General features: G+C 35.1%; 2 protein-coding genes across 3 annotated transcripts; both read right to left on the bottom strand.

Moving 5' to 3' along the window:
- Positions 1-262: 262 nt before the first annotated feature.
- On the bottom strand, positions 263-10,066 carry LOC149803834 (beta-1,3-galactosyltransferase 5-like). Its single transcript, XM_089951445.1, has 2 exons — positions 9,630-10,066; positions 263-1,875 (listed from the first exon to the last, which is right to left on the bottom strand). Exon 2 carries the CDS (start codon positions 1,762-1,764, stop codon positions 634-636), a length of 1,131 nt encoding a protein of 376 aa, XP_089807571.1. The 5' UTR covers positions 1,765-1,875; positions 9,630-10,066; the 3' UTR covers positions 263-633.
- Positions 10,067-27,102: 17,036 nt separating this feature from the next.
- Positions 27,103-84,250, bottom strand: LOC149803833 (folliculin-interacting protein 1-like). 2 transcript variants are annotated; one of them, XM_089953651.1, is made up of 20 exons: positions 84,126-84,250; positions 75,822-75,939; positions 70,187-70,291; positions 68,633-68,730; positions 66,785-66,850; positions 66,027-66,118; positions 63,864-63,956; positions 63,132-63,289; positions 60,485-60,573; positions 55,613-55,733; positions 53,183-53,355; positions 52,167-52,284; positions 49,725-49,777; positions 47,555-48,712; positions 44,147-44,257; positions 41,415-41,583; positions 38,103-38,164; positions 35,501-35,639; positions 31,746-31,861; positions 27,103-30,842 (listed from the first exon to the last, which is right to left on the bottom strand). In XM_089953651.1, exons 1-20 carry the CDS (start codon positions 84,209-84,211, stop codon positions 30,764-30,766), a joined length of 3,204 nt encoding a protein of 1,067 aa, XP_089809777.1. In that variant the 5' UTR covers positions 84,212-84,250; the 3' UTR covers positions 27,103-30,763. The 2 variants fall into 2 exon arrangements, with proteins under 2 accessions (XP_089809777.1, XP_089809776.1); XM_089953650.1 differs by lacking the exon at positions 84,126-84,250 and adding an exon at positions 83,561-83,833.
- Positions 84,251-121,896: the final 37,646 nt, after the last annotated feature.

The following is a 121,896-nucleotide window of genomic DNA, read 5'->3' as shown; positions in this document are numbered from 1 at the left end:
AAACTGAGTTTACATATTTAAAACGAACAGTCGTCGTCAATTTATTTTGTACGCAACCATTTATTTTGTACATTACGTGAGATCAGAGATTTAACTTAAAAATCATATTGATGAGTATTCGTTACAGTCAATTGTCACCTCCTCAAGAGTTGAACATTAGTTTATTTGGCTCTATATCGCATCTTCAGCTTGAGGGCTGAGGGCATTCCAAATGAAAGTAACACTGTAATATTCACATACTGAAAAATATTTTTACTGAAAAATATTTTACAGCGCATGCTGCCACTTTATTAACACTCGCCTTCACCCCCACCCCGAGTTAAAAAGACATTTACAGAACTTCAGTCTGCCCCATTGACATAAAATTCTTCTAAAATTCCCGTCAACCACAGAATCGAAGATAACTCGAGATAACACGAAATTAAATAACTTCGCGTCTTTTGCAGCACATAGTATCATTGAAAATATAACCTTTTCCTTTCAGCACATTGCACAATAGCCTTTTTAAACGTTTTCTCCAACTGTTAGCACTTTGCAGAAAAATGATTTTTGAAATATTGTTTACTTTTCAACACTTTGCTTAAAAGCTCTTAGAAAAGATAGTTTTTAGTCTTTTGCCCTCAGATTGAAATATCAGGGAAAAGACACATTCTGCCTGTTAACACTATGAGTCAGAATGTCATTCCATGCCTGCTTCCAGAAATCTCTCTGAGAAGGATACTTCGCCAAAAGAAATATAGAACTTCTGACATTTTCTGACAAATGTTCCTCAAGCATAACGTTGTAAGAGTGTCTCGGCTCCATGTCTCTGTGTTTTAAACCAATCTTGTGAGGAAGGAATCCGGTGACATAAACATCATCAATCCAATAGAAGGGCACCTCTTTTGATGCATTTAATAATTTATGGACAACATCAGTTGACGTTATATAAGCGAATCCCTCACAATAAGTTGGATATTTCTTGTATGGGTATTCCGAATAACTTACGAACCATTTATCGTCTGGACTTCGAACAGGTCCTTGATTGTGAAATGCAGAACAATATAGAAAATTGGAGATTTGTTTATTAGGAGATTTCAGTAAAAGGAATTCAATGAGATGAAATGGGTCCACCATAGTATCATCATCAATTTTTACTACAAATTTCGTGTGATTGCAAAATCTCGTTACCCAGTCTAGCAACATCACGTGCTTGTAAGTCAAGTTTCTGTAATGATCTACAAAGTCACCTTGAATTATATCCATATACCGCCTGCTTTCCTTAAGAACGGCTTTCTGGACACCTTCACTGTTTTCTTCGCGTTTATGTAGCATTCCCAACACAAATAATGTAACAATTGAGACCCCAGAGTGGAACCTTATCGAACCGTACGTTTGTCGAATGGCAGCCCTCTCTTCGTGGTTCCTCGGAGCACTGTGTACAAGTATGACGAGAAATAGGTCATCAGCGCTGCATGCCAAATCGTTCTTTAATATGTATTTATACTTATGATGGTTTATTAATTCATCGTCAGCATATTTATAGTTTTTATAAAATAATGTAAAATCATCTTTGAGCATATTTGCCTTGAATGGACGCCAGACTTTTCTCGTTTCCATCGTGGAGATCTCCTGCCTCTTCGTTTCTGGCTGTGAGTTACTACCTTCTGAGGTGCTGTTTTTCATCCCGTCGAGAAATGCTTGCTGAACTAGGATATTGAAGACAATTGTCACCGTCATGATGGTAGTAACTGAGATCAAGATAGTTCGTAGTCTGTACCGCATGATATCCTCTTCCTTTTCTTCAAATATATGTTGTATCTGAGTTATTTTAAATATGTTGAGATTTTCTTCTGTGAATAAGACTTTGACATCACCACCTTTCCCTTCATAGATCTGAATGAGAACAGAAATTAACAATTGAAGCGTAGTGGTTTTATGGTGGACCTTTTATGTAAAAAAAAAATTATGCATGTGATGAAAAGAGAAATCTTCTTAAAACTGATATAGTTCTTTGTTCCCGAATTTGTCTTGGTTTCCTTTTTAAATTTCAATAAAATTAACCCGGCAAACAGAATCCACCTTACTCTTAAAACCTAAACAAAACTTCAGTCCCAAGTATTATTTGACACTAAAATGAAACCATTAAACCAAACTGTTTTAAAGCAGGTGGTCAGCCAATGGTCAAAAATAAGCATGGTACTGTTACACATAAATACATTAACAAACATGTGCAAAACTATTAACTTCTGGTCGTTCATATGACGGAGGATGACATAGGTAAACGGACAAGGCCATGGAACTATAGGGGGTTTCGATCGTGAGAGATTTCTATATTACATATTTTTAGAATATTTTACGCTTTGAAACAAGCTATTTATGTATGCAATGCTTTCTATTTTTTCACCCGTATGTATTCTTCACATACACACAATCATTAACAATTATTTTAAAATAATCTTATTGGTAATAGGAAATAAAATGTCCATTAAAAAAACAAAATATTTGTCAAAACAAACAGTTCAATACAAATTGGATTAATTACATAGTTTGTTTTTGTTCTGTTTTCGGGGTGAGGATTAAGTCCACGTTTTAGAAATGTGAAGTTCCTTTTTTTAAATTAACATATTTTAAAGTATATATAATAATTTTTAATTTAAACTTGTTTTTTCTTGCATTCTCTATTTAATATTAATAAAGACACGCTAAGAAGGTATCACATGGTTTCTATTGAATTCACACGTGAATTTCGGTTGAATTTAAAAATAAGCATTCATGTCCGAAATTGTATCATTTTCAATTATTATTGTAAAGTATACGTTTCCGAAATGTTATCGTTGTCAATTATTACTCAAAAGTAGTGTCCAAAATCTAATTATTATCAAATGTTATTCAAAAACTATACCTGTCCGAAAATGTGTCATTGTCAATCCGAATTTAAAAAAAAAAACGGAACTTGTTAAGTTTGAACGCATACGTGTCCGAAATTTTATCTTTTTCAATTATTATTCAAATTACTCTAATTTCGGAAAACATGTTTCATATGAAGTTTCTTGGGACTTCATGTCTACATTTATTTGGAGGGGTTTGTGTTTCTAAACTTTTTATTAAATTACTTACATTTGCACTTTTAGAAAAACTCTAACGATCACAATTTATCCAATAGTGTGCTGATGTGCCGTTTAACACACACACACACACACACACATACATACATACATAACATACATACATACATACCGTTTCCTATATATAAAAGGATGGTCACACACAGAAAAACAATTACGTTGATGACATAGTGAGTGATCTAAGACAATTAATCCTTAGCAATGATTTTCTAACAAATAAAACAGAAAAAAATCCCATGTTTATCATGACCTTTCTGTCGGAAACGTTTAAATGTCCACCACGAAAGTGTACGTGGTTTATGGTGTTACTCTTGCCAGTCCTTTCGTCACGCCTTGTTTTAAGATTTGTATTCAATTAACACATTTCTAGTGCCTCATAATGAGTGACTTTTTGTAAAGAACCAATCTTGTATAGTTTTGAAGAGCCGCAGGGCTGGGAATCATGGACTGAGTGTGAACCCGCCATTGAAAAGTATACAAAGAATGATCTGGATTGACCTTGTTATTGACAAGTACAGAAAGCGACGTGGTTCGCGACCGAGCGCAATCGTGGCTGAATTCATGGATTTCAAGGACAAGAAAATGAGTCATTTATATATCTGAATAAACGTAATAAAATAAACAAGAGGATTAACAGCTGGACAAAATGATACGTAGTATCGGAGGACCATATGATGCGTTGTAGTGGACAAAAGCGAGTCCAATGAGAACGTTACAGTTGACATTTTAATGTCATATTTTATCTATCTAATGGAAGCAGTAGAGAGCGCCAAAAGTGAAAATATGAAATATAAACAGATCACTGAGGGTGTTTCCACTGGCATCCGTAAGAATTTTCGCGGGGGATGGGATGGGGTGGGGTGGATGCGCCAGCGGATGAGCATGGGTATTGCTTTCGTGTATGACAAAGCAAAGGACTTGTGGAAGTCAATTCAGAAAAGATACGTAATCCATATGGAATATGTATAACAAAATGTTCTGATAGGCTGTTGAGCGTGGAAAAACACTTGGTAAATTTGAATAATGTGATACCCGAGAACTGTCTTCGGTGGGTCGGCTGGGATTCCATTAGACCCATAAATCAACCACAAATCTGTGTTGATACTGATGGACCATGTTGTGGTTATGATGTCACCTGTTCATTAAAATATGCAATTTTGCTGCATGTAAATCATTCCGGAAGAAACCCGCGTACACTTTAGACACATACCGGTAATTGGTAACAGCCATATCAAGCGCGAAATTCTAAATGGCAACAGGACAGATGGTTTTGCTATTCCAGGTGGATTTACGAGTCACCAAACGTATGATTTGCTCAGGAAATATAATCTACATGTCACAAAAAGAACCCTTCAGCCGACGGTAGCTGCACATCCACGAGATATACAGGTAAGTGTTAAAAATAGACATCGATGTGTGCAGACAAATTTGAAAGTAGATAATTGCAGCTTTTAATGAATAGGTGATATCAGCCCCTCACCCGAAAATCAATAGCATCACGGGTGAAGGGCTGATTTATATAATGGATGTATGTTTGAGTCTATATCCGATCTTGTTTAGTACAAAACAATATTGTATGATGTTTTTTTTACAGACTTTGTTGATTGTGTTGTTATTAGTTAAAACTGAATTTTATTATTAAAAGCATATTATTTGTTTATATGAAAGTTCACGCATTAATGGTACTGAATTACTGGAAGGAAAATAATACAGATTTCTACTGCTTATCCAGATCCCAAATTTGTATTTACAGAAAATTGCAATGGTCGCTGAGGTGACATGCAAGATTTGATTCTTTCACACGATATAGATTTTATTTTTCGGAACATGAAATTTTAGTTTAAAAACATATTGTTAGATAAAGAGGTAAATAACAGCCAAATATGACTAGAAGTAGAAGTATGTAAAGCCTATTGAAAATGACGTCGTCAACTCTAGACTGTGTGAGGTTAATGATGGAAAATGCACATGCCTAATAAAATGAACTTGCAGGTGTTACATATTATTTTATAGCCCCAATTGCATGATTTACGTACATACCAATTTTATAGCCCCAATTGCATGATTTACGTACATACCAATTTTATAGCCCCAATTGCATGATTTACTTACATTCCATTTTTATAGCCCCAATGCATGATTTACGTGCATACCAATTTTATAGCCCCAAATGCATGATTTACGTACATACCAATTTTATAGCCCCAAATGCATGATTTACGTACATACCATTTTTTGTATAGACCCAAATGCATGATTTACGTACATACGATTTTTTTTATAGCCCCAAATGCATGATTTACGTACATACCAATTTTTATAGCCCCAAATGCGTGATGTACGTAAATACCAATTTGTAACATTGCGTAAGAGATTAACACTAGCCCGCGAAAGTATTTAGACATCAAACACATGGCCGCGGTAATATTCTCAAGACAATAGATTATAGCTTGCTTATACGTGACTTTGTAGCCTGGACTTAGCAAACGTGACACCGAGTCAGAAACGAAACTTTCAATCATGCAAACGAATGAACGTGATATTCGCAATGTCAACAACAAACGTGAGAGAAACAGTAATTTAAAATATCTTTTCGCAAATAGAATGATTAAGACCATGACGAGTGTTCTCTAGGGTCTAAAAAGATAGTATAGAAAAGCATATTTAAGCTAATGGCTATCGCATATCAATCAGAGACGTACCGTTTTATAAGTTTGTCAATATACTATATTCGGGAAGAAGAAAAAAAAATGCAACTCAAGATTTTGGTAGGAAACTAAAAGCTTCAGAGCCAATAATCCAAGACAACGAAAAAAATATTTGCGCTGGGTAAATGGAATATCACATAACAGCTGCTTTTCAATTTCCTCTGTGTATCTATTTTGATACAATGTTAGGCTAGCGCTGGAAGACGCGCTGTAATTTATAGGTCACAACTGGGGTCCTTTCAACAAAGAAATGCAAGGGACAGGGTATAAGCATGTTTTCTTTTTCTGGCAATAATAATGGTAATAAATATACTTCCATTTATGCATAAATTTATCAACATACAACAAAATCCATGCGCATTCATTCAAATATGACTTTAAATTTCAATTTAAAGTAGTCCAAACGACAATTCATTTTTTAAACTGATGTAGAGCGTGCGACTAAGTTAAAAGCTCGCTGGGCGGAGCTATGTGCGCATGAATACTGTTATTGCGTATTGATGAATCTACGGTTGTGAATTTATTTTGGAATAAAGCATAAATTATATTACATAGTTTCGTGTAATGTCTTTTATTATTGAGTCTTAGGCAGTTAAACAAAATGAGCATATAATAAAATGGTTACTGGACATGTATAGAAAAATATGAACTCGGTTTTTTTTTCTCTGAAAAATACTGCACTTCACAAGGTTGAGCAGTATTTTCCGAAAAACTCGTTCATATTTTCCCATACAAATGCAGTAACCTATACATATTGCTCTTCCATTAAAGTTCAGACAAGTGATTGTTTGTCTTAGTTGTTTTCCCCATGATTCAATAATTGAAATTCAGTTAACATAAATTACCAGTAAATGAACATATCTATACCCTTGGGATGCTTTATAAATATATGAACTTATATGTACCCTTGGGATGCTTTACAAATAGATGAACATATATGTAGCCTTGGGATGCTTTATAAATAGATGACCATACCTGTACCCTTGGGATGCTTTACAAATATATGAACATATATGTACCCTTGGGATGCTTTACAAAATAGATGAACGTATCTGTACCATTGGGATGCTTTACAAACAGATGAACGCATCTGTACCCTTGGGATGCTCTACAAATAGATGAACATGTCTGTACCCTTGGGATGCTCTACAAATAGATGAACATATATGTACCCTTGGGATGCTCTACAAATAGACGAACGTATCTGTACCCTTGGGATGCTTTACAAATAGATGAACGTATCTGTACCCTTGGGATGCTTTACAAATAGATGAACTTATCTGTACCCTTGGGATGCTCTACAAAAAGATGAACATATATGTATCCTTGGGATGCTTTCCAAATATATGAACATATATGTACCCTTGGGATGCTTTACAAATAGATGAACGTTTCTGTACCCTTGGGATGCTTTACAAATAGATGAACGTATATGTACCCTTGGGATGCTCTACAAATAGATGAACATATATGTACCCTTGGGATGCTTTACAAATAGATGAACGTTTCTGTACCCTTGGGATGCTTTACAAATAGATGAACATATATGTACCCTTGGGATGCTTTACAAATAGATGAACGTTTCTGTACCCTTGGGATGCTTTACAAATAGATGAACATATATGTACCCTTGGGATGCTTTACAAATAGATGAACGTTTCTGTACCCTTGGGATGCTTTACAAATAGATGAACATATATGTACCCTTGGGATGCTCTACAAATAGATGAACATATCTGTACCCTTGGGATGCTTTACAAATAGATGAACTTATATGTACCCTTGGGATGCTTTACAAATAGATGAACGTTTCTGTACCCTTGGGATGCTTTACAAATAGATGAACGTATATGTACCCTTGGGATGCTCTACAAATAGATGACCATACCTGTACCCTTGGGATGCTCTACAAATAGATGAACTTATATGTACCCTTGGGATGCTTTACAAATAGATGAACGTTTCTGTACCCTTGGGATGCTTTACAAATAGATGAACATATATGTACCCTTGGGATGCTCTACAAATAGATGAACATATCTGTACCCTTGGGATGCTCTACAAATAGATGAACATATATGTACCCTTGGGATGCTTTACAAATAGATAAACGTATCTGTACCATTGGGAATAGATGAACATATATGCACCCTGTGTGATGCCTTAAAAATAGACGATCTTGTCTCTACACTGCGTATTATATTGATATAACAAAACTAGTTATCCACTGTATAACCTGTGGGATGCCTTACAAATATATGAATATCATCAGATGGTCCTGGTATTTTGATTTTATTCGGATTTAAGATCAAAATATTCCTTCCATTATGCCAATTCTATCCTACAGAAGAAAACTTGCATTCACTTCTGCAGATTAAAAAGGCCATTATTATTGGAAAATCTTAAGCTATTTAGCGTGCTTTTAGAACGAACAGTTTCGCAAGATTGACCAGTCTGGTATATTCCAAATGTGATGTTTGTATTAATAGATTGCATCTCTCTCTCTCTCTCTCTCTCTCTCTCTCTCTCTCTCTCTCTCTCTCTCTCTCTCTCTCTCTCTCTCTCTGAGCATTTCAAGCCATCCTAATATGCTGATAATGCTTTCTTGTTTTACATAATTCAATGCATGAATTATACATTGGTCGGTGGCCTTAAATACTATATAATATTATTTGTATATTGACCGGTAGCCTTAGATACTGCATAACAGTTGTTTTGTCGTTGTCTTGGTAAACTGTCATTGTCTTATAAAATAACTCAATGCTGATCAGTGTTTTGTCCTTGTTTGTAGATTGTACGAGTCTTTTGTAAACAACATACTACATATCTAACTTCTGTCCATGAATGTAGGTTGAACTTTAAGATAATATTTGTAAACATGTTTACATGGCCTTTTGACGTTAGAAGGTTTTAGGAAGAGAACTTGAATTTGATGGACGAATGACCCACATCCTGGTTATCTTATTGTCTTAGGTTTTTTATATAAGGTTTGTGACAAAAAATATTTATTCCTATCTTAATGTCAGTCTTTTAGTGTGTTCATTTATAATTTGAGTGAAATCATTTATCTAAATTATTCGTTGGAATTATAAAGTGCTGATTGATTGTTTGGCCTAAAACATTATTTTGGGATTATTGTAAATTAATTCAAAGACATTCTGAATTATATCACTGTGATACATCAAGACGATTGACATATTATCATATTCAATACTGGAATTCATTCAGAACACTCTATACTTTAGTGCTGGTAATAGAACTTTTAGGATTTTGGAGGATTTAATTCACAATGCTGTAAGTTCCTTTTAAATTTTCACTTTGTATTCTATGGAAATAAACTATTTCTTAAATTTCATAAAACTCTTTGGTTGGGGGTTTTCTGTTACTTAGTTTAAGACCATAGAGTCGTAACAATAGACAATTATTGTAATGATATTAAGGAGTAAGGAAACAAATATGTGTTACATTCTCATTTTCGAACTGCAGCCGAACATTATCCACTTTCAGATGAGTCCAACAAAACAATAAGTAAAGTTTTGCTATTTATGGTCATATTTTGGATTACACATTGATCATACATAAAGACAGACTCTCTCTGTCTCTGTCTCTGTCTGTCTGTCTGTCTGTCTGTCTGTCTGTCTGTCTCTCTCTCTCTCTCTCTCTTATTTGATCTTCCGTTCTTGCAAGACCAATGTCAGCTCTTAATGCCAATGACAAGTAAGTTTATGTACGGTAAAGCTTTCTCTTTCTAATAAAAAGACGATACCTAGAATTAACTCATAGCATGTTTAGATAAGCAACACTCAGTACTTACTTTTTTCTGTTCAAGTTTTGTTTCTCGGAATTTTACGTCTATTTCAGACCCAACTTTTGATGATGCCGTTCTCAGTTTTTATTCTGTTAGCTTCCTACGCCATCCAGAAGTGCGAATGGCTGGGTAAGAATTATTGATGGTAGTTATTGTTTCATAATCCGCTTAAATCTGAGTTATCTGTTGGCACTGGTGTGTTAGACCACTGGTCCATCTAATACATATTTAATTACAATTGCTGTAATCAATGTTCTATCGCTCCGAGAGCATCGTTTGTGTCGCAAGAATGAGCTGAAATGCAGACCAATTCCTTCAAGACACGCTATTGGTATCTTTAATTCAGCATATTTAGATAGCAAAGGATCACTTCGAGTTCAGAACGTGACTGGTCAACGGCATAAATAATGTAGAGGTATCTGACCACCGTTGATTAAATGAGCATTACTAATATGACCATTTCCACTAATATATCATTATGATTTTAAATTGTTCTACCAACAACTGAAATGTAATTTTGCTTGTAAAGCTAATAATTCTAGCCTTAATTGTCTCCATCATTACTGATTTCTTTTCATGGCTACAAAATTTAACTGTGCCTTTTTATGCCACTGTGTTTGTTAAGTTATAATTATTTAATTCCTTTTTCTCTGGTACAATACTATATAGTTGTCAAACTTAATACGTGTACTTATTATAAAAGATAACAATGACCTCGTGATCCTTTTGTATCTTTACTGTATGAAGCATTAACTGAGTTGGCAAGACATAATGTGTGTGTGTGTGTGTGTGTGTGTGTGTGTGTGTACACGCGCTATGCTTTAGAACCGAATATGTTCCATTTGCAATTTCTCCGTTCCTTGACGGGTCCTTGTGAACAAACTTGTTATCTTATTTCAGTCGAATTATTATTAAAGAAGAAACATGCATGCAATATACGCCGTTTCTTCGTATACTCTCGCATGAGAGAGAGAGAGAGAGAGAGAGAGAGAGAGAGAGAGAGACTATGGCCACATGCATCTAAATTACCGTTCTTGAAAAAAGTAAGCATTTACGAGTACATACCCACGATATATTAAATTTGCGAATCATTACCACAATTTCAAAAACTCTACAACGAATATTTTTGTATCCACAGTGAGTGATTCTAATATTTTTTAAAACAATCTACAACACTTATCTTTCAGTATCGAGAACTTTGTGTGATATAACCAATATCACCACAGCGTTTACTATCAATGTTTGACATTTCATCTACCCAGTATATCATTTTTTTTATACATCTTGATGCCACCTTAAGCCACGTAAACATTTTACCAAAAATGTTTCACCATCTTGACATGAACATCGGAAATGCGACCATTTGTACAATTTTCCTCGATGTTTTACAGTCGTATCATGGCAATACTCTTGTTCTTCGAATAAACGTACGATCAGGAAGTTGCAATTTGAATCTCATTGGAGTTTTTGTTTTAGCAAGAGTCCCAAGTGGGTCCGATATTGCTCACCCAGTAGTTGATACATGTCAGCTTGTGAATCCGTAGAGGGTGACAGGAAACGCTTGGACCATATCTCTGCTACATTATCTATTAATAGTTGTGTAATTTTTCTTCTTTTCTTAGGCAAGTCATTTTACTCTCAATGCGCAACAAAACGAATCTAAATTTCCTGGCAAAACGCTTTGAAAAGTAGGTTAAATCCAACCAATATATACATATATATACATATATACATATATATATACATATATATATATATATATATATATATATATATATATATATATATATATATATATATATATATATATATATATATATATATATATATATATACTGTTGGTGTGCGTCTCTGAAGAACACTAGTATCATAACTGGATCTCTCCCATCTCCTGAGGACTTATTCCTGATTTGTAACTTAGAAGCTGTTAATAGCATCCTCTTGCAGTATATGCTATTACTTGGCACAACGAGCTCAAGCAATCTGCGCAGTTAGGATCAATTCATGTGTCTATCATTATCCTCTTGTATCGTAACTGGAAACTTCTGATATCTTTACTCAAAGATTCTCTTGTCTGTCCGTATATATAGGGTTTAAACATCACGAAGTTTTTTGCGTTCGAGCCCAGCCATCGCACCAGAGAACTCGGACTACCTAATTTCCTAGGACCTTTTTTAAGGTCATGAGTTTCTTTACTCGTATCAATTATATCTGGAAAAGTTTCAGGTGAAAGAACTTTGGGTTATTGTTATTTTATTTTATTAAAAACTACAAAATTGAAAATATATATTTAAACTAATGTTTGATTATAATGTGTGTGTGTGTGTGTGTGTGTGTGTGTGTGATTTTGATTTTTAACGTAGCTATTTTAAATAATGCACAATATTTTTTATTAAGATGTAAATTTGATAGCACATAAATGTTAGATATGGAAATACACCCGTCATACTGTGTCAGACCGCTCCGGTGGCCTAAGTGGTTAGAGCGTCCAACTCGGATGTATGAGTTCGTGGGTTCGAACCCCGGCCGGGTAATACCTAAGATATAAAATGTTACCAGCAGTTGCCTCGCTTGGGGCTCAGCATTAAGAGGTTAGAGTTAGGTCTGGTCGGTCTGGTGTCAAGATAATTTGACCGGTTGGGACATGATGCTACATGTCTGCAGCATCTTGCCCCTGTGTTAGACGTTACTTTAAACTGCCACACTACAGACATCGTAGCGATATGACTGAAAAATTATTAAGGCTATGTAAAAAAAAAAATCAGAATTACACACTCAAACTATAAAGTAAATTTGTATTGTCTCTTTCTTTGCGAAATGGGTAAGTAGGTTACAATTTACCTCTGAAGTCCAGGTAGTGAAAATGACAGAGCTGTCAGGGTTTCATTTTGATTGTTTTTATTTTATTTTATAGATATAGATGCACATTTGAGGTGAGGCCGAGCTGTATACTCTATAACCCAAATTACACCCATTAACGATGTACCAATAAAAGGTAATTAAAAGTTCTTTTAACAATACCTAATATATATATAAAGACTTTTTTAATAGCCAAGATAACCAGTGAGGAAAATCTGGGAAATTTTTTTTTCTGTATAATTTAAAACCTATGCGAAGTACGAAACTGTAGAGTGCCACCTTTGTCGTTATCTTATGCCACTTCACTTGCTTTCCTCTACAATGAAATGTGGGCCAAAAGGTATCGTTTTGTTGACATTTTTTCCAATGCTGTTTATTACATATATTATAAAAATAAGTTATTTCAGTGTTTCTCTATATTTGGTTGACATCAGCATCATTTGTCCAATAATGAAGGCCCCTATGCCAGAATGCTCTGTGTAGACTGGACAAATTCTATTCAGCATTGTGTTTTTTTAATGTTTTTTTTAGGTAATGTGGTGTAAATGTTCTATTTGTACTAACGGCACCCATATTTGATTGCGTAAAACAGTATCATTTTGTATAAATCAAAAAGTCATTCATGCTAGGACACGTTCTGTCAAAACGTAACATCATGATGTTAAACGACTGTTTTCATAAGTAGTGAATAAAGTTGTTTTTTATTTGTAGTAACATCATCCATACTGGATTATAGATTTGCATAACTTGTTTAAACCTATATGCTCTTCGTACTAGAATGCTTTCTGTATAACTGTCAAATTCTGTTTAGCATTTTTTTAGAGAAGGCGTTTCATGGATTTTTCATTAGTACTAACGGTGACCATATTTGATAGAGAATCGGCATCTTTCATCAAAATGTGAAAGTCAAGAATGCTTACTGTCATACTGTTATCAATTTCTGCTGAGTAGTTTCTGATAAACGATCGTTTAGAGGGATTATTTTTCTATATTTTGTAATGGCACATATTTTGTAGTGGATTGGTATTATTTGTACAAATTTTTTTAAATCCCCTTCTGCCAGGATGTTGTCTGTAAATCTGCCAGGATGTTGTCTGTAAAGTCTGGTCTGATTCAGGAGAGTGTTTTCTTTTTCTTCTATAGAAGTCATTCAAATGTTATTCTTTTTAGTAGCAGTTCATGTGGCCATACTTAATGGCGCGTCTGCATAATTTGTAAAAAAAATGTATAATGAAACACTATACTCTTTGCTGCTTTCTGTCAAATTTGGTAAATTCATTTGAGAGGATTTTTTTTAAAAACCGTCGTTTAAACGTTTTCCTCTTGTTAGTGAGGGCAGCCCGATAAAAAGGGGAGGGGGCGCTTGATTTGTACAAACTTTAAAGGCTCCACTAGCAAGTAAGCTTTCTGTCAAGCTGATTAAATTCTGTTAAGGAGAATACGTCATGTCAAGAATTTACTATTTTTAGTGATGGCGAATCGGCATAATTTCTACAAATGTTAAAGGTTTTTTACCATGATCCTAAATATGGTCACATTCTAATTTAGCACTTGGAAGAGAAGTGGTTGATAGAGTTTCTAGTATTTAGTAAAGCGGCAATATTTGTTGTGTGATCAGCATTGGTTGTAGACAGTGGGTTACAATCTGCTCAATTGGTTTTGGAGAAGACGCCATTTAAAGGTTCCATCGTGTGTGTGCAACGAATCAAAATGAATTTGAAATGTTCTCTTTAAGTTATTAAAAGGACGACAGTCTCTTTAATCTGTAATATATTTTTGAAAATTTATTTGCAAGTTGCGCGAGGTTTTACCTGAAAGAACAAAAATAGCGTGAATTTTCTTCATGCTGAATTGAATCGTTCATAAATCTACATTAATAGAGCTTGCTCACACGAATGTGTTGCTGTACATGACCGTGGCCCTTGCTGTACATGACAATGGCCCTTGCTGTACATGACCGTGGCCCTTGCTGTACATGACAATGACCCTTGCTGTACATGACCGTGGCCCTTTCCCAAAGTCCATTTTGAAGATCTTTGTTTTGTCAACTGAGCTTTATGAGCATTGGATGGAAAACATCATCTGCAGCATGTCCTATTTCAACCACCCTTATTAATGTTTTACTTCGGTCGGATACTCAACTCTACAACAAATCTGCAGTAGAAGAGCACGGTATACACTGTGTACGTAAACAAACTATAATATACTAGATAAGTCCCAACATTCGCATATATTTTTTCAAAGTCAAATACAAATATTGGTTTTTACTCCAGTTAAAGTTCATCTTAAATAGTTGACAACATAGTTCGAAATATCTGAAATAATATTGAAATTTACGTTTGATCAGTATTAGCCTCTTTCGTACAGCTTTGATTAAATTATTTTTTTATATTAATAAAATATGCACAACTTTGATTATTGATGCGATAAATTAACCCAAAGTTGCCGACAGAGTATTCTCTAGGAGAAAATCTTGCCGACTTGGAGTTCCATATTCTTTTTCAAAACTATAATAAACCGTACCCAAACTTAGTACAAATGTCAATGACTGTAGACAACATTTCGTCTAAATAAGGTTGATTTTAATTTGATTTCTAAATTTTTTAAATTTAAAGATAAATATTGGTTTGGAAAAATGTTGATTATATATTACCTTAAATGCACGACTTTCACGTACATGCAAATTGTTACTTTTTTGTTTACAATTTAGGACAATATATTCTATGGAAGAGTGATTAGTATGCTTTTCTAAAACTAAATTTTACCCACAAACCCCCACTACTTGCAATGGGATCTTCAAGATTTGGTTCTGTCTATCAGTCCTTTTGCAGTCAGTCCGTCCGTCCGTTCGCATAACCTTGCATGATTTAAGATAATATTAGATATAGGTAAATTATACATGCTATGCAAGTTTTAAGCATGTGTGGATGATCTAGTTAGATTTCGAGGCCACTAAAGCAGTTTTGCTTTCTTTTTTTATTGGTAAATATAAGAACATAAATTTTCTTGGTGAAAACTTTAACTGGCTTGAAAAACAAACCATGACATAGACAAATGAAATTCGATGTGAATGTTTCTGTGTCGCTAAGACAAGTTTTCCACCATTAAAAAATATTTAAAAATGTCTAGGCTTGTTCATCGGTAGCTTTTTAATCTGCAGTGTTCTGCGTGTTTTACAAACATAAATCGAGTTTTTCTTATCTGCCGCAGCTCTTGATACGCTATAGTTAATGAAGTCGTGTGTTCAAAGTTGTAGGTAATGAGATATTTCCAGAAAGTTTCGACAGTCTGCTGTCACGTCACGCAACGCCAAGCAGCAAATATAGTCTGGTGCTTCACTTTAGCGGTCGATGTCCTAATCCCATGTATTATTGATCCGAAGACGTAATAATACGTCAGATAAGTGAGTGCGTCAATTGCACGACCTTCAATTAAATACTTAGGGCATTTGTTGCAGTAATAATTTAAACGGTAACATATGGTATAGGATCTAATTAACTTTGCTTGCTAATTAAAGATCATTGAATGTATTATGGATTGTTTGCGTGCAGATAATGGTTGTTGAACAGGTGTATCTGCTCTTTCCTGACGCTCTACTTTGCTGCTTCGACGGAGCGGTATGAATTTGCTTGGAATGGGGGTGGGGTGCGGGACTTGGGGTATGACCATATCGTGCATTTAACACGTAGCAGACACTTTTTCGTTTAAACTAAAAGCAGGGTGAGATTCAACTATCTATTGGGATTGACCGTAGCGTTTTTTGTATCCCGCACAGAGTAAAAACTACTTTTCCAAGACTTCGATGGTCAGTTTCAGATACTACTTCAAATAAATACAAAGAAGTCGCATGCCGTTCTAGGGCAACTTTTATAGTGTTTCTATTCATTTCATTCCAAAATGCACTATATAACTTGCAGTATGTTCGAATGCATTGTTACTTTAGAAGTGGCAGCCACTCGGTCTTATAGGTTACTTTATTTGTTTAAGAAAATACGAACGAGTTTTTCTGAGCTATACTGCACTCCTAAAATTATAGTAACCTTTTTAGTATATACTCATAGCACTGACCAGCGACCTTTGATCTTGGTAGCGTATGGCTCGATTAGACATTAGTTTAAACAAGAAATCTTATTTTGGTTAGCTTAAAATTTAAATTTGGAGGCATAAATACCTTTCCTAGCTAATCTTGAATGGAGGGATTTGTTTTTCTGTCCATCCAATTAAATTCTGCTTATCTACTTGAGATGAACTAGATTTATTAGTTGGATAAATTCCGTACGATGTACATGTGGCTTGAGGGACTGGCCTTCATGCCAGTATGCGGTTTCTGTTCTGTCATTGATTATTTGGAATCATAAGGTGGATAAAGTAGGAAAATCTCAAGAAGACGAAGGATTAAATATTGATTGTTAGAGAATAAAAACAATAATTCATTTTGGAATGCTGTAAATTATTATATGGAGTGTGGTTTCTGTTGGAAATGTGGACTAGATTGCATCACAATTCCGCGCCGCAGATGAATTTTTGGAATTCACCTAACCCTGATTAACAGAAATAAATAAGAAAGCACATTCTGAAGAAATTCTAGATGCAGAATGGTTTGTACATTTATTGCCATTGATATTATGAGCTATAAGTTTAATGAAATATTTTTATGCCATGTAACTTGCATGTTCTTTGATGGAGTAACCCTAGCCTGGACCGGATCAGGTCAGGTGTTGGCGGTGGGGTGAGGGGTTCCAAAAGAACACCACAGCAAACGCCTGTGTCTGTTTACTCGGAGTGTGCACAATGCCCAAATAAACGTGTGCAAGAATAAAACAATGGTCAAATTTCTAGCGACAAGTGACTGTACGTGTGTGTGTGTGTGTGTGTGTGTGTGTGTGTACGATTTTTGTTAGCGGGGGTGGGTTGGTTTTGTAAACCTCCGATCACCCACGCAGATCCGGCCCTGCCAGGTTCATGATCTATGGCTTTGACTATAAATCCAAACATTTGTCTGACCAAGCAAAACGGGGAAAAGAGGTTGGGGTGTGAGAGTCCTTTTCACTTGTGGAAATACGACTTCTTCGCTATCTTGGTCTTGAGGCTCTTGCGTTTTTCTTTTTTTTTTTCTCTACCAAAACCCGCTTTCTTTAGTTGCATTTATTTTCCCTTAGTGCTAGGACTGACTTGTACAGATACGTCTCAGAGAGAGTGGATAGCCCTTTGCCTTAGTATACCTTTCTATGCTATCTTTTTTATAGAGTCAAGAGAACACGTCTCGTTAGTGTGAACCATTCGATTCGCGAATCACTATGAACATGTCTGCTAAATAAGTGTTTAAATGATTATAATGGTATTTTCAATACTGCACGTCTTACGTTTGTCGTCATAAAGCCATCGCTGTACATTGCGGATATCTCGTTCAGTCGTCTGCTTTGTTGAAAGTTTCTTAATGTGTGACTCAGTGAACTCATCCACGTCGTCAACTTTATCATTTCTACTTTCATATGGGTAATACAGCTTCCTTAGTTCATCCAAAGACAATATATGGAAAACTGTCGCCGACAAAAACATATCATTGAAATAATATTAGTAACTTTAATATAAAACCAAGAAAACTACAATGAAACCAACATGCTTGTAAAATAAAAATATATTATAGATTAAAGAGACTGTCGTCTTTTTAATAACTTAAAGAGAACATTTCAACAATAAGATCAGTATTATGTTTCATTCATTTCTCAGTAGTCTTTGCGCATGGGTGTTGTAAAATGTACGGGGATTTTTTAAAATTGACATTTCCGTTGTAACTTTGTATCATTTTACGTTAGCTTAACCAGCTTGTAACTGTTTCTTTCATGTAAATACCGTTTACTTCGTTTGACATTTGCTTGTTTCATTGGTATGTTGTTTGTTTCTGTAGATATTTATTTGTTTTGTTTGAGCCTCGTTTGTTTTATTTGAGTATTGATCTTATTGTTTAAATACAGTTTTATTGCATTTGAAGTTTGCTTGTTTGTTTAAATGCAGTTTATTTCATTTGAAGTTTTCTTGTTTCATTCATATGTTACTTGTTTCTTTTTACATTTGTCTGTTTTATTTGTGCACCCTTTGTTTTATTTGAATATTGATCTTATTGTCTGAGCTTTAATATTATTATTTTACAAGCATGTTTGATTCATTGTATATTTTCTTGTTTTTAAATTACTTATATTATTTCAATGATATATTTTTGGCGGCGATGACCTTCCATAAAAGTAATAAGTGCTGTTGAGAAGACACACTTATGAACTTACTTTCACCTTTTCAGAAATATCCTTCTTTCACATTGATATCTCTCATTACTTAGGAAACATTAGTTATTTTAGCAAAGTATGGATAACAAATGACAATGACATACTCGCTCGCATTCTTCTTAGCTAACTTTAAACCAGAAAAACCCTTGAAAAGATCGTGTTGTTCGGCACCTATTTTGACGCACCTCACAGAAGTCTATTTCTTTCAGTCACACCATTGTACATAAGTGCCGAAGAAAATAATATAATGCAGAGCAACATCAAAGGAACACTCAAGTTTACGGGAGAAAGCACATTAAGAAATTTAACTTAGCATTTCTAAAGCTTTTCTTATATTTATCACAATCTTTATTTTGGAACAGATTTTGTCCCAAAAGCTAAAATAATAAAATTTGAAGGAAAAAATCCTAACATGTTGGTACTGTGGAATCTAATACATTCTAATGGCTCATTTTGTATTAAAACTCAATTTTTAAAAATTAAAAAATTGTCTATCGCAAAGGAAGATTTTCTGGCTTATGAATTGAAATTTTCGCTGCCATTCTTGACAGTTTGGAATGAATAGAAGACCCGTATATTTATAAACCCGAACTGACTTTATAATAACACATTAGCAATTTTGTTTTCTGTTTTGAAGAGGAGCACTAGTTTGAAAAACAATGATTTCTGTGACCTTTGTGGGCACTAGTTGTGGTATCGTCGTAAATTTCCTTTCAATTTGTACTTATTTTTAAAGTTTTATTGCAATCTCTGCAGTTTTCAACATCGTCAGCAAATAGTAAACACAATATGGCCTGTACTTCTTTACTGAGAAAGATATTCGAACCACACCTGTCATTTCGACAGGGTGCATACGTTTGAAATAATCATGGGATAAACGGTATCGGACTACTTATGTCCACTTCTTTCCTTTCGAGACTACAAGTAAAGGAGTCACGGTACTAATTATATGAAAAAATGGGAACCATTAGTAGTGTCATAATAACGGGTGGGCACTTTTTAAAAATTTGATCGCATACATAGTACGATGCCAAGGTTGGTGGCCTTGACTCCCCGTTTACAATTTATAAACAAAAAAATGCAATCTGAGATACAGTAGTGGATCCGAAATTACCAGATGAAACTATAGCTAGTATAAATATGCAAGGGCTTTTTACAGAGAGAGAGAGAGAGAGAGAGAGAGAGAGAGAGAGAGAGAGAAAGTTGTGTATTACATACAGTATTTTATTTTTCTACATTTCTACTCTTTTGATTTTTGTCCTCCATCCTTCCATCTAAATGTGCAAAACAAACCTTTATGCATACATCTATACAAAGATACCTTTCATACATAAACACACACACACAGACAGATATAAAAGGTTACACACACACACACACACACACACACACATATATATATATATATGTATGTGTGTGTGTGTGTTATGATGAGATGTCTCTCATAATCTTCTTACTTCTTGATATGAGAATGATATACCCATAACTAAAGAAATGTCTTTGTCCATGGTTAGAGAGAAAGAGAGAGAAAGAAAGCGTTCAGGCTCTGTTAATAAGACGTGTGACTCATAATTGTGTAGATACGTCTACATTCTTGGTGAAGGCTACAAGAGGTAACGGGAACCGCTGTAAGAAAGACAAAGCTCTCTGATTCTCGATGAATGAACTGATCTGCGCAAAGCTTGTTTCTAATTTATACATGATTTTGGACTTATCATGAAGGCCACATATGGACATTCGTCTAGCTACTTTTGGCATTCATTCATCTCGATCCAGAACGAGGCTCCTGTTTCCTCCACTGACATTCTGTGTGTCTGTATACGTCATCAGACAGACAATATGCTTCAACAGCCGATGTTTTAAGAAATATGTGGAATCTCTCTGGTATACTCAGCAAAAAGGAATTTGCTTGCTCAGCACAAAATTGGCTGGTTTAGCATAGAAAAAAACTGTTATGTAGTGCGAGATTTGTTTTACCATTTCACATAAAAGCACAATCTTTATTAAAATGATATGCTCTTGTAGTCCAGAAATAAATAAAATTGATTTCAATACGATTTAGAGAAAATTTCAAACCTAAAAATTTTACTGAACATATATATATATATATATATATATATATATATATATATATATATATATATATATATATATATATATATATATATATATATATATATATATATAATAAATTAGTATTCAGGTTAAGAACAAAGTTTTGTAAAGTTGTCATTTTGGATCAAAATTTCCCCCGTTTATGAAGACTATTTTAATATTTTTTATGACAGAAAGTGCAATTTCAGTTCTTTCTTAACACGAGTCATATTTAGTAATTCGTTATTAAATCTAAAGTTATAAATATATAAATTCAACTAATGTATAAATAAGTTAATCACATCATCAGATATTTTCATCTCTTATGCCGTGCAAATATTCACTCTTTGTCACACAGAAGCTGTAGACGTGACTGCACTCACTCTTTTTCCACTCTATGAACCTCGTCAAGATTCTGTCTGTTTTGGCTACATCCACAGAAGATGTGATATAACTTCTACAGAGTTTTTGTAGAGAGAGCACAATTTACTTGACGTTTTGCCATTTGTTGTTTTTTTTTTTATATAAATTATTTGTTGTCAAAATTCTGTGTAAAATCTTTGTTTGAAGCCGTTAAAGTCCAGGACTTCTGGTTAACTTGTGAGGTAAGGAACAAAATTTCCATTCATCCTCATTTAAGTTGTCAAATTCTGTATTCCATTTTGCGAATGAGACTGGCTTGTGATGATTACAGATGAGGGTTTTGTCAATTCCTTTAACAGGTCTTTTTATCCATTATTGTAAGTAAATCAGATGGGCGCTAACAAACGTACTTATATTAGAATTGATACTTACATCAAATTTACTTCTTTAGATTTTTACTTCTTTAGATTGTAATGGCATGTAATAGCCCCTGGAATTCTAGGAAATTTACCTGGAATCCAAACTTATTACAAAACTTGTCAAGATTGATCTACGAACCATCTTCATTTACATGGTCACTTATACTGAAGCTTCCTTTTTTAATTCAGTGCTTGTACATTACAGTAGAATCTCCAATAATGATTTTAGGATTAATCCATTTTTGTGTTTAAAGGAATTGTTCTTTTGTTTTCGACGGTAAACTTATTGTACAATTTTATTTAAGCTGAAAATATAGGATATTTTTTAGCGCATTTAAGAAAATCTATTTCAAATAGGAATAATTTTCTGTGTTTGGAAGAAGAAAAGCTAGAATTGTTTTCCATTTTGTTTCATAAGCAACCATTCTTCTAATCCAGGTTATCTTAATAGAATCCACAAACGTATTGATATAAACCATTTTAAGTCCAACTTCGTGATTATCTTTAAACAATAGTTTTCTGTTAATTTTGTCTCGTGCTTCATTCAAAACAAATTTATGAAACAGAGTCAAGCTCTTTGAGTACACTATAAGGTATGGATGATTTGGTAAATTCATTAGTAGTTAAGTAAGTTTTGATAATGCCTAACTTTTAGTAACTGCAACTTTACCAAAAGGGGTTAGTGATCTTTTTGACCCCTGCAGAAGTAAATTTTTAATTTCCTGGTTTTGCCCTTCTTTGTTCTGTATACGTCACAGTCTCTATCCCTCATGACTTTTGTCCATTTTTAGTATAAAAGCCACACATGCTGTGCAATCCGTGGGTCATTAGCATTAAATAATCCATGTGAAGTGGCCCATGCAAGAGTCATATAGTGACGCAGAGCAATGACCGGAAACACCGCCATGGTCACTCCACTCACGTCCCATCCGCAATCCACTTCTCGCTGTCAGATTTGCAATCACTGAATCAGACAGTCGTTGTTGAGCGGCTTCATTAATAATTTTACCAACCGCAACCGGCATTGTTTCTGTAGTTGGCAACATAACCGCTTTTGATGGTACTCGAGTCACTAATTGCCGTAGTTGATCTCAAAGCGATCGAGCCACTTGCAATCCCATTTTTTTTCGTTCGATCCACAGCAACATTTTTGATACTATTAACGATTCGCATTGTCTTTTGTTGAGCAATTAGTGCACCGTGCGATGACATATCCGTAAGCAATTTTGGTACATCTATTAGCAATCCACGAATAACGTCACCGAGGCATGTTCCATGATATGTCGCGTAAACGGTTTACTCGCATGAAAGTCTCGCACGGGTCTTATACGTCCACGTACGACTGTCATTACATTAAATATCAGGTATATCACTAATGTTTCTGTTGTATCGTTAATATTTCACCGCGAAGATATATCACGTGCCCGTCTTAATCCACAAGAGTAAAACAAATATGTTGTTGTTGTTGCAGGGTTTAACGCCATTTTCAGCGCAAGATATGCTATACATGGCGGCCAGTATCAATAGTGCAGGAAGAACCCGGGAAAACCCCGGAAAGAACCACCGACCCACGAGAAGCTACTGGCAAGCTTTCTCACATACCCTCATTGGCCGAATCCAAGACCCCAACCCACGCAGACAGAGGTGAGATGGCATTGATCCGTAACGGTAAGCGCTTTAGACCACTCAGCCACTCAAGGCCCCCAAAACAAATATGTGTCAACCGATTATTATAAAAGTATATTCATTGGAATTGCAAAGTGCTCATTGACCTTTGACTAAAATATTACTTTGGGTAATACTCTGAATTAATTGAAAGGAGTTTGGCCATTTATATTGTGATACATGAAGGTTGTTGGCACTTTAGTATATTCAAGGATATTGGTACATCAGCACTATCAGCACCCGGAATTCAGTCGGAACACTATTATTTTGGACTTGTGACGGAACTTTGATGATTATTTTGGATTTGATTCATAATACTGTATGTTCCTCTTAAATTTTCATTTATAAATTAGAGATTTTGATTATGTGTTAACGTTTATACAACTCGCTGGTTTTGTTTCTTTGTTACCTAGTTTAAGACCGTAGTGTTGTAACAGCGCGTTTTGCCGAGTTTGTAAAAGCAAAGTTAAATGAGACAACGGTTGTCGTCTACAGCCTAGGGTTAAATAACCAGCAACTTCAAGTAGTGGCGCAAGCCCATATGAGTGAAAATAAAATAAAAACTGTTTAGTCGTTGCTACGTATGTGACCTAATGTCCTGTTGTTGAGTATATTTTAACGATGCCAGATTCTCTCTTACTGGTAAAGCGTTTGGCTCCAATCTCATCCCGCATAAAGACACTTAGGAAGTGCTTGACTGACTTTGTTATAGCGAGTCCATCAAAACTGGTCAACGGGCAAGACATATGCCTGTTGTTCAAGGGAATCGTAGACCTTTTCCTTTTTAATTCATTTACGAGATGGTATGCGGCCTACGATCGGGTTTTCAGAGCCATCCGGATGCAGTTCCGATAGCCCCTAACGTAACCGCTCTTTCAACCGCTGGATCCTCAGCTGCTAACAATGCTGGAATGGAAGAGGTGCAGGTTTCTTAAGGAATTTCGTTGATTCTCGAAGTACTTAAATTTGTTATTTTCTTGTAGGTTCGCACGTACATTTTTGGGTGGGGTTGCCATCTCTGCTTCACGTGTTGGGGAAAATTGTAGGTTCGAACGTCGGTGGGGGGATCTCGTCTTGTCGTCTTCTGTGATCTCTCCAATTTCTCCTGTCTTTTTGGATCTTACCAGCTTCCTCTCCAAAGTTTCCGATGTCGTCTTGGATTTTCGCAAATCGCCTTTAGCAAGTGTCCAATGACTTCCGCGGCTTCCCTCCTGGTTTTCTAAATATTTTTGACGTTTTTGACTGTCTAAATAACCGGACCCGTTTCTTCTTCTGTTTCCATAATCTCCATGGTTGCATTTCTTCTGTTATATCTACCGTGGTTACCGCGGTCTTGGATGCAATCTCTTTTATTGGATTCATCACCGGTGGAAATGTGTGTTCAATATTCTCCGTGAGATCTTCCAGTGTAGTTTATCTCGACAGTAATATGTCTTTGACACTTTTGCAACCGGCTATAACATTACGTATCAGTTTCTGGTGTTCATGAACAGCTTTGCGGTGTTGCTTCTTATACTCTGCTTTGACATCGCTGACAGGTTTTGCAATTATATTTATCGTCATTGTTTAAATTATCATGTCCAAACCAGCTCGATACTTATGTGGTCAGACAGCACAGTCAATAGTGACGAAACTACAGGTCCATGATGACTTCTGCAAATATATTCCAAAACTCATCCCACGAGTGGTCGGCGGCACACCATGTACAATGAATAGTCGCGAGACTATGCACGTCAATGCCATGAAATGTTATTAACATGTTACATCTATCCCGAATCACTTTAGGCACATGTGCGTATCTTCGTGTGATAGATCACGTTTTTGTTTTTGTGTCGACCTCGCGAAAATATTCTCGCACGGTTGTCTTGGTGTTCAAGCATCGCATCGTTGTACATTACAAGATTCTCTTCTCTGGAATCAAGGTTGCCAATGATATGAGGGTTCATAACTTATGGAAAAGAAATCAAAGATGGAAGATTTCGACTGAAGCGCTACCGTAATTTCTCTGAGTACATGATAATACAGTTGGCCATCCGCTGATGGCGCAATTATGTACAACCAATCCCACGTTAAGCATCTCAAAACAAATTCAACACCAGTTGTTGTTTACCCTGATCCAGACGGTCCAATAATCAACGCACGAACTCAGTTTGAAACATGTGACCTTGCCTTGATAGTTTGGGCTTGGGTTGTTCAGAGAAGTCGATAAGGGCGAATTGTTTTCTTTCGTTACGCAATGTTGAATACCACCTGTTGTATAACACAAACATGTATTCGTATTATGGAACTATTTAGCCGTTCGATTGCGAAATGGTTATTCAGACATCAGGAGAAAGAATTGTTACTGAGGGCTCGGATCGCAAATGAAGCAATCATGCGGAAAGGGTAACACGACTGATAAAGAACTTAATAATGAAACTATGCAAACAATCGGATTAAACGTGCTGAAGTTATTTTACAGGAAAATGTTAATGTTACATACAAAATTATTTCACAACCACCGCCGTTAAACCCGCTCAGAAACAAGTGTGTTCCCTATCTGTATGCGCTGGGGTGCTAAAATGAGGACAATGTAGTACTACTGACCCAGTATGGTCCGTCGATGTATTTACAATTTCTGACCGGTGCCTCCCGTCCAATCATGGGAGGATAAACCATCAAGTGGAGCATTTGCACGAGAGCAATTGCACTTTGTTTCCACGGATAAAAAATTCCTTTGAGGGTTCATTTTGGGTTCTACGTGTATACGTACGTGTAAGCATTGATTCCGTCTGGAAATATCCACGTTTAGTGTAAAGCAGTAATGTGTTTCGGTTTTTTTCTATCGATGGAGCTAAAACCTCGATCGCAGCCTCAGAAAACTCACTATTGTAAGTATTAGTCATAATCATGTCCGTGTGTAGGGAGGGCTTTAGCCTAATGCACATTGCCGTAACCTCAAGCAATTTAAAAACACATCAACTGAGTTCGGGCCACGATATAATAGAAGTGACTCAGTTTCCTGTTGCATCTGACGACAGCACAATAAAACCAGCATGAACTTTTTCAGCAATTTGAATGAACGTCGTTGGAACGCGGAACATTCAACCATTCGATGTCCGCATAGACCATATGAGGTACTTTCATTTTTTGTCGCACTCTAGTATATTTCAGAATGATTTTACCTGGCTTTGACATGATAGTGCGCTACAATAAGTCATGCTGATCAGGTTGCTGATGGGTACAACATACATGTATGACATGTGAAGTCAGCATGAAGTTTTATACTCTCCTACTAACTTTGCCTGTATGTTGTTTGTCAGAAAATTTTGATCCACACGTAATGGTATAACGACTCTGGACTGTTCAACAATAACAAAGCAAAATTAACTGCTTATATGTGTATGTCAATTTCTGAATCATCTGCAAGCGTTTATTCAAAATAAATAAATAAACAGATATGCCAGGATTAAGTCAATCAAAATTACTGATTTCAGCAATCTGGACGGGAAACTCGACCAAACTTACGTTCACCTAGATGACGACTATATTTTCGAGGCTAGTCATGGGTAACGCTCCCGGATTCAATGCAGACAAGATGGCCCATTTAAACCCTCAATTATCAACATTTTTTTTACATTAATTACTGCTCGTCGCGGAATATATGTTTGTGTTGAAATGTAACTCCACGCAAGAATCACATCTATCCTGATACTGCGTTGGTGATTTTGTTTTCAATGTCTCAAGACTCCTTGGAAAAGATCCGCCATTCGTTTTAAACTGATATGGGAATGAAAAGACAGCCCCAAAAAATTCAAATTCAAGCATTTTTGCCTTTTATTTGATTTGTATTCATAAATAACTTACATGTTTTGCATAAAAACAGGTTATAGATAAAAATTCAAGCATCTATAAAAAAAAAAAACAATTTGTGCCTTTTTCATGCAAATTCAGGCTAGAAGAATATCTACTGCCCAACTTACATTTAAAAGTTCATGCACAGGGTTTGTAAAACAGCAGCAGAGTACATGTGCAGAGAACAAGAAAAACTTACCATGATTAAATATGAAATACGCCTTATCTAATTGTTAACGCATATTATTCATTATTTACATATAACTACATTATATAGTTTATAAATGCATGAAAACATTCCTTGCATCATCATAGTTCCTTAATTTTCCGAAAAAATGTCTACCTTGTGCACCTCAATTTAACAATCTTATGAATACCATATATACTTGTATACAAGTCAAATCCAACTAGAAACAACATGGACCCTGATCAGCCATAACATAATGCAATGACGGATAAGAATCTACTGATTGCTCCCAACACAACGAACAGATCAGAGCTGCTGAGGCATTGCATGATGGCAGATCTAGATCTATGAACAGCTGATTCAAAAGTGAGTGTATATGTACAATAATTGAACACCATTCACTATCTGTTTAATATGGGCCTGATACTGAAGTTATGTTTCTGTTGATCTGAAATCATGATATGGAAAAGAAATGAATTAATTTGATATAATATTTACTAATATACACACATGCCTAAGATTAGATATAAATGGTACAAATCTGTAATGCAATGCTATAAAACAAGAGGCCCAGGTGTGCCTGAGGCTGCTCACCTGTTTGACATCTGCCTAATATCCAAATGCAACAGCATTTAGCCAAGAAATATGGGTCAGTTGGATGCTTTCTGAAGAAATGTCTTCCAGTGCTATGTTACGAAAACAATTTTTTCAAGGCTTTTGTGTCTTTATCCAAGGTGGATGGAATGTCATCATTTGACCAATACTATAAGACCAGGACATTTGTTTCAGTAGGTCAAATTCTGTTCAACACTTGTTTACAGATAAAGTTATGCAAATGTTTTTTACTACTTTTTGCAATAGCAGACATATTTGATGCTGGACCATCATCATTTGTATATATCTGAGGCATACAAACCACACAATTTTCCAATTTGATCAAAAGTCTGTTCAGCATTTTTTTGGAAGAGGCTGTTAAAAGTTGAAAACAGCATTACTTGAGAGACAATGGATGAGTATTCCTGTTAGTAGCCATACTGGAAGGTGGAGCTGCATCATTTGTGCAAACCTGAAAGGTCTTCTGAAAATATACTCAGCATCAAATTTGATCGAACTGTTCAGTGAGGAGTTTGACAGATGTGGTACATCTGTTGAAAGGTATAGGTTTTAGTGGTGGCTACATCTGATGGCAGACTAGAATCATTTCCACAAACATGAAAGGACTTTATGCCAGGATGCTTTGTTTGGTTGAAATTGGTTTGGTGGGTGTGGGTTTTGAGAAAATGTTGAAATAGCAATTACTGATGGACAACATAGAGTTGTCTATTTTTAGTAACAGTGACCCAGTCTAAAAGCTTATCTGCATCAATTGTCTAAATCTGGAAGATCCTCAAGCCAGGACACTTTCTAGTTTGGTTTTGGTTTTTATGGTTTTACTGCCAGACTTCAGCACATGATAGGCTTTATATGGCTGCTAAGTATTGGTATATTTGGTGGAGGATGAACCCAGGAAAATTCCAGGAATATCCACATACCCACAATAAGCTAACATCAAGCTTTCTCCCATACCCATGTTGGCTGAGCTGAAATTTGTACCTGCATGGGCAGAGGTGAGATGATAGTGATCTGTAAAGGCAAGCACCTTAGACCATTCTGCCACCTGGGGCTTAATGAACAATGTCTGTTTCTGAAATGAAACATTCAGTGGTTTTTTATAAGTCATTTAAAGATTTTTCTATTTTTAGTAACAGCAGCCATATTTGATGGCAGATTGGCACCATCTGGATCAATCTTAAAGTCCTTCATACGAAGAAGCTCTCTGCCAAATCTGGTCCTGTAATTGTTTTAGAAGTTTTAAACAGCAATTGCTGACAGACACAAGACAAATGATAAATGCAAGGCCATACAATGAGCTCCCTTGGCCTAATGACCAGGTGAGCTGAAAAAGTTACCTTAAGAAGGAAAGAAGGACAAATTCATTTAAAGCTTTCATTTGTCATTTTATGAGATTGATTACATTTTTAAAACGTTTACCAGTTCTTAACTTGTCATTCTATAAATGTATCACAGCTGTTTAATCATACAATAATGGCAAATCATTCAAACTTTACATTGGAAAAATCAATTTATGGCACTTCAATAAACTTCTGCATATCAACGTTTAATAATAAATAGTAATAAAATACATATCAGCATTAATACATCTACTACAGTTATAATTAAGAATATCAATATCAGTTTGTAATAAATTAATAATTACACAATATGCAACCAGATTTAGGAGTTACATCACAAGCCACTTTTATAGGAACATGGTTCTATATTGCACTGTAAAGAGGTCAAGATGATTACTGAACATTTTCTTACCAAGTGCATTTTTGTCATCAAAGGACTATTTGTCCAAAAGACAATTATTTTCATGTAGTATGATACCAACACGAAACCAATTCAAACATCAAGAAATATTAAAGAGTCAACAGCTGCTTAGTCGGCAAGTAGAACTCTAATCCAGTCTTTGACTGGTTCCATCACTACAGTCAACAGCTGCTTAGTCAGCAAGTAGAACTCTAATCCAGTCTTTGACTGGTTCCATCACTACAGTCAACAGCTGCTTAGTCAGCAAGTAGAACTCTAATCCAGTCTTTGACTGGTTCACTCATTACTATTTTGTGCATTGATGTGTATGAAGAATAAAAGCCATCTAGAGATGATACATCCCCACTTATGTAAGGACTCCTCCTGAAAGTATCTTATGGTCCAATACTCTCAATGTTTATACTATTTGTGCTAATATCCTAAGGTGCAGTACTATTATGGTAACATAAAAGTACCGACTATGGATAATTCTAAGTATAAAAAGGCACATCTATGCAACATGCTTCAAATGTGTACCCAGTTTGGTTGAAATATACTACAGAAGTGAAAATGTGTACAGATGACAACTGGATAAAGCCGTAGTTATATCCCCTGTATTACATATTGAAGGGATGAAAATAACAAAGAAGACACAGTGTCCAGAAAAGTAATAAAAGACATGAGTTTTACTCAAATTAAATGTGAACTGTGGATGTATGATGAATAGACAAATGGATCAAAACACTGAAAATATTGAAATTGACAAACTGTGTATAGCAAAAGGCAAACCTACATCACTAAGTTTAATATGTGTACAGCTACTCTAAACAGTTTGAGAGTACTGATCTAGAAATGTTAATGTTAATCGACAGACTGAGAGATGGGTTATGGATAGACATAACGATAAGCTATATTCATTACTATTACAAACTAGTGGATAACAATCGGCAGTCTACAATCTATATTAACTTATGGCTGTGTGCACATAATGGATTCAGGCCACTCAAGTCAGTTTGCTAAACTTCCATGCTGACAGGGCAGAATCCATATACTTTTTCCATTTCATGTGATCAAGTTGACAAAGAATCAAACACTACAAAGGGAAAGATGTGGAGAATGAGTGCCTGCTATGGCCACCAAAAGGGGTAGATCACTCTGCTCAAACCTGTAACAGATAACAAACTTATCAGAAGCTGATTAACATGTGATATTTAAAACAGACAGAAACCTAAATATGTAAATAAACATTAAAGTAATTAATTTTTAATGTTTCCAAAACTTTTCTCAAATGAAATCAATAAATGAACTGATAACGAGCCAATGCAGAAACAGTCATGATTAAATTCTGAATGAAATGACAACTTCCTTTTCAAGTTAATAGTTTGCTTATTAAAAAGGTAACAACACCAGTCTAACCGCTTTGTTTTACATAAGATTAGTTGTTTCTATCATTTAGATTCCGTTGTTCATATATTCACATAACGAGAAAAGGCAAAATACTATTTCTATGGCAAATATTGTGGATATGTAGGAATAACCTATGAAAGACAGACTACATGTTTGAATTATTTTTGTCGCAAACCACTACTAATTCAACATCCATAATAATTATTTTATGATTGGCTAATTTCAGTAATTTATGCAGATCATTTCAACAAAAAATAAAACCATAAATGAAATGGGTTGTTGACAGCACTTTTGTTACACTGATTCATGTGGTCCTACATTGTAAATATAGGAGTGTTGTGACTGAAGTTTGCTTGCTAGCTACAATTCAAAGTATTCTGTGTTAAAGACAAGAAAGCCACCAGTGGTATAGTATGACTGGATTACAAACAATGAAATATAGGTAACAGTGACTATATTTTCACAGATGGCTGTAATACACCTCATAAAACATTCAACATAAAAGTCCTGTAACTCTACAAGTGACAGTGTTGAGAAAATGATCAAAATGCAAACCCTAACCACAGTCTTGATGCCAGACATATGGACAAATGGATGTCCCAAAAGACATCATCAATTCATAAACTTGAAATGTTTTGCAATCAAGTAAAAGAAGTCTTACCCAAACATTGCTGTTAGTTCCATCATAGTGCAATTCTTGGTTCCTCTGAGGTATTCAGCTAACATTTTGCTTTTGAAGTAGATCTCTTGTAGACGATCCTCTAAATGCATGATACACTAATGAAGAAAAAGGAAAAGATTGAAGATGAAAGATTGTTCCTTATACAAATCTGGCTGTACTTCTATGCAAATCCCCATATTTTCTGTCCTGTTTCTTCGTGCCATTACACCATTCCTGACCACCCCTCACTCCAGGGCCTCCAATAGGCTTCACATTTGGCAACAAATGCAAAAGAATTTTGAAAGTGGTGCTATTTTTTACTGACTGGCGAAAGTTGCTGGTGACAAATTTTTATAATGTAAATTTTTATTTTTCATTGATTTAAGTGACTCTGGCCACTTAATACTTGTTTTCACTATCTGCAGCAGTCAGTGGAGCATACTGGTAGATGATAAAAAAGACATTATTCAAACATAACTGCAGCTAACTGCAAGCTGTCGGTCTGTTTTGAGAAGCAATTAAATGTGATTAGTAGGAAATAAGGAATGGCCAGGGGATGTACTCTATTGTTGAACAGGTCGGCAAAAAGATTCGGTGTCATTTGCACGTGTTGTTAATTTATGTTTATTGCAAACTGTGACTGTGAGACACACATGGGACTGCTTAGTGTTTTAGGGATTTTTTACTTAGATAACATATTTTTATGGTCTGAACTTAACCGAGTAACACAGGATGCTGCTACAAGGTTGTCAGTCATCGACTGTAAAAGGCCCAAGTCGCTTATATCGATGAAAAATTAAAAATTTACTTTATAAAACGAGTCTGTATTGAGCACAAAGAATATGGCTAATCTAGCTCTGAAACACAAAGATTTATATCCAGCTGCATCTGAGGCAGCTACCAGGTTACTTGTTGACCCTATTTCTACTGCAGACTGTGAGAGGGGGTTTAGTAGCCAGAATCTGTCATCAAAACAAACTTACAAAATTCTTTGAAAAATTTAATGAAATTTCTATTGATGGGCCCAGTTTTGAAAATTTTGATTTCAGGAAGGGCATTGAAGAAATGGTCTTGGAAAAAACTGAGGCAGATGTTGATGAAGTGTCATTGTTCATAAAGACTATGCGGTATTTTGTACTATCAGCTGTAAAGAAACATTCTTATTCATTCTTGCTTTTCGTATCCTATACATTAAACTTCACATGTATATAAAAGTATTGTTATATTTATTAACAATTATTCTTGTGCTTTGAAATGAAATAAAAACATGTAAAACTGTTTTATTGTCATGTTTATATAGATAAAAACAGGGTCAATATAATATGACACATATATTTAAGTCCCTGCATCATGGCATAAAATGGTTCCTTTGGCTGAAGGGTGGCTCCAAATTTTTAAATTTGTCAAATTTGATGGCACAAAGAAAAATATTTCCAAGGGAGGCCCCGCCACTCTCCAACTGTGACCGAAGGGTTATGCATTCTCCTCTTATGAATGCAAGAACAAATTTAAATGCATACAAATGACACCATTTTTGCATATTTGACCTTTGCTCCCTTCCCATGGGTTGCAGGGAAGAAGGTGATAAATCATAATCCTCATGAAATGGTCCCCATAGTGACAAATTGACAAACCATACAATTAAATGTTTGATGTCCATTGACAGACCATACAATTAAATGTTTGGTATCCCTTGACAGACCATACAATTAAATGTTTGGTGTCCACTGACCATAAAATTAAATTTTCTTCATATTTTTTTTTATATGTAAATGAATTTGATCCATTTTTTTATTTTATCCTTGGGCAAGCTTGTGAGTAATTTTTTTATTTTTATTTTGTAAGGTGTGGTAAAATAATATGCCTAATAATTAAATAGTTCAAAGCCAAGCAGTTTATTATCACACATGTATTGTTAAGTAGATTTAATAATTCCCTAGTTCAAAGTCAAGCACTTTGAGTGAATCAGCACACAGGTTTTTCTCCAGAGATGAAAAATTTCCATGGTTCAAAGTCAAGCACTTTGAATGAATTTGCACAGAGGTATTTATTCATTAGATTTAACAACAAAAATTCCACAATTCAAAATCAAGCATTTGAACAAATCTGCACACATGTATTGCTCAGTGGATTTTAGCAATAACTCCATAGTTCAAAGTCAAGCACTTTGAATAAATTAGCACACATGTATTGTTCAGCAGATTTAACAACAAAAAGTCCACAATTCAATATCAAGCACTTTGAATAAATCAGTATACAGATATTGCTCAGTGGATTTAATTGTAAAAATTCCACAGTTCAATATTAAGCACTTTGAATAAATTAGCACACATGTACTGTTCAGAAAATTTAACAACAAAAAGTCCACAGTTCAATATCAAGCACATTGAATATATTAGCACATATGTATTGTTCAATAGAAGGAATAATTTACTTTTAACGAAACAGCAAAACATGTATTACTCAGTAAATTTAATGGCAAAAGGCAAGATGTGATTGGATCTTATCCAGGTTTTACCTGATATGACATGCATTGGACTGTTGTGCTTGTATTAATCACTGCACTGATTCACTTTACATTTTCAATTCAATCTAACAGCCTATTCTGATAATCATTTACATACTCAGAGAATATGCAACAGACAGCACTATTATCAAACACATACAGCATTAACCAGAAAGTGAGAAAAGATGGAAGGGAAAGACCGAACAAATATAAATAACCTTTTTAAGTAAATAACTAAAAATAATAATTTATCTCAATGTATTTGCTCCATCAAGAACTTTCTCGCTTAATACTAAGTTAATAGCTGAATGCACTTGACCAATGAATGATTTGTTCAAGATATACTTTTTAAGTTTACACACAAGTTAGTATAAACTGGACACACTAAAAGTAAATGATATTCATTTTCAATATCACTAAACAAATGATTACTATTATTAGAATGGGTCATATATGTTATTGGATGTTAAATTAATGGATAAAATGATAATAACAAAGAACAAAATCTTTTAACTGGAAATTTAAAAACTGCATGATGCATTTACCAAAGTATGTACTAATCACTCAACTCTTAATAGCACAAACGTTTTTACCTTGTAGTTTTCAAAATATTTCCATTTTATTGCCATCAATTAGTGGAAATTTACCAAACTAGTTTTAATGCAATAGTGCAAGAAACAGAGAAAATAAACCTAAGTTTGGTGAATTTCCACAAAAAGCATGGAAATAAAAAAAAACTCATCTGTGGTGTGAAAATTGACATACTGAGTATACAATTACTCATTCAATTTATAAATTGTGCATGAACTAAACATAGCATTGTTACTTTAAAAAAGAAGACAAGACATACATATATAAGCACATGAATTATCCAGGTTAGGACAGGCAGGGCCGGGGCCCCGAGTGGCCGAGTGGTCTAAAGCGCTCACCGTTCCGGATCACTGCCATCTCACCTCTGTCTGCGTGTGTTCGAGTCCAAGGCTCGGCTAGCGTGGGTACGTGGGAAAGCCTGCCAGTAGCTTCTCATGGGTCAGTGGTTCTTCCCTGGGTTTTCCAGGGTTCTTCCTCCACCAGTTATACTGGCTGCCATGTATAGCCTATCTTGTGCTGAAAAATGGCGTTAAACAATAGAACAACTACAACAACAGGCAGGGCAGATAATGAGATAGGGAAGCAGAGACAAACAGACAAAAAATCTGAAATAATGAAAAAGAAAGAGATGAACAAAATAAAAAATAAAAATGCTTACAAATTCTGGACTCATCTTTAGTTTCCACAATTGAAGAACAGATTCAATAAGATTGGAAACTATGGGGGAAGCCACACATTTCTGTGGTTGTTGTCCTTTAACTGAATGTTCAAGTCTACTACTGTATAGATTTACACTCCTGTAATAGTAAACAGATAAGATAACCTGCCAGTTTATGAAAAGAAATATACATATATTATAAAATGCATTACAATCATTCAGTACCATATATACAAAACAGTCCTAAATCTTCACAGTAGTGAATAAACTTTATAACACTCAAGATTTCTAGTACACATAAACATGTCAAGTAAACAGTCTCAAATCTAGACCACAAGTCCTATTTTCTCAAGGTAATTGATAATTATGACTGATCTCTTACATTTTATTTTGGGCCAGTTTCCCCTCTCAGTGCCTGCTAAATGCACTGATCAAAGGACAGTTGGTCATATGTGTAGCTCACATATGGAATGGTGACATCCATATAACATGATTGTCAAAATGCACTGATGGTGTAACTTTATGGATAATGGTTCAAGCAAAAGATCATATGTTTTTCAGTTACTGCATGGTTTGGTTTGGTATGGCATCATTGGTTCCGTATGACATTGAGCACTCTGATGAAAACATAGTATCAATGTCTGATCTTGACATGTGTCAGGTGTGCTCTCATACTGGCATTATTTTTTGTTTACTGAAGCCACCACAGATTGATCTCTGCATATTTTTGTTCTTTTGTATTCATTAGCTTGGGATAAATTTGATTAGTCGGCAATTACATCTAAATCTGAATTTTATGCATATACAATGATTTCATTTTGGATACAGTAAGTATATATATAAGTATTTCTATATATTTCACCATAAAATAATTATATAGTTTTTCAGATGTAATCCTACCATAAATAATGAGTTCATATATATATAATTTAGTCCTTCCACACAAAACTAGTTCATATTTCACATATAATGTAATCCTCACATGAGTTCACATTTACATATGATGTAATCCTCCCAAACAAAACAAGTTCACATTTTACATTTTTTTCTCCAATTTCTTTTATTAAACAAAGATCAAGGTTATCAGATTAGCAGGGGAAAAGGGCAGAAATGATTTGTGGTTGGCTTGGTGGACCAGGTGAAAGGCGCCTACTGTCATTTGAAGGGTTTCTAGTAATGTTATTACATTTGTATCCTAGCTACAACATTTCCAATATTCAAAGGTATAGAATCAATTGCCTATCAAATGGGTCAAACTGAGATCTACAGTAATAGTAAAGACAGCCATGACAGAACTCATTGTCTATCAAATGGGTCAAACTGTAATCTACAGTAATAGTAAAGACAGCCATGACAGAACTCAATGCCTAACAAATGGGTCAAACTGAGATCTACAGTAATAATGACAGCCATGACAGAACTCAATGTCTATCAAATGGGTCAAACTGAGATCTACAGTAACAGTAAAGACAGCCATGACAGAACTCGGTGCCTATCAAATGGGTCAAACTGAGATCTACATTAATAAAGACAGCCATGACAGAACTCAATGCCTATCAAACAGGTCAAACTGAGATCTACACTAATAGTAATGACAGCCATGACAGAACTCAATGTCTATCAAATGGGTCAAACTGAGATCTACAGTAATAAAGACAGCCATGACAGAACTCAATGCCTATCAAGCAGGTCAAACTGAGATCTACACTAATAGTAATGACAGCCATGACAGAACTCGGTGCCTATCAAATGGGTCAAACTGAGATCTACAGTAATAGTATCATAAAGTTTCAGATGAATCCTGCAAACAATATTGATAATATGTGATGTTTAAAATATTTTAACACAAAACTTTAAAACACTATTTACAACAATGAAATATGCTTTCTGCTTAAACAGGAAAGACTGGAACCCTTGGCAATCAGTGTATAAACATTATACCTATGGCAATTTTAAAACAGGTTGTTAACAGAATGCAGGAACACACACACACACACACACACACAGATATATATATATATATATATATATATATATATATATATATATATATATATATATATATGCGACTTTCAAAAACTTTAATTCAGATTTGTCATATTGTTCACCATACAGCATGGGAACCTGGCAAGACAGGAACTCCTTACCCCAAGGTAGTGAGGATGTTCTGGAGGGTTGCCAGGATTGTTTTTTTTAGGGTGGCCAAACTTATCAAAATGTGGAAACGGGATCATGAGACTCAGAAAAACTATTTATTAGAGTCGCTGCTAAAAAGGTTGGGGACCTCTGCTTTAGATCCACAGTGATATTATTCAAAGGATTTCACTTACATATGGCAACTGATGAAGATATCTGACTTATAAAAAAGGATATGCAAAATTGTAATATTATTATAACCACTGCCAGTTCTAACAGAAAAGTACCTACTATATCTCATCATCTACAGGTGAGACAAAAATTGTACCCATTTGATTCTGGTTGATTAAAACTGTCTCAAATGTATTCTCTCCAAATTAAGTGTATTTCTTATCCATCAAACCTTATTTCCCACCATTAGAAATAAAAAAGCAAAAGGAGAAGGAAAGATTCTCTGTACACTTACCACAAGTCGGCATCAGCAATGATACACACAGCCTCTGCAATAGGCTCATCAAGAACAGAATGCTGTAAGAAAAAAGAGGTGTGTTTTAAAAAAGATTTAACATGCCAATGACATGAGCCTGTTTGATATAACAATGATATAACACCATGATCCCATAGCTACAAACAAGGGCATGACCCAAGGGCAGGAATGCTATGGAAGTAAAAGAGTATGATGCTGGTATATACATGTATTTCAAACTGGGTGCAAATGACTACAATCAAAAAGAGACTCAAGTGAGTATCATATCACTCACTAGGATTATATAAGTTAACAGCTGACTATGTCACTAAGCTGGCTGATGTAGTATAGTAAGAGCACAGACTAGGTAGACTATGATCTGCCAAACTTTATATCGTGTTGATTTGAAGATTTTTAATGATATCCTAATAAAACATTTCTCATATGATTAAGGATAATGTCACTAATATGTGCAATCACACTTATTATAATCATATTCAACCAAGATCTTGATGACATGGTCAAATTTTCCGAGCTTGATCAAAATATTACCAAATACTGGGTCTCAAAAGCTGTAAAAACACACTAGCAAATCAGATACAAGATCCTATAAATCTTGCTGATTTTAAAACAAATCATTCAAAATCTTGACGGTATTAGCCTTTTTATCAAGTCTGATTGATTGTGTGTCAAAAATACACTCTTCCAATGGTAAGAAGCTTACCCAGTCATATGCAGCATCACCTCATTAATATGCAAAAATATTGCTGATGATAAAATATCTTCATAATATAAACCTGTTTACAAAGTCTGATAAAATATGATCAGAAATAGCTGAAAAAGTCAACCAACCAGATTGAAAGATCACCTCATTAATATCCATGCAAACTATAATCAAATATCTGAATTCTTTAAGCCTATTTCCATTATGGGGTTGTAAAACACACAAATGCCAGCAATGTAGATTCACTTCTCTCAATATGTGCTGCCACTGGTCTGTGCGGTTCACTATGAATCATTAGAATAAAAAACAGGACACATTTTGATCTGGAAGTGCATTATGCACGAGCATGTATGCCATTTAAATTACCATGAACTAATTATAACCTGCAAATTGATATTAAAATATTTTTTTTCTTTCCCAATACTCATCCAGTATGTCTACCATCTGAACTACTATGAACCTGGAAATTGATATCGAAACATCAACATATCAATGAACTAATTATAACCTGAAATCAATATTTAAACATATGTTTCCAGTACTCATCCAGCATCAGGATTCTCAATAGATTTCCAAACTGAAGAGTCAGTTGACCCTTGACCCTAAAATCTAACGCGTCAAAATGAAAATCCCAAGAGTCAAATCTGAAATCTTCAAAGTCAATTCTTTTGGACAATCATAAGCCCATAGCTGTGATTCCTCATAACTGGTGGAAACAAATGATGTTTTAAGATTTCTTGTAATGTGCTTAATAATGAGGAATGCTTGTGGAGTATTTTGTAAGAAACATACAATCTCATTTTTGTGTGTGTGTGTGATTAGGATTTTTAACACAGCTTTAACAAATTTTCAGTCATATCGCTATGATGTCTGCAGTGTGGCAGTTTATAGTGATGTCTAGCACTGGGGCATCATGCCACAGACACGTAGCATGATGTCCCACCCAGTCACATTATCCTGACACCAGGCCGACCAGTCCTAACACTAACCTCTTAATGCTGAGTGCCAAGCGAGGTAACTGTTAGTACCATTTTTGTAAGTCTCTGGTATGACTCGGCTGGGGTTCGAACCCACGACCTCCCGCTTCCGAGGCAGACGCTCTAACCACTAGGCCACTGGAGTGGTCCTCATTTTTGTAGAAGTATTTCTCTTTGTAACTGTGTTACTGTGTGTGTATTTCATATATGAAACAGACAGAGGACTGTTTATACTTCATAATATTTTCAACTTCCCAATTTATTCTATTATCATCTGCTCAAATCATTTTATATGCAAAAATATACATATACAACTATTGTATTTCATGTAATATTTTGTACACAATTTTTAAAAATTAATTTCAGTGTAAAAAAAATTATGTAATATAAATAATTATCATTTGGTGGTACTGACTGTCTACGGAACACACACTACTCGACAACCTAACGTACAAACATACAAAGTAAACGTATATTGTCTGTCTCATTCTGCTCTCAATTCAAGAATCTAATTACAACAAAAATAAAAGTACTCAAAAAAGATTTTTGTTTTTTATTAGTGAACGAGAGAGAGAGAGAGGATTGTCTCAGTGTGCAAGCTCATCTGCATTTAGAGCACATGTAGCAGTTATGCTGTGTACTGTTGGCAAAATGATTAAGATGGTCTGAACACGTATTAGTTATGGGCATTATTTATTGGTAATTGTGCGCAATGATGAGAGTCCACAATGTCAATAAATTAAGTGCAACTTATATTTTTACAGAACAATAATCTCATTATCAAATTTCAATAAAAAAAAATAAAGAACCTGAAATCACGTTTTAGTTAATGCGCATAAATGAATGCATGTGTGTGTGTAAGAGAGAGAGAGAGAGAGATGAAAACCTTTTTTAGTGAACAAGACCGCATTTATTCAGGGTGGTTTATATTTGTAGCTTTTGCAAAGAGAAAGAAAGGCTATTTTCAGTTACCTGACAATTGTAATAATCCTCATGTATTACGACCCTACTATATTCCATTATCATTAAACACCGCTAAATCAACAATTCATTCTTGTATTAATTACGATGTACATTGTCACAACAACCACATGGCTACGCAGTGTTATTTACACAGTAATTAAACATGCTTAGTGCTTTGTTTATCCAGTTGAAACCAGTTTGAGGGCAAGAATGGACAGAAGAGGTCAAACTGGCAATGCTGCCAGTAGGGAAATGAGGGCTCTCTTTAGGGAAATGAAATTCTGTCAATGTGCTATTGAAGCTGTTGTCCATACAGCAGATAATATAAGGACAAGCGATCATAGGCATTACTTGCTATTCGAACTCTCCAATAAAGATAACAATAGAGGGGTATATCGTAGAATAGCTTTGCATTAAAATGTTAATTATATCTAAGTCAAAACAGAACAAGCACTTAAAGATAGTATATGTATCTATATGAATCAATTTAATGGAGTCTGTGACTTTAAAATTTACGATGGAAAATGACAAGGCTTTTATATTTTATCTTTGTATGACTATAATGAAGAAAAAAAGACTAGTTGATCAATGGTCTGTGGTCTTCACTTTAGCAACTGTATTAAACCGATTCATGGAAAAAGACTATACCTGTATTGCCATTTTAAGGTCACCCTGTAGCTTTTCCTGGTAATTCTTGTCACAAGTACCATGCAGTACAAAGTCTGACATGTAATGATCTGAGAACTCTGCCAGAAGTGAACGGCCAAAATTCTTCTCAAAAGACTTCTGACTGCTACAGTGTTCCATGCCTCTAACCCTGAAAAAGTGAATTAAATCAAATGAATGAACTGAATGAATTAAATCAAATGAATGAACTGAATGTATTAAATCAAATGAATGAACTAAATGAATTAATCAAATGAATGAACTGAATGAATTAATCAAATGAATGAAATGAATGAAATAATCGAATGAACTGAATGTATTAAATCAAATGAATGAACTGAATGAATTAATCAAATGAATGAACTGAATGTATTAAATCAAATGAATGAACTGAATGTATTAAAACAAATGAATGAACTGAATGTATTAAATCAAATGAATGAACTGAATGAATTAAATCAAATGAATGAACTGAATGAATTAAATCAAATGAATGAACTAAATGTATTAAATCAAATGAATGAACTAAATGTATTAAATCAAATGAATGAACTGAATGAATTAAATCAAATGAATGAACTAAATGTATTAAATCAAATGAATGAACTAAATGTATTAAATCAAATGAATAAACTAAATAAATTAATCAAATGAATGAACTGAATGAATTAAATCAAATGAATGAACTGAATGAATTAAATCAAATGAATGAACTGAATGAATTAAATCAAATGAATAAACTGAATGTATTAAATCAAATGAATGAACTGAATGAATTAAATCAAATGAATGAACTGAATGTATTAAATGAATGAACTGAATGAATTAATCAAATGAATGAACTGAATGTATTAAATCAAATGAATGAACTGAATGAATTAATCAAATGAATGAACTGAATGTATTAAATCAAATGAATGAACTGAATGAATTAAATCAAATGAATGAACTGAATGAATTAAATCAAATGAATGAACTGAATGAATTAATCAAATGAATGAAATGAATGAATTAATCGAATGAACTGAATGTATTAAATCAAATGAATGAACTGAATGAATTAAATCAAATGAATGAACTGAATGAATTAAATCAAATGAATGAACTGAATGAATTAATCAAATGAATGAACTGAATGTATTAAATCAAATGAATGAACTGAATGAATTAAATCAAATGAATGAACTGAATGAATTAATCAAATGAATGAAATGAATGAATTAATCGAATGAACTGAATGTATTAAATCAAATGAATGAACTGAATGAATTAAATCAAATGAATGAAGTAAATGTATTAAATCAAATGAATGAACTGAATGAATTAAATCAAATGAATGAACTGAATGTATTAAATCAAATGAATGAACTGAATGTATTAAATCAAATGAATGAACTGAATGAATTAAATCAAATGAATGAACTGAATGAATTAAATCGAATGAATGAACTAAATGTATTAAATCAAATGAATGAAATGAATGAATTAAATCAAATGAATGAACTAAATGAATTAAATCGAATGAATGAACTAAATGTATTAAATCAAATGAATGAACTGAATGAATTAAATCAAATGAATGAACTGAATAAATTAAATTGAATGAACTGAATGTATTAAATCAAATGAATGAACTGAATGAATTAAATCAAATGAATGAACTGAATGAATTAATCAAATGAATGAACTAAATGTATTAAATCAAATGAATGAACTGAATGAATTAAATCAAATGAATGAACTGAATGAATTAATCAAATGAATGAAATGAATGAATTAATCGAATGAATTGAATGTATTAAATCAAATGAATGAAATGAATGAATTAAATCAAATGAATGAACTGAATGTATTAAATCAAATGAATGAAGTAAATGTATTAAATCAAATGAATGAACTGAATGAATTAAATCAAATGAATGAACTGAATGAATTAAATCAAATGAATGAACTGAATGTATTAAATCAAATGAATGAATTGAATGTATTAAATCAAATGAATGAACTGAATGAATTAAATCAAATGAATGAACTGAATGAATTAAATCGAATGAATGAACTGAATGAAGTAAATCAAATGAATGAACTGAATGAATTAAATCAAATGAATGAACTGAATGAATTAAATCGAATGAACTGAATGAATTAAATCAAATGAATGACCTGAATGAATTAAATCAAATGAATGAACTGAATGTATTAAATCAAATGAATGAACTGAATGAATTAAATTACACAAAGGTTACATAAGTGTCCTATGACTTTAGCCATTATTATATAATGATAACTTTTTGTGGGTGATATTTTTTCAAATGAGATATATTTTTTGTGATATTAATGATGGATTTTACATAATTCTGTGAAGTATAAAGCATAACCCATATGAAGATATTTATATATGCAAATATTTAATAGCTGAAGTAATGGATTTCATTTGCAAAAATTCATAAAACTATCTTTCGGTTAATCAAGAATATACAGCCACTAAAGATGGTTTAAAAGAGCTTTGAGGCAAACTGACATTGAAAAAAAGACATGATGGATCAAAAGATGACAAGGTGAGTGGTTCTTACACATGAAAGCTGATACTGAAAATGTTTGTTAACTTGCAATAAATTTATCACACATTGGTCTTATGAACTAAATTGTATATAACACATAACAGAAGAAATAAATCAGTTGCCGGATGCATGGATAAACAACTGTTGACTTACTCAGGCATAGGCAGGACTCGGCAGAAGGCACTGGGGTCCAGAAAATCCAGGTCAAAGCTGCTATTGGAGGAGAGGTGTCGCCTTCGACCAAGTTCTGTAGGAGTTACTGGCCTACAACATGAAAGAGAAATATATCACTAGTATCTCTAATTATTTAGCAACTTTGTGTAAACTATAAAATAAATGCACACACACAAAAAAATCAAACTACATTACTGCCATGGCTTACCTTGGCTAATCTCCAAAATTTATATCACCTGTCCCTTCCCCTCCTCCCTCCCCACTCCCAAACATCTCCAATGGACTGTGACACATGGGTGACAGCCCAAAACTTGTTAAAAACATCAAGCATCTTCCTCCTATGAAGGCATGAACAAAATTTGGTCCAAAAATATGTAGCATAAAAAACAACAAAATAGCTCATCTCTACCTTTGCTATTTTCCAGTAGCCACTGTAAACATTATCATACTGAAAATAAATTCTGACTAAAGTGATTTAGGCCATTTCTCTAAGTAAAGCTCTTTTGCAATCTTTTACTCTTTGCATATGAACTTTTATCATTCTTAAATTAAAATTTTTAACTTTTAATCAGCTTTATATAGCCAGTATTAAGCTTGTATACCATGATGCCACCTACCTACCTACCTACCCATCAACCACCTAGAATGACAGGGCATAAAAGACAAAATTTAAAAAAACACATTCTTTTCTATGATATCAAAGTATAGGTAATATAATGAATTCATTAAAAAACAGAAAATGTATTATTTTTTAAAAGAAAATGTATTTTTTAAATAAAAAAACTGTTGTTCTTAAAACCTGCTGATAAGCTGTTGTGTCGGTCAGAAAGGGTCTTGAAGCTTGCTAGGATTTATACAGGTCATGCTTGGAAGATTTAGTGATCTGTGTGATCATAAATACCAATACTAAACCCACACGAGTAAAGGATAAAATGCAGGTCACAGTGACCACTGGCTTTATGGATATAGTAATTACAGGGATGAATCCAGCTGTAAAGTTCCATGATTAGAACATTATCAAACTTTTAATGCAAATTGTCAACAAAGTCATGGGAGCATGAAGTATAGGTCATTGAGACCACCTTCAGTAAAAAAGATTTAGAACTAACCAAGATGCATCCACTTACCAAGTTTCATGATTCAAGGGTAGGACAGTATTCACATAATGATCCAAAAACACAGAATTTAACACCCCCACCAGTAAAATGTAAAATATGAGGCATAATGACCTACAAATGAAATGAGTATTGCTCAAGAAGATGCATCCTGAAGTTTCTTGAGTCTAGATAAGAACAGTACACAACATGCCAAAAAAATACCCTAAAATATGAAATACTGGTCACAGTGACCTTGTATGGTAGGGTGCAGTACTAAGGGATATTTAGTCACCTAGTTCAATGATTAAATTGTCAACAGTAAAGGCTTACACATCACAGTGACATACTTTAAAAGATGAATGTACAACTGTCAGTCAGATGGACACTGAACAAGTTTCATGATTCCAGGCATTAGGGCATAACCGACTTTTGATCCGGAAATTGGATTCCACCGGATAGTATGAACTTCCGATTAATCGGAGTCGGACAAGGCAGGAACGACCGATTCGGATAATAAAAATAATAAAGTTGAATTTCTATAGCACCATGTCTAACACTGCGTGTCATTCGATAGTGCGTTAATAAAGTTAAATAAGAAGTCAGAAAAGTCCAATATGGTCAACACAACGGGGTGAAACGATAATACTTGAGTTAGACCGAAAGATTTAAATTTATTAAAATATATAATACAGTCCTACCCGTTTATGTCAACATCCTCAATAATGAAGGCATAATATTGAATACATTGACACATGCTAATGAGGTATTAAAAGAAAATGATTCCGCAAGAGGCCAACTTTATAGGACCAAACAAAAGCCTGTTTTATTTTTATTTGACCGCGACATTAAAGCATGGCGGCAAGATCAACTAATTGTTGAATAAAGTACAGGATGGAACTGGCCGCTTGCCGACATAAATGATTAAGGCGGGAAAATAAAAGCCTGGCGGCAAGATCAACTAATTGTTGAACAAAGAATGGGTCGGAACTGGCAAAAAAATAAAAAATTTCATGGATTCTTTGTGGCTTTGAACTTCATTGCATTTTGCTATAGTCCTGCCATATCCTTCCCCTTGTGACATCGGTGTGATATGCAAAACGTGTGTAACACGGTTTAAAAAGTTAATTTGAAAAACCTTTTAATTTAGCATTTCCGATTAATTGAATCGTATCCGGAATCGGAAAAATTTCATGCCCAAAATCCAGAATCGGAAATCAGTAGAAAAATGCTAATCGGTTATGCCCTACCAGGCATAACAATATTAAACAGTGAACAAAACCAGAGTGTAATCAATGAATACATTTCTCAACTCTACTTTCACTAGAAATGAAGATCCCATTGAACCTCTTTCATTTCAATGAGTGTGGTAGTAACATAGACGAATATGATCATCAATTTCATGAACAATCCTGAGAAATGAACATCAAAGACAAAATTCAACCAATTCAGTGAAACATAAAATATGTGTGTTATTGACCTACTACTGAAATGAGGGAGTATTATTCATAAAGATATACATCATTGTTTTGTGATTCCACATGCACACAGTATGCACAAAGCATGTCAAAAATCTACGTGGACATGTGCGAAATGCAACAACTTAACCTAAGCCAGTAATATGTGAAATATAGGTCACCTAGTTGAAGGAGTACATCATGGACACTAAAAATGTGACAAATCAGTGCACAGTGACATTCTTTTGTGGTATGGGCATGGTACTAATAGAAATACGTGCAATCATGTAATTTGATGATTCTAGCACGATAAATAAAACGCAACACTGAACCAAAGTCGGTGAAGAATAAAATACAGATCACAGTGACCTATATGATGAAAGTGTAGTACTCATAAACGTGCATTTCCTCAACAAATTTAATGAATCTAGGTATAACAGTATATATAGAGGGCACTACAATCTATTTGGTTAAAAGCTAAATACAAAACTTCAGCCAGCACAATGTGAAATGTAGGTCACAGTGACATTCTTTTGTTGCAGGGAGGCACACAAAATACTTTTGAGAAAAGACACACAAGATCTTTCAAAAGGTGTAATCAATAAATTTTGAAAATTATTTCAAGGTGACAAACTGGTTGCAACAGCAAATGGCATATTATAATATTTAAGAAGTTGCATAAATGTAACTTTAAAGCTCAAATGAAAAGAAGTAATTCTATTTATTATATAATTTGAATGATGCTGCCATGTCACTGTGACATATAACAATGTTTATGACATCAATAATTATAAAAATAATAATCCTTTTCTATTTGCCAATTCTTTAATTCTTACCGGCATCTTCCAGGAGCAAAGCCACTAGGTTTTGAGGCAGATTGTTCTGAGAGCTGCCGAGTAAAGGAGGACTTTCTGCCATGGAATTTCTGGTCCAAGGAATCGAGTCGTTCTCGGTGGGAAGTACGAATATTTTCCTTTTGCTTTGTGTTCTGAGATAAATCTGGTAATGATGGTGCTTTAACCATGTCTTCTGTTTCAGATGAAGAACCATGATCCCCTGACAAAAATCGATGTTTATTTGTAGGAAAGAGATGAGGAATTCTGTCCTTTTCATCTAAATCATCAATTGTCTTAGTTTCAATGCCTTCATCAAAGTATTCATTGAATATGCTATTACTACGCGCCTCATGGAACACTTTTTTGATTTCATGATGTGAACTGGAAGATGTCTGTATATTTATAAGTGACTCAGATGGTATAAAACTGGTACAAGCTTTTAAATCAAGTTTCAAGTCTACAGTTTTCTTTCCCGAAGTTTGAAACTGGCCACTAGGTGATGTAATGGCCCTTTGAACAAGTTGGACATCTTGAACTTTAATTTCTTCCATTATACAAGCTTCAGAAAGACGACATTCCTTCAAAGTACTAGTGAAACCTTCATCTACTGAGTGACACTCCTGAGATTCAAAAATTTCTTTGTTACTGCCAACTGGAACATTTTCTCCTAAGCTTGAGAAATATCCCACATCTCCAGTTTCATGATTTTCTTCCCGTAACTGAATCTCTCCCTGGGGTCTTTGAGCATCACAGATGCAAACATTCTTAACTTCTAAATCATAGAACACACTTTTACCATAGTGATTTTTAATTACGCTGGCTTCTTGTCTCGTGTTGCATGATGAGCAGTTTAGACAAGAGACAGCTCCCAATTGCGGCATTGCATACCTATTACTATTACAATCCTCCTCAATTTTTCCAATGTCAATGTCATTGGATTTTTGCATTATGTCCTTTTCCACATCACCTGGGCTTTCCACAAACGTAAGCCTCTCCAGGACAGAATCTAAATGGCCTGTCTCAGAAGTTTCAAGAATATCACTACAACGAATGAAATAACTTAGCATATAGATGATTTTTTTCACCAGTTCAGCTTTTTTCCCAACCACAACAGTTCTAGACAGTCTAAGAGGAAATCCTATAGCACCATATAAATCGCTGGAAAAAAAAACAACAAAAGATACTCAATTCGAATGAAAATAATTTCACAGACAAAACTACCCTAGATAAATATTTTGTAGCTCAGCAACTGAGAAACAATATAGAACCTCTTTAATGTTGTTTATAAAATTCATTACATAATACCCATAAAAATACCCTAGATAAATATTTTGTAGCTCAGCGACTGAGAAACAATATAGACCTCTTTAATGTTGTTTATAAAAGTCACTGCATAAAAAGAATAAGTCATCTTTAATATTTGTCATCTATTGAAACATAAGCACGTAACATGTTGCCAAATGCTGAAACTATGCATTCAAAAAGTATCTTATTTAAATGATTTAACTTTCTACTATCCTGCAAGACACTGGACCTTTCTGCTATTTGCAGTTATGTGCATGAATTGTGAAATTCACTGTTGAGTTGGAACGTTGGAGAGAAAGAGTACACTGATTCTATGAAACTGGATGACAATTTATATGACCGTCGTTTGCAACATTTTGGTGTACTTTGATATTTTTTAAACAGTTTAAATTCATCAGCTTTGAAGATTGAGATTCTAGAATGTAGATATACAGACAGACATGCACATGAAATACAAAATGGCTGCTGTTTCAAGCTTCCACTAAGGAAGGTGCAACCAAAACATAAACTCTGAAACTAGTGCTGTAAATTCACTATTTTTCATGGGTACCAATTTTATGAAATTTGTGGCTGCAAATATTGAAAGGCCCATTGCATCAAGATGCTTCCTTTGGTCAAGTCCTCCTTTAGCTGCAAAGTGGAAAATTTAAATAGGCAAATCTTAAAAACTTTATCGTTGACGTTAATCTAGGGTGTAGATGGCCATACACATGGGCATATGGAGGGACAGCTGAATAACTGAATTCATGGTAAATATGACAGAGACATAGTGTGAATATTGATATTTTAGTACTGTCTGTCTGATATCTTATTCTTAAAATAGCTTTGAAACATTGCAATGAATTGTTTACTACAATCAACTTACCCAAGTTGAGCCCACAGTGGGTTATAAGGGTGAGTTTTGGCCAATGTGTCAACCTGGAAAAAAAACGTTTAATTAAATTTTTAAATATGATACCTAGAGACAGCATCATCTAATAATGTTGGTTATGTATTTTGTCAGAGGCGGTATATTACTTTATCATAAATAAGAAAAGAACAGCCACATAGAGTTCTTTTGAGAACATTTTGATAAAGTACATGAGGAACCACTATTCAACGGGCTTATTCACAACTTCACAGTACATGAGGAGCCACTATTCAATGGGCTTATTCACAATTTCACAGTACATGAGGAGCCACTATTCAATGGGCTTATTTACAACTTCACAGTACATGAGGAGCCACTATTCAATGGGCTTATTTACAACTACACATCATTTAAAAGAAAATCTTAAGATCCATTCACAAATTGTTTGACAAGTTTTAAGCATCCCACATGACAAACTGAGTCAGCCTTTTTTGCATTTCTACTTGAGGCAACAGCTTTGGGTTGAGTGCAGTTTGATTTTTAAATCTCATTCAACCAATAAGAATCTGACAGACCGACATTTCATTCTGTCACAAGAAAGCCTAATGAGACTTTGATAAAACAGCTAGCAATTTATTACTTGCTTAGATATTCAAAATCTCTTCAAATCAGAAAATCTTGCAATACAAGAAAACTACCAACAGCAGTATGGCTGACTGCAAACCATGAAAGCTTATGATTATTTTTATTTAGCCAGGACTGACCTTTGATGATTTTTTTCTCATTCCTTTGAACCAGACTGACACATTTAAATACCAACAAAAGTTAACTCTGCAAGCAACAGTCTAAAAAATGCCTTAAATGCAAAACATAACCCCTAGTTGTCAACGATACCTGTAGTATTCCTCATGAAGCAATTCCAAACCATGTTATGTCACTCCAAAGATAATAGTGCCCTAGAAAATGAGCTAAATGAAAAGGTCAACGAAAATCACCGGGCTCCAAAATGTAGGTAACTGTAATCACTGTAAGTGTCATTTGCTACACCACTCCGGTGGCCTAGTGGTTAGCCTGTCTGCCTTGGATGCAGGAGGTTGTGGGTTCGATCGCTGGCCGAGTCATACCAAAGATTTATAAAAATGGTACTAAGAGCTGCTCAGCATTAAGAGGTCAGTGTCAGGACTAGTTGGCCTGGTGTCAGGATAATCTGACTGGGTGGGACATCATGCTACATGTCTGCAGAATGATGCCCCAGTGCTAGACATCACTATAAACTGCCACACTGCAGACATCGTAGCGATATTGACTGAAAAATTGTTAAAGTGACGTTAAAAATCCCAATCACACACACTCGTTCTCTATATGATGCAACTAAATGTCAAATTATGTGACTATATGAGCAAAAGTGTCAAAGAAAATGACCTAGATGCAATCCCTAACCAAAAGAAACTAAAATTTAGCAGAAGGTAAGCACAAAACCCCAAAACATAGGTTGTTGTTGTTGTTGTAGGGTTTAACTCCTTTTTTCAGCACAAGATAGGCTATACATGGCGGCCAGTATAAATGGTGGAGGAAGAACACGGGTAACCCTTGGAAAGAACCACCGACCCACGAGATGCTACTGGCAAGCTTTCTCACATAACCACATTAGCCGAATCCGAGACTTGAACTCATGCAGACAGAGGTGAGATGGCAGTGATCCGTAACGGTGATTGCTTTAGACTACTCGGCCACTTGGGGCCCCCGAAACACAGGTCACAATGACCTAGGGTTCATACAGGTCTCTTATAATTGTTGTGACAGATTACATACCAAGTTCTGTGACTCCCCAGACAATGGTGCCTGACAAAAATAGCAAAATGCAAAGGTTATCAATGGACTGTGAAATGTGTCACAGAACAAAAAACTAAAAAACATTGAAAGTTATCTAAATACCAACTTATGTGATTATGAGTAAGCTGGTACGAAAATTTACACAAATGCAAACATTTTCCTGAGCATTGACACCAGACGGACATCCATCATCATTCCAAGTGCCTGATTTGCTTTGCAACCCAGTGCAAAACTGAAGCCATGCAAAATAAAAAACTAAAGGGTGAAAAATATTTTTTAAAGACTGCAGAATACACTTTTTATTTAGTTTTCATATAAAGTGAAGAAGAAAAATAATCAAAACTCACTCAAGTATAAAATATGTAACCAATGTCTAGATTTGGGTGTGGGTAGATCACTACATGACCAATAGTTTGCCTAATGTAGATACATACCTTCACCTTGTTTCTTGTCTGCAGCATGACCAGTAATAGATTTTATGATGGTATAATCAAACTAAAATGTTTGGTTCTTGACCCTAATACAAACATACACTTGTCCATGTGTATCCATAACCAAAAACATTCTATACCTGGTGATGGGGGTGGGGTGGAATGGAAGAGAAATGATAATGTGTTTCCTTACCCATTTTGCAGAGTGTTTATCAAGATATGTGTTGGATGGGGTCCCTCCAGCTGGCGTGACAGTTGGAACCCATGCAAGGTGATGAGTTAATACTGCAGTAACCACAGTGCTAATGAAACTGAAATAAACAAATTACACATAAGGATGATGTTAGAAATTGCAAGCTGAGGATGATGTTAGATACTGCAAGATGAAACCCAGGGCCATTTACTGTCCCAGTCCAGATATGTTATCATTGCAGCAATACATCTGAACCCTTCTGATATGCAATGCACCAGACTCTATATGCTTGTTATCCTTCCAACTATCCTTAGAAATTGAATGCTAAATAAACATTCTATCACCTAATTTCAAGACCTATCACTCCAATGATATCTTACCACTTCTTGGGAAAGTAATTGTGCATTTAAGATAATCTTCTTGGGAAAGTAATTGTGTAATTAAAATAATCCAAAATAATTACCAATTTACATAGCCATTATCTTTTGTACCTGGCTTGACCCAACTGCTCAGATATCTTTAATGGCTGTGCAGTTATGCTCTGAAAGAAATTTGTGATGCTGGATGGATGGACAAAGCATGAAAAATAGGTCACAGTGACTTACTTTTAGTATGAAGGTGTACCACTCCTCAAAGTGCAACCAAAACAACTTTCAAGAATGCAGAGGCAATAGTACATAAGAAGGTGTACATGTGTTGTTGCTAATGCTACCGATTCTGATGACTATGACACCTGAAGCATAGCATAAACTCGTCTGCATTTAGTGCAGTTTAAGCTAAAACTGTATTTCATTTACTTATTTACTGCATATTTTGACATGATTTTGGGAGCAGGCAACAGATAGTGCATTCAATACTAGACAAAGTCTGATATAATTCAATAAATCAATAGTTACTTAAGTTAATCCCTAAATATCTTGTGATTGTTTTCCAAAACATGTGCACTACTTATCTAAATTCAGCATAAAATAGCCAACAGAAAGGAAGCATTAAAAAAATAGGCATTTAATACTTACAACTGTGTGTTCTTATTTTCATAATTTTTGACTAAACTCATGAATTCATTGAGGAACTTTTCACACAGGACGTAGCGATAGTTACTGAAGGACATCATACTCAACCAGACAGGTTCCGAAAGACGAGGCGCTGTATACAGGTCAAATATATTCTGGCGGAATCTTTCAAAAGCCTAAAATACAATGGAAATTATTGGCTTTCATTACTAGCTGTGACTTGTCTGAAACACTAAGGTCTTGCTTATATACAGCTGAACTCTTCTAAAAGGACAAATCATGACAGAAGAAATAATTACCTCTTAATACAGAAAGGTGCTTCATACAGGTTAATTTTCTCTATAACTGGGTCATAGTGACCCAAAAATGAGGCTTAATAAGACATGCCTCAAAGATGAACCCTCAGGCAATTTAGACTCTATTTCAACTGAAAAATCAATGGTAGAGCACAATTTCTGACAAGTGAAACAAACTAATGAAACAAACAAAAAAAGAACAAAAATGTGTACAGAATGCATAGTATAACCATTATGATTGTACAGAATGCAAAGAATGACCATTATAGATGTACAGGGAGCATAGTATGACCATTATGATTGTACAGAATGCACAGTATAACAATTATGATTGTACAGGGAGCATAGTATAACCATTATGATTGTACAGAATGCATAGTTTGACCATTATGATTGTACAGGGAGCATAGTATGACCATTATGACTGTATAGGGAACATAGTATGACCATTATGACTGTACAGAATGCATAGTTTGACAATTATGATTGTACAGAATGCATAGTTTGACCATTATGATTGTACAGAATGCATAGTTTGACCATTATGATTGTACAGGGAGCATAGTATAACCATTATGATTGTACAGAGAGCATAGTATGACCACTATGATTGTACAGGGAGCATAGTATGACCATTACGATTGTACAGAATGCATAGTTTGACCATTATGATTGTACAGGGAGCATAGTATGACCATTATGATTGTACAGTCAGCATAGTATGACCATTATGATTGTATAGGGATCATAGTATAACCATTATGACTGTACAAAATGCAAAGTATAACCATTATGATTGTACAGGGAGCATATTATAACCATTATGACTGTACAAAATGCATAGTTTGACCATTATGATTGTATAGGTAGCATAGTATGACCATTATGATTGTGTGTGATTAGGATTTTCAACGTAGTTTTTAACAATTTTTCAGTCATATCGCTATGATATCTGCAGTGTGGCAGTTTATAGTGATGTCTTGCACTAGGGCATCTTGCCGCAGACATGTAGCGTGATGTCCCACCCAGTTACATTACCCTGACACCATGTCAACCAGTCCTAACACTAACCTCTTAACGCTTTGCACCAAGCGAGGTAGAAGTTAGTGCCATTTTTGTAAGTCTTTGGTATGACTTGGCTGGGGTTCAAACCCATGACCTCCCGCTTCCGAGACAGATGCTATAACCACTAGGCCACTGGAGCAATCCCATTATGATTGTACAGGGAGCATAGTAGAACCATTACGATTATACAGAATATATAGTATAACCATTATTATTGTACAGGATGCGTAGTATGACCATCATGAAAGTACAGGATGCAAAGTATAACCATTATGATTGTACAGGGAGCATAGGAGAACCACTACGATTGTACAGAATGCATAGTATAACCATTATTATCGTACAGGATACAAAGTATGACCATTATTATTGTACAGAATGCTTAGTAGCATAGCATAACCATTAAGATTGTACAGGGAGCACAGTATAACCATTATGATTGATCAGAATGCACAGTATAACAATTATGATTGTACAGGGAGCATAGTATAACCATTATGATTGTACAGGGAGCATAGTATAACCATTATGATTGTACAGTGAGCATAGTATAATCATTATGACTGTACAGAATGCAAAGTATAACCATTATGATTGTACAGGGAGCATATTATAACCATTATGATTGTACTGAGAGCATAGTAAAACCATTATTATTGTACAGGATGCATAGTATGACCATTGTGAAAGTACAGGATGCAAAGTATGACCATTATGATTGTACAGAATGCAAAGTATAACCATTATGATCGTACTGGGAGCAATAGTATAACCATTATGATTGTACAGAATGCATAATATAACCATTATGATTGTACAGAATGCACAGTATAACAATTATGATTGTATAGGGAGAATAGTATAACCATTATGATTGTACAGAATGCATAGTAATACCATTATGATTGTACAGGGAGAATAGTATAACCATTATGATTGTACAGAATGCATAGTATAACCATTATGATTGTAGAGAATGCATAATATAATAATAATATATATAGTATAACCATTATGCAAGAATTTAACAAAATAAATAACCCCAGTAGATACAGTATTAAATAATACCTACCGCTTTAACAATAGTGTGAAAATTCTTTTTATTGTAAAGACCCCTCTCTATTTCTATTCTCAGCCTCTCCAAATGACTCTCAAAAAGTGTGATGTGTGAGAAGAAAAATGTTTCAAAAGACCTGCAAAACAAAAATATAATATCTATTACAACAACTTTTTCCCATCAAAATATAGGAATAAATTCTATTAAATTTGCCATGGTTTCTTTTAAGCTCAGTTATTAATCTACAAAAAGTACCTACAGTAGGCATATTTTTGTGCAAATGTATTAATACAAAGGCATTATAAATTTTAGTCAATGATGAAAACCTTTCAACAGTTAAGACTTGGTGCAGTAAAAGGTCAATTATCTTGACACCACTTATCTTGACATGCTGATGATACAGTGTTGAATTGATCACACTGACTGTGTCCCACTGATTATATGGATTAACAGTGTGTCCCATTGATTATACAGACTAACAGTGTCCCTGAATTATACAGACTAACAGTATCCCATTGATTATACAGACTGACAGTGTCCCACTGATTATACAGACTAACAGTGTCCCTTAATTATACAGACTAACAGTATCCCATTGATCATACAGACTAACAGTGTCCCACTGATCATATGGATTAACAGTGTCCCATTCATCATACAGACTAACAGTGTGTCCCATTGATCATATGGATTAACAGTGTGTCCCACTGATTATACAGACTAACAGTGTCCCTTAATTATACAGACTAACAGTGTCCCATTGATCATACAGACTAACATTGTGTCCCACTGATCATATGGATTAACAGTGTCCCATTCATCATACAGACTAACAGTGTGTCCCATTGATCATATGGATTAACAGTGTGTCCCACTGATTATACAGACTAACAGTGTCCCTTAATTATACAGACTAACAGTGTCCCATTGATCATACAGACTAACATTGTGTCCCACTGATCATATGGATTAACAGTGTCCCATTCATCATACAGACTAACAGTGTGTCCCATTGATCATATGGATTAATAGTGTGTCCCACTGATCATACAGACTAACAGTGTGTCCTATTAATCATATGGATTAACAGTGTGTCACACTGATCATACATACTAACAGTGTGTCCCACCGATCATATGGATTAACAGTGTGACGCCTTTGATCATACAGACTAACAGTGTGCCCCATTGATCATACAGACTAACAGTGTCCCATTGATCATATGGATTAAGTGTTGCCGTGATTATACCAAAAGTGTCCATCAATTATATGGACTAATTATGTCTCATTAATCATACAGTCTATCATATTTTCATCTGTATAACTTGCACAGATATAAAATTCCACCCCAATTTTCCACACTGAATGAGGGAAAAAATATAGTTTTGCCACATCATGTGCAAGTAATATAACACATTTTAAAATCATTATAACTTTGCTTTGAAGTATGCGAATTGTGCTCTGATGAACAAATTGTTACACAATGTTTGAACTGTTTAAAATGAATCAGTGCTTGACTGTTACTCTGGTCTATGGTCTTTCTCCTGCACCCAATCATGGCAAAAATTTATTTCTAAAGATAAAGAATGAAAAAAGTAGCAATATTGAAAGTGTATCTTTCTGAATTTCTAAACAGTCCTTAAAAAGGCAGTTTTAAGGTTTGCTTTCTTGATGGAGTTCAGTCTGTTGCATCTAATCTCTCCCTATCATCATCACTCTAGAGAAGTCGAAATTTGTTTTCATCTGCCATTCTTCTCCACTCCATAACTGAGACTCTCCTATAAATGAATTTCCTCCTAGTGGCTCTTTTACCATGTGCTTATGCAAAAGTCAATTTATTTTCAATGGGTGCATTTTAATGACTTCATAAATTTGAAAATTCCTTGTGTATTTAATCACTTGTGCATCGACACTGCACATAAGTTACAAATATAGCCATTCCCTGACAATTTGTAAATTTTTTCCAAAATCTTTGTTAACTCATTAACCCCATGGTGCCACTTTTACACAGCAGGAGGTAGTAGCCTACTGCCGAACTCTGTAGCGTCAAGATCGTATAAGATACACTAAAGTGGGTGGTATCATAGAAAGGTATACAGATGTAGCTCTACAATGATACCAAATAATCTGGACGTTCTAGTTGCACTACAAAATACAGAGAGATAAACCTAATTTTTTTGACCCAAAATTCGCTTGTGGTTGGAATCCGATTTTGTGTCCGGATTTTAGACTTTTTAGCCTCAGACCTAAAGCAGACTGGTCTCAACAGCACACAGACAGGTGAACCTTTGCAAAAAGTAGGATAAGATGGGCATGTGGAATAAAGAGTGGTCTTGATTAAAAAATGATGGTTCCTTTAAGAAGAAAAAAAAGAACTCCAACTTTTACCCTTCTGCTCATGCAGGAGTAAAATAGCCAATGAAAAACGATGTTTCTAACACAACTAGGCATTATGTTAATGGGAAATCTCTTGGAAGTCAATGTATTAGGATGGATTCAGAAATAGCCCCCAAAATGTGTTTCCTACTCACATTTCAGGCAAATATGACAAAAACCTCCAGGGGTTAATGAGTTAAATATTCACAATATTTACAAATAAATAAACTGCAATTAGTTACAATCCCAAGAATGAATATAACTGAAAAAAAATAGGTCATGAGTAAACACTGTTAACTGCCTTAATAGTTGGATCTAAGGGAAAAATCTGGTAAATAATGTGGGCTCGATAAAGATGAATTAATTTTGGTATACGTAAGGTACTGAAAGAACTTAAGACTACACATTTGAACTGTTGTGAAGTCAAATTCATACAAGCTTCAGGTACTTATAATCCAATATCACCACTCAAATGGAAAATGTGTTAAACTAATTCATTAGGAAAAAAATGTCCCCTAAAGATGTCTATGATGAGAAAATTAACACTGCTTCAAATCTAAATATTATATTTCAATTTGGCCATCAATAAGGAACTTAATTAATGAAGAAGAAATGTATCAGATCAACAGTTTTGGAATGCTGAACATTTATTTGTATGGTATTCATATTTGTTCTGCTGCAATGTGGTATTATGCACAGCATGACAGAATAGAACAATTAGTTACCAGTTTTATGTACATGTATTTCTGGTTGTGTCATAGAGCAAAAAGGTACACAGTGATGTGAAATGTTGTTGTTGTTGTAGGGTTTAATGCCATTTTTCAGCACAAGATAGGCTATACATTGTGGCCAGTATTAATGGTGGAGGAAGTACTCGGAGAAAACCCCAGAAAGAATCACCAACCCACGAAAAGCTACTGGCAAGCTTTTCACATACCCACACTGGCTGAATCCAAGACTCGAACCCACGCCGATAGAGGTGAGATGGCAGTGATCCGTAATGGTGAGTGCTTTAGACCATTTGGCCACTCGGGGCCCTGATGTGAAATAATTGTTGTTGTTGTAGGGTTTAATGCCATTTTTCAGCACACAATAGGCTATACATGGCGGCCAGTATTAATGGTGGAGGAAGAACCCAGGAAAACCCCGGAAAGAACCACTCTGGGCCTCCGATGTGAAATAAAATGTGTTTATTATCATAAATAATTAAAGAACAAGACTACTGAGGTTTGTAAGCAGTATTTTACCCTTTTTACTTAAGGCTACTAAATTTAGTTACAATGCAACAGATTTAATATTTTACAAGAGGTGACTATGACATGTAGGTAGCTTTAGTGTCTTGATCCTAACCACAGATCGACCTGGAAAATAAGTATTTTGGGTTTTTTCTCTCCATAAAACACTCCATCCAAGTAAAAATAAGTGTTATACACACCTAAAAATCAGCAACAGTATTCCACTGATTGAACAAACCAAGTATATTTTTCATCATATGGGCAAAGAGTATCCCCTTAATCATATGAACTAACAGTGTTACAATGATCATAATAACAGTATCCCCTTGATCATATGGACTAACAGTGTCACAATGATCATAACAATAGTGTCCCATTGATCATACAGACTAAGTGTTTCACTGGTCATGCAAACAGTGTTCCAATGACCATAAAGACTAATTAATAGAACGCTCCACTGACAATACAATTTACTATGTATATATTTATAACTTCACCAGATAACCTATTATATTGACAAAATCCATGTCTCCAACTGATCACGATAGTCAACACACTGCTCTGTAATAACAGTTTTATAAAATTAAGTGGATTCATGTGCATTAAGTAAATGATACTAAAATGTCTTTCATCAAACCCATGGTTTAACTCATTCGGCCCCAATCCCACCTGTAGGCATGATGAGGCTGTACCCTATTTCTGAGCTCTGCAGCATCAAGGTCATTTAAGATAACACCAAAGTGGCTGTTATTACAAACAAGCAGACAGATATAGCTCTACAATGATACCAAATAATCTGGAAGTTCTAGTTGCACTACAAAATAGAGAGGGAAAAACCTAATTTTTTGGACCTATTTTTTTTTTCACCCAAAATTTGCTCGTGGTTGGAATGCAATTTTGTGTTCGGATTTTAGACCTTTTGGCCTCAGATCTAAGGCAGACTGGTCTGAACTGCACACAGACTAGTGAACCTTTGCAAAAGCTAGGATAAGGTGGGCATTTGGGATAAAGAGTGGTCTCCATACGAAAATGTTGGGTCCATTAGGCAAACATTTTATTTTTTAAAAACTTTTACCCTTCTGCTCATGTGCAAGCAAAATAACCAATGGAAAACAATGTTTCTAATACAACTAGGCATTAGTCTCATGGAAAATCAGTTGAAAGCCGATGTATTATGATGTATTCAGAAATAGTCCCTAAAATGTCTCTCCTACTCGCATTTCAGGCAAAAACGACAGAAACTCCGGGGCCGAATGAGTTAAACCATTGAACATACCCATTATCTTTTCCATTAGATTCGTCTACAGTATCTAAAACGACACCAATGGCAATCTTGCATCTCTTTGGACGGGCTGGTGAAGTTGTCTGCAACAGGAAGAAAACACATCTCTGTCAGATATAACAGTCCCTACAGAAAATTTGTCAGTGTCATATTCATTACAGATACACTCTCCTTGTTCCCACTAGGTGGCCACTAGTCTCCCTAATGTTCAAGAGATGAAACTGTTGGGTCACTGGTAGCCGCCCAGACAGGATGCTAACATTTGTAGGGAAGGGTGGAGGGAATGACAGTACATGTAATGTGATCAGGTAAGTATTTTAGGAGGAACATAATTTACACAAAAATGTCCTTTGTCCATCAAATACATTACCTGATCACATCAAAATCAGGAGAATGGGTAAGAGGAGGAGAAAATGCCTGAGTATCCAAACTTAATCCACTTCAGAAGCACAAAGAGTGCTCTACTGAAAGGATGAACCTGTCCCTAAATGAAGTTAGTGCAATTGATGGTAGTGCATTAACACATGTGTGAGCACAATCCCATAAGGATCCCATACCTGATTACTGTCTTATATTCACAAAGTTTCCCGTGTGATTCCAGCAAAACCTGCAAGACCATGCCTGGGGGTTAGGTTACTGTCTGGGCGGCTACCAGTGACCCAACAGTTTCATCTCTTTACATTGCATGGCCATGGCATGCAAATAAAAGGTGTCAAAATTAGACAGACTATGCCAGCCATGTGACTCCACTATGTTGAAATTAGACAGACTATGCCAGCCATGTGACTCCAATATGTTGAAATTAGACAGACTATGCCAGCCATGTGACTCCACTATGTTGAAATTAGACAGACTATGCCAGCCATGTGACTCCACTGTTGAAATTAGACTATGCCAGCCATGTGACTCCACTATGTTGAAATTAGACAGACTATGCCAGCCATGTGACTCCACTATGTCTCAAATTAGGACATTACATAAAAAGGACAGGCTATAAAAACCTAAAATTACAGTTTGTCCTGTTGTCTGCTGACTTTTACCTTATGGTTGCCAACATATGGTATTGTATTTTCAAGGTTGTATAAATGATGTAACAGATTAAATTTTGTAACAAAGAAACATGTAAAAATGCAAAATAAAGTAAGAAAGCAATCTTCTATTAGTTTACAAAGATAAGTGTTAGAGGAAGATGAAATTGTAAAAAACAATTTACACTATTTAATAATGGGTAACAACAAAAGCTGAAAAGCAACCTGATGTGAAATGGAACCCTAATTTAAGAGCAAAAAATATGCTTCTTCATTTTATAGTAAAGTTATACTATTTCAATAATACTTCCCAGATCATAATATGCTCTTCCAGGAATGTAACTGTAGAGAATGAGAGAAAGAGACTGCCTATATTAGGATTTCAGAAGTGAAATACTGGACAAAAAAGAGGTTCTTCAATTATATTTCCTAACCATGATACCTATAGAGAACAGATGAGAGGATGGAGTTACAACCTCTTATCTCATAATTAGCCACGTCTCCAGCCTCTAGTAAAGTAGCTTTGAGTTTCATGCGAGATACTGGCTAAGGTAAGCAATTTTTTCCATTGAACCAAATGCAGTTCAGAGATAAAGTTGTCACTCCTGCAAGTCTAGATAAATTGAGTATCAATCTAGCTAAAATGAGTAACCTGCATCTTCAAAATCTGCTCAATGACCCTAGAATGTAGCCTACTGCACTGCTGGTATGGATGCTAAAAGGTCAAACTCAGACCATTAGGATGAAAGGCCTTTGAGGTAAGAGCCTGAAAATGCCAACTATGACCAACATCCCAGACAATGAAATCAGTGAAACATTTAATTGAACTTACTGGGAAGGGGATGCTGTGAATAAAACAAAAAGTAAAATGAAATTACAGGAATGATCTTACAATGTGTAATATATATTTTACTTCAGATTTAATAAACAAAGTCAAGTTCTGAGATGGAATTAAATTACAAAAGATGATATGTGAAGTAATTAACATACTGCTGACCAGCTTATTGTGTGATGAAGTTAGACATCGAAGTGTAAAATATTCTTCTGCAATATTGAGGAAAAATAGAAAATCAGCCAGTGTATCTTTTCCCAAGGTGAGAAAACACCAATGAATCACTCCATTGATGAAAAGGCACAAGTGGATTCAGTATTTGCAAGGTTTCATGAATGAGTATGCTTCCAAGCATGACTGAAAAAGTGGTAACTGGAAAACAGGATTTGGTACCACACCCTCTATCCAATGATGAGATAAACCTCATCTGACTTCCACCATGGCAAGCAAGTGACCGTTTAGCACTTCCTATGCTAAAGCAAGGCAAAGACATGGCAAATGTTTCTAGATTGGGAGGGACAAACCTGCAAGTGAGAGAATGTGCTCCTGTTATGCATCCTTTAATGTTATACTAGATAATTGTACATCTGTATTTTTACAGAAAAAAAATGATGACTAATTGGGAAATTCAAACACCAACCTAGATTAGCTTTTCACATGCATCAGTGTTTGAGATTTCAATGCAGAACAAAGGAGGTACAAAACAAATGTGTTATAGATTTCTGTTAAGTTACATTTCCAAATTATAAATATTTGACAGAGAAGGAGGCAAAACCCTTACATCTTGAGAACTAAGTAGATCTTGGTGGCTGCGTCTCTTACAAACGCTTTCCAAAGATGTCGACAGCACCCTTTGCCAGCGCCGATGCAAGCTGTTGTAGCTACTGGTATTACTTCCTGGAGAAGAGAATGGTGCTTGGAAGCTGCCACTGGAGGTTACTGCAGAAACATTTGTAAGATACATTTAAATCCTGTCAAAGGTGAGGAATTTTTTTAAAAAATGGGTATATACTGGACATATGTATTTTGACAAAATGCTTTTCTCCCTTTAAAAATAATAATGAAAAGAACATACAGATTCCAAGCAATGGTCTTTTTTAATACATATGTACAGCATGTGAAATAACTGTTTCAAATTTTACATTTTTAAACTCTGTGAAATTTTTAACAGTAATGACTTTGATGAAACTAGGGACTGCACACAGTAAAAACAGTGTATCTGAGAAAAATTATTAAAATCTATTTTCATCCCACAATCATAATTAATAATTTGTCAAAAAATAAAAAGTGCTGAAATAAAGTACTAACCCAGAATTTATAATAACAATTTACAGGCAGCTTTATTAAAAGCAAAAGAATAAAAAGATTAGAATGAAATACATTTCATCAGATTTCTATCTTTTCAAACTGACTTAGGAGCAACAAAAAGTAAAAAAATACTGGAATACAACAGTTAAGTTATTTAATGAACAACAGATATCTAATAACAAAGAACTAATTTGATGCAACTTACATGAAGCAAGCCCACTGTCTTCATCAATGACATCAATACTGTTCCTCAAAGAGCCTTGCCTGGGAGATGGCACATCAACAGGAATACTGTGAGCTGAAACATATGCCATGAAATGTCAGCATTTCGTTTTATACCCAACTAACTCCAAAGCAGCAGATATTCTGACGAGACCAGGGTCTATAAGTTGAGAATTGCTGTAAAATGTGTGATCTCGGCTCAAAGGTCAAAGGTGGAACGAGTATTACACAGAATTAATTTTCTGCCCCATGTGACAGACAAATATTGCTTTTAGGACCGAAATTACTTTTCTTATCTCTGTCTTGTTGTCTGAGTCATTGTGTCTGTGTGCCAGGAACTACTTCTGTCATGGGAAGCAACCAAACATGTCATCAGATTGGCTTGATGGAGTTGTTGTAAAATCAAAAAAGCACTTTCACAAATTTATCAGATTATTTTGGAGAGAAACAAATATCTTAAAAATAATAAGAAAACAAAAATGACAGAGATAAGACAAAAAGAAAACGATTACACCACAGCCATCAGAAAAGTTACAATTCTTACTTCCCACTAATTTGGACTAATAGCAGTAAGATAAACAAATCTATTCATTACCTGAACATTTATAAGATGCATAAGTGCCAGCATGATAAACTGTCATCAATTTCAGCCGATTTTTAATTTCCAAGTTGCTGTCTAATACACAAAAGCTTAACCTTGCAGATTCAGAAAAATATGCAAGCATCTTACAATTTAAAGAGTGTTTCTTTTGTTTGAATTATTCTAAACTTTGATACTCAGCACTTAAATAAGTACCCATCGTAAGGATTGACGAGTTTGCACAATTGTCACAAAACAACAACAATAACACAGATATCTCCTTAACTCAGTAAACCAGATGTCCTGTGTGATGGTCCAGTGGCTCACTTTCCTATATAAAACAATGCCAAATTAAGCAAAACAATAGGAAATTTGAAAACAGAAGGAGTGTAATGGATAGAGGATCTTGAATTATTATATTCTCACATTAGTTTAACCATCTTGAAATCAGTCAGTATCCAGCAATATAGACCAAAGTGATGTAAAAATATTCAATGCTTCCCTATGTGGGAAACACATGCCGACATTCAATTAACAACTTCTGGCGACAACTAAATAAAAACATGTAACACATCATAAATATGATGGACACTAGATGCCAACAAGGACTCCTTTCTACCTGACTCTATTACCAGAGAATTGGTCAATCTAGCTCTGATCCAAATTTTTTTAACTATCATCCAAATTAAATAAAGAAAACCTGAAAACATCCAAAGATTTAAACTGCAAGGAGAAATATAAAAAATAAATATGATTCATAAAAATTCTGAAAATGAACAGTTAGTAATTGCTAGTAGATGCTATTAGTAGAAAATGTGTCAGAGTGATCTTTGTTACAATGTATCGGTCAACACCTTCTGTTAGTACAAAGTAGAAAATGTGTCAGTGACCTCTGTTACAATGTATCAGTCAACACCTTCTGTTAGTACAAGATAGAAAATGTGTCAATGTGATCTTATTTACGATATATCAGTCAACACCTTCTGTTAGTACAAGACAGGTAATATGTTAGAGTGATGTTTGATACAATGTATCAGTTAACAACTGCTCTGTCACATAAACTGTGTCTTTTTATCCAATCTGAACAGCATTGTTTTATCCTGTACTCAGAATTTAATGAAATACAAGTAAGTCCAAAAAGAACCTTTATCCTTTTTTGGAGGTATTATCCAAGACCAATGGACAATAATATAATGGCAATAATCACGACATGCTCCTCACTTTCAAATCTATCCACCAACATGATAACATCATTGAGATAATTTGTCCAGGTATGTGAAATTTCGACTAACAGTTTTGTGCATAAACCACTTAATTTATTTTTGAATTCAGTGACCTTGATCTTTGGCCTTCTGACCCCAAATCAATAGGTTTCTTCCTTATCCAAACTGAAAGTCACCCACAAAGTTTGGTAACCATAGAAGGTAGAGAACTCACTGTTATGGGGAAATTAAATTGGTAACAGCCAGCCAGATGGACAACATCATAACATAATATGTTCCACCTTATTGCCTGCATTTAAAAACAAAAATAAAATATAAAAATAGATGATGATTGACTACTTACCATCAATTGGACTGTCTTTCTCTTGAGATATGGGCCTTGGAAGTGTCAAATCTGACTGGCTTGAGAAACTACAGGAGTCGTTATCCAAATCACTGTCAAGAAAAAGTATTAGCAAGATGGAAGACAAGTTTTTAATCACACTAGAAAACATATCAAAGCATTTTACATGAAAACTTTAAGACTTTAGAAATTTAAAGTTATTTAAATAGCACCAATAATATCAAGATTATCCAAAATACAGTTTGAAAAGTCCCGAAAGTTGAAGATGTACATACTGTTTTGAAAAGTTATGTTGGTTCTCTTCTGGACATATGATTAGGCTCATTTTCTCATGGGGTTAAACTAATCATTAGGAAACAATATTTTATAAATGATGCATATCTTTTATTCATTTTTTTTCTTTTTAATCTAATCTTTTATAGTAGTTTTTTTGTCTACCAAGCTGGCAGTTATCAGACTTATTTATTTCTCCCTGTATAGACTCCATGAATGTTAAAGTCTGTTTATACATGTACTTACCACACATATTTATGTGTAACATCCACTCAAATGAGAACCAAGTAAATAAAACTTTTTTTTAGCACGTAATTTGCAGACAGATTCAAGTCCACACTGCATACATTCATGAACAGAATAGACCATGATCAGCCTGTGAATTATGTACATTCCCATCTGCATCTAAACTATGTGTATTTATTATAATGTATATGGGTATAGCATTTCAAATGGAGACACTAAAAAAACAATAAATTATTTACCTGACTGATGTCCTCTTGGGTTTCTCAGGCACAAAGACCTTAGTTAATATCACCTGTGGTGGAGATCTGAAGAAATATATATATATATATATATATATATATATATATATATATATATATATATATATATATATGAGAGACACATGCCACAAAGTGCAAGCTAAAGAGGCATGAATACTTATCTCCTGGGTTTACTGAAACCTTATAAATGAACCAAGTTCACTCATTATGTTCTAATGAGATGACATCAGTTGTGATGTTTTTTTTGGACAGTGGTTCAGCACATATAAGACTTTTATACCAAAATATCTGTAGCATGTGATGTAATTACCTGAAATTTATAAAGGAAATTTCATTTGGCAGGAAATTCAGATGGCAACTGAGATCAGGTGACCACTGTCTCCTTTATAAAATGGCTCTAAAGTTAAAGACTGGTTTGGTTTGGTGTTTTACAGGACAGTTATTTAGTGATGTGGCAAAGCAACGCAAGTTATTTAGTACTGTGGCAAAGCAACACAAGTAAGTTATTTAGTACTGTGGCAAAGCAACACAAGTAAGTTATTTAGTACTGAGGCAACTGAAATAAAGTATCTTGTCCAAGGACACCTTATAGTGCCAATCTAGGTTGATCCCATGGTAGGATTTGAACCCACACCCTTTCAGTCATGAGGCTGGCAAGCTGAACACTTTGCCTGACTCCCATCGCCATTAAATACCTCTTATAATGAAGGTGATAATGTGGGTGGGTGCATTGGGTCTTTTCAATCTCCCGGAAACGCAGGGCAATGTCAATTTAAAGGTTAAAAAGAAAGGAGATCAAAAAGTTTAAATACTAAACAATCAACTTTACCCTGGAGATTGGACCATTCAATGTGTACACAAAAACCTTTTAAAAATGATAAACAGTTTGAAAGACACAGAGCAAAAGTGAGAGTGCGATGGAAAACTTAGGATACAGAGTCATGACAATGACCTTTAAGTGGTACATTTAATGATGATTGCATAAATTACACCAAAAATACCTGGTAATCACAACCATTAATCATTATCATCTGTAACTGATCACTAATTTTCTAAGTAAACAGAAGTAAATGTAATCAAATATTTTCCTGATTACAAGTAATTTAATTTAACCAATCAGTCAAAATTATATGTAATTAAGATTATTTCCAACTACAACATGATTATATTTTCATGGACATTGTCTGACTTGATCTGAAATTACCTCATAACTTAAGGATAAACAGGCACATATTTATAAAAAAAAAGAAGAAAATTAACACAAATTTGCTGATTTTAATTTGACAATTAGCCCCCATTTTAACTTGTTTTATCCAGGATGAATCGTGGTTCTAAATGACATTATACATCATTAAAATCTTAAGTTCCAGTCCAAATATTTATATAGGAAGATAAATTGACACCGTATTTGCAACTGAAGTGAACAATATAAATTTCTTTGCTCTGGCTGAAAGATTACAGTTTGGTATACTTATACTTTATGATATGAAAATGTAATTAAAAAGATATCGAGTGTCTGTCAATAAATCCTTGCTGTCACATGACCAACAGTCCTAAGACAATATAAAGTAACAAGCAGTTCAGTGGGAACAAAAATAAAAAGTATGTTTAATTGGGAGCACTTGTAGTCTGTATTTTACTTAAAACTTACAAAATGTAAATGCCTTTAATTTTTGACATATTGTCAATCTTTAAACACAAAATATACAGAAATATATATAAGTTTATAACAAATGCAATCAAAAAGTAGCTGAAAATTAATTTATTTCATTTCAATAATTAATGTAATTTCATCAATTACTCTGCTTCAACAATACACATATCTACCTTGTTACATGGACTTTGACTGATCTGGCCCTATAGGCAAATCCCTCAGCACCAAACATCATCTCTTCTAACATTTTAACATCTGACCCAGGACGCGACTGTAAGTAAGACGGTAAAGCTTTATGCTGCATACCCTAAGTGTAAACTGAATATTAAGTCTTAACAATGAATGAAGCATATTCTAATACCAAGTCTTAACAATGAATGAAGCATATTCTAAACAACAGGATCGAAATGTAAAGTTTCTATACTGAAGGAAAGTGGACAGGGAAGAGTGGGTGACTGAGAACAGAGGGTGGTAAGGAAACTTGAGGAAATTATTTGCTTGACTTCTGAAAAAAGACACCTTTAACTCATATTACTTAAGATTTAGAAAAGTGGAAATGAAAGCACAAGAAACAAAATCTTAAATTTTTTCATTCTTTACAGTTATTTTCTGAAGGGGACTGTATCTATCTTACACTGTAAAAAAAATGGACCTTGGTCAACAGCCAGTATCTCATCAATATGACTGCATAATACACTGCTTATTCAATGTAAATTGCCATTCATACTATCATTATAATACAATGCTTGTTCAAAGTAAATTGCCATTCACTTTACTGTCATAATACACTGCTTGTTCAAAGTAAATTGATATTCACTATACTGTCAGATCTAAGGCTCTAAATTTTCACTGCAGAATGGGTCTTTAAAGACATGTCTACAATAAAATCTTTCAATTTAAAGGAACTAAGATCTGAATGGAATAATTCATTTCTCCATGACAACTGAATCTGGCGACCATGAGAAAAATTGAAATAACACAACTTTTTGCAATTATAGTGAAAACTACTTTGTGCACGAGGCCTGTTTCATATGCTTAAAATAATTTACATCTTGATAAATATTTTACAGGTAATTTCTTTTTTCACAAGACAAACTCCTTCATAAAAAGCCACATGCACATACAGGTAAGTATGCCAATCATGAACTATTTTACAAAATAACATTTCACTGAGGTTCTGAAGTGAAATAAAAAATGGTGAATTCCTTTATTTCCATGAGAATTAACTTTCATGTTTTGTGAATGTGATCATGTTGTCTTAACAGACAGAGCATGGTTTGTTTTGTGCTTCACAATCTGGAAAAATGGTATCCAGTACTGAAAAAAAAAATTCTTCAGATACAGGCTTGGGAAAAAGAACAGGCCATCACATAAGCTCACCTGGACCATCATCAGAACTAACTAGTATCTTAGAAGAAAATTTGTACCTCATGAAAAGTGAATTCAGTTTCTTTTTATAAAAAAAAAGTTAATCTGAGCTATTTCAAAAAAGATACTTTACCATGGAGATTACAATATGGTGACAAGGAAGCCTGAAATGACTGGCCAAGTAAGTACATCAGATTTATAGGGATGAAAATGGAATCATGATATTACCCATTACTAGTTGTCTTATTGTTGACCTTACATTTATTAATAGTTGCAAAAAGTCCTGTGCATTGGCTGTAACTCACAATAAAATATATTTAAATATATTTACCACTAACTGAACTTAAGGCTTCAATTACCTCATAAGTTGGTGCTGGACAATCTGGTGCCTTCACAGCACTCTTTGAGGCAGCAAGCTTTTGGGCAAGTATCTGTCTTTGTCTTTGGCATCTTAAATGGCCTTCCTGGAAAATACACATTTTGTTACATCATTTAATACACTATTCTTCATTTTAGACTACCTGGAAAGGATACATTTTGTTACATCATTTAATACACTATTCTTCATTTTAGGCTACCTGGAAAGGATACATTTAGTTACATCATTTAATACACTATTCTTCATTTTAGGCTACCTGGAAAGGATACATTTTGTTACATCATTTAATACACTATTCTTCATTTTAGGCTACCTGGAAAGGATACATTTTGTTACATCATTTAGTATACTATTCTACATTTTAGACTACATGGAAAGGATACATTTTATTACATCATTTAATACACTATTCTACATTTTAGGCTACATGGAAAGGATACATTTTATTACATCATTTCACACACTATTCTACATTTAAGGCTACCTGGAAAATACACATTCTGATGCATCATTTAATACACTATTCTACATTTAAGGCTACATGGAAAGGATACATTTTGTTACATCATTTAATACACTATTCTACATTTAAGGCTACATGGAAAGGATACATTTTGTTACATCATTTAATACACTAATCTACATTTAAGGCTACATGGAAAGGATACATTTTGTTACATCATTTAATACACTATTCTACATTTAAGGCTACATGGAAAGGATACATTTTTTTACATCATTTAATACACTATTCTACATTTAAGGCTACATGGAAAGGATACATTTTGTTACATCATTTCAAACACTATTCTTCATTTTAGGCTACCTGGAAAGGATACATTTTGTTACATCATTTAGTATACTATTCTACATTTTAGACTACATGGAAAGGATACATTTTATTACATCATTTCAAATACTATTCTTCATTTTAGGCTACCTGGAAAGGATACATTTTGTTACATCATTTAATACACTATTCTACATTTAAGGCTATCTGGAAAGGATACATTTTTTTACATCATTTAATACACTATTCTACATTTTAGGCTACCTGGAAAGGATACAGTTTGTTACATCATTTCAAACACTATTCTTCATTTTAGGCTACCTGGAAAGGATAGTTTGTTACATCATTTAGTACACTATTCTACATTTTAGACTACATGGAAAGGATACATTTTGTTACATCATTTAATACACTATTCTACATTTTAGACTACATGGAAAGGATATATTTTGTTACATCATTTAATACACTATTCTTCATTTTAAGCTACCTGGAAAGGATACATTTTATTACATCATTTAATACACTATTCATCATTTTAGAAAGAAAAGTGAGAAATCTGTTTACATATGCAGATAAGCCTGTGAAGTTTGCAGCAGAAATTTCTAAATAACTGTACATTTCTGGTGATCAAGTTAGGGGTGGTGGTGTCATGGTGGTGGCAGAAGAAATATGCACATGTACCTCTCAATCTAACATCCAAGATAAAGCAGTAATTCTACAAGAACATTTCAATTCTTTATGTATGCAAGTTGTTTTGGACATTATACAAGTATTATTGTGTAACCAATATAAATGATTATGAGATTGCTATTACTCATTCATTATCAAATAATAAGTATTAATAATCATGAATAACAATCAACGACAACTGAGAACTGTGACAATTGTGATTGTGATGTTGCAAATGTAATAATTCTCAATGGTTTTACATTACCATTCATTAATTTTGACTGCAGCAGAAAGGAATCTATGAAAAGATAAAAGTATATTTTCTATATTAATTTATTTAATTAGCTTAATTCCATTAATCTTTAATAAACTAAATGTGCTTTCTGCAGCTGAAAACTCCAGCACACTTAAAGAAGAAACAAATTTCACTTTTTCATGCTATCCTTACCCAACATAAATTAAGTTTGTGACCCATTGGAATGTAAAGGACAGACCCAGATATTGGCTGTCACATAATGTACCTGATAATCCGTTATCAGGTATCTGCTATCACATAATGTACCTGATAATCCGTTATCAGGTATAAGCTATCACATAATGTACCTGATAATCCGTTATCAGGTATCTGCTATCAAATAATGTATAATGGGCATACCTGCCAACCCTAGAGAGGTATGTGTGAACTCTAAATGACACAAAGTGCAATCTGATCATAACAAGTATAATCTATGCATAAACTTTATACCAAATATACATTTAGTTTTGCTACCATTCTGGATTCTCTGCTGATGTTCAACATAAATCAGCAATCCCACTGAATTAATAACAGAATACAAAGACAAAACATATGGACAACAGCCACTTTAACTAGTCTAACTTCCACTGAGCGATCATAAACTCAAATTCTGCAATCAGCATAATGTTGTCAACCTAAGTCGTATTCATATATTTTTTTGCAATAATTTACAGAGAACCACTCATGTTTCCTTTTTTCTCACCTGACGTTTTAAAATTTACAATGATCCCTCTTCTCTAACATTTTTCAGTGACTTAGTGTCCACAAGTCATGTTGATAAAGCCTGATTCGCTAAACATCTTGCATGATTTTGTTAAAGTATAGACTGGTCTGCTAAACAACTGTCTTCATTAATATAATGAATTTGCACGAAACGTTTTCAAACTGAAGAAACCCATCTGTTTTCTTGGCAATTTGTCATATACAGCTGTTATAAATAGATCAAAATGATAGTGCTACAGGAGTATATGAAGGTCTATGATGACACATTTAGGGAGTCCAGCCATACTCTGAAGATGAATATTTAAAAGTGAGACAGTGGATGCTCCACAAGATACTGACATCTATCTAATAGGTTAACGGACAATTTACTTGCCAATGGATAAGGAACACTGCAAAAGTTGTGTGTTCGTAAAAAAAATATTCTGACACAAACAATGGATTTCTGCACTCCTGGTCTATGCTGTCACATAATGTACATGCTGATCAAGGTCTATGCTGTCACATTAAGTTCATGCTGATCAAGGTATACGCTGTCACATTAAGTTCATGCTGATCAAGGTCTATGCTGTCACATTAAGTTCATGCTGATCAAGGTCTATGCTGTCATATTAAGTTCATGCTGATCAAGGTCTATGCTGTCACATTAAGTTCATGCTGATCAATGTATATGCTGTCACGTTAAGTTCATGCTGATCAAGGTCTATGCTGTCACATTAAGTTCATGCTGATCAACATATATGCTGTCACATTAAGTTCATGCTGATCAAGGTCTATGTTGTCACATTAAGTTCATGCTGATCAACGTATATGCTGCCACATTAAGTTCATGCTGATCAATGTATATGCTGTCACATTAAGTTCATGCTGATCAACGTATATGCTGTCACATTAAGTTCATGCTGATCAAGGTCTATGCTGTCACATTAAGTTCATGCTGATCAATGTATATGCTGTCACATTAAGTTCATGCTGATCAACGTATATGCTGTCACATTAAGTTCATGCTGATCAACGTATATGCTGTCACATTAAGTTCATGCTGATCAACGTATATGCTGTCACATTAAGTTCATGCTGATCAAGGTCTATGCTGTCACATTAAGTTCATGCTGATCAAGGTCTATGCTGTCACATTAAGTTCATGCTGATCAAGGTCTATGCTGTCACATTAAGTTCATGCTGATCAACGTATATGCTGTCACATTAAGTTCATGCTGATCAAGGTCTATGCTGTCACATTAAGTTCATGCTGATCAAGGTCTATACTGTCACATTAAGTTCATGCTGATCAAGGTCTATACTGTTACATTAAGTTCATGCTGATCAAGGTCTATGCTGTCACATTAAGTTCATGCTGATCAACGTATATGCTGTCACATTAAGTTCATGCTGATCAAGGTCTATACTGTTACATTAAGTTTATGGTGATCAAGGTCTATGCTGTCACATTAAGTTCATGCTGATCAAGGTCTATACTGTCACATTAAGTTCATGCTGATCAAGGTCTATGTTGTCACAATAAGTTCATGCTGATCAAGGTCCATCCTGTTACATTAAGTTCATGCTGATCAAGGTCTGTGTAGTCACAAAGTGTGCCTGCTGATCAGGATCTGTTGTTTGGTTGAAAGTAAAAAAAAGAAAGCACAGACCCAAGATATCTGTTGTCAAATAATGTGCCTGCTGATCAGGGTCTATGCATCAAACAATATTCCTGTTGATTATGTGAGTCTCTCTCTCTCTCTCTCTCTCTCTCTCTATATATATATATATATACACACACACACACACACACACACACACACTGTAATGAAATGTGCCTGCTAATCAGGGTCTGTGCTGTTTGGTTGCTATCTTAAGTAAAAAAAACAAAACAATGCATTCCATGATATATGCTGTTACATAATGGGCCAGCTGATCCGGTATATGCTGTCACATGTGACTGCTGATCAGGCGAAATACTAAGTAAAATAAATGTGCCCTCTAATCTGATATTAGATACATGCTATCACATATGTGCATGCTGATCTGGTATCAGATCTCCTGGCACATCATCTGCCAGAATGATCAGATAATAAGTAACCCCCACCCAATATGCTTGCTGATCAAGATCAATGCTGTTCAGCTCAACTTCCAAGTAAAATAAACAATGCAGGTTGTGACCTACTAGAGCGTCATGTGACAGTAGATATGGGTAAGAGATGTTTTGAGAGTTTGGTGGTGATTTTACATAAGCAGACTTGTTCAATACAATGTAAGGACAGTTTAAAAAAGTCAAAGAAAAATGAAATATGTTACCTGTCATTCTGGTTTATCTGATGTTCCCAATCACAACAGTTTATGTGATAGAATAATGAACTATGATTCTAAGAGGACAGGGCACAAATTTAATCCTAATCCAAATTTGATCCTAATCTGTCATTCCCCAGTTAGTGATTTTGCTGATGGATCACTAAAACTCAGCCATTATTAATCTGTCATCATCATAATGGTTAAGAAGTTGTTGTGAGTTAGCATTCCCTTCAGTGGCTAAATGATCTGTTTAATGTGTTAATTAAGTACTTACCAACATCCCACACCTGACAAGGTACAATAAATGCTTGCAGTGCAAATTTAAAGGTGTTAAAGCACTAATTAAGCAAATCAAAGTAATTACTCTCAAAACTGTCCTCACAAACATGAATAACCCAGAATTATGCTGAACAATGTTTTTTAATAATTATATCATTTTTGATAAACATTCAATGCATTGTATACGACAACTGTAAACATGTACAAGTATCTGCAAGGTGTGCAGGAAACATAGAAGTAACTGAAACTAAACAATAACGAGAAAGCATGATCACATATATTATCAAGAGAGGAGACCAAGAAAGTACCTGAAATGCTGGGACAATGAACACTTGCCTTTACCAATCACTGCCATCTCACATCTGTCCAAGTGGATTCATATCTCAGGCTCAGCCTATTAGGGTATGTGAGAAAGCTTGCCAGTAGCTTCCCATGAGGTGTTGATTCTTCCCAGAGTTTTCAAAGGTTCTTCATCCATTATATTGGCAGCCATGTATAGTCTGTCTTGCGATGAGAAATGGCATTGAGCCCCCAACATAAAAACTAAACAAAGCTAATGCAAATTACCTTTTCCTCTGCCCTTCTTAAGCTCTGGGAGTCAAATATCAGCTGCCTTCCACGGATATCATTGTCTGCAAACAGGATTAACCTGATATAACTCTGCTTAAATGTGGGTTGCTTCCATCTGTAAAATAAGTTTAATAAGTACACATTAAACCATGTTTGGTGTTATGTCTTTTTGCGTACTGGCAATATTTTTTCCCCTAAATACAGAATTTTTAAAAATATCTCCTCAGAATTAACTCACATTTGAGGTTACTGATTATATATACTCACTTTCAAGTCTGATTCAACTCTAGCTTGCATAGGCCTTGATCTGCTATCATCTCATGAGCAAGCAGATCTGGGTCTATGATGTTTGTTTGGAGCAGAATAAACAACACAATAAATCAATCTATTTAATTTGGTTATTATACACAATACCACATCAGTAATTCAGATTCTATTTAATTTTATGTAGCACTGTCTCCCAATAAATTTGTGTGGTGTGCTGTACATTTAAATGATCAAGCAGTTTGGTTTTATAACTACAAATTAACAAAAGATTTCAATTTGTCCTGAATACTCATAACTGCACTGAATATATTTACAGAAACTGATGAAGATGGATATGCAGAATAAATGTTCGAAAGTGATATAACCAGTCTTAAAAAGGCACTTTTCAAAGGTGTAATGGGGCACAAGTATAAAGGCAAACTCAGTTTATGGTGTACTAGTGCAGAACAGTTAAGTACAGAACAGTGAAATCTGTTGTGGTCCCACTATAGTCTGCTAATTTACCTGGAACCTGAGCTTTAGGAACATCTGAACCAGCAGATAAGGGTGTAAACCAGTGGTTCCCAACCTCAGGTTGCAATTCAAATCAAGGCCACGGGGTTCCTCTGTAGTGTCACAAAGGGGGATCAGAAGAAATCATAAGCCTTAGGGTCAGGAGATCCTGTTGGTACCCAATTTAGGGTCACAGCTAAAAAGGTTGGGAGACAATGATCCTAATGTTTTACTGATTAATTGTGTTGGATTGTACTGCTTACACGTCATTATGGATTAATTTACCTCCCTTTGAATGATACATCTAACAATCATGTACTTATTGAATTGTGTTGGCTTGTATTGTTTACACGTCATTATGGATGAAATTACCTCCCTTAGAATGATATATCTAATGGTCATATGCTTCTTTAATCATTGGCTTTTATTGCTTACATGTCATTATGGATGGATTTACCTCCCTTTGAATGACTTGTCTCATAGTCATATGCTTGTTGAATCATTGGTTTGTGTTGCTCACACATCATTATGGATAGATTTACTTCCCTTTGAATCAGTGACTTGTATTACTTACACGTCATTATGAATGAATTTACTTCCCTTTAAATAATACATCCAGTAGTCATAAGTTTCCAATGCATTAACAAGTATCATGTATGTGTGCTTTTGTATAGTTTGCAATTTCTTGCCTTTGTGTCCTTTTATTTTTTAAATCAGCATGCATGTAAATGGTATCTTAAGAATGTATTGGTCAGCCATTATTTTAACCATTGTATTTTACCAATTCATTCAAGAAGAGTATATTCTATTAATGTAAAAGGACTTTTCTGCATTTAATTTTTAAACTGACATTATAAAGTTCTGATACTGACAACATAATAAAACAAAGGGAATGGAGTATCAAGTTGGTACTGGACAGATATTTTGCATATGTATTTTTACACTGCACGTAACTCAAGTACATGATGTACCAATAAGACCATTAACTTGTTGAAAAAAATGTAAACAGAAATCAGTCATACAATGATATTTCATTCTAACTTTGGTTTTTGCACAAACCATTCAGCTTCTGTCAAATTCGTACACAAAATGCATATTGTCAAATTCATATACAGAATGCACCTTCTGCCCAATTCTTACACAAAATGGACCTTCTGTTAAATTCTTAATCCAAACACACCTTCTGTCAAATTCTTACACAAAATGAACATTGCCAAATTCTTACACAATGAACCTTCTGTCAAATTATTATACAAAATGCACCAACTGTCAAATTCTTACACAAAATGTACTAACATGAAAACCAGTGTATTTATAAAAACTGAAAGACATGATCCAATGCTGATTTTATAGATTTCTTGGAACCATCATAGATATCAAACAAGCATTGTGACTAAAAATAACATGTCTTATTTACCTTTAAATCCTTAATATCTTTATTTTTTATGGGTAAATTCTCTGCACATAAAATTACTGCATCTTTCTCCAAGATCGCCATAACTGATTTTTTTTAACTTGCCATATTCCTTTAGCTAAAGTTAGCCAAAAGAAGCAAATCTCATGTTCCAGAGCCTCTAGGATCACCTTGGCTATCCAGAGCCTTTAGGATCACCTTGGCTATCCAAAGCATGCAATATAATCAGAGCCAATAGGATCACCTTGGCTATCCAGAGCCTCTAGGATCACCTTGGCTATCCAAAGCCATTAGGATCACCTTGGCTATCCAGAGCCTCTAGGATCACCTTGGCTATCCAGAGCCTCTAGGATCACCTTGGCTATCCAGAGCCATTAGGATCACCTTAGCTATTCTGCAGGACACAAATACATCTCACTAAAATGATTTCTGTAACTGACTGTAGTGTTGACAGAGAAGTTACAAATCAAAAAAATTGCTTTATGGATTTGCAACTTCTCAGACAACACTTGTTTCATAAACAAGAAATGCAGTCCAAATAGCAGCTATAAGCATACCATTACATTTTGAGGTATGGTTTATAGGACTATCAAGTACTTCTAAATGACTCAACAGCAAGTGTCCATTTCTTCAACAGACCAATGAAGTATTAAAATACATGTACTAGATTAATAGACAATAAGTGCATAAAGTCAAAGATAAATGATACTGCTACCATATGCTGGTGTGTTGACAAAGGTAAACATTTGTAAGTCCTGTTTCTTTAGGGGTAAATCCTGAGGGGCTGGTAGTAGGGACTGAAGTTACTTATCAGATGTGCAGCTGACACATGAGGATTACTGGTGCCTCTTCATGACAACAATCACCCATCACTCAATTTAATAGCTATGTGGCACTAATGCAGGTACCCTCCTGTATGTGTCCAGAATGACAACTTAATGATCAAATGTTTGTGGCCAGAAAATGTAGAAAATTCCTTTATAATTCTGATGTGGAAATATTTTATTGATACTTTCAGTTGCCAGAGCTGGCTTTCACAATGGGAAAACCAGTAGCCTGGCATGAATGTTTAGTTGTCCTGGGATTTTTCTACCCCTGATACTATACTAATAATTCTGTAAAATTACAAAATCAAATAATATATATATAAAATCCAAAACATTTTCAAACCATAAGTTTCTAATATTCTGTCCAATGTATCTTATTTATCAAGATTATTGTTGATTTTTTATTGTGGCTTATTTTAATTGGTATGTTATAAACAGAGAATTATGTATATAACCTATTCTTTCTGCAATATACATGTATGCTACCAAAAGGACTACTGTGCTTAATAGTTGACTCAAACTTCAAACAACAAAGATCCTGATCTACCATAGCATAATACACCTGTAGATCAGGGTCTATAATGTTTGTTCTTCTGATTACTCATATCAAACTGCACAGACCCAGATCAGCTGGTGCATTATGTTATGGCAGATATGGGTCTGTGCAGATTGCATATGGACTCAACTTATAAGAGAAAAATGAAAAATGGATTTAAAATCAGATCAGAACATAACAAAGTTTAGTTAACAAATAGGTAGCCTTAGATTACCTAATAACAACTGATTCTGATGATAATTTAAATAAATAGAAGAAACATAATTACATTTGAAGACATTTACAGCAACAACTGTACCATCCTATACCATAAGTATGAGAATACTTGTTTTTTGGCAGTGGCTTCATGTGTCTAAGTGAATTAATCTAAGTGTCTGAATAAATCTAAGCCCTCTACAAAAAATCCCCCTCAGCTTCTCAGGGTTTACATACTCACGGGTTTTCACATCTGAATTTTAAATGGGACCCATTTTTGAGGGATGGAAATTCTAGCCTTTACATTTTCATGGAGCACATCGATTTGGACTGGTACATCATTAATAATTACCCTTCATGCACATCCAGCTTAATTTACTTCCAAGAACACGCTGTCTTTAGCATAGTTATTGTGTCTGATTTATTGACAATAATTTGCTTCAATCAGTGAATGTTTTAATTAATGCTTCATTTAGCACAAATTTACCCAACATTACACCTAGTACATTACAACTTATGGTATTGCAAATAAACTCCCTAACAGTCCTAAAATTATTAACAAAAGTCCAAATGAATACAGTTTTAAATAATCTCTATTGGTATTCCAAATAATTTCCAGCACCAAAGGTGTTGAAATGGCTGTAGTGGCCGGTAGTCTCTTACAAACTAATGTACCACTGGCCTGAATTGTATTGATGTGAGAACATTCTTTTTGTTGAACCACAGCAATATAATCTTAGATTTTTTGTTTGAATTCACTATAATACGCAGTTAATGTCTCTTTCCAGGAATATTATAGAGCACTATGTATTTCCAGAGAATAAAAATTTCACCAAAATCAAAATCTGAGTACAACAATATAAATGATTTCTGCCCAGATGTTATTGCAGGAATAAATATTTTTTGCAGTAAACAAGATTATGTAAAAAACTAAGACACAAAAGAATAATCTGGATGAGGGCCAAACGTTAATTCTAGAAAAATGCTAGTTGTAATTAGAAGGTCTATTACTAAAATCATAATAAAGAACATTGACTCAGACCAAGATAAATGTTTACTTTTCTATAATGATCCTAATATTAAAATCGCTCACACTCAGGTTTTCTGGTCTGAGTGGCCATGACTTTTCAAAGTGTTTCATTTAGTTGTGATTTAATGCTAATGCAGAAAAACATGAGGTGCTCTAAATGCCAGTGATGAGGCAGAAAAAAATCTCCTTGTTCACTGGCTATGTTTAAGGAGGCAGTAGAGAGAAAAGACATAAAGAAAAGAGCATATTACCATTTCATAAAGTATGGTAACTTTTATTATAAAGCTTATTTTAGGAAAATAAATAGTGCAGGCGGCTTTTTCACTACATCAAGAAAGAACTTTTGTTTATGGTCTCCCATGGGCTTCACCAGAGTACACAAAATTATTTTCAAAAACAAAATTCAGGTCACTATCTACAGTCTCAATAGGTGAAGCTTTTAAAACATGGTTCCCACGCTTGTCTAAATATAAATTTCCAGGTCTTTTCCAGGATGAAATTAATTTTTTCAAGGTTAACATATCACCATTACTGAATGGAATTAAAGAATGTTTTGGATTATAAAACATGCATTTTCCAAATCTGAAGATGTTTCTCTTTCAAGACTCTCCAAAACAAATATGGCAGAAAACAACTGATCATGTACAAAACCACAAAATGGGTCACACGAAACAAATATGACTATATTCCTATAAATTGGCATTTACAGCCATTTCAATGTACAGAATACAAATTGTAACTTTACTTTGCTGACCTGCATTATGTTGCTACGTGGAAACAATATAATGAGCATAGATTGTTTTGCTTCCTTTCAAACCTTTAATTCTAAAGAATTCTAGAACAATATATGTGCATTTTATACAAAGTAAACATGTCCTATCACAGTATGAAAAAACCCCAATAAATGCAAAGTATTATAATCTTATCTTGTAACAAAAAAAGTTGAACCCTGCCAATAAAATCTAAAACAAGATTTTTCAACCAACACGTATTGATATATGGGCTCTTATCATTTCTTAATATATAATAAAAGGGATGACAATTTCCCCGTTTTATTTAAGATCTGAAACCAATGCTTCAAGCTACAAGTCAATGTGTAATAGTTTCGCACCAAAGCTCAGCTCAGAGATTCAACATTTCTCTAACCCAGGTTTCCTCCAAATATTCCAACCCCATTTTTCACATATGGACATTTAGGATGGAGTACGGGTTCAGAGCAATTAATATAAAAAAGTTTGGAATCTGCCAACACCCTAAGATAACTTTCCAGTGGGCCTAGTAAATTTAAACTATGAAAATTATTTATTTTCTCAAAAATGGCAAGTATTATAATCATTATGTCTTTAACCTGCTGACAGACTAGACGAAACTCAGCATAGATGAAATCTGACCCAGTACTAGCCATTTGCGTTAATAATCACATGACTTCACAAATCTTGAACAACGACATCGGAAATCCAACAGTCACGTGATATCAACAACAACCTCCTTTTCAATGTTGTTGTACAAAATTTCAATTATATTAAATGAAAGGTGATACCTTTTGTAAAAACCAGAGAGAACGTAGTTCTCAACATTTTCATTTGGAGAACAACTACAAGAAACTTGGCCAGTCTGATTCATCAAGCAGAGTAGTCTGGTTCCCTGCTGTGTATGCTCTCTGCCTGAGAGAGCACATGTCAACGTGGTTGTTGTTGTTGTTGTGGGGTTTAACGCCATTTTTCAGCACGATAGGGCTATACATGGCGGCCAGTATTAATGGTGGAGGAAGAACCCGGAAAACCCTGGAAAGAACCACCGACCCACGAGAAGCTACTGGCAAGCTTTCTCACATGCCCACATTGGCTGAATCTTAGACTCGAACCGCCGCAGACATAGGTGAGATGGCAGTGATCTGTAACGAAGAGCGCTTTAGACCACTCGGCCACTCGGGGCCCCTGTCAACGTGGTAGTCACGTGATACAACAAAACTCCGTAAGTTGGTCTTGGAATAAATATTGAGAATTTTGTGCCCTTTCATCTTTTATTTTTATTTCAACGACTTTCATTTTTTTTCTTCTGCAATATTGGAAAATGACGGTTGAGAGATTGTGTGTTCCGTGCGACTAGCAATCGAAATCACTAATACCAGCTCAAATTTCATCAACACATTAGTTTTATTGTCATTCAGCAGATTAAAGACATAACGATTTTAATACTCACAATTTCTGAGAAAATAAATAATTTTCATATCGATTTCATGCAGGTATAAATCGATTTAACAACATTTCAGTTTGCTAGCCATCTGCTATGCTTTAATGCTTAATGTGATGCAAGACTGGCTTTCTTACCTTCCATAACAATAAAACAAAAATATGGACATCAAGCTGTGAAACAAAAAGTCTACTAGATGAATCTAATCCACCAAGCGTTTGGATTGTCTCAACAAATATATTTATGGCAAGCACCCAAATGATCCATATTGCAACCTCCTAATATTCTGGTTAGAACTCGATAAATTTAACTTATGATCAGTTCAGTTACGACTCAATTACAAAATTGTTTCGGGCTTAAGTTGTGGAGAAAAATTCTCAGTTTTTTCCCAACTTTCGTCGATATTTGCAAAATTCAAGGACTTTTCACGATTGGGAAAAAGTTATCATTTCTCCCGACTTTTTCCCCATAGCGTGGGAACCCTGTTAAAGGAATGTTTTTCCAACAAAAACTTTACAATACTGTTTAAGTGTAAATCATTGTCAGTACTGCAAACTAAGGTGTTAAATTTGATGCTGAATGAAGGTTAAGGACTGAACTTTCACCATCGCTACTTCAAGTAACCAGTATGTACAATGTATGTGCTTTTAATGTGCTGTTCCAACAGTCAACACTAAATATTTTTGTTTGTATCTGGTAGTGATGAGAGGAAGCTTTTGGAAAAGAAAAGAGAGCTTGAGATAAAACTGCTGAATTACATACCTCGCTGTCCCAGGTACCTCGGAGAGATTCTTTGCTGGGAGAAGTAGACCTACCATTAGTTTTTGCATGTAAATTGGTATCAAACAAAAACCGATATAAAATCCTCTTCGTCCAAAATAAGAATGATTTCCAATAAATTTCGCTGTCAAAATTGTAAAAAATATACGTATATTCCTCCACGCAATGACAGGTCTATGGTCATGAGCTGCATCATTATCAAGGCAGGTTGATAACAAGTCATGTGCTACAGTCACAAGCTCATTTCCCGCGAACTCGTCAGCATCTACGCGCATGATAAACAAACATGTACATCGTCAACATCGGTTTAAAACACATTACAATGAAATTAAATTAGAAACTTAAAATTCTACATATTCATATATTTTACTACTTTATTACAGCTGAATCAGGGCTACAGCGGAAACCCAGGCGCATAAAATATAACTTAGTAAACATGCCAAGGATGGACCTAGCGATGCATCATCGTCTTGTGATTATGAAGACTTTTCATCTGGAAAGTTCTGTTATACAAAAGATTGAGATTAATGGAAGAAACTCAACTTACTCTGTTTTAATGTCTCCAGGTGATAACCTGCTGCTGCTGGATTTATTAAATTTTGTTTTACTTAACAGTTTCTGAAAATATGCCATTTTGTTTTCATCACATGATGTACTTGCAACCAAATAACATTTGTGTCTTTACAGTTCATTGGCTTATCTTTACCGTTCGGAATACCTCTGCAAAATTGTTATGGAAGAGAACCAAATATATTCAATGGTAGGGCTTTTCCCTTTTAAGTAACATTGCATAGGTACATGATTCACCTGCTAAATTGGGTGACAATTTTACGGTATGGTGCTATTGAGATCTCCGTAATTTGTGAAAATATGTGTACTGGATGGCCTTCTATGGCCCACTTTACAAAAGCAACTTTTTCATCTTACATTGCACTGGGAACCTCATTTGCATCAATAATAGATAACAGATTGTATTAGGTGCGCCAAGTAGTGGTACGGAGATACCATTGCTACCTTAGTTTCGGGGAATTACCTTCGGTCATTTAGGATTCAGGCAGGGTAATGCCGATTCAAACGCAAGCGAAATTAAAAGTACAAATTAAAAACAGTCAGATAATATATACTGACCGCAAATAAATTACTTTTTGTATGCCTATTAAAAGTAAAAATTAACAGATAATATATACTGACCGCAGATAAATTACTTTTATGTATGCCTGCCAGGTACCTATATATTACCTGAATCTATTCAAAATCATCTCCAACTCAAATACAAATTATCTGTGTTCCATATATTGAACTACCTGTTGCTAATGATAATTATTTATCGCGAAATTCACTCAAATTAAGGTAATATTTAGTTACCTCAGATAAATTTCGTTATATAGCAGGTAGTTTTTATATTATCTGACATTAATTCACGTTATCTCCAGATCATAATGTATTACCAGATTTATTTGTTTTTGAATTTCTCAGAATGAATCTGGATAGCACCCCAAGATAATAGGAATCAATATTGTAAGCATTTCGACGCTAAACAATTCTTGTTTCTGTTTAATGTTTTCCTGTTGTGTATTTACTCTCTCTCTCTCTCTCTCTCTCTCTCTCTCTCTCTCTCTCTCTCTCTCTCTTGAGACCAAGACTTGTCATTTTCACTGCTTCATTGTGTCCTTAGGTAGGCACTTAACTCCAAGTTCCTCTGCATGATACATGATCTGTTTTAACAGTTCTGTTAAAAACAAAAATTAAAAACAAACCCCCAAAATGTTAATCCTACCTTGGGACAGGAGAACATTACATATGAAAAGTGAAACTAACTGGACCAGCATTAATTTACTTGATCACCCAGACTCTGAAAGCAAAAACATAACTGTAACACAAGATAAATAATGTCAAAAAGTTACATTGTTTTGAACTCTGTTGATTTAGAGAGGTGATATAAATTCTTTATGAATTTAATATGAAAGTAACAATTTTTCAGTATTAAAGTATAATATATATTATTTGTTTGCATATGTGGATGAGAAAAAGTGTGTTCAACATCAGTTGTGTTACAAAATAACATTAAAAAGATAATATATATGTTGATTTTTGTTATAAATTTTAAAAAAATCTAAAAGGACGTTAAACCAGGATAATGACTTACATATTAAATTTAATGACAAAAATACAGTGATAAAAAGATCATCCCCAATGACAAGATGCTTAAAAAACAATATTCTACGAATTTTACCTCTATGTCTCTATCTCTTGCCTCTGGACCATCATCGCAAGAGAAAATTCATGGAGAAACTAACTCTGAGGATTGTCACCTGTCTCATATGGAGGGGGATGACCGCTTGCAAGTGTTACTTTCATAATTCTTTCTATGTATATTGTATTCTTCATTGGTGCAAATTGTATGTGGCAGTTTGCAAGCGCTACTTTCCTTCTGCGTCAATGGCTACTTACATTGATAATTCTAATCTTTAGTTTTCTATTCTTCATTGATGCAAGCCATAAATGGCTGCTTGCAAGTGCTTAGATCTGTTTTCTGTCTGCATCATTGTATCTTGCAGTTTGCCAGCTAGTGAATTTATTCTGTTGTTTGTCGTATGGCAAATGCTATGTCAGTTATTACAAGTTTTGTATATTCTGTTTATAAACTTGCCATATTACAATTACATCATTTTAAATACTGTTTTCATACAGATTTGGCCTTGCAATAATGTAAATACTAAGTTTTTTAAGTATCGTCTTTGTTGTCCAACTCGTGTCACCATCTGTTGTCATAATGACATACTAGAGATTAGCATGGCATTATGACAGCAGACGGCACTCTAAATTTCTCAAGTTTTTCCTTTACCAGAAATAATTAATGCTCTCCACAGAGCTTTACGGCATTCATTTTGTGTCGATAAACATTGTAAATCTTTCAGTCCCTTTTTTAAAGTGCATGTTAGCAACGAAGTTTTAATCGTTGTCTAAAACCATATGCTTTCTCAAAGATCTAAGTGATTTATAGTACCTTGCGGAGAAAACAAATGCATACACTGCAGCAGGATGGTCCATCTTCAACCCCAGTTTTGACGCACTTAAGTATTTACTTTTCACTGTTTAAGGAATCTACTTGTTAATATATCTCATTACTTTGGAAACATTAGTTATTTTAGTAAAGTAAGGATCACAAACTACAATGATATGTTCCCTTGTACTATTTTTAACGAGCTTTCAACATACAACCCTTGGCTGTATGGATTGTATTGTACATCACCCACTATGACACACCTCACAGGCATGTATCTTTTCTGGTGATACTATTGTACATAAGCTCCAGTGAAAATAATATATTTCAGAGCAACATCAACAGCACATGAAAAAAAGTTTATAGGTAAAATTACATTAAAATAATGAAGCATTCCTAAAGGTTTTCTTATTCTCATCACAATTTTCATTTTGGATATTTTGTCGCAAAAGCGGAAACAATCAAATTGTGGAAAATCATGTTCGTATCATGATAAAAATGTTTACTTGTGATTAGAAATATTAGATTTAGTGTACGATTGTTTTCCAATACTTAATTTGCATTGTTAATGTACAGAACTTCAACCCTTGAATGTATAAAATAAAAAAACAGCTTTAGAACTGGTTTGCATCCTTTAAAACTTTTGTCTCTAAATGTGGAAATAATAAGAGATAAAAGACATAATGTTACAGGAGATTATAGTGATGTTTGATTCTGATTTTTTAAGTATGTTGCTTTTTGCAATATAAAAGTAATTTAGTGAATTATCTATGATCAAAGAGAGAGAATGCACCAAAACTGCATATTTCATAAAGTTATTGTAATTGTATACATGTATCCTGGGTCGATGAGCATGTTTTGGGACATTCTTAGGGTCTTTCCTTCTGCAAGTATCAATGAGAGGAAAAACCCTGCTGATATTATTCGATAATTATACATGGTAGAATTTCACTGATCACTGTCTTTTTATTTGGTTTGACTATTTAATTGCCTACACGTATCCTAGGTAGTTGAGGTTGTTTTGGGACAGTCTTCTGCTGTTTTAGGTAGTCAGGGGGTCTTTCATTTGGTGATAATTACCAACATGGGGGAAAAAAGACTCCTGATCTTACTGGATACTTACACAATGCAGGATTTTACTGATCACTGTCTCTTTTAAGGTTTGATTCATTATAATTGTATACATGTATCCTGGGTAGGTGAGAGTGTTTTCTGACAGTCTTGTGCTAGCCCCATTATTTTCAGGGTGATAGGCAAAAAAATTAAAGTGTTTGGATGTCTAATTCATGCATAAATTGTTGGAAATAATCAAACATAAAGTTGATGGATAGATTTGGGGGGGGGGGCAAATAACTGTTAAAAAACATTGCCTAAACGTTTAGAACAGTCTTTGCTTTAGTATTCATCAAATGAATAGCCTGTATAAATCTCAAGGATGCACACATTATGGTCAACAAGTATTGGTTGAGTGGCTTGATGTTAGGTAAGGAACCGACAGTCTACCATTTTTCTGCTAAATGGCTTGTCAAATGGTCAAATGCAGGAATAGGTTGTAGATGTGCCTTATATATCTTCTGATTGGGATTTTCTACCATTTGACAGGTGTGACAAGATCTATGGTGACTTATAACATCACTTTTAATTTTTGTCCAATAAAAATGATTCAGGGTTTTGTGATAAGTCTTATTGACCCCAAAATGACCCACTTAAGGAGTTTTATGGGCTAGACTATAAATTTCCTGTCTATACCACTTAGGAACAACAGGTGGTCTCCATTTTCTTATAATGGCTCCATTTTTCACAAAGTAACAAACTGGTACTTGTGTGGCTTCAAGGCTTCAATTTCTGAAACCCTGTCTTGTGTATTCTCTGAGGAATAGTACTTGGGGGCCTATAATTCAATATTAAAATGTATTGCTTGCTTATAAAGTAACTATTACTTTATGCTCACAAATTTCTCTCTCTCTCTCTCTCTCTCTCTCTCTCTCTCATCCATTGTTCCAAGGCACATATAATAGGGATAACAGGCCAAATTTTAAATTTCATCTCAGGTTCATAGATATAATAGTTTTGTGAAGGTCAAAGCAGCAGAAATAAAAACTTAGCAAATAAAATATTATCTATCTCATGGTTTTTTGGCTCATAGCAAGTGCAAACAACTTATTTTGTTGCCTGCAAAATAATTATCAAAAAAGAGAGTATTTTATTACAGTGTAAATATTGAATATGAATCCAGTAATGGAATTATTTTGGAGACCAATTATTGAAACAGTCCCAAGAGAATATAACCTGACTGTTCTTTAAGACATAATTAACAAATGTACATGGTATCCAAAAGGAAATGTGTCGTGGCCCATCCAGAATTTAGTTTTAATTCCTCAAAATTTGCAATTATGAGTTTATGTCCAATCCATAAGCCAGGTTGTGTGAAAAGCGTGTCTTTATTCATGTTTTATTCGTGTGAAAGGGACTGGCAAATAAATCTATAAGAACAATGTAAAAAGACAATTCAGGTATTTGTTCTTGCCTACCTGTATGAATTTTTTTCTTTAGCCTAATTCATCTAACAATATTGTTTTTATGAATGCTGGTTTACATTATTTATTTTTCTCTAATATTTCCTATGAAAAGTTAAACACTGGACTGTATATAGTTTTAATTTTATTTATTTTACTTTATTGCATAGTTGTATTGTGCTGATATTTTTGTGTCATCACAATATTAATTTATATATTTTAAACAGGATAAAATAATGATAAAATCAGAGACAAATGAAGAGGTTTAGGGGCGGGGAGGATGTATGCTAGCTACAACAGCCTGAGCTGTGAGTAGACTCAGAAACTAGAAGTTGTTTAAAAAATGATGGTGGGGGGGAAGTCTTACTCTTCTAACAGAAAACATCTGTAGATGATACATGTAAATACTTGTATTTTTTTAAAACTACTACATTAATTTCATATGCAAATGTATCAAGCAAGTTTGGTACTGTATTGTAGCAGTAATAATAAAAACAAAATAAGCTGGTTACTGGTAGCGATAGCAAAGTTATTTATATTCAGTATATTATATTTATATGGTTGCTACCAAAGGAGTCTGATGTTTTATCAGTGAAGTACCTTACAATCAATCATCTGTATTATAAATATCGCCTATGGATGAATATGATTCTCAATAATGATAATAATGTAGTTTCCAGTTTGATATCTGTGGAAATAAAGCATCTCATAAGTGTATGGAAATGTTCATTATGTTTAGATACATAAAGTATATTTCATACTGTTAGAATTTATTTTCTTGTACAAATAAATAAGTTCATATTTTTTTAGCTTATAAGCTATGCTAAAGCATATGCTTTGTATGTGCTGTCCTTGTTTGAAGTCATTTGCCTCTTGCTATTGTATTGGAATTGGAGATTCAAAATTAAATTGGAGAGACGAGATACTTGTCACAAACGACTAGTCACAATACTTGCTGGCTATTGAATCATGATGACCCCGTCTATGCAGTAGCTATATGTGTGGAATCAACTTTAAAAATGGCAAAGGTTGTTATCAGTCAGAATTCATTTATATGATTGTGTGAATGTCCAGTTGGGTAACAAAATATTGATCAGTTGTGAGACGGTAACAAATTAAATCAGATAAAAGGAAAATAAAATACATTGGATTTAAAGAATGGCTAACTGAACAATCTACATACACGTGGCATAAGCAAGCTAGAAAAGGTTACAATAGTAAAAAGTTTATGTTAATCACATGGATAAACAGTGACAGACTGACATTGTTGACACGAAGCATGTGAAAAATATACAGGTGGGTGTAAAGATACTTTAAAAAATAATCTCCCCCACCCCCAAAAGATGATTTTTCACGATACTTTTAAAAACAATCTTAGACAAACAGAAATCTGTACTGATACAGAATATTACTACAGGAATGTTAAGGAGTTATTAGAACAGGAAAACATCTAGTTATCAACTTAAACAAAACAGCATCCTTAATGAAACGTGTGAACAGAATTTAAAGACTAGAGTGTAGTAGTATTCACTCAAAATGAAACCAGAAAATGGGTAAAAGTTTTACTACCAGCAAGCTGTATGGAGGGTAGAATAAAATTTATAATAAATAAATAGACATAAATCCAGTTTAAGCAAATAAGGAAGGAAATAGGTCAAAAGTGCGAAGCAACCTACTTGTTTGCTCGACAACTAATACGTTGGGAACATCTAAATGTAAAACGGGTGAAACAGTTATAATTTCAAAATAGAAAACAAGTTTTGAAAAAAAGAGCCACATTCCTAACTTTACAGATAAAGTATTTACAATCAGGCAAATACTTTTAGTTATTGACTAAAGTTTAATTATTGAAAGTGTGACAAAAATATGGAACTGTAGCGTGCTCCGGGGGTGGACGTGAAAAGATCTTTCGTTGATTAAATACTTCATGATATCACTCAGTAAGTCTTGGATTTACGCATGACAGCGACGAAGAAGAGTTATATCGTCATGGCAATTCCCATGAATACGCTGGAATCATCGCTCACACTGTCTTGGGGTACAGCATTAAGTTTCTTTTAAAACATTTGCAGTAAAATGAACCGAATTTCCACAAGGCTCCCCAAATTGAGCCAGAATTATTTACACGAGATGAATAATGCTACTTAAAGATTTTACGAGTTAACTGGATGCCCTTGAGTAAAATGCCTGAAACGTTTGGAATGGCTGAAACGGCTAATTGATATTTTCCTCACATTTTCAATAACGGAGAAAATCAACACATACCATTTGCCAGAATCATACTACTATGGCACGGACGGCATGTGGGCAGAGCAGCAGGATGCTTCGTACGCGTAGTACCATACTAACTATATGTAATCTTTTTCAGTTTTTAGGAGAAAAAAATGCTAAACCATTGTCGTTCGGATGTCGATATCATACGGCATTGCTGTATAAATCGCAAGAGTTATTTCTCGAGAATATGGGTATTTATTGATTGAAGAAAGAAAGAAAAAAAAAAACTACCATTGTCTTGGCTTGTGAATTGCTGTGCTTAAATACACCCTGCCTGCACCACATCAAACGTACCAATCTGTATTCGGCCTAGGCTTTGTGGTGGATACATTACTTGTGCCAAACTCAAGAGAATCGGAGACAACATGCCGGAAACGGTGGAGAAAAAAAAGAGCAGCTCTTATTAAGTCGATGGTCTTGATTTTGAAAACCCAAAGATTGTGTACAAATTTCATGTTTGTCTATAGCACAGATGTCACAAGTGTTGTCCTGACCGAGAACTAACAAGGTCTGTATACAGGCTGGTCCATGTAAAATCTGCACAAATGAATGCACCGACACCAGAATTTTGATATCAAGGATGATGCTTGTTGAAATTGTGGGAACACAAATACGTTCAGATTTTGAAAACAGACCCAGAATTTCGACGCATTGACGAAGACCAAAACTTGGTAAGCATCGAACCATTGATTACACTGGACAACAAATTTTTACAAAAGTCATGTTACTGAAATAAAATTAGTCAATTCTTATCAATTTTTATGTGCTGAACACGAATATGACAGTCAAATTGCAAAATTGGCTCTAGTTTTTTTGTAATCTGCAAGAAATTAATGTTTACATAACGAAATGCATTCCAATAGTAAAAGGTCAACTGTAATAGCCTACCTATAAAAAATCAAGTCATTGACTACATCTTAGATTTCTTCGCCTGTCTCTTGTACAGCTGTTCGGGAGCATCTCTGAGGAGTGTCCAGCAGTAGTCAGCCAGCATTGTAGTGGACCATTTTCCCTGGTATCTTTGTTCCATTGTTGCGATATCTTGATGAAAACGTTCGCCGTGTTCATCACTAACAATACCACAGTTGCTAGGAAAGAAATCCAAATGGGAATGAAGGAAGTGAATCTTTAGAGACATATTGCAGCCAAGTTTCTTATACTTCATCAACATGTCTTCTACTAGTTCCTTATAGTTTTCTGCCCTAACATTTCCGAGGAAGTTTGTAGAAACTAGGCGAAAAGCATTCCATGCTTGTTTCGCGTCACCTTCCAGCAAGTTGTTGAACCGGTCATCTTTGAAAAGCTCTCTAATCTGAGGACCCACAAAAACTCCCTCTTTAATCTTTGCTTCGCTGAGTCGAGGGAATTTTTCATGCAGGTATCGGAATGCTGGCAAAGTCCGGTCAATGGCTTTCACGAAGTTCTTCATCAAACCTAGTTTGATGTGAAGGGGTGGTAGCAAGATTTTCTGAGCCTCAACCAGAGCTGGGTGTTGGATATTCTTCTCTCCAATGGCTACATTCTGCCTGTGAGTCCATTCCTTCCTCATGTAGTGCATTTCCCTTGCTCGGCTATCCCACTCGCATAAGAAACACATGTATTTTGTATATCCTTGCTGCAGTCCCATTAAAAGGGCAACTACCTTCAAATCACCACAGAGGTGCCAGCTGTACTTGTTATACTCAATGGAATTCAGTAGCTGCCTTAAGTTATCGTATGTCTCTTTCATGTGGACAGCATACGCTACTGGAATAGATGGAAGAATGTTTCCATTGTGCAAAAGCACAGCCTTGAGACTCAGTTTCGAAGAGTCCACAAATAGTCTCCATTCTTGTGGGTCATGAGTGATTTTTAAAGCATTCATGAGGCCCTCAATATCGGAACAGAATATCAGATTACTTTCCTTTCTGAAGAAAGGCTCCAATTGCTGGTGGCGCTTTCGATATGCAGTAATTGTGACATCTTCTTCTAGAAGATTCCATTGTTGGAGTCTTGATCCTAGCAATTCTGCCTTGTTCTTTGATAAGTCCAAATCACGAATCAGGTCATTTAGTTCTTCCTGTGTTATTCTGTGTGGGGTTGATGATGCACCACAGTGAAAATCTGGATCACTGCATGCTGATGGACCAGGAGAAGAACAGGTCGACTCACCTTTGTCTTCGTCAGATGAATCAAGAGAATATTCTGCTGGAGGTTCTGGAATAGGAAGTCCCTCACCATGTGGAACTGGTCTCAATGCAGACGGAATGTTTGGGTAGACTATTCTCGACTTCTTTCGCTTCGTTATTCCGCCGGAAAGAGGAGGAACCAAGCAGAAGTAACAGTCATTTAGGTGGTTGCTTGGCTCTCTCCACACCATTAGGACTGCAAACGGCATTGATGACCTTTTGCAATTCAACCACTGTGAAAGCTGTGTTGTACATGTAGCACAGCATATATGCGGAGCCCAAGGCTTGTCTTGGTCACCAACCTTGCATCCGAAGTAAAGATGATATGCCTTCTTCACTTGAGAATTGATACTTTTCTTCTGGTTGGCAAATGTCACTTCCCCACAAATATAGCAAAAATTGTCCGCGGTATTAACACACTTTCGAGGCATTACTGTTCTTTATTGTACGTAAATGGATAAAATAATAAGTTTTATGTAACAGTAGCTTGAACTGTCTCGCACAACGTCTAAAATATTTTAAATGCTGAACCTATCTGATTGGGCTTTATATAGTACACTGCTTACGTCAGCTTCAGCAGCCGCCTGGCATTAGTATAATAGGCCTACACATGTATAGTACGCTGCTGACGTCAACTTACTTCAGCAGCCGCATGGCATTAGTATTGCATTGCATCAGAAAATGATGCAATCAACTGTGGATGATGTGAGCATGATGGTATTATGCAATGTTACATCATTATTCCGGATGTTGCTGCAGTCCTACTGGAGAAATTTACACAGTGAAACATAGAAAATGAGGTATATGAATATCTTCAAAACGAGAGCCAATACAAATTTTTCACGGTTATATTCGTGTTCGGCACACCAAAATACTACAGATTAGGGCCTTTTCAAGTCAGTAATGATTTCACTGTTGACCAGTGTTACTTGTGGCAGTTTATTGCTACGACTGACTAGTGTAACACTCTAATTATACGAGCCATTCAAATGTAAAAGAGATCAAATCAAATATAGCAACGTGTGTTCGTTTTACCACTGTGTTTGTAAATATACTCGATTTCCCAAAGTCACCCTGCTTCTTTTCACAGACGTCAAATACATTCGCCAATGTCAAGGTCTGATCAAGCGTAAAGTTTTCTTGACAGGCGCACTTCTACCAACCCGTGCTGACCCATCACCTTACGTAAAACAGATGTTTACACTGTGTCTTACGTGTGCTGAAATGTGAAATCAGCACCCGCCTTTACAGGAATGTAGGTGAGTGTGGAGTGCTTTTATGTTCTTAATCGTGGATACCAGTTGTTAAAAGTATACGAAATTGAAACAGTAAGCTAGGGGCTATCCCCCTTGTGCTACACCCAAGAAGAAAAATAACAATTCAGTCAATGACTCCCACCCATATAAGGCATCAAATTGGAACAGGGAAGACGAGCTTTTGCTAAAGTCTTTCTGAACTGATTATGCCCAAAAGAGAATATTTAATGGATCAAAGTCACTACTTTCAGATTTGATTCTGGTAAGTTAAGAAGAGGCTACTGAGCTTGTCCACCCCAAGGAATGGTCATTGCTACTCACGTGACAACTATCTCCAATTTAAATTGTACTCTTTTTCGGAACCTTTAGGAAATCGCACCCTTTTCTTTGAAACCGAAAGTTGCATGTATATCGATAGACCTGGAAGTTATCACCATCACAACCAGGACGAAATTTTAGGAGCGTGGATCAAAATCATCCGTAAGATACTGTTCTGTGTTTTGCCAGTGGCAGATACTACATGTATTACCGAGGTAATAAAGTACTACTTCGTACCAAATACAAAGTGAAAGGGCTGACACTGAATTGTATTTCCAGTCAAGCACTCAACTCTGATATATTTAAATATGCATTAACATCAGAAAAGGATAACGACCGTAACAAAGAAACTCCTGATTCACAGAAGATTGTACTTTTGTATCATCACCAAGTGGTTCGTAAACCCTCGGAGAAGGTGTATCACACGGTCTACCAGAAACACGAGCAACTCACAATCACAGCACGGTAAACTGATGTACTTAGGGGCCATCCATTTAGTACGTACGCAAAAATCTGGCAAAGTTTGACCCCTCCCCTTTCCTGAACACATGCATAATTTTTTACACCCCCACCCCACCTGCGTACGTACGCTCGACGCCCCCCCCCCCCCGCCCCCAACACACCGAATTCTATAGAACGGCCTATATTTATTCTACACAGAAACGATCAAGGATTAATAATATTAAGGTGTTTAATAAAATAGATAGTCCACTGACGTTAAATGTCCGACTGCATCAAAGAAATAAGCTGCTTAACTTTACAACGTTTGTTTAGTGTCTGCAAAAATTCAAACGCTGACTGAACCCAGTCGAACAGGTTTCGTATTAAACAAATTATTAACGAGGTTTCATCCCCACCCCACCCGTTTCCTATGCGTGCGTACATTATCACTACACACACACCCCCCCATGCTCAAGCGTATGCATTTGGGTTAACCCTTCTCCCCCCCCCCCCATGCGTACATACTAAATGGATGGCCCCTTAAGAAATGCTGAACGAACTCGGATGTGATGTAGATCCCTGCGACATAATGGCTTCTGTACCCTACAATAAGACTGGTGCTGTACCATGTGACATCAATTATGATGTGCTATACCCTATGACATTAGTGGTACAGCACGATCTTTCTCCAATATAGAAAGTGATGCAGTCGGTTTGTCAGGCTATTTGATTTCATCCACGCAGTTGCACAAGTCTATAATTATAGAAGGATTTGCCTACTTGGGTGATGGAGACCAAGTAGAATGTTTCAGCTGTAGTGTAAACACCACAAATGAGAGTATAAAGAGACAGTTTTCCTTGAGCATGTCCATTGGTCTCCGTGCTGTCAATACCTTCCCTTGGTCAGTCCAGCTTCTTATCGCCAAGGATACCTTAAAAGAGAAGAATGATGACAGACACAAAAACACAACGTCGGTATAAGGATCACGATGTTACCACTTCCTCTTGCTGTGTTACGTTGAATTCCGTGAGAGGAGGTCAATGAATTTACTAATAAATTAGAGGAATACAAAGTGCTGTTAAAAGAACTAATTTCACAAGACTGCACTACTACTTTAAATCTTTGATGACGTGTTGTGTGTGTGTGTGTTAACTGGATTTCGTTTACTTGCAGATTCCCTTTGGCGCATATATCACCTTTTTACTCCGTCTAGTTCTCACTTGCTAAGAGATGTGTGTCGTTGGCGATATACATCAACAGTCTTACCACTGGAATAATGCATGCGATTATAAAAGTCTTCAAATCGAAACTTGGAAACAAATAGGAACTCGGTATGCCAAATAGTGTGTGTGCGTGTGTGATTTGGATTTTTAACGTAGCTTTAACAAGTTTTCAGTCATATCGATACGATGTCTGCAGTGTGACAGTTTATAGAGATGTGTAACACTGGGGCATCATGCCGCATACATGTATCCTGAAAACAGGCCGACCAGTCCTAACACTAACCTCTTAATGCTGAGCGCCAAGCGATGCAGCTGTTAGTATCATTTTTGTAAGTCTTCGGTATCACTCGGCCGGGGATAGAACCCACGACCTCCCGCATCCGCGGCGGACGCTCTAACCACTAGGCCACCGGAACGGTCCAATCAGTGTTTGAATATTTACAGTATGACCCATCATAGAAAGAAGAACCCAGACGACGGACTGAAAAATGAAAACATGGATTTTTCAAAATGCTGTGACATGGTGCTTCATGTGTTGTTTCCTTGTAAAAATAAAACTTTTTGTGTAAAATGTCCTTATTTTCTTTGTTTTATTCTCAAAACCTTCCAAACAGTTCTAGACTTAGGATGCGTCCTCTTTTCTCAAAGTGTTTAACGAAAGGTCAGATTTTTGAAGTTCGGAGGCCCTATCTTTGCCACCCCTTTAACATGTTGATTGCTATACCTAGCGTTTCAGACAAAACGAATTTGTTAAATGTTTCATCGGACATAAGCAACTTCCAATTGTTCATCCTCCACAACACATTGCATGGTGTTACACAGAGTGCGAATCGACTTACTGTTACTGAAAGGAAATCAACGAGAATACACTTCTATTGTAGAAGTTATTTCTCGTGATAACAATGGGACAGTGTATGGCTTTTGTCAAATGCACACATGTAAGGGAAGAACTGAAGAAATAAATTGAAATTTTATTTAAAAGAATGGACATCAACACAACACAGTTATTACATATAAAGTATTTCAGCAAGGCAAAGCGCACCGTACAGTAGGTCTCCATGCACATTATGTGGTCTTGTCCAAAAGTCATAGAGACAAATCTCGAGTACAACTGTTATACAATTAGGATCTCCATGATAGAATTATGACGATGTTACACGTTTTCCACGCGTATATTTACTGATCGATTTAAAGCTTATCACTCCAAAATATATGATTTCGTACGAATTGGCTTCACGGTTAGATTCAAAGGGATGGTACAGTGATTTGCACATCGCCTTCCTCGATTTTGTCTACCATCCAAAACAAGAACAAACACCAATTCAGTCCCATCATCCCTGACATTATTCAACATTACCTCCATCCAATAACATTATTATGCTATATTAGTTTGTGCACTGTATGCCATCAGTCACAAAAAAATAAAAAAAATACAGAAATATGTTAATCTATTTATAGAAAGCAAGACTCATTGAAGTCTTCTGATGGTATTCTTTGCTGAATCGTCATTTAATTCAGGGACACATTTACATTCCTCACCAAACGGAATATTTGCTTCGAAATGCACGAAGCAGCAAGGACACAACTCGCCTATCCAAGAATCGATATCCAAACCAATACATTTTTTATTTCTTGAAACAGGGTGGAAGTGGATTTCTAGTAGGAGTCATTATTCGTTCGCTTTTACCATGGGATCCTAATATAGCAGTCAAGGTAAAACGCAAAAACCAAACAACAAGAAAAAGACGAAGGAGAGGAGAGTTGCCGTGACCTTACACTCACAAAAAAACGAAGACTATGACTTCACCTTGAATAAAGAGAGCCACTGTCACTTGAACGTGTATGAACTCATGGAAACCTCAACCTGTCCACATCTACATCATCTGTTGTTGTTTGTTTTGTGGGGTTTTTGTGTGTTTGTTTTTTACATTGTCAGCAAACCTTGATTTAAGACGTGTTTCTCCAGTCTGTTGAAGATGCCTCCTACATAGACACCTAAAGTTACTCCTACCCCTGCTCCTTCGTCTGCTTCGGAGGCTGCTGCTGCCGAATAGGTAGCACTTCCAAGAAAGAGGTGCAAGACGAAAGTTTACAGGAATTTGTCCAAGATAAAAGAAGTAATGTAATATAGTCCCATGACAACACATTTGCTGCCTCGCCGTCCAGCGTCCGTAGTCAAGTTGGTACGACATCCCGACAACCGGTGGAGACGAATTCCTGTATGGAATCGGTTCACAATTAATACTTCCAGTTCAGTACCCACGAATGTAGTTCTAGTCTATTTTTAGAACATTTTTTCCTGTCTCATTTTGGTGGTGATAGAAGAGTTTTATTTATGCATTTTTGGTAGGGATTTAAAGGTAACTGTTTATTCTTCATAATATGAGCTCAGGGTGTTGTTGTATGTGTGTATTTCGGCGACAGTGCACAGTGAGTAATAAGACCTTGGTGATGCTCCGGAAGTGAAATGTGTGTTCTGTGTACATGGTGATGTGTTGACAGTTCAGCATCTAAAAAAAGAGCAGGTCAACCTTTGACGAGAACTTCACCGTGAAGTCATCTTTGAAGGTAGTTTAGATTAGCATATGATTTGTATTGATTGTCACACAGTGGAAAGGTCAGTACTGAGAAACCAATGTAGATAACATATAGTAAAATTAATTGTGTCCTATGTCCGTATGATGTCTCCTGCTAAGAGTTCCCAGCAGCAGCTTCGTCGTTAAAAGATTCCCCCAAACAAGGGGGGAAATGGCATTCATCACATGGGGATGTATTGTTTGTGCTCACTTTAGCGAATTTATAGATGCGAAACAAATCATTCCAAGGCTTTTAAAAAAATCTTCGATACGATGTGTCAGTGCTGTTTGAATGTATTAAAAGGCACGGCCCATTGAGGAAGACACATAAACAGCAATTAGGACGACAAAGAAATATTCTTTGACACATGATGAATAAATTAATTCAAATCAGTGAAAGCCAAAAAGCGCTCGTTCAATGAGGAGGATTTCTTCAGCTGCTAATTGCTCCGTTGACAGACAAAGCGGCGGCTCCCTTTAAGAAGTTATTGTCCATTCTTTATTGGAGGAGTGCGATGGTACAAATAAAAAGGTCGGTACTGTTTGATAGGGCATTAATACTGCAACATTTTACCTTATGGAGGGACGAAAAATAACCCTGTAAGCATTAACATTGCTGATAACGAGTATGTTGTTCAGTTCCAGACACGGCAACACAAATAATAATAATGTGCATCGTGAAAATCGACTTTAAAAAGAAGAGTAGACTAACTCTTACAACCCATGTTAGCATTATACAGGATAGTTTATTTATATTATGTTCTATTTCTTTGTAAATAATGTGCGGGCTGAGTTGTATGAATTACAAAAATTTTACCAGTTTGTATCTTTCTTGTCCCTTATATTCTTTCTCACGTTTTCTTCTTTTCTGTCAGTTACTTCGTAATCTATCTTTGACGGATAGTTATAGAATGTTTACAAACCGGTAGAATTACATTTTTACTATATCATTATTTGATATCATTATTTTCTTTTTTTATTTTTATTTTTACAGTGCAATATATTTTCGACTCCATATTACTTCGTAACAAGAATTAACCATCACCACCAATAGCATAATTTAATCCAGCTTTCAAAGTCTTAGCTATATTGTTGAAATATTATTAAAATATTTTCATTTAGATCATATCCTTGTTTTTACCCAAAATTAAATTTTCAATTAACGATTTTACAGTGTCCTGTACAGCTGTAATAGGTTGTGTAATATATGTCCTAATTAGCGATAGGCCACGTAAAATACATATCACACAAGACCTTATACTTTGATTTAGTTCATATGTTCGTGTTTCTCTTTGTTCCTTGCTATTTTTGCAGAAAGAGCAAAGCCCATCATGTTTTTCGTCACTTGTAAACACTGACTGTATTTCTTCAGCAGGAATTTATCTCGCATATTCAACTGTTCCAGCTCAGTAATTTTATTTAAGCTTGTAAGCTTCCTGAACAGGATATGGTGTTGATTCTTCAATGATCTTATTATATTATTACGTTTAATTGACCCTTTGCAAAATTTTTTTTTTATTTTTCCCATTAATATATATCTCCAGTCATCATAAAAAGGAGTGCTAAAGTTATTACTGTCTATCTGAAATATTTTTAAATCTATATTATTATCAATGTGTTATTATCATTTGTTGGATTAAAATATTGATCATAAAGAAACTATATTTTGCATTCAGACAACATTCCTCGCATCTGAAAGTAGATTTAGAACCTATGCATTGATTTGACTAGTTCTGGTGTGCTATTTCCAGTTAAATGCCAATACGATATTACGCATCCTGATGTCACTATCCATACTGCCCAGTTTAACTGAATTTTGCCAAAATGTACCATCACACAGTGCTCTATATCGGCTCACTGAATCATTGTCAATTTTTGAAGCGTAATTTTTCTAAAATGCTCAATGGCTTGTTGATAAAATAATAGCTTTCTGTGTTGTATATTTTAATCTCTTTATATATGGTTGCAATTTGTTATTAACTGAAGAATAAATTAAGTTGATGGACAAGGGCAAGGTGCAATGTTAGCTTTTTTACCTTTGAATTAATGTCCAGTAATTATTTATCTAAAATTTTAACTGTATAAACTAGAAAATATAGAATAATGGTGGGTAGACATTAGTCCATTGTTTTATCACAAAGGTTTAAAACCTACCAAGTATCGAATTAACGAGCTACGGGCGTTTACATCGCTGACTTCGCTCGTAGTACTAATATTAGTACCCCTACTCCTACCGCGTGCAACCACAACACATCAAGTTGAGGCTACGACATCGTAGCTAACTTGGCTCGCATATAGGCGTGACAAAACTGTCTAACTGTAGCACGGATTAAACATCAGAACTGGGATCATTGTTGTTTTAAAAAAATTCTCTTAGGGGTTGGCTTTTTAATTTTGATACATACATACATACATACATACATACATACATACATACATACATACATGAAGTGATGGAAATTGTATCAAGACATTTTAAGGTATATTTTAAAACCTACACAGTGCTTGCTACTATAATGTATGAAACTTGTCACGAGTTTAATCACACACACACACACATACACACACACACACACTGAGGAAGAAATTGAGCAGCACGGATGATGAATTACATTTAACTGGTTAGCGTGTAACATATTTGTAAAAATAAATCATACAACTGCAAAAAAGTATTTATTAAGCAGATTCTACTTTTAGACCATTGATAAGTAACGAGATCCAGTTATATATATATATATATATATATATATATATATATATATATATATATATATATATATATATATATATATATATATATATATATATCGTTTACTTGTTTTAATTTTTAACTTTTAAACTTTTTAGTTAGACCAATAACGAGAAGTGGGCAACAAACTAAGGACAGCAACCTTTGCCAGACAACATGAAATCAAAGAGTTACGTCCCTCTAACCGAATTCGAGAAACTGATGGGCAGTTATAGAGACGGATATTATAACGCATACTGCATCAATTTTCATTCAGTCTGAAAGTGCGTGTTTTGTGTTTAATGGATTTTTAACGTAGCTTTAACAAATATGAGTCATACCCCTACGATGCCAGCTATGTGGCTGTTTATCGGGATGCCTAGCACACGGGCATCATGCCGCAGACATATGAGCATCATGTTCCACCCAGTTAGGTTATCCTGATACCAGGCCCACCAGTCCTCTCACGAACCTCTTAAGACTGAGCGCCAAGCGAGGCAACTGCTAATACCATTTTAGAATAAGTATTTGGTATGACTCGGCCGGGTTTCAAACACACGATCTCCTGCATCCGAGGCGGACGCTTTGACCAGTTAAGCCACCGGAACGGTCAGTTTGAACGTAAAATCTAGCATAATTGTCCATTAAATGTATATAAGAAGGGCACCGCTTTCAACCATTGCTTAATTCATACCTGTTGCTGTAATTTATCTTTAGTTGCGCATAAAATGTTGTAATGGTTAGCTTGCCGGGCTCGTAAATAAAATGGCGGCGGGTTCGAATCTTCCCAACTAGACATAGGTCTACCATTATTTTTTTTTTTGTGCGACTCTGGACATGACACTTTACTCATATTGCCTGGATAAGATATGACCTTTCATGTGTCGTTAAATACCAATCAATACTTTTTGTATTTGAATGGACATTTTCAGTTTCTGTGGAAAGGATAGCCCGTTTTGGTACAAGATTGAATGCTAATCCAACTTCTCAGTAGATATTGTCACTGAAACATCGGCGGGTATTTAAGCAGCGAGACATGCTGATAGACGAACTGACAGACAGGCAAGCAGTGGAAAATATGAACTAATATTTCCTAATACACGAATATTAATTACAACACTGGTACATTGTGCGGTACAACAAACTTCTTTATAAGTAAGCATTATGTCAGTGCATCTCCTCAAAGTATTCCCCATGCAACTCGACACACTTTCTGATTATCAAATTAATAAATGACTTTTTATTCACACTGGGGCATGTTGTTCATACAATGGAAAAAGAGTCACCAAAGTCAGAAGGAAAGGACCGGAGGCAACCAGGTCATGCTGACATGCCGGAAATTTGAGTTCGATCATTCAGTCAGTCCTATTATGAAATTTGTTTTATTGGTACAACATAACTGCTAATTGCATTTCACATGAATTATGTAATTCTATTTCTAAGAGAAAGCGTATTATTCAAATATCATGTTCAATTTCACGTTGTTTATGAAATTGATTCAATTGCTATTTATTAAATACGGGCCCTCTTGTTGTTCTATTCTATATCTTTGCTCTGATCTTTGTTATTCCGTTCATTAATTATACATTTTATTTTATTGTTGCTCGACTTGGGCAATAATACCGTGGTCGATCATCTCTTAGACAACGATAACCCATGCACCATAATAGGTAGGGGATCACCACTCGTTCACCATATTCAGAACTTTTCAAATATCCTTCTTATGATATTTCATTTTCCTTGTATATACGAAGCATTTTAAATACACGTTGAATTTACATACCTTGATTGGTGCGCTATTTCAGGTACTTAAATTTATACATTTTCCTTATTTAATGAACTTGTGAAAAAATTAAACATTTGCATATTTCTTCTATAGAACTCATTTTTTCCAGAAAGTGTCGATATATTTTCATTATCAAATCTGGTTTAATGTCTGTTAATAATTCACGCATCATTACAAAACAAATTAAGTTCACTGCCAAGCAATAAACTGAACAACATTTTCACTCTTTGCAGGTGGTGATGTCCTGCCGCAAATTTCTCGTCATCGCAAAAGCTCAAATTAGTTGCATTTCCTCTTGACCATGTATAATATGTTTTCCAATTTATTTCATTAAACTCTGTCCTAAATCGAAATTCTTCACACCCACAGGGAATATGTCTCTCTAACTTAACTACTACACTCTCGTATTTTGCTCATAGATTTTATTGCCAATGCAGAACGCAGAGGGTGAAATTGTCCAAAATCTAGACCAGGGCCATTTAACGCGTTTTAACAATGTATTGCTAGACCGTATATACTCGTGTAAAGACAAGTCCAACTGCAAACTGCACAGACCCAGATGTGCCGTCGCATAATGCGCTGCTAGCTCTGTGTCTGTGCAGCTTGTTAAGAGTAATCAGTACTACAAAAATAGACCCCGATTTGCACGTGCATTATGCAACGGCAGATAGGGATCTTTGTTGTTTGGAGTTTGACTCGAAATAGTACATACGGTATCTGTTGTCGGCAAAGAGCAAAATACAAATACAATTCTGTCCAATTGAGTTGCATGAGGCGGAAAATGAAGTTCTGCCGCAGCGATTTATTTTTTTGCGAGAGCAAAGAAAAAAGGAATTCTAATCGCTGTGAAAAGTGCCACACAAATATGCGTTTTGTGATAAGAATTACAAAATTTAATGATTTACCGATATCGAACAAGGATTTGTAGGTCGTACATACAAGGTACAACAAGCTACACATCTTATGCATGTTCTAAGGCTACACTTCATTTCATTATTTCAATGATTTCTCATCATAGACAACCTAGAAAGCTCAGTCGATTTTACTTGTGCTAAATCATGTAGATCTGAGGATTTTGTTCTCTCTCTCTCTCTCTCAGTAGTTTGTTCCGGTCGCCTAGTGGTTAGAGCATCCGCCTCAGATGCGGGAGGTCGCGGGTTCGAACCCCGGCCGAGTCATACCAAAGACTTATAAAAATGGTACTAACAGCTGCCTCACTAGTCGTTCAGCATTAAGAGGTTAATGTTAGGGCTGCTCGACCTGGTGTCAGGATAACGTGACTGTGTGGGACATCATGCTACATGCCTGCAGCATGATGCCCCAGTGCTAGACATCACTACAAACTGTCACACTGCAGACATGTTAGCGATATGATTGAAACTTTTTTTTTTTAAAGCTACGTTAAAAATCCAAATGACACATACACACGCGCGCATACACGCACACACAGTCAGTAGTTTGTTATAAGAGTTAATTGTACCATAAGTATGCAAGATGCATATTTAACATTTTGTGACAATTTATGTGTGTCTGGTTTATAAATTAACTCTAATTATTGACACGTACAGTGCGCTGTAAAGCCTGTCCAAACGAGACAGTTTCTTGAAATGGGCAACTGCTTTTAAAGGACATCTTCTCATAGTATATATTTATCATCCAGTTTAAGGATAGTCCTGATTTAGGAAACGGTTAGTAACGGACATAATTAGTCTGCCCCCTGGTTGTAAACTAAAAGCAGTTTTAAGGTTTATGTACCCTTCTTGGTCAGTACGCCAATTATTTTGGCCATATGACTTTTAACAATCACATTATAAACCATACTTTGTAATTGATATAACTGGTAGGAGTTTATAAATTACATTATTATGATTTCAGATTAGTGTAAATAGCAAATCAACTGGCACTTGAACAAGCAATTATGTTTTAGTTTTCAAAACTTCAAAAACAAAATGACAAAAATGTAGTTGTAAAGTCGAGGTTACTCATCCTTAACAAAGTGACAGTTGGTTTGTATGGATGAACACCATGGTGTGAAGACAGCTGTGCATGTGTTTTCGAGTTTGTGATTTTCTAGTGAACTTTTAGAAACGGAAAAAAAAATTGCTTGCTTAACTGTCATTTGATTAAATATTTACACCTTTTTGTAATTACAATACTGTAATCTAGGCACTCCAATTAGTTAAAAATTGCAATGAACTGGTGTGCTAATTGGAAACCGTATGGCCAGAATACATGGTGCAATGACCAAGAAGGCCACTTAAGCCTATAAGGACCTATACATTTTGCACGCACCTGATATTCTTTGATGCCTATTAGAAATAAAAGTCGGAAGATTCAATCAAACCGACATGCAGACATATACAATGGCATATATCGCACGAACAGCCCGTTCGACTGGTTCCTATTACTGAATCACGGATGGACACTTCAAGGTACATATATAAGAGAACAGTAATTTATTTTCTTTCCTCTTATTTTCCTTGTTTGTTTGTTCAGTGTCCTATGTGAAATGTTAAAATGTTTGTCATTGAGGCAACACTGATAAGACGAAGCATTTCTTATACCTATTTATCATCAGGTACATCTATAACGCGATATTGATATCAATGTTAAAATATAACGGTAATTTAATTTCAGGGTGTAAATAGCATTCTTACACCAGGGTCTTATTGTTAGCTCGTATCCAATCTTTGGCTGTCCATATCTTTTACCAGTTAATCGTGTCTAATTATCGCAAAAGACAAATGAGTTTACAGTGGTTCTATGATCCTATACGAAGATATTGCTGAATAACAACAGTTCGTCAAAATAAAAGATAAACTTCTGGAGCTGGACTGAATGTGAGGTAATTTTTAGGCGGGACCATCGTTAGTGTCAACATAACAAAGGAATATTTTCTTGCTTTGAGGACAATGACGAAGCTCGGTCAGCGAGTGCGTTTTTTTAACGTACAGGTATAGTCTACTCATTGCATTTTTTTCTCTCCGGCGATGACCAACATAAATATTTCCTCAGAAATTGTTATGACATTAGGTTGAAATTAGTTCGAACTTCCAGTGAACTTAATTGTTTCACATAGTTTGACTGCTTCAATAGTGTGTCAAGAAAAGTCTTATATTTTTTTTTATCTATGAGTTCCATCGTACTTATAAGGCCCTAATAAGATGGAACGATTCAAAACCAACAGACCGCTTCTGCGTCATGCATTGGCAGATTATCAGTTTGATTAAAACATATCTGATGCAGTCAATTGCAATTGCGTCGTTTGAAAACGGAAGGGCCAAGCCCAGCAGTCACGAAACTACGTTAGCACAAAATCTGAACTCGTGTTCAAATTTCAGCTTCTTTCTGAGTAAGATTAGTGTTGACAAAAATTGTGTCATGACTTTTTTGATTATATATGAATATATAAGATATATTTCAATTGTTTAAATACGTACATACAAACCATATTTCAATGATGTTGTTTAAATACGTTCATACCAGCCAGAATTCAATGATGGTGTTTAAATACGTATATACCAGCCAAAATTCAATGGTATTGTTTACATACACACAAACAGGCCACACATACACACATACAGGCCACAATTCAATGATGTTGTTTAAATACGTACATACCAGCAAGAAGTTAATGATACTGTTTAAATACACACATAACAGCCAGATTTCAATGATATTGTTTAAATACGTATATACGAGCCAGAATTCGATGATATCAGGAGATTGTAAGAACGAGTTTTGACTTTGATATTTGGGGTATGAGTTCAAATTTCCTGCTGTGACTCTTTCGTGACTATGGGGCCAGATATTGAGTGCATTGTAGATCTTCTGTCTAAAAAGAACACATTATCACACATGAAGTTTGTAAAGTTTTGAGCCAAACATCAAGCTTTCAGAAACACGCCCCAATACAATCAAACTTGGGTATTTAAACAAGAATGTAGTGCAAAAGGTACATCAAATTCAATTTTACTGAAAAATCTCCTTCAAAATCGATCCTACTGTACAAATCTCAGCTCTAAGAAAATCACCGATTGCGTAAAAGCAGAATCATTTTCGTGTACAGAGATAATTTCTCTTAGAAAAATCATTGTATTCTGTATCTTGAAAACATCGTTTAAGGACATACGATCATTGTTAAACGCATAACAGTATGCCGTCAACCATAGTATCACAACTGCTCCTATTAACCATAGCGTAAGGCTGATATTGATTGTACTGCAAAATGACTATATGCTTTTAAAGAATGTTAGGAAATGCAAAAAATGAAACGATCTCTAAAAGTAATTCTAATATTTATCATAGAGTCAACGACTTATTTAGGAATAAGCCCCAGACATTTAGTTCGGTAGACGAAAGGGTGACAGTTGTAAATTGTGATCGATTTTGAGATACCTTTTTCATAAAATTTTCACCTAATTGCCAAATTTTGAAACATATTCTGACAGAAGTTTATTTGGCTACAAACTTTGGAAACTTGGTGTCTGTTGATATGTCATTTGAAGACAGTGTCAACGTCTGTTTCCCGCTTTTTGAAAAGACGCAACCAATGTGGACCCGTATCAGACAGTTTGGTTTCCATTCTCTGGGCTTGCTGCCATTTTTTAGCACACAAGAGGTTATACGGTATATTTGGCGGAGAAAGAACCTGGGAAAACCCATGGAAAAATCACTGACCCAAGGGAAGCTACTAGCCCTCTTTCTCAAATGCCCATGTTGGCCGAGTCGAGACCATGCGGACAGAGGTGAGATATCAGTGATCTGTTGGAAGGACGTTGAATGGTAGTCTGTTGATGTAAGTCGGGATTCCGATCAAAGTCGTACTTTAACCGTTTTTAGTTTTCTGATGAATACAATACAGATAACCGTCTTGCCAATATCGATCACACATTCTCTCCCTTACTGAAGCAAACGGTATCGTGATATTACAATGGTTGTTCCATACATGTGAAAACCTCTGGTTATCAAATAAAGTTTTAACATAAAAAGCCCAAGTGTTCGCACTGTAAAAATTACCGTTATCAGCATCCATTTTGAGACCCGGATGTACAGGAAATCTCAAATACCGCCATCTAACAAGATTTGACTCCGGTATTTTAAATTCATATTTCTCTTAAATGCCAGTGTGTGTATCCACACAGTTATCCATACAAGCCATTAAAATTTGTCGATCTTTTGATCCCAAGAATTCTTCTACGAGACTCTATACACTTTCTTGACATCGCTTGCTGGATGGAGACCCCCCCTCCTTCCAAATTTACCTACTGAAAAATCTCCATCGGGCGTTATTTGCTGCATGATTCGGCAACTGACAGTTTATACCACGATGAACTCAGAAAAAACATCAAACTCTTAATTAAATATTAGAAATTTAAAGGCAGCGAGGACTATCAAGACTCGTGTATCGCCTGTACAAAGTAAACATCGTCGACAACTTGCAGCATGTTCGCCGGTTGGTCGAATAACACTTGATCTACATTTGTTACTAAAAACCGCCAATAATACTAAAAATACGTTGCAAGTCAAAGACTGAAAATACTGATGTTGTTTGTATTCACCCTAATACGAGTCGCCAATCAGTCTGGTGTGGGATGCTTCCACCCACGCCCCATCGTAGTTCAACTGCGGATACAATTACATCTGGGGAAATCCACAGGTGCTCGACGCGAGCGAGATGTTCAGGAAAAAGAAACAATAATCTAAAGGAAAAAATCATACAGAGTGACAAAAATACCTTAGATTACCCCCATGACCCGTTCTGACATAGGACCCTCTCTATCATAATATATAAGAGAGAAGGTACGGAACTTCCAAATACTTCGTTCCACCCATGACCCTCAATTTCCTTCAGCTATTTCCGTTTCTTTAAGGCACACGACCATACTGTATGGCTTGTTTTACTCTTGAGATATTTTTCTATTCATCAAGCCATTATTGACTTTTCTGCGATGTACCAAACTGAAGTTACGGGTTCTGAAACCTGCGATTTTTTATTCTGAGACAAGTCCGAGCTCATGTGATAAAAAGTATAACTTTTTGAGCCAATCCTATTTCGGCGTTGACGTGTGTGCCGCATAGTTTACCTATTTTGAAAATAGAGTCGCATGTATACAATGTATGTGCAGTGAAGAAGACAATGTCTAATTCTTGCATAGAACAGGATTCCTAAAGTTAAATCGAGTTAATGGTAAGTAAAAACTTACTTTTGCATCTACCACTGTTCTGTAATTCAAGAAGGGATGTACCATAGAGTTGAAAACATGGTACATGTAGCGGTTTTCGCATGTGCACGCACTTGTCCAAAAAGAAAAAATGCGCGAAAATCGCACGTTTTGGAGCCCGTAACTTCAGTTTGGTACATCGCAGAAAAGTCAATAATAGCTTGATGAATTGAAAAATATATCAGGAGTAAAACAAGTCATATAGTATGGTCGTGTGCCTTAAAAAACGGAAATAGCAGAAGGAAATTGAGGGTCATGGGTGGAACGAAGTATTTGGAAGTTCCGTACCTTCTCTCTTATATATTATGATAGAGAGGGTCCTATGTCAGAACGGGTCATGGGGGTAATCTAAGGTATTTTTGTCACTCTGTATGATTTTTTCCTTTATATTTGTTTTTCTCAACATCTCGCTCGCGTCGAGCACTTGTGGGGAAATCGGGAAACTGACTTCTACTCGTTACTCATCTGTCTATGTCGTCTTTGGAGTTACGGGTTCGCCGTATGGTGCAGCAAACATCAACACAGTCTATTATTTTTTTCACTTCTTCCGTCTTCTTCTATTTCAGCCGATAATTTTGATACTTTGGGCAGTGACCCACCCTATTGTAGACAGCCCAGTGGGCGTAAGTACTCCCGCATGTCCTGGCATTGTCATCGGGCCTATAGCTCCAGTTATATAAAGTTTATACACGACTTGCATGAGCCGTGCCTTCTTGCCACACTTCACTTTGCTGTTCGGAAGTACAGACTCGATAAAGAGCGCACTTCTGCAGCAAGAGATCGAGACTCTGATTGAGAAGCGGGAGGTGAAGTTTGCTCAGAATCAACAAAATCACAGATTCTAATCCAGGCTGTTTTTCTGGTCATGAAGGACAATGGCAAACTCAGGTCGATGATCGACCTAATTCGACTAAATCAGTTTATACTCCCACGGAAATTCAAAATGGAGAATGCGAGATCTCTCCGCCTCTCCATCAGTCTTGACCTGATATATGCATCTTTTCCCATTTTCGTAGATCCATCATCACGGAAATTCCTTCAGTTTGCATACCAAGGAAGATTTTATCAGTTTTGTGCACTCTCTTTTGGCTTGAACGTAAGTCACTGGACCTTCAAAAAATTAATAAAGCGTATCGTCTTCCTATTTCGTACGACCTCACCTCTTTTAGCTGCGGCGTACTTGGAAGAAATCTTCCAGAAAGATAATGTAAGCCATCTCTACTTGCTTGTTTGCTAAGCAGAGTTCACTGCAGAAATTCCAATCAAGAATAAAGTCATCAAAAATGTTGCATGATAGTAGCTGAAGGAAGAAGATGGAAAAATGTCATCAGTACACAATATTCATTTGATTTAAATATAGATGTATGAATCCTGCAATGAAATACTCGTTGCTTGCACTCTTGTATAGTAAGAATTAGAGACAGAATTTAGTTTTCGATGGCTTGCAACGAAATCATTTCAATAAAATGTTTCTGAACAAATAGTCTTTTCTATGTAAGTAAAAGTGACATAATGATTGAAAATCATGGAGTGACCCTAACAGACGAAAGTTGAAGATATGTGGTTTTTATTCGTTTTAACCTAGGTTACTAATGTGGTGGTAGATAACTGTAACCTAGATAATTACAGAGATTGCCGACGTGGTGACAGAAAACCGTAATCTTGGTTACCACTGTGGTGGGAGATAACTGTAGGGTTCCAATGTGGAGATAATTTCCTTACTCAAAAATTTCCTGATATTTTGAAGTTACATAATTACCAGAATGTCTGCATCTGCACACATTAAAAATATTGACGTTTAAATTATCAAAATATTGATTCTTTCACTAGCTTTTCGCCTAAGTAAGGTATTAAATGTCCAAGTTCAATACTATTTATTATTATTGTTTTTTTATATTATTATTATTATTATTATTATTATTATTATTATTATTATTATTATTTTGGGAAGATGTTTCAGAAAGTTTTAACTGGATTTGTGTATTTTGCATGTATGTTAGTGGTCTGTCTACAGGATACAATATTTTCCGTTTCTAAAATTGCATAAAACTCATTATATTGCTTTACATAAAGTAATATTTACCCGAGTCAAAATATCACGAATGCCTGATTAAATTAAAGGAAAATAGTACTAATTTCCCAGATGAGCTATGTTTTAAAAAATCTTTTAAATCTAGCATCTACCAGGAGCAATTTTCTTCTCTCATGTTAACTTTGCTCAGTTAATTGTTGTTGTTGTTGTTGTTGTTATACGGTTCAACGCTATTTTTCAGTACAAGATAGGCTATACATGGCGGCCAGTATTAATGGTGGAGGAAGAACCCGGGAAAACACCGGAAAGAACCACCGACCCACGAGATGCTCAGTTAATAACAACCTAAATCTTAGAATTCATGTAAAAACGAATCAGTGGTTTGGGATATAGATTTATTCTTTAAGCACGTATTTCATGCAGTGCTAATATTATAGTAAAAGTTATTCAGGTCATGTTTGTGCATTTACCCATTTAAATTAAATATAAATTGTTGTTTTAAAATATAATACACATTTCGCTTAACCAAAGTTTATTTAACTCTGATTATCGAATGGCTTGCAGCTTAACTGTCACCAAGAAACTTCCAGACGAAAATTATCGATCACTATGGACTTTTACGATGGTGGCCATGTACTTAACTGAGCCAAGAAAAGAGTACGTCGAGGTACTAATCGTTAAAATATAGGGTAGTATGAATTTGTTTATCAACATGCATAGCTTTCGTTGTGACATCACAGCGCGACATTCAAATCCAAATTACGGCACCTTTAGGTTGATCTCGTCCAAATATGTTCACATTGATTTTGCCGTAAGTACTTCTCAGTGCGTGTAATTAATGACTTTAAAAAGGAATATGGATGTATAAGGATCAAAATAAAGTGAATAATTGGCAGTGAAAGGTAGGTATAATCAAATTGCAAAAAATGACACCCATTACTGAAAAAAAATATCGTTCTTGAACACCTACATGACCGATATGACTTTTATTACAACAATGATTGGCCTATCCCAATTTCCAGCCGTGCCAATCACATCATAACTAGCAAATATTAGTTTTCTAAACAAGATAGACAGAAAAAGCAAAATGTAAGGTTCCAAAAGTGGATTCGCGTTAACGTGTTGATAATTCCTTTTCTTGTACTCTAACTGTTCTAATGTAATTGTCTTCGGTCATTTCATACAAATTGATATATTGCAATAATTTTCAAATCTTCAAATTAACTGATATCTTTTCAGTATTCACTGGACATCCATCAAACCAGTGGATCTACTTGTTTAAATTGTATTTCGTATCCTATGTAGCGGGTCCGTGTATGTGGTGATTAGAATCAACTCGAATGTTTAAAGACACATTTCTTGTCAGGCAAATCTATGTAACTCCCCTAAATGGTTTAAAACCGTTCAAAATAACATCGTTTTTATTCATTATCTGCATTCTATGCACAGCGATCTTTATGGTCCAAAATGAATGTTTAGATTATCAAACAGATCAGCTTATATATTTTCAATGACTAGACAATGCACTATTTCACAGCATTTCGTTTGATACTAAAAACTTTGTATATTTTTTTTTATCTTGACCACAGACTAAAAGTCTGCAATTTCGCAGATTTAATATTTATCTTTCTATAGTTTCAATAATACCAGGTTCGACCTAATTAAAGAACAAGTGTATACATCTTGGTTATTATCTCGTGCAAAATTGATATGGACCAACCTTTACTTTAAAGAAGAGTCACCTCCCCCATTTAATTAACATTTTTTATGGGTTTAGCCCGACCCTCTGGGAAGCAAAATTATTTATTGCAGTAAGAGCTGCAAAATCTTTATCAGCAAAAATAACAGCTGAAGATAAACGAGAACAACAACAATAGCAGTAGCAGCTTGAGATATAAAACAAAACGTTAATGAAAAAGTTTAACTCAAGGGGATTACAAAAAAAATGTAAACAGGGGATTTTTTGTAATCCCCTTGAGTTAAACTTTCTCATTAACGTTTAACTGTGTGTGAAATTGCCTTCATCGCGCCGGTCCGATGTCAGCTGATTTCAAGGTGGACTTGTGCAAAAAATAAGTAGCCAGTCAGGCTGACTAAGTTATTTTTAGGCGTATAGAGTAAATTTAAACTACAAATTGTATATTGTACGATATTAAAAGAAATAATATTAACCAAGTGACAACTTAATAACGGGAATCGTTTCTGATGACCACTCGTGAATCTGTGAATGAGAAGGTCTGCTTTCACATTTAGCCTCTATGCAATGTCCAATTACACATGCTACTTCCGATTCCCGAAGTGGAGATGCGGAAGTATTTGGATGCCACAAAGCCACCGGAGGCTAAAAACAGTTCGGTTATGGAATTCGCTTGGAATATAGGAACCGGATGCATGCTCAGGCCATGATAATGTTCTTAACTGCTCGGATGAAATCTGCTGATGTCGATCCATTTTATCAAGCTGCAGCAATCCACTGCTGAAACTTTTTTTTTTTTTTTTTTTTTGCAGACCTAATTTCATGGGCAGCTGCACTTAGGATATCAGATGCTGGGGCTGGGTCTAGTTTTTATAATGTTATTGATGATGAATCAATGGGATGAAAATACTGATTTTCAATTCTCGCCTTGATTCAGACTGATAATCAATGACAACACCATATTCTGATGCCCATCCTCAAAATGAGTTATGTTTCGATCTGTATCAGCTAGACGGAAAGCATGATTGTCCTGGTCAGTAAGCAGTGGCCATCTAAAGCAGAATTTAGAAAATGTAATAAATTTCACTGTTATATAAATATCTTATTTTGTATTTTTTATCATCTAACTCATCATAATAAAGGCTGATATTCATGCACATCTGCATTTACCATTGTGTTATTGACTACATTTTGTCTTCTTGTATAATAAAACATAGGACCAGTTCGTTATGGACAGGATCAATAGTAGTAGGTTACCGGTCCTGTGGGCTTGCATGACTTTGTGGCGGGTTTCAGACACTGGTCATACGTTGTCATTTAGTACACGACAATGTTTTCGTTTGTCGTACAGTATCATCAGCAAACTTGACCATGCAGCACACGTTAATACTTTCATTGTGTCATATAATATCGTCAACAAACTTTACCATGTAGCACACGATACGGCTTTCATTGTGTCATACAGTGTGTTACCAAGAAAATCGTCGAGTTTTCAAATTAGATCACAATATAAGCAATGTTTAAAGATGGGTCTAAATATGCCAGTAACTTTGTATGAGTTGGTTAATGACTGTAACTTTGTATGAGTTGGTTAATGCCTGTAACTTTGTATGAGTTGGCTAATGCCTGTAACCTTGTATGAGTTGGCTAATGCCTGTAACTTTGCATGAGTTGGCTAAAGCATGTAACTTTGTATGAGTTGGCTAATGCCTGTAACTTTGTATGAGTTGGCTAATGCCTGTAACTTTGTATGAGTTGGCTAATGCCTGTAACTTTGCATGAGTTGGTTAATGCCTGTAACTTTGTATGAGTTGGCTAATGCCTGTAACTTTGTATGAGTTGGCTAATGCCTGTAACTTTGTATGAGTTGGCTAATGCCTGTAACCTTGTATGAGTTGGCTAATGTCTGTAACTTTGTATGAGTTGGCTAATGCCTGTAACCTTGTATGAGTTGGCTAATGCCTGTAATTTTGTATGAGTTGGCTAATGCCTGTAACTTTGTATGAGTTGGCTAATGCATGTAACTTTGTATGAGTTGGCTAATGCCTGTAACTTTGTATGAGTTGGCTAACTGTCAATAACAGACAAGATTTAAACAGTTATTCATATTCACAATGTAGGCATTTATTTGTGTAGTAAATAGATGACAAGTTATAGTGAAATAACTAATGCTTTTCAGTCATTTCCTTTCTTCAGTTTGAGTTACAATTATAATTTATATCAATAGCTTTTGTTAAATATGTGGAAAATTCGTAGGACATATCCGTTTCATGCAACAAAAAAATTATTCCCCTGCAAAAAGACGAAGTGGATGAATCGACACAATGGTAACTACCCAGTAATTACAAAAGATCATCAAGGACTAACTGAGGGGGATTTAGAAACATCATTTTGGAGGAAGGGTTGTAAAGACTTAGATGAGAAACCATTTGGAACAATAACAAAAAAACATCGATAGTCTGAAAAGTCCTTGAAATACACACATACATACATACATACACACGTACGCACGTACGTACGTGCGTGCTTGCGTGCACCCTATCGATGTTTAAACGTTTAACATTAATTCTTAAATGGTTTAGTTACTGGCACTTTATTACGTGTGTTTTAAGGTAATAATTTTCATACAAGAAACATTCATACCTTGTACACAAAATACGTAATAAAATGTGACTCTAGGCAGTATGTTTTCTTTTACTAAAGAAAGACGCAAGATCCTACATTTGCAAACTTTTAAAACTAATAATGATTGTCCTATCCTATTTAAACAAAATTCTGGCGACAACCGGTCATGAATAATGTAATTGAATGAGGCGGAGAACAAAAGAATGTAATACGGTTATGCAAGGGAAAAATCGATTATTTTTTAAAACTAACATCTGTCGCTTAAGCATTCCCAGGCTGAAGGATTTACGATACTAATTATAAATAACGATTAGAACCAGTCTAGAAATGAAAAATACGAATTTGGGATGCCATGGTCGGTTGATAATGAAAAGTATATACATTGAGCAAAATTATCTTTATGAAGCTGATCCTCTCGTCAATTCAAACAAAAATATTGAGAAAATGTTCTACTTTATAACATTGTCAGTTTCGTTGTTTTTCATTTTGCTAACTTGGTTTTGGAAACCCAATAATCAAAGCAACGCTTTACTCGTTTGGTGCGGACTAGGTGACACACGTTACAAGCACACGTAATTTAAAAACACCGCTCTTCATATAGTTTTCTCAAGACAGAACTATTCATCAAGGCTGGTTCGGAGTGCCAGATACGTTTGGTCCAGAGTGTGTTGAATTTAAAATATTATGCTTTTGCCATAGCTTTATTTCACATATGCATTGAAAATTTCGTTACCATCCATGTAATATACCTGTTCCATTTGTGGATAAGAAGTAATATAATACCTTTTCTTTTGCACCTTCCAAATAATTTCAGTAGAAAAATATTAAAAACGCTTTCACATATGATAAGAATTGCCAGGAAGATAAGAGGCTGGGGAAGGAGTCAGTGGATTTAACTATGTAACCAAATATATTTATTTTAGCTTACCATTTATATAGTTGTTATTGTCATCAATTTGATATGTTTTGATATAATGTGCTTTATATTTCGTCACTTACTTTCCTAACAGCATGCTTAATAATAATATCCTCTCATGATTTTGTATCCCCACCCATCCACTCCACTTCCTTTCATTCCTGGAATGTTTTTGAACTCAGAGTTTGCATTTATATTAGGTAATGGCTACCTTACTCTGGCTATAATTTATGTGTTTGGAAGGAATTTCTAAGTAATGTATAACGTATAAATGTCCTTTATTGAAGTAATGCATACAGATATAGATGGTCACATTGACCACTCTATTGCATAATATCACAAGAAGATACTGTTTTACAATTTTAAGTGAGGAGAGACAAATGGTGATACCAAATTAACTCATGATTGGACGGAGTTATAGTGTTCATAGACCTTCGTGGACTCGGGTAATAAATAGTCAAAACGGAAAGGTTTACCTTTCGAATGGGACAAAAAAATGCAAGTATTTGTCAATTTATAAAATCTTTCATGAATTATATGAACGTTATATTTTTCTGCTGAATAAATTCTTCTTTGCATTGATTATAAATCTATGGGGCACAAAAAGGTTTAATTGACATAAAATAGTTGTTAGACAGTGGAATGCCAGGAATTCAAATTATGGGACTCCCTTTTATGCGTTCTTTTGGAACGAATATCGCAGATGTCATCCGCTAATGCAATTTCTCTAAGTTGCAAAATACCCTATCGGATTTGTAAGTTGATAAAGCAAATTCAGTGTAATTGATGTTGGATTGTTTTAAACTTAAGTCTCTTTATCGATTGGACCATCATTTCGTCTTTAAAATATTCGCTGTGAACCAAGACAATGAGCAAGTCCAAGAAACTGAAAGCTGTAGAACTAATATCTTCAGTGAAATGCGTGTAGGATTATGAAAACAACGTTTCGACGAACTGGGTCAGACAGCTAGCGCAGCTACCAAAGAAATAAATGACTACATGAATTACAGTTTTATTTTAAAATATACAAAGGGAAAAAAATGAAAATGTAAATATTATTTGACAGTCATCGTCAGTATGAAATGCATTGAAATACAGTTTAGAAATCAATATCGAAGATTGGACAAATTTATTTATTTTAAGATTGTTTCTGTGATTATGAACCGTATATCTAAATCGTTCAGCTTGACATAAGTAAATAAAAATATACAAACCTAAATATGACGAAAATGGAAGAAAAATGCATAGAAAATATAAGTTCACGACTATAAAACATTATTTCCGAGGAAATCGATGTATTGCCTTCTGTTTTTTTTTTTCTCTCGGAGAAATGGGCTGGCAGAGAAAGAAAAAATGTAACAGCGAGTTGAGGCAGCCGCCGCTGCCGAAGACACCATGCTCGTTACATCTCGCATTCTCCGCAAAAGGCGAGAAAAAGGCAGTTCATACACCTTAGCAAATTCAACAGTCACAAAGAAAGAAATGATAGAGAAAATCCTATCCTGTTTTGACAGTATCACATGCCAGAAGTATACTGTAGAATATGATAATGCACCCCGACAAGTAGCTTTAATAGTCATATGACAAAAGTAGTTCAGCCATGATAGTTATATGACAAAGGTAGTTCAGCCTTAACAGTCCTATGATAAAAGTAGGTGAGCCTTAACAGTCCGATTACAAAGATAGTACAGCCTTAACAGTCTTATGACAAAGGTAGTCAGCCTTAAAAGTCCCATGACAAAGATAGTACAGCCGTAAATGTCCTATGACAAAAGTAGGTCAGCCTTAACAGTTCGATGACAAAATTGATTCATCCTTAACAGTCCGATGACAAAGATAGTCAGCCTTAACAGCCTTATGGCAAAGATAGTACAGCCTTAACAGTCTTACGACAAAGGCAGTCAGCCTTAACAGATCGATGACAAAATTAGTTCAGCCTTAACAGTCCGATAACAAAGGTAGTTAAGCCATAACAGTCCGATGACAAAGACAGTCAGCTATAACAGCCCTATGACAAAGATAGTACAGCCTTAATAGTCCTTTGACAAAAGTAGTCATAGTTAACAGTTCGATAACAAAATTAGTTCAGCCTTAACAGTCCGATGACAAAGGTAGTTCAACATTAACAGTCAGATGACAAAGAGAGTTCAGCTTTAACAGTCCTATGGCAAAGGTAGTTCAGCCCGAAGATAGGAAACACTTTCTTCCCGATTGCATTGCCTTAGAATCAATACACTACTTATGTGTCCAACTGATTGAGATTCGTTAGGACTGAATGCTGGAAATAGCAGCTGATGATGTTATTGTAAGCAAAATTCTCCTTTACACAATGCATCTTGGACTGTAGCAATCACACTAGTCACAACATTTTGAAAGTAAACAACGAGACTCTAATGCAAATATAAATAAACGGTATTGTGTTTGTATATCAATTGCATTGTGCAAGGGCTGTAAAACCTGCACATTGAAGTATGCTATGTGTACGTACACGTTGCTGCAAGAAAATACCAAAGAAGCAGCCGAGTGTTTTGTGCATTTATTGAGGGTTGCGCATTCTTGGATCTTAATGTGGCCGCTCGGTGTTCCAGATTCCGTGCTCGAGTCAGGAGATTATGTGCAACCATACATTTCTTATAAATATAATCGTGTGGTTCTAGAGATTTGAAAAAATTAACCACCTACATAATGTACAAGTGCTTTTATAGCAATATATATGTGACGCCAGAAGTTTACTACTTTGCTGTGATTTAGTTCACTGGACCATGTACCACCTAGGTATTTATACCGTGCAGTGTGCATTTAAGATTCAACCAGACAGTTTTAGCCAATGTAGGAATAACAGTTATTTTTTTTTTTTTTTTTTTTAATTGCCTGAATGTACCTTGTGAACTTTGGTGCTCCGAAGAGAAAGTGGAGGCATATATTCAATAACAACAACCGGAACATATACAGGGGAGGGGGGGGGGGGCATATCCATATATGGTATAGCTAGCCTTCATTGGAAACATATAGAATCACTTCGTCGACAGTCGAGACTGCGACATCGCAGCTGTTACTGCTGCCTAAAAATGTTCATACAGTACACATCATTACGCATATTAAACCATCCTGGATAATTAGTAGGAATGAAAAGTTTGTAAACATTACACACAAGACTTCTTGAAAAATAAAAAAAAATAAAAAATAATTAAAAAAATTTATAACAAAACAGAAATGACATTAAAGACGTGTATGTAGAATTGTTAATGTGCACCGTAAAGTAAAACTTTTCCTTGGCTGTAATTTAGGGATTTTCAACAAGGGGCTTACTGAAAGTTCAGTTATTGATAACTCCATTCTTGTAGCAGTTTTAAGTAAATGGGGATTTTAGCAGAGCTTGGTGAAATAGCTTTCCCATGTAACTCTACTATTGTGTTATGGGGTTTCTGGCTGACTTATTCCACTGGCTTTTTTGTTTACTTCGTGCGATAATTTCCATGTGCGAGTGTGTGAATGCCATCAGTGGAGTAGCGTTTATCGTCGAAGGAGCATATTTCTTTTTGTTGATGAGTAGGATGGTGAGTTGATGTTGTGATCGGAAAGTTCTCATGGACTAGTAACGTAGATGTCCCTGTAATGATTGTTTGTAATGATCGATAGTGGCAATGCGACCGATCACGGTTTTCTTTTACTCCTTTGGCTTTTTTCTTGATAGTATCATCATCCAGCGTGATGCAATACATCTTGGATCGAAGTCCTATGAATTCTGTGATGGGTATTCCACAATTCTGTGATGGATATTCCATCTTTGAACTTTCCAAGTTTCTTTTTATTATCTTTGCAGTGAAATGGGTTTGTCTCTGTATAATCGCTACGATCAAAGAGATTTCGATGTTAATAGACGTCGTCGGTGTGAATTTCATAGGTGAGTGAATCTGTATCCGTCATGAGCAGCTTGCCTTTATCTCCATAGTATTGTTTGATGAAGTCGTAATGAAATTTCAGCATGAGAATTTTGGAGATATCGAGAACGGCTGGACCGACGTAGATGGGTTTATCGAGCATTCAATGTGTTTTTCTGGATTCGATAGCGACAAGTTCTTCGTCAAAGTTTTTCATGCTGAGAGAGGCATCGTTAGCCACGAGCTTATCTCGCCGTCGTTAGTTATTGACGATGTCGAATTCTTTTCTTCCTCTAATGTTTTCCATGGGGTTTTTTCCGAAGACACTGTTGTTCATAAGTTTAAAGAAATTTTACCGAAGTCCGTAGTGGCTCTTTGGCTCGTTGTTAGATATTGAGGTCGACATAGGATTTCCTCCATGGAGATTGTCTAAACTTGAGAGCTCGATGAACTTGTTTAAGGACGAGACCATGCTAAAGAACTTGTTCGAGCAGTCGATACTGTATCTTGTAGTGTGTTTTGTGATGGAGACTGGGTGCGAACTTTTTTTTGTCTTAACGTCTCTGATTCCGAACTGTGGCTTTTGTTCGAGTTATTGTGGAGAAATCATGCCGGGTGTGATGAGGCGTGGTTCTGCGCAGAAGGGATACTCG

Source organism: Sinohyriopsis cumingii, chromosome 3 (genome assembly GCF_028554795.1).
Source record: "Sinohyriopsis cumingii isolate HCF-2022 chromosome 3, ASM2855479v2, whole genome shotgun sequence".
NCBI classification, from domain to species: Eukaryota; Metazoa; Mollusca; class Bivalvia; order Unionida; family Unionidae; genus Sinohyriopsis; species Sinohyriopsis cumingii.
Note: the sequence above shows the minus strand (reverse complement) of the source record. Positions and strands in the feature narration are given on the sequence as shown.

What these genes read in the sequence shown, in the direction of transcription:
- LOC149803833 (XM_089953651.1), bottom strand. Translation starts at nt 84,211, where the DNA reads ATGGCATATTTTCAGAAACTGTTAAGTAAAACAAAATTTAATAAATCC. An exon ending in TTTGCTCCTGGAAGATGCCG is followed by an intron (nt 44,258 to 47,554) that starts GTAAGAATTAAA and finishes TTCATGTTGTAG; the next exon opens with GCCAGTAACTCCTACAGAAC. An exon ending in GAACTAACAGCAATGTTTGG is followed by an intron (nt 30,843 to 31,745) that starts GTAAGACTTCTT and finishes TATCTGTTACAG; the next exon opens with GTTTGAGCAGAGTGATCTAC.
- LOC149803834 (XM_089951445.1), bottom strand. Translation starts at nt 1,764, where the DNA reads ATGCGGTACAGACTACGAACTATCTTGATCTCAGTTACTACCATCATG.